General features: G+C 38.3%; 2 protein-coding genes, 1 long non-coding RNA gene, 3 other non-coding genes and 1 pseudogene across 9 annotated transcripts in view; 2 read left to right on the forward strand and 5 right to left on the reverse strand.

Annotated features, from left to right (window-relative positions):
• Nucleotides 1-1,090: 1,090 nt before the first annotated feature.
• Nucleotides 1,091-9,373, reverse strand: LOC150019167 (uncharacterized). Of its 2 annotated transcripts, none has more exons than XR_016509040.1 (4): nucleotides 8,876-9,373; nucleotides 5,517-5,614; nucleotides 4,047-4,122; nucleotides 1,091-1,254 (listed from the first exon to the last, which is right to left on the reverse strand). It is a non-coding gene; the product is annotated as an uncharacterized LOC150019167 (long non-coding RNA). The 2 variants fall into 2 exon arrangements; XR_016509041.1 differs by lacking the exon at nucleotides 8,876-9,373 and adding an exon at nucleotides 8,465-8,557.
• Nucleotides 1,341-1,467, reverse strand: LOC150019168 (small nucleolar RNA SNORA25). Its single transcript, XR_016509546.1, has one exon. It is a non-coding gene; the product is annotated as a small nucleolar RNA SNORA25 (small nucleolar RNA).
• Nucleotides 1,743-1,863, reverse strand: LOC150019169 (small nucleolar RNA SNORA32). Its single transcript, XR_016509504.1, has one exon. It is a non-coding gene; the product is annotated as a small nucleolar RNA SNORA32 (small nucleolar RNA).
• Nucleotides 2,343-2,414, reverse strand: LOC150019170 (small nucleolar RNA Z40). The gene has a single exon (XR_016509506.1). It is a non-coding gene; the product is annotated as a small nucleolar RNA Z40 (small nucleolar RNA).
• Nucleotides 9,374-25,250: 15,877 nt separating the features above from the next.
• Nucleotides 25,251-95,449, reverse strand: LIN54 (lin-54 DREAM MuvB core complex component). 2 transcript variants are annotated; one of them, XM_090266230.1, is made up of 13 exons: nucleotides 95,286-95,449; nucleotides 76,931-77,642; nucleotides 72,613-72,736; nucleotides 64,300-64,442; nucleotides 45,288-45,504; nucleotides 39,881-39,951; nucleotides 39,024-39,221; nucleotides 37,196-37,287; nucleotides 35,948-36,019; nucleotides 35,061-35,163; nucleotides 34,766-34,903; nucleotides 28,675-28,877; nucleotides 25,251-26,500 (listed from the first exon to the last, which is right to left on the reverse strand). In XM_090266230.1, the coding sequence occupies exons 1-13, from the start codon at nucleotides 95,420-95,422 to the stop codon at nucleotides 26,299-26,301; spliced, it is 2,412 nt and encodes an 803-aa protein (XP_090122356.1). In that variant the 5' UTR covers nucleotides 95,423-95,449; the 3' UTR covers nucleotides 25,251-26,298. The 2 variants fall into 2 exon arrangements, with proteins under 2 accessions (XP_090122356.1, XP_090122357.1); XM_090266231.1 differs by lacking the exon at nucleotides 95,286-95,449 and having other exon boundaries at nucleotides 77,591-77,625.
• A 7,780-nt stretch (nucleotides 95,450-103,229) lies between these two features.
• Nucleotides 103,230-104,008, forward strand: LOC150019172 (kinesin-like protein KIF20B pseudogene; annotated as a pseudogene).
• Nucleotides 104,009-124,826: 20,818 nt separating this feature from the next.
• The window catches only part of COPS4 (COP9 signalosome subunit 4), a 59,921-nt gene continuing 40,568 nt past the window's right edge, over nucleotides 124,827-144,179 (forward strand). For both annotated transcript variants that reach the window (XM_090267913.1, XM_090267914.1), the window contains exons 1-2: nucleotides 124,827-125,030; nucleotides 143,172-143,251. In XM_090267913.1, coding sequence (XP_090124039.1) covers nucleotides 124,957-125,030; nucleotides 143,172-143,251 — 154 coding nt within the window. In that variant the 5' untranslated portion in view covers nucleotides 124,827-124,956. The remainder of the gene's footprint in view (nucleotides 125,031-143,171; nucleotides 143,252-144,179) is intronic.

Here is a 144,179-nt window from a genome sequence, read left to right on the forward strand (position 1 = left end):
TTATAAAGGACAATGGTCAGAGGTCTCGTGCTCCTCTAGCTGCTTCAAGCTGGACATGGTCGTCGTCCTACCTACCCTTGGGTCAAGAAATCCCTAATAAGAGTGGGGGTGTGGAGGGGAGGGTGGCCTTCCCACACGGGGAAGGATCGTGCAGACTCCAGGTCAGTTGGCTGTCTCCGGACAACGGCGTGCTTGGTTTAACTCTGACAGTTCCTTTAGTGAAGTTTTTCATCTGCATCACTTCCTCTGAGACACACTCATCCTTTATGACACAACCACTTTCCTTCCTAAGTTCCTCTTGCTGCATATCCAGCACTACTTTTTGAATGGAGGCAGTGTCAATTTCCCAGTCATCTACATCTTCTATAAACTCCATTTACGTTCCATCCAAATCCTGCAGTTTTTTGCACAGTAGTCCTGTACTACTGTTCAAATCCAGGACTGTCTCTAATTCTTGGAACCTGGGTGCAAATTTCACTGAGCTTGCAGTTTACCAGATGGTTTAAGGTTAATGAATTCATACAGATTCCTGAAACAATAAAACCAGCCTTTACTGGCAATACAATGTTCTTTTTGTCTCCTTGTAATTACCATCTCCTTCAATGCAGCACTACAATATTTTGCCTAAATGCTAGTGAAACTGATTGGGATTTGTTTTTGATTACAGTCTTTAATCTAAAGTAGAAGTAAATGCTCCAATTCAACCATAAGTGGCTTTCTGTTCCTAGTGCAACTTAAACTAAGAGGTAGAAACAAGTTTACCTTATTTTTTATATTCAGCAGGCTTTAAAATATGGTTCATACTGTAGCTTCATGTAGGCTTAGGTCTCACACCTTGACTTTGCTTTCCTATCACCATTTTCAAATCTAACTGCATTCAATTTTACTTCCAGTGTTACCACTTTTTGTTTCCTTACTGCTGTTATCTCTGTTGGCCTCTTTTGGTTTTGACATTTTTATAAAATGTCATACAGGTTTATCTCTGGAAGACAAGAAAGCAACACAACTATTCTTTAATATCTCTGTTGAACTAATAATAGATGTTCAGTGACCAACCACCAATAGACTTTGAAAGAAATGATGCAACTGGTTTCTGATCATGAAGCACATCTTTTTTATTTTTTTATTTTTTAAAGTGTAAAGAGTTTTTTTTATATGTAACATAGGCACAATTATTTAAAGTTAATAAATTTTTATTTAAGGAATTTCACATGTTCTGAGTCCTTATTTCCTCCTGAGTTTGAGCCTTGATCCCTAAAAAAATGAGTAGACATTGATTAAAAACTTAAGAGAACATTTATTTTATTTACTTTCTCACACACCAATCATTGATATGATAATCTTATAGCTCCTCAGGAAAACATAGCACTATTGAGTGTCTATTACATCCTATGGAGAACTTCAATCTTAGGTCACAGCGTTAAGAGCTCCTGGTTTGGGTTCCATAAGCTCTCTTTGAAATCACCTATAAATTATTATCTTTTTCTAATGTGTGCATACCTTTTTTGCTCAATCCAGCTGCCATGACAGTCAGTTCTATATAACAGGAATAGATGATCATGTAATCACAAACTATTTGGTCACTAGCAACTTAGAAGGATTAGTTAGACAAAGGACATCTGGAAGACTCCAGAAATCTAAGAGAGCTATTATAAAAATCTAACTGATTACCAATGGCTATTACAAAGTCACATACAGATTGTGTTATGTTTACATTGGACAGTGCTGACCTAGGGTTTATAAAATGTTCCCAATAGGCTGAAAGCTAGCAACATAGCAGAAAGAAAACCTAGTGGGAAAATGTATCGTGGTCATGTCCACAGCAAATGAGGAACTGCATTCTAAAAGCCTTGGTAATGACCATTACACTTTGACAAATAATTTGGTATTGTAGCATAAAGACAAATAACTTTCCACAGTTCTTTTAGCTGAGCTTCTTTTATCTCCACTTGAATATGGACATACTTCAAAAATTCCCGACCTGTAGAAAGATTTTTTAAAGTTCATACTGGACAAAATTTTTTTTAAACAGGGTTGATTAGGATCCAAACTATCTTGAAAACCAGGTCCCAACAACCGTGTATTGAAAATTCCAGGCTTAAAACTGCAAATAGCTGGAACAAGCAAGCATCTTTTCAATCCAGTTCATTTAAACTAAATATTGGTAACAAATACACTTTAAAATTAAGGCTTAACTAACCCATTTCCATTCACAACTGAACTCATAAAATGAGTTCTGATCATTAACTGCAAAGGCTGCTATTTGGAAATGTGCATGTTTCAGGGAACTTGTACCTTAAGAGCTTTCATGTTTTAAAATATAGCATGTATTTGATTTAGATGGATGTTCAGATGGCTATTTTCATTCAGCCCATTCAGAGCAGTTGAACATTTTCCCCATCATCATAACATGATGCACATCTTTTATTTGCATAATGACTTATGTAATAAAGAGCAAGGCACAAAGTTTATGCAACAATTCAGTTAATATTGTGGTAATTGAATTTCAACCATGTTGTGAAGGGGCTGGTGTTCAGTTAAACTGTGAAAAATGATGTTGGAACAGTGCAAAGTAAGAACTACCTATATTTAAAAAGAAAAACTTGCATTTACAGTCTATCTTTAATCCAATTTAGTTAACTAGCCAAGACTAATCTTATATTACATAAAAACTGAAGCTTTTCAAGGGAATTCTAGTTCTCAAAGGAATGCTCGTTCCAAGACTCTGAATTACTCACTGGAGCTAGAATGTTTGGAGGTAATGCAATAGAGAATTCTTCAAATTAGGATATGTAAATAGTCCAAAGATATATATATTCTTTTGTGTGTGACAACTTAGGACCCCTTTGCTCATTTAAATAATCTTGAGATTTGCAAAAAACTACTGTTGTCCAGACTGTAAAACTTTACAATCAGAAGACACAAGACCATATGTGTTTACAACTAATTCCATAGCAACTATATTTACTGCTATAAAACAGAAGCATCCATACCATTAATGTTGTTTTAGTTTGGATTTTGAACTTTATCTTAGCCAAAAAGGCTGAAAAGTAGTTTTGTTTTTGAAATCATTGATTTCGTAAATCTTTTCATTAAGAGCCATAAAGTTTACCTCAACTTTTAAGAGAGAAAATTAACTTAAATCAACATTGAGTACAGCATTCCCTCACTTATCACGGGTATTACGTTCTAGACCCCCCCCCCCCCACCGCAATAGGTGAAAATTTGCGAAGTAGGAACCTTACATTTATTTTAGTATTTATATATATTTTAACGCTTTATAAACCCTTCCCACGCCCTTATAAACCGTTCCCAGTCCCTTATTAACCTTTTCCACACTTTTATAAACACTACTTATGTTCTTAAACATATTCTACACTTTTAAACCTGTGTAACTTTAACAACATAGGTATACAGTACCGCAAAATCCCGCGATATAGCAAAAAATCCGCAATAAATAATTAAATATATTTTTAAAAATCCCGCGATACAGTGAAGCCACTATAAGTGAACCGCGATACAGAGAGGGACTACTGTAGTCACAAATTTTGTTTCCCCTTTATATTCCTGAAATTTGAGAAACCTCTGAGACAACACGCCAAATTAAAGACAGATTAACCTTGTATTAGATTTGAGATTCCCAGCTTCCAACCACCTGCCTATTTACTATTCTTGAACAAATCTTAAGTCATAGGATGATCACCCACTGGCATACCAAAGAGTACTTACAAAATATCCAATAGTTCAGCAAATGTAAACCCCAGAATATACAATCTCTGAGAATTTCAGGGGCTGAAAGGATTATGTCATTCCTTTTAAGAAAAGATGACTATAGTTAAAAGTTCTGGCCTCCCACCCAACCAATGGCCTGTTCTTAAACTAATATATATTCAGAAAATTATATTATCTTTGAAATCATATTTATTTTTGAAAGCTGAATTAAGGAAAACATTTGAGTTGAGTATAATATCCAAATTATGCTCAAATGTCAATTTTTTTGCTCAGATTTTTTAATGTTTTATCAAACTAATTTACAAACATCTTACCTTATTATGTAAGTCTTTGAATTCTTGATCAGATAAAGCAAATGTTTTTTAAGAGAAACATTCTTCAATTTTATTCCTAAAAGAAATATTTACAGGTAAATCAATGTAGAAAAACTACATATCTATTATAAACTTCACCATTTTCTTTTTACATTATGTCCTCATCCACATACATTAATCACAACAAATCATGATGTGAACAGCAGTGGAAAAGTTTAATCATTGGACATTTATACTTTCTTCTTATTTCCAACTTATGCTCTGGTCATAAGGTTTTCACTGCTTGCCCATTTCGTTTCTAAAGATTTTTATTTACTTATTTATTTTTAGAGACAGGGGAAGTGAAGGAGAAAGAGGGAGAGAAACATCAATGTGTGGCTGCCTCTTGTGCACCCCGAACTGGGGACCTGTGCCTTGACTGGAAATTGAACCAGTGACCCTTTAGTTCACAGGCCAGTGCTCAGTCCACTGAGCCACACCAGTAGGGCCATTTTTTTAAAACACATAATACATATACATTTCTATGTATTTCAATTCTCTCATGTATCATAGAACAGGTAAGAGCTCCAATTTTACTATGATTGGAAAAAACCCACAACAAAGATAATCTCAAGTATATCATCTATCTACTTTGCACAATTACCTTATGCAAACATACAGGTATATTCTCACCATCAGGCCTGATATGAAAAGTGTATTCATACCATAATACATTCCAAAACTGGTTATGCCTTGCTTTATATATAATGCTTTAGTTATTAGGTAAGATTTCCAATCATTAGAAGTTTTAAAACTTTAAAAGAAAAGGGGAGGGCCCTGATCTACAGTTTGCTCAAGTTGGTTGGGCACCCTTTTGCAAAACAAAGGCTTGCCAATTTGATTCCTGGTCAGGGAGCATACCTAGGTTGCAGGTTCAATCCCGAGTTAGGGCATGTATGGGAGGCAACAGATTGATATTTCTCTCTCCCCTACAAATCAATAAATATATCCTCAGGTGAGGATTAAAAAAAAAAATTGAGACATGCCAAGTGTGAGAGTTTGGAAACAGATGTCCCCCACACCCCCACCATAAGTGTTTGTTATTTTAAACTACTAAGTTTTGAGTAATTTGTTACATAGTAATATATAAGTAATACAGAGGGCCTACAATTTATATCCAAAAAGTAAAATGTACTACTTATGAATTAGCTGAAAAGATCTGAAATTCAGAATTGTCTTTATATTTGATCATCAATAATTTCAAAACCCCAAGGCTTTCTGAGGCAAACAAACAAACAAACAAACAAAAAAAACCCACAACAACCCAGGGAACTAAAGGGATGAAAAACTCAGCAAGAATATAAATCAGTTACTAGAAATACACTTTATTACATATGGACAACAAAATAGATTTCGCCTTTATAAATCCATTTTTTTTAGTTGGACAATCCTTTGTTTCCAACTCACTGCTATTATTCCAGGAATACTTACTATGTTTAAGACAGAAAGATATACTATCTCCCCTGCATGTTTCGAGTCATTTTCCAAGTTCCAGGAATCTTTTTCTGACATCTCCAAGAATGCAATTGCTGAAAAGAGATGTTTTCTTGTAAATTACTTTATGTAATAGCCAATGCCTTTTGCAAATAACATCTTTAAAATAGCTTACATATCCTCATTAATATATTCCATAATCACAACAGTTCATTATGTGAACAGCAGTGAAAAGGTTTAATCACTGGATATGAAGTTATTGGAGGAAGCAAAGATATAATCGAATGATCAAATTGCAGTGTCACCAGTAAAACAATAAAAAATAGTAACAAAAAACATGCAAAAGTGATAAACAAATATAAAGATAAACAAAACTCAACTAAAAAAAATTCCATTTATAAGGGAGTGTATACTTCTCTATCCAGAAGTGCACTAACAATACTTATGGCAGTGATCCCTTGTGGCTTCCCTGGAGTTAGTTATTTTTATTTAAGCAGTCTACAACATTTAAGTAAATCTGCATCAGAGTAATGTAAGAGTCCTAGCTGGTGTGGCTCAGTGGATTGATTGTAGGCCTGTGAATTAAAGGGTAGTGAGTTCAATTCCCAGTTAGGGCATATGCCCTGGTTGCAGGCAAGGTCACCAGTTGGGGGTGCACGAGAGGCAACCACACACTGATGTTTTCTCTCCCTTTCTTTCTCTCTCCTTTCCCCTCTCTCTAAAAATAATAAAGTTTATTTAAAAAAAAAAAAAGAACAATGTGAGAGCCACTGTGTCACCTTTCCTAAGAGAACCTCAATATCTGGAATCAAATTAAGCAGAAAAGAACAAAAAGCTCCCTTTTTCTCTGTACTCTGATGCCAAATTGACAGCACCTTTACTTTCAACTCCATCTTTTAAAAAAATGAAAAATGGCCCTAGCTGGTGCGGCTTAGTGGCCTGAGTGCCAGCCTGGGAACCAAAAGGTCACCAGTTTGATTCCCAGTCAGGGCACAAGACTGGGTTGCAGGCCAGGTCCCCAGTTGGGGGCGTGGAAGAGGCAACTGATCTATGTATCTCTTGCACATTGATGTTATTCTCCCTCTCTTCCTCCCTCCCTTCCCCTCTCTAAAAAAATAAATAAAATCTTTAAAAAAAGAAAAATGAGTGCCTGCATCCGCGGGTCCCTCCCGGCACCCCCTACCTCCCCCTAGGTTCTCAGCAGGTTACACTACTTCTGACCCCATTTTAACAGCAGCCCATTTGCCCAGAGCTCCACTTTCATCTGTAAAATCTAACCCCACCAGCCTTGTTCTTTTAATACACCCTGTGGCAGTCTCCACTAGATATCTTTAATGGACTAGGAGGGCGTAACAGTACTTCGACATGCTAATCACCGCTTATTTTCAAGATTATCAAATTGCACAGGTTTTCCCACAAGCCCTGCTTCTTTGAAATGCACAATTTGTTGACATGAGTTTTTTCAGGAACACACATGACATGTATCTGTTCATGTGCCAGGGATTGAAAAGACAAATTCACCTTTACTGTCTTTGTACTCAAGGAGCATATTATAGCAGGTTCCTTGCAAACTTTCGAGTCCTTAAAAATAGGGCAACCACCAAAATGAGCCCACTTCACACCTACAAGAATATGGAGAAACTGGAACTCTCATCCACTGCTAGTGGCAATGTAAAATGTTGCAGCCACTCTGGAAAAACAATTTAGCTTTGCTCAAGAGATTAAAACATAAGGAGTTAGCGTATGACCCAGCAATTCCATCCTTAGGTATAGACTCATAAGAAAAAGAGGTCTGGCCCTGGCTGGTGTGGTTCAGTGTGTTGAGCGCCAGCTTGTGAACGGAAAGGTCACTGGTTCAATATCCACTCAGAGCATATGCCTGGGTTGCAGGCCAGGTCCCCCACTGGGGGCATGCAAGAGGCAACCAATTGGTGTTTCACATATCGATTGTCCCTCCCTTTCTCTCTCCCTTCCGCTCTCTAGAAATAAATAAAATCTTAAAATAGAAAAAACAGGTTCACCCACAAATTTGTACACTAATGTTCACAGCAGCATTATTCATAATAGCCCCGCAAAATGGAAACAACCCAAATGTCCGCCAACTAATAAATGAATAAATAAAATGTGGTATACCCAAACAACAGAATATCTTTAGGCAATAAAAAAAATGAAGTATCTATATATGTTACAACATAGATTAACCTTAAACATTCTAAGTGAAAAAACCCAGAAGTCAGTCACAAAGACCATATACTAGTTTTATTCTATTTATACAAAGAGCCCAGAATAGGCAAATATACACAGACAAAAAAATTAGTAGTTACCAGGGGCTGGAGATAGAGATGATATAATGAGTAACTGCTAATGAGAATGGTTGCAAAACTCATGAATACACTTTAAATGGGTTAACTGTATGGTATATGAATTACAGATCTCAATTAAACTGTTACAAAAAATAAGGCAACCAATTTCTTCCTTAAAGATAATTGAAAACTATTATTTGTATTTAGCCTCACTTATGTCTTAGTTGGTTACTAGAAAAGTTTCTAATAGTCTAACCAACTGACAGTGATTTAAATCCAGGTCTTGCCCTGACTTGTGCGGCTCAGTGAATTGGGTGTCCTCCTGCAAATTGTAAAGTTGCAGGCTGGCGGGTAAGGGCACATGCCTGGGTGGCAGGCTAGGTCCCTGACTGGGAACAAAGGGAAAGGCAACCATCCATGTTTCTCTCCCTCTCTTTCTTCCTCCCTTTCCCGCTCTCTAAAAATAAATAAGATCTTTATAAATCAATCGATCCAGGTCCCACACTTTGCACATCTTACAACCAGCCAAGCTCATTCTGCATGGACCAATTTTCCCCAAATGTAACTTTTAAGAAAGCTGTTATTTCAGTCAAGTAAGACATAAGCATATCATAATTTAAAGTAGGTGTGAATGAATAATACCTTGAGCTGAATCTTTTTGGCTGGAATCTGGACAAAGTAAACAAAAAGGGGGAAAAGAAGCAACACTGCTTCGAAATGCTGTAATCATTCTTGCGAGTCGCGCTAGAGATGGAAATGAAAAAGTTACAAACATTTCTGTTAAGCAGGAAATAAGACACTAAATATGCTAAGAAGCTCTTCAAAGACACAAAATAGAAATTATGCCCTAATTGGACCCATTTTGTTTTTCTATGAAAACTGAAATTTCATACCATAAACTTAAAAGACATAGTCATAGGATCTGCTCACTCCTGAAAGCTTTCCATGATGCTCCACACCTTAAACAAAACCGTTCTCTCTTGCTTCTCCTAATACTGCTATTGACGGGTCCCCACTAGACCCTGAGCTTACCAAAAGCCCAAAGGACCTTACCTGATTTCTTTCTTAATTCCCGCACTGTGTCAAATGGTCTTGCAAAAAAAGTGTTCGTTGAATTAAAAGTCGACGCATTCTCCTATTAGACTCATTCATGGTTCTCTGGGGTCACACACCTATGCCCGACCATACCAACAACTCTTACATTATCTCCGCATTAGGAAACTACCAAGTAAAACGAAAAAAAAAGAAGTCTCTCTTAGTAAATTTACTTTCGGCCCAATTTGTCTTCACTATTTCTAGGGCACGCGTTTATCCCTCTCCCTCCTATCCCTTCCTTCCATATCCTCCTTTCCCTTTCAGAGCTCGCAGCCGGAGACCTATCGGGATGCCCCTGAATTCGCCTCAACGTTCGACCTGCCACTGCACTTCGAATTCCTAGGCTTGGCCTTGCAGGAAGAGCGATGGCACTGGATTTAACCACAGCAGGCGAAAACAGTAGAAAACAACGAGCCCGTTACAGCAAAATCCCGACCAAGCTCGAACAGAGAGGGAGCAGTACCTCTGGCCTTTCCGACTGGCTGCTATGACGTGACGTGGCCCGTGATTGGTCACGGTGTCAAGCGCAGCGCCCACAGGAAGAAAGAGTGAGAGCCTTGCGCCTTAAAAGCCCGCCTTCTCGAGGAATAAAGGTCGCGGAGGCGGAGCTAAATATATTATGATTTATGCTACCCCGAGAACATCCAAAGTGGAGCCCCACGTAGCAAGATGACACTAGTTTGCTCGGCAGTGGGCTGCAGCACTTGGGACACCATGCTGAGCCACCAGAGCGTGAGAGCAGCCTCGGAACTGCATTACACCCTAGCGCCTCCGGGCAGGCAGTAGGCCAGTGTGGGGCGGGGCCGGACAGTGTGTTGCGCAGTGCACGTGATGTGCTTGACCTGCAAAACGTGGGGCGGCAGAAGGAAACGGGAGAACTTAGAAGGTTAAGGTCGTTCCGGCTTTTCCCGCTTAGTGATTGCCTCCAAATTGCTGATACTTTCTCATTGCCTACCGCTTGCCTTTGGCTTTGGGTGACAGTTACCTGAAAGGAATTCTTCCTTTCTTGTTATTTAACGTGAGGAGATGGGAAGGGAGGGAAATTTGGGAGAACTGTTAAAGGCGTGAGCTTCCATTTAAAGTGTGTGGGTTGTTCTTGAGCATGCGTACAGATCAGGTTTCACCCGTACTGCTGAGTGCTACTAGGCCGGTCCTATGCTGGCCAGACTGGTCCTGGCAAAGAAGTTTCCTTTAGCTCAAGAGGAGAGCAGATCTTCAGATCAGTCTAATTTGAACCCGCATGTATGGTCTAGGCTAGTATATAGGTCATTAAAACCAGTGTTCAAGGCAAAACGGGAAATAGAAACATGGGTAAATGTCTTCATAGACAAAAAGAAACACATTTTAAAAAGACGTGGCTTATTAAAGTAATGTGAGATGTAGAGTTAAGCTGCCGACAAAGCACTATTAGTGTCAGGTAGCTGTGCTCAAAGAAATCACCGTGAAAACACCCCAGAATTTTACACCAGGTTTATTGAGGGAAGAGGAGGTACGGGGAATGGGGAAGAGGAGAGAGGAGAGAGAGAAAGAAATAGAAACAGAAACTCTGGGACACATAGGAATTGCCTGCCTGTGCTCTTGTATGCGCCGTCTCCACACCTTTATGAACATACATTTTGGTTAGGGTGAATTTACCCATCAACACCTTCAGTGGGTCATTTACAAACCCCCACCTTTTCCCCCCCGCCAGGGCAGTCAATATATCATGCTAGGTCCATTAACATTTCTTCTGAGAAGAGCAGTCCATTGTTATTTCCTACGGGAGGGGCTAGGACCAGGTTAATTTGCATATAGTTCTTTTGCATACATCAAAAGTCCCAGGGGCAGCCCCGCTGCCGCCATGCTCTGACAATTGGAAGATCAAAAAGAGTTTTATGGGAGTGGTGGTAATTGAGTTGGACCTCAAACCTTACCTAGATTGGGGGTGGGATGGGAGTAAAGTAGCACTTAAACAGTAATAGCATGGAAAAATGTAAAGGGATGGAAAGTGCAGATAAAATGTATAGGAGTACAAAAAGCCTGGAAACAAATTATTTTTAATAAATTCAAGTCAGGTTAAGGAGTTTCAACCATGTAGGTAGGTCTTTTGTAGTCATTGTTTTGTTTTTTAAATAGCACTCATTCCTCCACTTAAACTGTTAAAATTGTATCCTTTCCATTCCCCTCTGGGATTTTCCCATCAGTTACACTGCTTTCTCTGCAATTTACTTGCCTCAAGTCAGTGAGCATGCTTATGTTACTTCTCACCTCCTCCCCCCATTGAAAGTAGAGCATTCCTATGAAACTTCATAAGCCGAAATGGCATAAAACAGTAAATTTGCATTCAGAAAGTTCGCATTATACCGTTTCACTTATATGAGAGACTTACATTAGTACCTGTTTTCACTAACCGAAAGAAATACAGAGGATTTTCGCCTTTACAGGAAAAAAAGTGATTACAGTACTGTACTAATTAGGTCTTTAATAAAGTGAAGTGTCTTAATTCGAACTTCAGAATGGGGAATACCTGTACTTACATTTTTAAACACAGACACGGAAACTCTTGCGCCTATGTGCACCTCAACACTACCCTTCCCTTTATAATCAGGTTCTTCAAAACAAGAGCATACCCCTACACCCCCCCCCCCCATTGACTTTTCCACCTCCTGCCCACTGCTCTAATGAAACAAAGCTGACAAAGGGTCACTGATAATCTTGCCAAATCTAAGGGAACACTTCCAAGTCCTTCTTTTGACCTCTTTTTAACTTTCAATCATTTGCTGCTCCTTGAAACTCTTCACCTCCCTTGGCTTTTTTGACACATTGTTTCTCTTCCTTTTCTCTAATTTCTTCAGTTTTTGCTGCTCTGCTTTTCCTGTGCCTTCTTCTTAGTTTCCTTAGATAAGGAAAACTCATTTACTGCTTTTTATTGTTGTTGTTATATTTGTTATGTTATATTTTTTGTTATATTGTTTGTTGTATTGAGGACCAAAGTAAGACCTGCTTAATTTTTTAAATGATGCACTATTACAATAGGGTGCTATAATTCTTCCAGCCTGATTTCCTCCCCCAACCCTCCATTTCATTTTCTAAAAACTTAAATTGTATCACGCTGGTTTCCTGAAGGAAGGATTTTAATCCTTTGGGCTCTCTTGATGCCTCAAAGACAGAGTCTAAACTCTGTGAAGTCTTTCCCCATACACCTCTCTTTCAACCTGAATTACAGTATTTCTATTACTGTACATATGCACTGAATTTAAACACATGTTTGTATGAATGGGAAGGAATCATCTTTGTCTTCCTGCCACCTAAGAAACTGTAAGGAAGGCAGGAGAGAACAGTTAGGTAAAGGACTTAAAAGTACTATGTGTTAGTCCTAGCAGCAACAAGGTACTATTAATCTGAGTTTCGGGCTCAGCAAAAAAGGTAATATGGGAAGGAGAGATTTAGTCAAATTGCCATTGCCTGAAGCTGCCATCATCACACCTTTTTGATCATGGAGTTCTTACTATTAAAAAAGTATGAGCCCTGGCTGGTGTGGCTCAGTGGATTCAGCACCAACCTGTGAGCCAAAGGGTCGCTGGTTAAATTCCCAGTCAGGGCACATGCCTGGGTTGCAGGCTAGGTCACCAGTTGGGGGCACATGAGAGGCAACCACACATTGATGTTTCCCTCTTTCTTCCTCCCTTCCCTCTTCCCTAAAAATAAGTAAAATCTTAAAAAAAAATTTTTTTTGAGTACATGCATAGTGATTTTTTTTAATCCTTACCCTAGGACATGTTTCCCTTGATTTTAGAAAGGAAGGGAAAGAGAGAAACATCCATAGGTTGCCTCCTATACACGCCCCAACCAGGGATCGCCCTGCAACTGAGATCTGTGCCCTAACGTGAATTGAACTGGCAACCTTTCAGTGCACAAAACAACACTTCAACCAACTGAGCCATGCAGCCGGGGCTATGATGGTGATTTATAAATTACATTTTTAAAGTGATATACCGGTATATCAAAAATTAAAGGATGGGGTGAAAAATTATAAAAATAAGTTATAATATTTTCTTCAAATCTCAGTGGTGGCCACTGACCCAAAGGATGGATCCACAACTCACTAGTATACAAAACCCTTTGTTATCTGGCCTCCAGCTACCTCTGCAGCCCATCTGTAATAACTCCCAGCTACTTCTGTGTTTTCAATTAAAGCTTCTAGATTATTTTCTAGTGCTTTATCAGCCAGTAAAACCCAAGGAATTATTTTATATCTCTGTGTTTTTGCGTCTGCTTGCAGTGGCAAACTGCTATTGACTCTTCAGCTCTAGCTCCAGTATTATCTCCTCTGAAGTCTTCCCCAACATCCCACAGTACAATCATCAGAGTTGTGAAATAAATTGCAAGGACATAGGCAAAAGGCTCTGATTGAAAAGCTTGAATCAAAATTACACAAAGGTGTGGGAACTATATGAGAATAATGGTGATGTGTCAGACACAAATGGCTAAATGTGAAGTGAGACTGGCAAGTTAAAAATAAAAGTGACCCTTTGATTCATTCTCTTCGTTGTTGTAAAGAGATTAAAATTTTAATTTATTTCAAAACCAAAGAAATATATGTATAATAATTTGGAAGAGTTTTTGCCTGAATTGTAATGAATTCTGTTTTTAAACTTTTAATTATGAAACATTTTAAACACACTGGTAAACAAAAAGTGATATATAACACCTACATACCCATCACTGGGATTAAGCAGATGTTAACATTTTGCCTAGTTTCAGATTTTTTTTTTTCTGTAGAAGACACTTAAGTTATAGGTATAATTATAGCCTTAACCCTCAATCATTTCTCTCCCTCCCCAGAGGTAGCCCATTGTAGAAGGGGCTTTTTTTAGCCACTTTTCTAGAAAATATTTGATGTGCAGGGAGCCAAAGGTAAATTCCTGCCAGAGTGTAAAAAAGGCATAGTCAGTAGGAGAAAGAAAATGGATTCTGAATTACCATGTAAACCAATCCATTACTGTGTGTATGAGGCAATGATTGGTTTGGGGGTTTTCTTCTGCCAGAAGAGCTGAGCAACATTGGTCAGCATAAAAAGGAGTTTCAATTATTACTGCCAATTTAATTTTGTCCAGAATTCTAATTAGTCATGCTGGTCAGACTACAGTATTTCCTAACCTGTTAATATCATTTTATACATAGGAAACATCTATTTAACACTTTGGGGCAAAGCAGACAAGCTATTTGGGACTGGTTTGATATAACTGCTTCAAGGGCTCCAGGTGGCCCAGGCCACCCCATGGGCTAAGGAGATTGATTGATAGCTGTGCTCACTAGGCATGCCAGTTGGGAAGCTTTGCTTTAGAGGACCAGACTAATGATATAACTTGGTGGACTAGCTGACTTTTGATGGTCCCTTCCATGGTTAGATACTACACCCAATCTGTGGAAATGCTACCTCACAAATGTGCCATTAGTTAAGAAAAGAACCTAATGAAAAGGGTTAGATTTGCCTCTCCTTTATCAGAGAAACAACTCTCTGTACATACTCTATTGATCAAATAGCATCATCTTCCTAGAACAATCAAAAGAAAGCCCCCAAAATAGAATTAGTTATACCTAGGAAAGTATAAAATTTGGTTAGTACTTTACCATTTACAAGGTGCTTTTGAATGCATTTGTATCCTAACACACTCTTACTATAGCCATATGAGGTGGTTCAAAATTTGAGAGATGTATCTAGTTATCATATGGCCAATAAAAGGTAACTGAGGCTTAAATACAGGTTTTTCCATTTTAATGTTTTTTCTCAAGGTGATTGAGAGAGTATATCAGAATTGTATTTTACCATACTGCTATATTATTTCCCTAACAATTAGTGGAGAAAACGAAAATTTGTACCAATTTCAGTTCTTAACAACTATATGCTTAAAGCCTAAATTAAAATATACAAAAGTCATACAGCTTAGATCTGTTTCTAAGATAAAGAAAAGGGTGCAGAAAGAGTAGTTTTGTGATTTTCATTATATGAATTTCTTGAGTGTTTTCTTCACTCACTTCAAAAGAATAATTTGGGATTGAAAAATAGAGAAATGCAACTTTTTTCTTTTTATTTTTTCATCTCTTTTTAAAAATTTATTTTAAATCTTTTTTCTATTACAGTTGTCCCATTTTCCCCCCTTTGCTCTCACCTGCCCCACCCACCTTCCCCCTCTCCCACAGTCCATCCCCATTTAGTTATCAATTTCCATGGGTCATTCATATTAATTCCTTGACTAGACCCTTCCCCTTCTTTCCCCCAGTGGGCCATTTATACTTGTTCCTTGACTAGACCCTTCCTCCTTACCTCCCTTCTCCTCCTCCCCCCTCACCCCTTGTTACTGTTAGTCTACTCCTTGTTTACATGCCTCTGGTTCAGTTTTGCTTGTTTGTTCTTTAATTTCCTGTATTAGGTGAGATCATATGATATTTATCTTTCACCACCTGGCTTATTTCACTTAGCATAATACTCTCCATGCTGTAGCAAAAAATAGGAGTTCCTTCTTTCTTTCTACTGCATAGTATTCCATTGTGTAAATGCACCAGTTTTTTGAACTACTCATCTACTGATGGGCACTTAGGCTGTTTCCAGCACTTGGCTCTTGAAAATAGTGCTGCTGTGAACATATGGGTGCACAGGTTCTTTTGAATTGGTGTTTCAGGAGTCTTTGGATATAATCCTAGCAATGGAATCACTGGATCAAAAGGCAGTTCCATTTTTAGTTTTTTGAGGAAATTCCACACTGTTTTCCACAGTGGCTGCACCAGTCTGCATTCCCATCAACAGTACACTAGGGTTTCCTTTCTCCACATCCTCCCTCACCAGCACTTGTTGTTTGTTGATTTGTTAATGATGGCCATTCTGACTGGTGTGAGGTGGTATCTCATTGTGGTTTTATCTTGCAGAGAAATGCAGAGTTTTATATTCTATAATCTCTGAGGGTCAGGAATTCAGGAATGGATTGGGGTGGGGGGCGTGTTACAGGGTGTCTTATAAGATTGTAGTCAAAATGTTAGCCAAGAATGCACTCATCTGAAGGCTTGATGGAGGCTCAGGGTCTTCTTTCAAAAAGGCTCACTCACTTGTTCTTTGGCAAGAGGCTTCCACTTCTTGCCAAGTGCACCTCTCATAGGGCTGCTTATGACATGGCAGATAACTTTTCCTGGAACAAAAACTATTCAATGGAGAGAGTAAGGAGGAAGCCTCAGTCAGTGCCTCTTATGATCCAGTCTCATTGCCCATTATCACTTCTTCTTTTTTTTCTTTTTGGATCCATTAGAAGCAAATCACTAACCCCAGCTCACACTCAAGGGGAGGTGAGTTAGGCCCCACCTCTTGGAAGGAAGAATACCAAAGAATTTGTGGACATGGTTTAAAATCTCCACAGGGGGAAAAATGTCACAAAAAAGGAAAACACATTACATTTGAAATGATTCTGTTAAATACATGCAGTAAAGACAAAATGTGGTAGAGTATTTAATATAAGAATTGCCCGCATACAAATTGGAACAAAAAAATCAAATAAATTTGAAAAATGATATCAAATTAAGTAAATTAAACTCTAATTAGTTGGATTTAATGTTTATGTAAAGCAGCTAAATAATAAATGGGTTTATGTCTGCTGTAGCATTGCTATAATATTTTCATGTTAATGGAACTTTAATATGATTGCTGTAGATTTCCAACTGATACCATACAGAACTTAAAATAGATCAGGGCTGTTAATCAATTCGACCCCAGAAATAAAAAGATTTGTATCTCAGGACCATGTGTTATGCTGTGTTCCAAACATGTTTACAAATGTGACTTTGAGTCATATGGCATAAGAAGAAAACTGAGAAAAGGAACTGTGCCTTCTGTTTCTCTATACAAGGTACTTAAGTCTAGGTGTAAACAAAACTGAATTTTACAGAGCCTTTAAAAATCAAGATAGCTTGCCCTGGTTGGTGTGGCTGAATGGACTTAGTGCCAGCCTGCAAACTGAAAGGTCAAAGGTTCAATTCCCAGTCAGGGCAAATGCCTGGGTTGGGGGTGTGCAAGGAACAACTGATCAGTGTTTCTCTCACACATCAATGTTTCTCTCCCTCTTTCTCCCTTCCTTCCCCTCCCTCTAAAAATAAAAAAAAAAATTTTTTTTAAGTAAAGATAGCTTACATTATAGCTAGAATCTGCAGAGATTAAAAAAAAAAAGCCCTATGTCTTAAAATAAATCCAATAATAGAGATTAAATGCTTAGAAAATCATTTTGTTTTGTTTATTTTTAATCTAGAATGTAATATAAGTAATTCTGCTTTGGAGTTTTTTTAAAAACCAAGGTGTATAAACACAAATCATATATATATATAAAGGTTACTAAACTGATCACAAAAATCAGCTAGTGGATATAAAAAGCCTGGACTTGGAATTCAGGCTTTTATGTATGAGACAGTTTTCATAATACTTTGAAATCATCTATCTCTTTTTTTGCTCCTCCCAATAATGTTATTGATCTTGACCCTCCAGTTGTCTCCCACTTTTAGTCCATGTCCATTGGTTGTGCATATAGTTCTTCTCAACCTCTTCCTATCTATTCCACTCCCTCCTACTATGCTTACTAATTCCTGCACCATCTCCCTCCCTCTCCCCCTTCCCCCTCCCAGCTGACCTCCCCTCAGTATGTCCCCCATACCTATAGTTCTTTTTCCACTCCAGTTGCCTATTTAGTTTGCCTTTTGTTTCGATTCCCTAGCTTCTGTTGTTGGTTCTTGTGATGCAGTTTTCATTTTAATGTTCATAATTTCGATCCTCCTTCTTCTAAACCAGTCCCTTTAACATCTCATATAATAGTGGTTTGGATCTAATGAACTCCTTAAGTTTTACTTTGTCCTGGAAGCACTTTCTCTGCCCTTCTATTCTGAATGACAGCTTCGCTGGATAGAGTATTCGTGGCTGTAGGTTTTTGATTTTCATTACTTTGAATATTTCTTGCCAGTCCCTTCTTGCCTGCAGGGTCTCCCTTGAGAAATCAGCTGATAGTCTAATTGGGACCCCTTCGTACATGATTCTTTTCTTCTCTCGCTGCTTTTAAGATTCTCTCTTTATCTTTAATTTTTGACAGTTTGATTATAATGTGTCTCGGAGTGGTTCTCCCTGGCTCCAGTTTTTCTGGAACTCTCTGTGCTTCCTGGACCTGTAAGTCTATTTCCTTCCCCAGGTTAGGGAAGTTCTGCTTCATTATTTTTTCACATAATTTTTCAATTTCTAGTTCTTCTTCTTTGCCCTCTGGCAATCCTATAATCCAAATGTTTGGTCTCTTATAGCTGTCCCAGAGGTTTCTGATCCTCTCCTCACTTTCTTACTTTTTGTTTCCTCTTTCTGCACTGGTTGACTGTTCCTTCCTTATGTTCCAGTTTGTTGATTTGATCTCTGGATTTTATTTCCTCACCACTTGTCTCGTATGTTTTCATTCATTTCAGTATGAGTGGCTTTCATTCCTTCCCTGTCTTGTTCCAAATCTTTTGTTAATTCTGTAAGCCACCTTATAAATATAGCTCTGAACTGAGCCTCTGAAAGGTTTCCTGTTTGTTTGTCTGTCAGGTTCCTCATCTGCTGCCTGGTGAGCTGCGTCACTGGGATTTCAGTCGTTGTCTGCTTCATGTTGACAGATTTGTGTTTTGCTTTGCTTCCTGGGCAGGCTGTAGGGGGCGGAGCCCCGTGTACTCGTCACTACCCGGTGACCGCAGCAATCTACAAGGCGATCCACAACCTTTTTCGCTGCGCTGTGGCGCTTTGTGTGGAGGCGGCGGTCCAAGATGAATTCCTGCCGTTATTCTCCACTGCGAGACCGGGATCCATCCCCCCGCCCTCTGGGCCTGTCAGAGGCAATGAGGGAGCTGCCTTTCCCAGCATTGGGGTCGCGAGCTGCTGGGACTCCGCTGCAGCTGGGATTGCTCCCCCTGCCGCTATCCCCACTGCTACCACAAACAGCGCCGCCCAACCTTTCCATCCGGATTCTGATTTTGTCCCTCCTACCCATCCAGACGTGCACCGCTGGTTTATAACTTCATATGTTGGGCTTCCATGTAGTTTTATTTTCTGGAATTTCTGGTTATCTTTTGTCTTGAGGTAGTTGTATTCCTTTCTAGTTGTAGAGGGAGACTGAGGGTGTCTAAGCCTCCATCTTGGCCGGAAGTCCTGAATATAATTTTTACTTACATATGAATATTTAGGTGTGGTTTGAGAATTGGCTAAATTAAAATATTCAGATATCATAAAAATCCCTTTGCCTGTGTACTCTAGAACAGAAATACTTACACTTTATCAGGCAGAAGGTAAACACAGGAGCCATGAGATGGTTCTCTGTGCTGCCGTGAAGCTAGGGAATATAGTTTTGGGGAAGTACACAGGTGATGTAATTATCATAATTCATTGTCTCTGGACTTCAAAATACTACTTGAATAATAGAATGGATACTTATTTGACTCCTATTGGAAGAGCCCAATGCTCATCAGTGAATGAGAAGAAGCCTTTATTTAAACTTCTGCCTCTCTGAAGTCTACTTATGTTTACAGGGAAGCTAAAACAATAAAACATATTTCAGTGTTGAATGAATGGAATTTCATAGCATGTAATAAATTGGAAAAAGATGGTCAAATTGAGACCAGAAAACTTGTCTTATATAATAAATTTTTAAAGTTAGGAGAAACTGAAAGATGGAAACATACTAAGTAATATTCTCCATTCTTTCACACTCAGGTTTGAAGATAAATAGAAAAACATATAGGTATATGTACTTTCACAAATGGGAATATTTTAATGGATAAAAGAAGAAACAAGCACATTATTCACTTCTACATGTAAACTATCTACTACTGTTATTGAGTAAATGTTCACAAAGTACAGTTAATCTTAATATGAAAATTGAACATTGTTAAAGATTAGTGACTAGGTAAAAGTTGAGTTTTACTAATTGAAATTTACCCTATATAGTATATTTTGATATTTCTAATTTGTTCTACCTCAAGCAAAGGCTTAAGTTTTGAAATGTAACTACAGTTGCACTACATCTTATATGAGAGCTGTTGCTGAGAAGTATGAATATTGTGGTTTTTGTTTTGCTTACAATAGAATGAGTTTATAGATTCACCAGGATAAATCTTAAAGAAAAGCTGTTTGTAAGTCACCATCTTTAATTTACTACTTATATAATCCAAGTTTTGTACTTGATCTTTACTTAAAACTAGGTTCATATCTATAGTGTCTTATGTTCTTTGCTGTTACATTTGACTAATTTACTAATATATTATGTATTTTATGAAATTAAGTGTTTTGCATTAAGTGCTGGATAAATTGGATAAACCTTGAAGATTAATATTTCCACCACTGCTTTTAGCACAGCTAATTGCTCTTGTCCTAGTGAAAGTGTGATATCAAATTTACATATGATATGCTTCACAATGAAAAATTTTTAAATATTCATTCATATTTGATTAGGGTTATTTAGTTTATAAATTCTACTAAGTACCTTTGTCCTTTTTTTATTTGGAGGAAACTAACATTCCCTTCTGAAATTTATCCTTCCTACTTTTCAACAAACAGTGCTGGAACAACTGAATATCCATGCACAAAAGTATTAACTCTACATGAATAAAAAACCTAAATGCGAGAGGTAAAACTATAAAACTTTCAGCAGAGCGTTGGGACTTAAATTAAGTGATATTTTGTTTCTTAGATGTGACACCAGAAGCACCATCAACAAAAAATAAGTTGGACTTCATCAGAATTAAAATCTTGTGCTTCAGAGGACACCATCAATAAAGACAATCACAGAATGGGAGAAAATTTTTACAAATCATATTATCCGATAAAGGATTTGTATCTAAAATATACAAAGAACGTCTATAACTCAATAATAAAAAACAAATAACCCAATTTTAAAAATGGGTAATGACTATGAGTAGACATTCTTTAAAGGAGGTATAAAAAGGGCCTACAAACACATGAATATATGTTTAACATTATTAGCCATCTGAGAAATGCAGATTAAAACTACAGTATCACTTCACACCCACTAGGAGGATGGCTTTAGTAAAAAAGATAGAAGTTGGCAAGAATGTGGAGAAGTTAGAACCCTTACATACTGTTGATGGGAATGCAGACCCTGGAAACCAGCCTGGTAGTTCTTCAAAATGTTAAGTTACCATATGACCCAGCAGTTCACCTGACAGGCATACCCAAGAAAATGAACAAGTCCATGTAAAAACTTGCACACAAATTTCCTAGCAACATAATAGCTACAAAGTAAAAAAGATTAAATAAATGTCCCAATGATAAATAAGTAAAAATGTGCTGTGTTCATACAATAGGTCACATGGTAAATGTTTTACTTTATAGCTGCCAGAACTGTTTTTTTTCTTCCATGTGACTATACCACTCTGCATTTCAAATGTATGAGAGAGTCCCAGTTGCTCTACTTCCTCCCCAATGTTTTGAATTAGCCATTGAAATAGGTGTGCAGTGATATTTCATTGTGACTTTCATTTTCCTAATAGCTAATGGTGATGATTATCTTTTTGTAGGCTTATTTGCCATCCACATTAATTTCAGGTGAAATGTTTGTTCAAGTATTCTGCCCATATTTTGGAACACTTGTCTTTTCTTATTATTTGTTATATATTCTGGACAGAAGTCCATTATTAGATGTTTTGCAAATTATTCTCTAGTCAATGGCATTTTTTATTTGCTTTGAAGAGCAGACATTTGATAAGTCCAATTAATGATTTATTTTCTTTTAGGGATCATACTTCTTAGTTTTATATCTATGAAATCTTTGCCTAATTCAAGGTCGCAGAGACTTTTCTCTCCCTACGTTTTCTTCTAGATATTTTGTAGTTTTACATTTTGCATTTAGGTTATGATCCATTTTGTTAATTTCCACGTTTGGTATAAGTTGTTCACATTTTCACATATATATTTCCCAGCACCATTTATTAAAAAGACCATTCTTTCTCCAGTGACTTACCTTTGAACCCTTGTCAAAAATTGAAATAAATATATATATATATATATATATATATAAAATTTGACTCTATTGTGTTCTATTGATCCCTGGGTTTAACTTTCAACAATTCCAGAATGTCTTGATTAGCCTTAATGTCTTGAAGTCAGGTTGGAGTCCTCCAACTTCATTATTTTTCAAAAATGTTTGGCTATTCTAGTTGTACTTTCCATGTAATTTTATAATCAACTTGTTGAATTTTATAAAAATCCCTTCTCGGATTTTGATGTTATACTGACTCTATAGATTAATTTGGGGAGAAATGACATCTTAATGATATTGAATGTTCCAATCCATGAACACGGTATCTTTTTAAGGTCTTTGATTTATTTTTAAAAAATCATTTTTTTTCTACATTTCACATACAGAGCTTATATGTGTTTTTGTTACATTTCATGTTTTGTGGTGCTGCTATAAATGGTAATTTTAAAATTTCAATTTCTAAATGCTGATTACTACTATGTACAGATAACACTTTTGCATACTGACCTTGGTAAACTCACTTATTCATCCTAGTAGCTTTTAAAAAAAAGATCCTTTGATTTTCTTATATATTCATAGCATCAACAAATAGATATTGTCTTTATTTCCAATCTATGGCCTTTCCCTTCCTTACTGTATAGTGACTTCCAACAGTGTTGAATAGGAGTGTCTTGTTCCCAATCTTAGGGGAAAAACGTCTTCACCATCCACGTTAGCTGTAAGCTTTTTCGTAAAAGCTTTTATTAGGTTGAGGATCCCTGCTATTTCCAGTTTGCTGAAGAGTTGTCTGTATAATCATAAATGGATGCTGAATTTTGTCAAGATAATTCTTCTGCACCTTGTTTTGGGAAATTTTTAAGCGATATAATTTACGTACCGTAATATTCACCTCTTTAAAACATACAATTCAGTAGTGGTTTTTTTTAGTATATTCAAAATTTGTTTTCTGCAACTTTTGAGATGATCACTGGTCTTCTTCTTTTGCATGTTGATATATAACACTGATTTTTTTTTTTAAATGTTGGATCACCTTCTATTCCTGGGATAAACCCATCCTGGTCATATATATTGCCAGATTTTATTTGCTAACATAATAAATTAAAGTTACAGTAAAGTCTCTGACCTTATAATAAACAATACCCTGAATATACATATTTTTTGTTTGAGTAAAAACTAAAAATGCCTTAAATGCTTTCATAAAATTATTTAAAACAAAATTTTTAATTTACAGTTTAAAAAACTTTGTAACTTACACTTAATAAAACTACTTGGATCATAAAAATTCACATTTGGTCTATAGAGAATGACAAAATGGGCATTAAAAAAGTCTTACAAGAAAATTAAAAGACCTGAGTAATTTACATAAAACTACACAATAACAGAAAATAACTAGAACAGTGAAGGCTTTCTAGTAATTGGCTTCCCTCTCTGGGTTGCTGCTATGCAATTCCTATGTGAAATGCTTTAAAAGGGATACATTATGATGACGGACAGGGAAGGAGGTCTGGTTTCAAGCTGTATTTACATAACAGGTACTCATTTTCTTAGCTTTTTGTGTTACAAAATAAAAGAGACTTTTCTTAAAGGTATTTTTATTAACATTTTACATATGAATTAAGAAAATGTCAGCTGTCCATATCAAAGAATGGGGAGGTTAAAAGCAGTAGTCTCTCCCGTAGTTGCTGCTCTGCTTGTTTGATTCCTTATAACCTTAAGGTTCTGGTTCCCACATAGTGCAAAGACAAGACCTACAAGTTGCTTTTAGTTCTTGTAAGGTGTTCACCACAGAAAACATCACACATTATAAGAAAGGAAAAAGGAACACTGGAGAGTCCTGGTTGGTGTGGCTCAGTGGATTGAGCGTCACCCTGTGAACCAAAAGGTCTCCCAGTCAGGGCACATGCCTGCCTTGAGGGCCAGGTTCCCAGTTGAAAGTAAGGGAGAGGCAACAGATGAACCTCTTTCTGGCATACTGATATCTCTCCCTCTCTTTCTCCCTCCCTTCCCCTCTTGCTAATGAAAAACAAACAAAAAAAATATGTATATGTATATATATATATATATATATATATATATAATTTTAAAAGAAACAGTGGAAAAAATGAATGTCTCATTTCAAAGCAATTTATGCTCATGATAATTGGGCAAAATGACAGATTTTTTTTAGCTGTGTGCTTGCTTTCAAAAGTAATGTTAAATTTACCCAAGATCAGGTATGTTAAAAGGTTTCTTGCAAGTTAAGTGATTAAAAGTGTTATTAAAGAAAAAGTGCAAAATCTTTCGTTAAAGAATAGTATAAATGTTTATTTTTTTGTATGATTTACTTTGCTGTCATGTTTTTACAATATAGAAAAGTGTATTCTTTGAATAGCTCTAGTAAATATAAATTTAATCTTTCTACTTTGGGATGTAAATAGAGCTAAAAAATTATATACCCAACCCTCCCCAAAGAGTCTTTTAAAATCGTTGAATTAATGTGGCTATTAATCTTGTTCAGCAATTTGATGCAAGTGTCCAAGTACAAAAAGTTGTTGAGTAAGTTCTACAAAGGAAAAGGCTTAATACTTTAGCTTCTTGAAAATCAGAAAAACTAGTAGCATTTGATTGCACCTTGAAATTTTTACAAGCAAAACATTCTCAAGCAATGCTATCATACATAATCTATAATTGTAATCAAATTTAACAGACATTTTCTGCACACTGTATAAATACACATCACAAAGGTGCAATTAGAATTGAATACAGAATATGTACAAAATGAACAAAGTTTAGGTTTAGACCAAAAAGGTATTGTAATCTTTTGAAAAATAACTTGATTAGATATTATTTTATCCTCTTACACTAATTTACATTTATACACATTTTAATTAAACATACTAGGTTGAGGTGCTAAGAATGTTTGCACTATCTACATTTAGTTTACCGCACTATAATTTTATAAATCCAAATTTCAAAAGGAAGATATTTCAATGAATCTTCTTTTAGATTACTTCATTTCTTTTGCCTATATCTTGTGTGTTCATATAAACATATATACACGCTTAATACATACAACTAGAGATTGCTTACAGGAAATATAATAATCATATACTAATAATTATTGAGGATTAAGGTACCTAACAAAATGCCTGAATTCCAACATGGTTGTTCTTTTCATAAACTCTAGAGTCCTATTATAATAACAGGCTCATAATTTCATAACACTTTTGAATTTCTGAAAATGATTTAGGTTATTTTAGTAATTACATGAAAACACTCATACCTTCAGCTTACCAAATCACTGGCTAAAAATGCCCTATTAAGCTTCTTGTATATAAAAAAAATCCCACAACAATTCTGAAAGCTTTGTTATTGGGAGGCCTATTTCAGTAAATTAAGTCTTATAATGCTTTGAAACTTATTAGTTCAAAAGTTTAAGGAGAGAACTGTTTATACAGATGGAAAATTCTTTCCTAAATTCATTTCTTAGAGCTTCAATATTCTTTATTTCTCCATTCAAACCGACTTTAATACCTCATAATTATATATAAGGTTCTATTTTACCACTACCTAATATGTTTAGCTTCTATTTATAGGAACCTTTCATTTTAATAGTACCCAGTAATCACTCTATTTATTTCAAATACATACCACTTCCTTGAAAGAAAATGGAAACATTCCAGAGCATTTCTTAATTGCTTCTTTTTATAAAAACACATTGTCCATCCTTTGAGAATTATTTACTATCCCTTAATGCTTTATATGATTTAAAAAAATAATAACTTAAAAAAAAATGTACCTATGGATTACTTCCCCTTCTGACATTCCCAAAGTGACAATAGGATATTATTCCAGAATCCACCCTAAAAAGTTGATTTTTCTTGAAAAAGATAGCACTTTTTTATACACAATGTCATTGGAATATGTTTCATAAGAATTTGTTTATGTAGATGTACTATCTGCTTACATTCTAGGTCTAGTACCAGAGAATGACTGGGTAATATCAATGTTGCTTTGGCTTTTTCTACTGAATAAAGTCATACAACGCCATACATTATAAATTATAGTAATTTATAAATGTTCTTTGTCAATAGAGTCAGAAGGATAGAACATCTAATTCTTAAGAAACCCAAGAAAATTAAAAATCTATATAATACAATAAAGAAAAATTCAACTTAGAAGGGACATAAGGAGATTTAACTAAGATTTAAAATGTACTAGTTTCCTCATTTAAAATATCTTTTCTCTCAATATTATAATTTCAGGTCTGACAAGGACTGAGTTAACTATACAATAATTGTTAAAACTATCTTCCAGAAAATCAAGTGTCCCTGCACCTTCAATTTTCTGTACAGTTCCATTTATCCGTCTCATGTGCAAGAATTAGCAATTCATAGCACAAGCGTCACTTTTTGCTTTTCCTGCAGAGTTGATGACGCTCATCAAACATCGTCCGAATTCCTCAAGTATCATCCGTTCAGCTGCTGCCTTTGTTTTTCCCTTCTTGTCTGCCTGCTCTGCCTGGGCAAGAAGGCAGTTACACGTGGCTTCAGCTACTTCCTTAGTTATAAATGTGAATGGCAATCTGAAATGATTTTTGAGAAAGAAAGAGAGATGATGTTGGGGCTGAGTAACTATAATACTGGATGACATTGTTTCATTTGGAAATTTGTTGACATTTTCATGATTCACCAGCACACTGAGCATCACAGTTATGCAGTGAGCACAAGCACACCCTAAAGAACTTTAAACAGTTAGACCTGGTTTGAAGATAGAGCATATTTTTAAAATATTGTTCATAAAATATAACATTTTACATAAAATACAGTATGTCTTCTTACCTAGACAAAGTTATCTAGTTAACTAAAAGATGTAATTCTACATGTTGACTTGATATTACTATAACAAAAGTCCTCCCAGTTCATAAATGTAAGCTCTATGAGTGCAGTCTTTGTTTTATTTACTGCTCTTTCTTCACTGTCTAGAACAGTGTCTGACACAGAGACACTCCAAGAATATTTGCTGAATAAATGAATGAATTATATTAGGAATCAAAAGTACTGTTACATGGACAACCTGAAAATAAAGCACTTTCCCATATTTCCATATATTTGTTAAAAAAAAAATCAAGTACATCAAAATTTTGCATTATTCTATCAGAGAAAACAAAGCAATGGGGAAACCAAATGCTATTCTGTATTTGGAGTTTCATTCATAGACCTGAACTATTCAGTTTTGAATTAGAACAATCCATCCTGAGGTTTGCAATATGCAGCCAACTATTAAAAGCCTTCAAGAGACAAAATTGGGCAACCTTAACTAACCACTAACTCAACAACTTTTAAGCAATCACTGATAGAAGGAAACTACAAAATAAACATACAAAAAAAATAAGTCGTTAATTAAGGCCCACTATGACAAGAGAGGGTAACTCAGGATTTAGCCTGCTATACAGTTGTATAGAAATCTTTAAAATAGAAAAATCACTTTAAATTAGAAAATATAATATTACAATCCTGTTAATATGGCAATAATATTGTATAATTAATAATACCATATAATAGCAGTGCTCATATCACATCTGGAAATCAGAAAGGTAAAAGGAAAGAAAAATTCAAATTTTTGCCCTTTAAAGACAAATGTTACATGCTGGTATAAAATTTTAAATATTTTTTACATAGTTTTGATTATAGTGTATAATTCTGTGTTCTTTTAAACTTCATAATATAAATATTTCCCCATGGAAATGAATTGAAAAATTAATTGTAAATATTTGAGTGCAATATCTTTAATCTCCACATGGAGATTAGATTTAATATTCTGAAGGCTTATTGAAAGCAGATAACCAGAAAGGATCCCCTATTAAGGTGTCTACCCATTTCCACTTTATTCAGTCACGAACCATTTGATGATTATAATACAGTTGTAAGAGTACTTTAGAACTAATATCTGAAAAATTTTGTACAAAAGAAGCCTTACTTTTATAAGCATTGGATCTCAATATCAACTTAGGCATTTTAAATGATATATTTGCAGGTTCATTCCATTTAATAATTCCTCAAATTAACCTCTAGCAAACTCTCTATTATAAATCCAAGTCAATAACTTGTTGAATTAAGCCCTGACAAATGCTGCAACAGAGATGCCTTTCTCCTCACAGCCACCTGGTAAGGTTGATTTGAAGGCTAAGACAACAGTCACAGAGAGATGAAGTTCTTGAATTCACAAACTACTACAGAGCACAGATAGTATTTAAACTGAGGTCAGCCTGACTTTAAATGAAGCTCCAGCTTTTCTGCTCCAGAGATCAGCTGTCTAGTGAAATACGGAGCTACAATAGTATAATGTATGATTAGTGCTTCAACAGAATGGAGAAAAGTGCTACGAGGCACAGAAAAGGCAAGAGAAGGAAAGAAAGTACAAAAATATGGTTAACAACACAACTAATAAGAGGTACAAAAAAAATCTGGTTTTCTTAAGACGTTTGTCAAATTACATAATTGCTCATCTCAGTAGGGAGAAAGCCAACAAAATGACAGTGAACTAGAGCACTGCTGTGCATTTTAGAACTTCAATGCACCTGACAGTGGCTTTGCTCTTGCCTTTAAATTCCTTCACAAGTAACTAAAGATAGAAAGAAAATGCAAAAATCAGATTTGCGACAAACAAAAGTTTGAACTCAATTTTTCCCCAAAAGAGACTTTACCAAAAATGACTATTCATGTCATACTATAAAGAGAGATAAAACTATTGACTTACTTTCCTCCTCCGCTGTTCAAAGCTGGTGTTGGCCTAGTAAGCAAGTCCGAAATTTGAGAGGACAACTTAGTCTTCGCCGCTGTTTGTTGTTGTACCCTTACTTCAGCTGCATCTGCCAAGTGCATCAATGTCTTCCTTTCTGGGCTTTCTTCAAAATTCTTACAGCCAATACATTTGCATATTGAAGAACACATTATTTTTGCCTAAAATATTTACAAAAGACAAGCTTTCAAATCACAACCAAAACACATTACTATAGACTCCATGATAAAAATCAACAGATATTAACTGGTCAAATGACATACGATTAAATGGAAACATCTCTTGCTGACAAACACTAAACAGGCTAACTACATATGTGGATAGGTAGGTATTCTGAAGTCTGAGTGGCTATGCAATGTTTGTGTTTGAGTCCTTCCATGTCAATTTTTCCCCACCCTCCACTATAGATTTTCCTCCTAGTATAAAAACATGTTCTTCTGTAAGCACATACTGTATTCATGGATAGAAGAATTAACATCACAAAAATGTCCATACTACCCAAAGCAAACTATAAATTCAATGCAATTCCTATCAAGATATAAATGATGGGGCCCTGGCTGCTGTGGCTCAGTGGATTGAGGGTCGGCCTGTGAACCAAGTGTTGCTGGTTCGATTCCCAGTCAGGGCACATGACTAGGTTGCATGTCAGGTCCCCAGTTGGGGGCACGACTGAGAGGCAACCGCACAGTGATGTTTCTCTCCCTCTCTTTCTCCTTTCCCCTCTCTCTAAAAACCAATCAATCAATAAATAAAAACAAAAACAAAAAAAAGACACTAGTGATGTATTTCACAGAGCTAGAACAAGTATTCCAAAAATTTATATGGAACCACAAAAGACCCTGAATAGCTGCAGGAATCTTGAGAAAGAAGAACAAAGTTGGAGGAATCACACTACCTGATATCAAATTATACTACAAGGTACTGGCATAAGACAGACATATAGATCAAGAGAACAGAGGAGAGAGCCCAGAAATAAACCCATGACTTTATGGTCAAATTAATATTTGACATAGCAGGCAAAAACATAAGATAGGGCAGAGAAAGTTGGACAGGTATGTGTAAAATAAGAAAACTAGACCACCTTTTTACACTATACTAAAATAAAACTCAAAATGGATAAGAGACTTAAAACATGACTCAAAACCATAAAAATCCTAGAAGAAACATTTGCAGTAAAGTCTCAGACATTTCTCGCAGCAGTGTTTTTTTCTGATATATCGCCCTGAACAAGGGAAACAAGAAAAAATGAACAAATGACACCATATCAAACTAAAGTTTGTGCAAAGGAACTGTCAACAAAATAAGACGACCCACTGAATCAGAGAACATATTTGCCAATTATACTCTGATATACCCAAAATTTATAAAGCACTTACAAAACTCAACACCAAAAAACCAAGAAAACAAATTAAAAAATGGGCAAAAGAAAAAAAAAAATGGGCAAAGGACCTGAATAGACACTTCACCAAAGAGGACATACAGAGGGCCCACAGACATATGAAAAGGTGTTCAATGTTACTAATCATAAGAGAAACACAAATAAAAACCACAATGAGATATATCCTCACACCTATCAGAGTGACTATTGTTAATAAATCAACAAACAAGTCTTGGTGAGGATGTGAAAAGGGAACCTTCATGCATTGTTCATGGGAATGCAGATTCGTGCTGCCACTATGGAAAGCAGTATGAAGTTACCTCAAAAAATTAAAAATGGAACAGCCTCATGACTCAGCTACTCTACTCTTGGGAATATATCAGAAGAAACCTGAAACACTAATTTGAAATAATATATGCACCCTTATATTTACTACTGTGTTATTTACAATAGCCCAGATTTGGGAGCAGCTCAAGTGTCCATCAGTAGATGAGTGGATCAAAAAATTGTGGCACATTTATACAATGGACTACTACTCAGTTGTAAAAAAGAAGGAAATCTTACCCTCTGCAACAGCATAAATGGACACGGAGAACATGATGTTAAGTGAAGTAAGTCAGTCAGTGTGACAAGTACCATATGATTTCACTCATATGTGGACTCTAATGAGCAATATAAAGTAATAAACAAAACAGATACAGAGAATAGACATAATTGTCAGAGGGGAGGGGCACTATGGGGCTGGGCAAAAAAAGTGAAGGGATTAAGAACAACCCCCCCCCCCAAAAAAAAAAAACCACTTCATAAACACAGACAACAGTATGGTGATTACCACAGGATAAGAAGTGGGGTTTAGGGAGGATAAATGGTGATGGAAGGAGACTTGATTTGGGGCGATAAATATACAATACAATATACAGATGATGAGTTATAGATTTGTACATCAGAAGCCTATATAATTTTTTTAAACCTCCCCGGAGGATATGTTTACTGATGTTAGAGAGAGAGGAAGGGAGGGAAAGGGGGAGAGAAAGAGAGAGAGTGCATGAGAGAGAGAGAGAGAGAAATATTGATGTTAGAGAAACATCGATCAGTTGCCTCCTGGACACACCTGGACTGACCAGGGATCAAACCTGCAACCTCAGTATGTGCCCTGACCAGGAATCAAACCCGCAACCTTTTAGTGTATGGAACAATTTTGTTAGATTGTATTATAACAGCTGTCATGTCAGCGTGCATTTTTAAAAACTTATCAGAATTGGTGAATTTTTGTGTAGCTGTTTTAATATTGAAGAAGGAAGATAACAGGCAACATTTTCAGCATATTATGTTTTATTATTTCAAGAAGGGTAAAGACGTAACTGAAACACAAAAAAAGATTTGTGCAGTATACGAAGAAGGTGCTGTGACTGACTGAACATGTCAAAAGTAGTTTGCGAAGTTTCGTGCTGGAGATTTCTTGCTGGACGATGCTCCACAGTCAGGTAGACCAGTTGAAGTTGATAGCGATCACATGGAGATATTAATTGAGAACAATCAACATTATACCACACAGAAGATAGGCAACATATTAAAAATATCCAAATCAATAAAGTTATTGGTGAAAATGAAAAATGTGCCTTTTATTTAACAGAAAAAAATATATGGACTTTTTTGGCCCAGTAGTTTGTTTTACAAAATCATATTTCCACTTTTCTGCAGCTTCCTTTTCTCACACTATGCCTCAAGAAATCCCTTCCTCCAACTCATCTGTCATAGAATGAATTCATTTTGTTTAATGGGTGGGTATTAATCCCTGGTATTGACAAGCCACATCTTATTTGGCCATTCCCCTATTGATGGGCATTTGTTTCCAGCTTTTGAGTACCCCAAACAATGCATAAAAATATTTTTTGTAGATATTATGTTTTTATTTCTATGAGCTACATTTCTAGAATTGGGATCACTGGTCAAAGGGTATGTATATTTTAATTTGAATAGATGTGGCCAGATTCTTCTTCATCAGCAATGTATAATGGAAGTCTTTGCTACATTACATCCAACAATGTATATTATAGCTCTTTTTAATGTTTACCCATTTGATTGGGAGAAAATAAAGTGAGATTGCACTGTTCTTTAATTTACATTTTGCAGATTCCTAGTAAATTTGAGTATCTTTTGTTGGCTCCATTTTCTTCAGTGAACCCATGTCAATTTAAATAAATAATTTCTCTCCATAACATCTAGCAAGATAAACAGATCATATTATGAACACATTTACCCTGCTCCTTTCTTACAATACACTAATAAAATCCATTTACCAAGGGGAGAAAAAATGGATATAGATTTTGAGTTAATTGGGTTACTATGAGCCAGTCTGGGACTCCTTACTTAAAGCAAGATTCAGAAGTGACGAAGAGATAAAATCCCTGAGGGGGTAAGGGGCACAGATATACCAATAACATAAATTTGGATTAAGTTTTAAGAACCATAAGAAAGGTACTACTATCTAATAGGAACTCAGGAGGGAGAAATTAGAATGATCAGATGTCCATTTTGCTTTGCTAATTCAACTTTTTTGGTCAAAAAAAGTCAGGGTGGAGGGGGAAGGTCACAAGAAAAGGCACAACCATTTAAATAATATGAACAGTCACAAATTCAATCAACAAGCTCTGTGAAAAGAGCAGAAATATGTTATCCAGATGCAGAGCAACTGTACCAAAGACCAACAAATTCAATGCAAACTGTCACACGACATCACAGCTAATTCATAGTGAGCCAATTAGCCATTACTAGTTATAGTTCAGTATATTCCAAGTCCTTCTATTTCTTGGTCTTTTAGCACAACAAATTAATTAGACATTGTATATGTCCTGAATGTCAAGGATTTTTTTGCAACAGGTAGGGCAGCTCACTCTTTTGACATATTCAACCAATCTACTGCCTTTTCTACCTCTACTAATTCACAGATTTGTTAACCAGTTCAATTAAATTATTAGTCCACATATGTTTGAATTCATATGCCTAGCATGTATTGACTGTTCACTGCCATATGCATGGAAGGGTTTCTTTGCCCTTTTGACCCAGCTTTACATCAATTTCCATGTTCTCTCTTTTTGTGGACTTCGTTTTATGGCTTACATTTTTACATATTCATGACAATGTTTATGTGATATGGCTTACAAACAGAAGCCTCCTATTTAATCAGCTTTTCAAACAACAAAGTGAATCTCTTCCAACACTGGATGAAAAACTGGCTTGTGGGACTCTGAGACATTATTTAAAGACTTTCAAAATTAATCTTGATTAATGTAATTTTCACCCATACTGGCTTTAGAACTACCAAAATATTACTTTACTATAGTTTTTGAGTGAAATATTTGATCTATGCAATACATAAATGAAGACTTCATTACACAGAGAATTCAGTGTAATGAATTACTCTGACACATTTTGTACAAGAGGGGCCCTGAACTGTAGGTGCGTACTGGTAGAGCATAGCAAACCCTACCAGGGGAGAGTGCAGTTCTTAGTGGTATTACTTTACCAAGTGCAATGCTAGGCCTTCTGCCAAAGCTAAAAATAAGGTCTCCCCTCTGAATATAAAATTTGAAAGAATAAAAATATACCAGATGAGAAGAGCCAACTGTTGAAATGACTCAACTCCAAAGATTGTCAGAGTTTCAGGTGCACCAAGAAATCAATTACAGTAACCTAGGACTAATCTCGAACATAACTAGATTCTTATATTTAAGCTTTGAAAATAAAAATAATAAACTATATAGTACTCAGTCTAAAGCAAGATGGGGGTGATTTACATGGCATCTGTCAAAGGAGAGTTTCAACTACATTCTTCAGAAAAGATGATTGACCCATAAATAAAACAGCCCGTGGAGTGGGATGGTAAAATAGTAAAAACAGATGCAACCACCTCACAGTTGAGCAATAACTTCTTCCAGCAATTTTCCACATGCCTCCTTTCCTATTTTTATGTTCACAAAGCAAACTTCTTAATATAATTTAGTTTTCCATTGAGCAGTGTTCTTCACCAGTGCACTACTATTTGGGCAAAATAGATTTTTACTTTCAGGACTATACCATGAAATGAAGGCTACTGTGGAGGATGCCATGGGTAGCACTGACCCTCAATTGAGAACCGCTATACAGTTTCCGATACACTTGGATATTATTATTTTTATTGAAAATCAATAAACTGGTGCTCTGATTTCTATATTTGCAGGTATAATGACCAAGAAATTATGAACTGGTAAATCAGCTAATAAGAACCCAAACTGTAATGAGAAAACCAAGGTACAGGAATACATGAGAGATACTGTGGATTTGGTTCCATACCACTGCAATAGAGCAGATATCACAATAAAGCAAGATGTAAGGTTTTTACTTGTGGAGTGTCTTGCCTTTAATTTGTAAAAAAAAAAAAAAAACCCAAAAAACTCAACATCTGTGAGGCATAGTAAAGCAAGGGGCAATAAAATGAGGTAGGCCTGTATTGCTTTCTGAGCCTTGCTTGAGAGGTCACGAGGTCTTCCTCCAATGAAGGCAACCAAGTATGCACATTTTCAAACTGCAATAGCAAAGCAATTTCCCAATTTTCAAGTAAAGTTTTATAGCATGCCCTTTCTAACATTATAAAAAATATGGTTAGATTATTTTCCCCAACCAGCATCTCACCTCATAGCATTCACAGTAGTTTTTAAGACATCCTGATCGTTTGCAATTACATCCTTTGCTGTGACGTCGATCTGATTCTCCCTCCTTTCCTTTCCCTATTTTAGGCTTAAAAGCTTCTGGATTTCTGTCAAGGCATGCCTATCAAAATGGATCAAATATCAAGTGAAGTTTAATCACAGGACATTACATTAAAATAGTTCAAAGGGAATTAATTTTCTTTGTACAATAAAGAGTTATATATAAAAGAGGTGAAAGCTGAAATTTTTGTCAGTTAAATAAAATACCAAATAATTACCTTTATTGCCTTTTGCCTTTCATTTTCATGTTCCAAATTATTGTAGCAATTAGTACAATTGCAGTTGTTGCAAAATTCACCATTTGCAAAGCAATCACAGTATCTGGAATATAAAAATCAGTGTAAATTATGTAAAAAAGACATTGTTAAAACAAACATAACTATAAATTATCTAATAGCATTATATATGTGGTAGAGCATTTCAGAAATGTTCTCAGAGCTACCTAGAGTTAACATATATTGTCAACTACATGATAAAGTTCAAAATTAAAGTCTCTGGCTCCTAGAATTTTAGTTTAGAAACTTAGTTCCAGTAGCAACAGCTGTCAACACATGAGATACATGGTTTTATGTGCCCCCAAAGTAAGTTATTTCAAAATCATGAAAAAGGAGAAATATCGGCTACATTCTGTTAGTGGAACCTGCTCACCTGAACTACTGTTGTGCTTCTTTGGATTCTAAAATCCTGTAAGACCAGTGCTTTTCATTTAATTGTTTCATATCAGATCTCTTAGTTCATTACTAATCAAATTAATCATCCAACAATTTTAGAAACTACTCAGGTTAACATCTCATTCAGAAGACCAAATTATAAAGGTCATGAATAAGATCAAATTTGTTATTATTAAGGACAGAGACTATGTCTGTCTTCTGTTGCTGTGTCCCTAACCCCTACACCTGTGCCTCATCTATCGTAAAGACTCTATAATTATCTCTTTCTGCACGAATGAAACTATTTTCACACTGTCATGTTCTCATTCACACTTGAATGTTTATTTAAATTACTCAGTTATGGAAATGATTTGTTAAGAAATTTTACTTAACTCTTTATTTTTAAAAGCATTTTCAGGTATAACAAATGAGGAAACAGTGGCAAAAAGACTTACAATTTCAAACACAGTGATTTTGTACAATTACAGGGTTTTCTGGGCCGACTGGCAGACTCTGATGGGATTATGCTATAAAGACACACAAAAAAAGATACACATTTTAATCAATTAAAAGTAACTATTCAAAATTAGGAAAGTCACCAACCTGTATATTCTTCCTAAAATAAAGTTTTAACAAATGTATCCATCTCTAATAAAAAGTTTGCTATGTTGCTCCATTTACATTAAGTTCAAAAGCAAGTTGTAACATAAAAAGGGAGGCAGAGAGCCAAGATATGGGGGTGCGGGGGAGGACATTATCAATAGTTTTGATAGAAGATTCCAAAAAATACTCTTCCTTCAGGGAACTAAAGTTGAAATCTTCTCAAAACTTTTTAGATTCAATTATAAAAGGCAGGGAAGGGTATGTGGGGCTGGAATTTGGAAGGGTAGGGAGAGGTAGATTGGTTCCATCCAACACTGCAAAGGCTCAAATCAACAGACTGAAAAAACAAACAGACAAACAAAAAACAAAAAACATACAAAAAAGCAAGGACCTAACAAAACAATTTAAAAACCAGTATTATTTAAAAAATATATTCAGGGTGGGAAAGGAAGAGAAGAGGAGAGGGGAAGAAAGGAGAAGAAAGACAGAGAGAGAATAATAAAGCATGTGGAAAAATTTGTGAATCCCAGAAAAAGGTATTTGGGAGTTTTTTTTGATGAGCTACTGATAATTTTATACATGAAAATAAATACAGGACTCTTAAAATTTAAAAAGTCCACCCCCATATCACTAGGTACCCTGCAGCCCCACCATTAGATCACGCCTGGGAAAACTCTGGAAACCCAACCTGAGCAGAAAGCTTGGCTTGAAGTGGGGAGGCGGAAGGGAGAAAAACCCTCCAGGTTGGCAAAAATACAATTATTCACAATGTATGGTGGAGGGCTCTTCTGGTGCGGTGAGGTGAGGGACACCCCTGGGTTGGCAACGGTACAGTGTTGGCTAACAGAACTAAAACAGGCATCTCAAGAGGTAGCCCTCAAAATAAAATATTTGAGAGTTCTTTTGACTATTCCTACCACTTTTCTGTTCCAGTATTTCAAAGATAAAAAGTACCATAGAGGCATGCTCACATAGCTTCGGGGGAAAAGAAAAACAAAGAAAGAAAGAAATCAAATAAATGAATTTTGAAATATATATATATTTCATACTGCATTTAACCTTATCCAACAGCTGAATTTACATATTTTCTAAATACTCACCCATTGAATGGAAGCCTTGCCTGGGTCTGGATACCTGGTGTACCAGTCAAGTTAGAGTTGCTTGCTATAGACACATATGAAGACTGCTGTAGCTGCATGTAAGGAAAGACAATTTTATGCATAATTACAAAAATGGACAATATTCTCAGATATAATGATCAGTAAGAAGCACAAATTCATCAACTAAAATAGGAAAAATAGAATGAAGAATTTCATGCAAACATACTATCTCATGGAGCTTTTCTAAAGATCCAAACTAATATTGAGGTAAAAACAATGTGAGCATTTTAAAGTACAACATAGTACAAATATAGCCCTGGCTGGTTTGGCTCAGTGGATTGAGCGTCGGCCTGCGAGCTAAGTGTCGCTGGTTCGATCTTCCAGTCAGGGCACATCAGAGAAGGAAAACTCTGACTCCAAAAAACCTCCGCTGCCTTGCGGCATACCTCTTCAGGGGAAGGGCTAAGGGAGTAAACCCCGACAGAAAATCCGGAGCCGGAGTCCCTAAGGCGGTTTGACGTTGTAGTCAACACCGGCAACTCCTGCGGCGCACCTGAAGCCAAGCTGTATTGACTCCGTCTTTCCCTTGGACCCTTCAGCTGCGAAGAGAGGGGGGGTCTGCTGCATGGGCAACAGCAGACCCTCCATATCACCCTGCCCAGGCTCTGTAGCTTCAGCTTCACTGGAGAGGACACTCCAGCGTCATCGCAAGATGTCGATTCAACACGGGAGGAGACAGATACCGTGTCACTCCCGAGTCAGACTGCACAGCCATTCTCGGCGGTGCAGATAGACTCTTAAGAAGCTACACCATCGTCTCTCGAGATGGACGGCTGCCGACGACGAGTACAAATATAATAAATTTCTTCATAGAGAAATATGTTATCAGATTTTGAAAATTCTAAGTAAATGCCCTAAAAGTACTGTCGTTAAAAATGCTATGTATCTACTTGTAAATAAAACTTACTATATTGCTTGTTTATCACATTGCAAGTTATAGAAAATGAGAAGTTAAATGCACAATAATTAAGTTTCTACTTAACGCTGATTTCTAAACATAAGAAGAGATGCTAATAATAAAAATACTGAACACTAATTTTTTAAAAAGATCTTTATTTTTAGAGAGAGGAGAAGTGAGGGAGAAAGAGAGGGAGAGAAACATCAGTATGTGGTTACCTCTTGCACGCCCCCAACTGGGGACCTAGCCTGCAACCCAGGCATGTGCCCTGACTGGGAAACAAACCAGCGACCCTTTGGTTCACAGGCCAGTGCTCAATCCACTGAGCCACATCAGCCAGGGCTGAACATTAATTTTTTAAGTCAGGATCACATAACAAACTCCAAAGTACATTTCATTCTGTTTCTCTCTTACATTCTGAGTAGATCAATTCAGCAACTTAGATCATAGTGCTAATTTGCTTGATTCTTATATGAAAAAGAAAATTTCTGCTTCCTATAAGCAACACTCTTAATCCAAGCCAGCAAATTGGATATCTACAGCTTTGATCTAAAGATGACCAAATTGCCCTGGCCAGGTAGCTCAGTTAGTTACAGTGTCGTCCCCATATGCCAGGGTTGTGAGTTAGATCATGGTCAGGGCACATATAAGAAGCAACCAATGAATACATAAATAAATGAAACAACAAAGCAATCTTTCTCTTTCTCTCCCCCCTCCTCCCCAATCTCCCTCCTCTCTCAAATCAATTAAAAAAAAAAAAAAAAGAACTGAGTTAGATGAGTTTGAATAGTTTTCAAAGTGTGACAACACTAGATGTCTTAGACCCAATTATCCTTTTGAAAATGCAATGACTTCATTTTTGCCTCATACCTGAGTGACGTACTGAGCTGGAAGCACTGCATAACCCACATTCCCTGTCCCCGGAGCTGGTGCCAGCACAGTGCCTGGTGGCAGGTTAGTGAGGTTTGGCTGGATCTGTGGCAGTGGGGTGGCAGGCATGATGAGCCGTTGCTGTGGCTGGCTAGTAGTAACTATTTGTGAAGTTGGATTGATTGGTTTTGGAACCACCTAAAAAAAAGAAAGTATAACAGTAATTACAAAATTAAATTTTGCAACTTCTCAACTCAGTATATATCTCTTGTACTTAAATCTTAACTTTCGCCTGTGGCCATCTTGGTGGCTGCTCTTGGTTGAGGGCCGTCCCCACCTAAGGCGGGAAGATGGTGGCCACAAAGACAACGAAAAAGTCACTGGAGTTGATCAACTCTAGACTTCAACTTGTTATGAAAAGTAGAAAATACATGCTAGGGTACAAGAAGTCTCTGAAAATGATCAGACAAGGCAAAGCAAAACTGGTCATCTTCGCCAACAACTGTCCAGCCTTGAGGAAATCTAAAATACAGCACTACACCACATGGGCTAAGAGTAATGTCCATCACTACAATGGCAATAATACTGAATTGGGCAGAGCATGTTGAAAATACTATAGAGTATGCACATTGCTATCACTGATCCAGGTGATTCTGACATCATTAGAAGCATGCCGAAACAGATTGGTTTAAAGTGAATCATGCAAATTTTTTCTTTACTAACACTGGCCAGAGCTTAATTAAAAAAACAAACAAAAAACCCTAAAAAAAAAAAAAAAAACAAAACAAAACCCTTTTAATTTTAGAAGTAAATTGTCTGTTTGAGAGAGACTAAGAAAAAGGTTCTGAGATACTCACTTGTTTGACAGCCTGTGTAGACACAAGTGGAACTGACATCCGCACTGGAGTGGTACTAACCACAGGCTTTGCTTTTTTAAAAGGGAGAAAAAAGGGACAGTTTACTTTCAGAAAACAATATTTGAAGTATCTTAGTTCTCTCAAGATAACCTCATGAAAGAGCTTAACAAATTCCACCTGCTTCCTATTTGGAGTAATATTTAATCAGTATAATTACCTTTTAAAATTCCTTAGCCCATCTACCAGGTAGTTATAGTCGCTTTATGAGGGAATTTTTTCATTTAAGACATTCTTCCAAAAAACTTCAATCTGTATTCAGATGATTTATACATTCACTGCTAAATACAGTCAGATGAAATGGTGCATAAATTTTAAAACCTGCCTTTCAGGAGCTTGGGTAACAATGCTGTTCTATACTATTTCTAAATGCTGTGTTTGCATTCAAACCAGAGAAATGGTCATTGTTGTATAATTCACTATTTGCAGCATACCTGTTAAAAGGCAGCACAGCAGCAGGAAGATAAAGAATATTTATGGGCTCTTAAATAATCAAACCCTGGGGATTCAAATCCTAATTCTGCTATTTTCTAACTGCTTAAACTCTTTGCTTGTATCTCCATCTTCAATATGGAGGTAGTATCTCCCTTAAAGAGTATAAGGATAAAATATGTTGAATCATAAAAATGTATTAGAATAGTGCCCAACAAATAGTAAATATTCAGTAAGTGTTAGATGCCATTACTATCATTGTTTTTATTACTACAACCATTACGTACTACTATGTAAGTGGCATTGTGGATAGTGTTCCGGGGAACCTGAAGTACAAGATACCTGCTCAAAGAGACTACATTCAAGTAGAGCAGAATAGATAGTACCCAAAGAAAACAAATACTGTTAAAAAAAGAGAAAGTGCTGTGGGAGTTCAAAGGAGGCAGAGAATGGGAGTACGACAAGAATGCATTGAGGGCACAGTGTCTGAGGTGACTCTTGATCAGTGGACAGGTTGCAGAGAGGACACAGACTGGAGGAGGCCAGTCCACGCAGAGGCCAAATGAGAAGTGGAGGCTGGATGCTGGGAAGCTGCAAAGCATTTCATAAAATGTTGGTGAACAGACCAGATTGGTTAGAACCTAGGGTTAAAGTAGGCAAGCACAGGCAAAAGGCAGATTGCAGCTGTTTTGAAGACCTTGAATGTCCGGGTAGAAATCTGTATTTTTAATTCAGTAGGCAATGAAAAGTTTCTAAGGATTCTAAAGTACAGAAATACTATTGAAATAGCACAAAAAGAAACTGTACTTACAAGCAGTGTGTAAAACAGAATGGAGTTGCAAGAAACAAGGAAAATTAGAAGAATGCTAATGATGAAGGTCTAATCTGGGGTGACAGCACTGGGAATGGAAGAAAAGATCTGCAGAGACACGGTGGAGATGAAAGGACACGAATTAATCAACCACTTGTCTGGCAAAAATTGTAAGTATAAGGGAAGAAAAATCATTGCAAAGTTATCAAGTAGCTGGGAAAATGAAAGTTACTAAAACTAAAAATTCAAGGATGAGCTTATTTAAAGGGAAGGTGAAACCTGACACAGAGACATGGCATGATGAAATTCAGGACACAGACTGGCACTAGACCTATTATGTTTGGACCAAAAGAAATAAAACATTTCATTTTGCCTACTCCCACTTCCAGGGTCTAAAAAAGGGATTTAGAAAGAAAAAAAGAAAATCCCTTTGAGTTTTATTTATGCAAATAGTCTAGAGCCTGGTGTGAAAGTGAGAGATTAAGAAGATGGGATCTAAACTGCCCTGAACCATAAAAGAAAAATTTAAAAAGACTTCCTTTGATAGAAAGGCTGAGAGGGTTGATGGCTGAAGACCTAAAGCTGAGAGTCCTGGAAGAACATTAAAGTACTCTGACCTTAAAGGGAGCAGGCCCCTGCAGCAAGGTGACAACCTCGGGAGAAAGGGGAAGGGAGGCAACCTGCAGAAAGTGTGTAATTGGTGGTGACAACTGCATATCCCTGAATACAAAAGAAACCACTAAACGGTATGATTAACAAGGGTGAATTTTACAGTAGGTATGACTTATATCTCAATAATGTTGCTATACAAAGAGTGTATGGCCATAAATCATAAGAGCAGTGACATCTGATACCTGATGTGAAAGTTTCCTGTTCTGTTTGATTCTCCTCACTTTATCTTTAGTAAGCTTACAATAAGTATTGTAGACTGGTCTCAGCAATACTATAAGGAATTAAAAACCTGAATTCATGCTTGGGACATAGAAGATTTTGAAACTAGTTCAACAAGAAGAATATAAGAACTTCCAAACGGTCTGTGAAATAATGGGAAAGGAGTGTGTGGCCCATCCTCAGACTCTGGTGTTTCTTATTTGGATAATAAAGAAAGGGTATACAAAGCACACGCAAAAGAGCTAGAAAATTTGGAAACCTAGGTTTACATTAGTTTGGCATCTGTACTCTGAGTTTTAACTGAAACCTGAGGAATGAAGAAAACAGAACACTATAAATTACCTGGGGGTGGGGGCCATATTGATGTTCTACAGTAAGTTAGTAGTCTATATCTCATCCTCCTTAATATTACTACTATTGTAGTATTCACAGAAGCTTGCATAATCTTTTATTTTTTAGTCTTTAACAAGAATTCTGAACAACCCTTTTAGAACAGCACCTTCCAAACTTCAGAAACCATACCTGCAAGTTCTTGAGACTTCCTAATTTCTTAAACTGATTTCCTCCCTCACCAAAATGGTAGATTATACTCTAAAACGGTTAACTAAGCACTCTTCTGGGTCTTTCTACAGTGCTGCCCACCATCCAGCTGGCAATTTACAGTTCCAGCCTTTGAAGACTAATTTTTGTATGGCTTTGGTGGGAAAATGTTTAAGATGAGCTCAATTCCCTTTGGCATAGGTAAATTGCTCACAGAAAATTAAGCCCTTAGAATAAGAAATAATAATACATTTGATAAACTACAGCAACTATTTAGTGTATCTCTAATAAAAACTGTAAAGTTAACTCATTATTCCTGTGATATAATATATACTAAATATACCCAGATCTTTTATGGGATAGGAAATATAGGAAAGATAATATCACGTGAGTAAAGTGTATGTGAGAGTGTGAAAGAGGTTATATAAAGAGAAGGAAACCCTGGCTACTGTGGCTCAGTGGATTGAGCATCGGCCTGCGAACCAAGTGTCACTGGTTCGATTCTCAGTCAGGGCACATGACTAGGTTGCACGTCAGGTCCCCAGTTGGGGGCACGAGTGAGAGGCAACCACATAGTGATGTTTCTCTCCCTCTCTTTCTCCTTTCCCTTCTTTCTAAAAATAAACAAACAAATAAATAATAACTTAAAAAAAAGAGAGAGAGAAGGAGCCAGAGAGACAGACTGGAGAAGAGAGAGGGAAAGTTGAAGGTGGAAAGCACAAAAAGGAAAGAACAGGGAAGTAGAAGGGGGAGGTAGGTGGGATAAGGAATTTCCAGGAGACAATAGGGAGAAGCAGAAAAACAGATACGAAGTTGGAAAAGAAGGCATCAATAAATACACTAGAATTATGACACGTCTAACCCATTCCTCTGCTCTTCCTGCATGTTCAGCTTCCTTTTCTGCTTAATACCAAAGGCTTATTCTTGATGAGTAAATTAGTCTTAACCTTACACTGAAATGGACACTCAGCATATTGTGTGCTCACAAACAAACACATAAAATATAACCAATTGCATCTAATGACTGCTTTATGATATCTAAGGAAACTGAACTTATAGTATTGGGTTGGCCAAAAAGTCCATAAGATTTATTCTGTTAAAAAAAAAAAAAGGCATTTTTCATTTTCACCAATAACTTTATTGATTTGGATATTTTGAGTATGTTGGCTATCTCCCGTCGAACATGGTATAATGCTGACTGTTCTCAGTGTCTTGACTGGATTGCTATCAGCTTCAACTGTCTACCCGATTGTGGAGCCATTGTCCAGCAAGAAATTTTGCAAACCACTTTTGACAGGTTCAATCAGTCTCAGCACCTTCTCCATACACAGCACAAATCTTTTCTTTGCGTTTCAACTGCATCTTTACCTTCTTGAAATAATAAAGCATAATATGCTGAAAATGTTGTGTATTTTCTTCCATCTTCAATATTAAAATGGCTACACAAAAATTCACCAATTTTAATTTTTTTTAATTTAAATGCACACCGATATGACAGCTGTCAGTGTTATCTAACAAAATTGTTTTGAATAAAGTTAAAGACAACTAAGTGCTACTAGAGCCATCTTATAGAAAAAAAATCAAATGAATTTTTTGGCCAAACCAATACTTCCCTTAGTACTGTGCTAAGTTTAAGTATTGAGAGAATATAAAATTTGATTCCCCTAGTCAGCAATATGTTTCATTTTTTCTCTCATTAAGAATACTATAATAAGAGATTTTCTTCCACAATCAGCTTAAAGAGGAATTTGAAAATATAAATACATGATTTGTCTAATTTTAATGGAATATACACTAAAATAGTTTCCTTCGTGCGTCCTCCATTTTTCTCTCTTCAATAATTTACAAAATAGATTTTCTCTTAGGTAAACTAGCTATCCATCAGCAATAGATAGCTCCAACCTCCTGATTCCTTAATAAAAAGGGAAAAATAAAGAAGTGGTTTTTAATTCTTCTGTTTACACCCAGTAAACAATAAATCACTCACTTGCCATCAACTGCTTTTTGATGTCACTGGAATATGCAGCAGTCTTCCAAGGAAAAAAATTAGGCCCTAAACTATAAACTGTCCTGATTCTCTCACAACATTCAATTTTTTAAATATGGAAAAAGGTTATATTGCATGAGTTTATGTTTCAAGTGGTAGAAAGGATTAAACACAATCAGAAAATGGAAGGATTATAAACAGAAACACCTTCCAGGAAAAATAAAACTCAGCAAAATAACAGAACATTTCAATGGCTTTTTATTAACAAGTACAGATTCAAAATAAGAATACAAGTGATATAAGTTCTTACTTATCATTTATACCTTTCCTACGGGTCATTTCAGCTGATCCAAACCTTAGTAAGCATCTTCATAATTTAGAAAATAAGATAAATAATTTGGCTCCATCTAAATTTATCCCAATGGCATAACTAGTAGGCTTTTAAGCTAGCAATAAGATGGCCAACTGCAAATTGATGAATAATTATGATTATCTGGTGGTACAGCACACTGTGTACCACCGTCTAATAGAATATATAAAATCATGATTCTATTTCACTGCTTTTTAGAATAGCTGCTGATTCAAACTCTTAGGTGAAATGCTATACTTAATCAGGATTTTGGCAAGGACTGATGTTCTTTAATAATGTTCAAAGCATTAATTACTATTTTTAAAAAATGGTTACTAACCTTGCTGAAGAGCCTGAGAGTTTGTACTGGGATTCTGACTGACTGGCTGGGTTGAGCTACTGGCTGTTGTGGCAGTAACAAGTCGGACATAATGAAACTTGCTTCCAGGCACTTGGATCTGCTGGACGTTGGGAGCAGTTGCCAGAGGAATAATTGTCTTAAATTGTGATGTGCTCATGCCTCCAACAGTGATGGTCTGCACAGCTGATTTCACTGCCTATTAAACAATACAACATGGCTATCATTAATCTGGTATTTAACTTTCCTACACCTTTTAACTTAAGGCAATTGCTCAAGTAAAAGTATGTTCCTGTACTTCATCAAAAGCTGTTGAAAGGAATAACATGTTCAAAGAGAAATGAAAAGAACAGTAGTGAATATAGGCGTGAAACCACAATTAATGAGTTCTGTCTCCCATCTCTAGTAGTCAATATCCTTGATAATCCAGGTCAGATGACTTGCTATGGAGAAATTATTACTTAAGTTATAAAAACTTACACAGTTGTGTTAGTATCAGGTAAAATTTATAAGAAAAAGATTATTTAAAAATTCCCAGAATGAAGCTTCATATTCAATACAGAATAAAAAGGATACAGACCCGCCAAATAAACTATTTCAAATTTCATTTTCCCATGTTCTAAAGGAGAAAGAAAACCCCCAAAGCCCTCTTTAAGTCTATTCACTTCCGAAAGGCTTACAGCACTCCAAATACAAATGTACCCACTAACATATGGGTAGGACAGAAAATTCAGTCTAGAATTACACCAACTTGGTTGTCTAGGGAAACTAACTAATTTTGGGTGATTCAGATCTCAGACAATAAAATCATTTTTAATTTTTTCCTTCAGTCCAGCTTCCTAAAATGCTAAATGAAACATAAGAAGCATAACAGAACAAATGTCTTTTAAGTTTCTTTAATCAATGTTTAATCAACACTGTATAGAAGACTGTCATACAAAGCCAACGTCCAGACAAAATTCTCTAACTACTTCTGTATTATTTTATAAAGAATCACATTCCCCCCTATTTTTCAAAAATCCCTCATGTTAAAATGGTAACTAACATGATGGAGGCTATCTATATCCATTATGTGAATAATAATTTATGAAAGAATAATTCTGAAGAATTTGAACATTTTCTTAAAAGCCCAGAAAATTTTTTAAAAAGAGAAGAATATCATTTAGTTTGGAAATTCTACGGGTAATAGTGAAAGATTACTTCAGCATAAAATAATTCACATATTATCACTAAGCAGAGGCACCACAAAGTAGACTTAAAATAAAGATGAGAGATAATAGCTATTACGGTCAGTGAGATAAATGAAAATATAAAACTTAAGAGATAAAATGCCTACATATAGAAGATACTGAAAATCAAGCAACCTAGGACATAAATATGTACAATGGTGTAAGACATGGTCCTTGTTATATCAACTCGAAATGGGGCAAAAACACTACCTTAAGAAATAAAGCGCCTCAAGCGTAACAGTTAAATGTATTGGTTATTTAATACATATACATGACAGTGCTTTAAAAAAAGAACTCTAAGTAAGATTGTGTGAATTACCTGATTTAAACCCAGCAACCACTTTATTAGCTAGATATAGCATGGCACAAAGTACAGTGGCTGCTTTAGTAAAGTTTGCACAGTACATACTATGTGTACCTTTTTCCATTTCTTTACTTCCAACTTTTCTATATCCTAAACTTCAAGCTACAACTCTTACAAGCAGTATGAAAGTGGGTCCTTAAAATAATCAGATTTGACTATATTTTTAATCAGCATCTTTACATCTAACATAATTAAATATTTGAATTTCAATCTGCCATTGTACTTCTTTCTATTTGAACCACTTACCATCTTCTGTTAATTTTTTTCTCTCCTTTCTTGCCTTTTTTTGGTTAAATATTTTATGATTTCATTTTCCAATTGTTTCATTTTATATATACCCCATAAACTTACCCGTTCTGTCCTTTCCTTAAATGCAGGTCTGATAATGAGAAGTTTTCTCCACTTTCTCAAAATATCTAATCCTTTCTCAATATTTGATAAATACACTAAATTTTTAATAGCTGTTTTAAGTTTGAAAATACTATCCATCATAAAAATATTCATGATTCCTTTTCATAGTTTCTAATTCTCTGCTGAAGTTTTTCATCTTGTTAAAGAAATTTACAAATACAGTAGTCCTTTATATCGCGGTTCACTTATCACGGCCTCACTGTATTGCGGGATTTTTAAAAATATTATATTTAATTATTTATCGCGGATTTTTCACTATATCACGGGATTTTGCAGTACCATATACGTATGTTGTTAAAGTTATGTAGGTTTAAGAGTGTAGAATATGTTTAAGAACATAAGTAGTGTTTATAAGAATGTGAAAAAGGTTAATAAGGGAGTGGGAAAGATTAATAAGGGATTTGGAATGGTTTGTAAGTATGTGGGAAGGGTTTATAAAGCCTTAAAGTATGTATAAATACTAAAATAAATGTAAGGTTCCTACTTCGCGAATTTTCACCTATCGCGGGGGGGGGGGGTGTCTAGAATGTAATACCCGCGATAAGTGCGAGAATACTGTACATTAATATTAGATATTTTAAAAGTCTGAGTCTGATAATTCCATTGCCTATATCTCTTGGTTTTGAATAATTTGACCCGGTTGCCCAGTATGCCTGATGATTTCTGACTAAATGCCAGTTTTTTCTTTTAAAGTATATTTTATTCATTATGCTATTACAGTAGTCCCAATTTCTTTACTCTTTGTTCCCCTCCATCTAGTAACCCCTTTCCCTCCAGCTATCCCACCCCACTTAGTTCATGTCCATGGGTTGTGCATAAGAGTTCTTTGGCTTCATCCTTTCCTACATTATTCTTAACTTCCCCCTGTCTATTTTGTACCTACTGATTATGCTTCTTAATCCCTTCACCATTTCCCCATTTCTCCACCTTCCCCTTCTAGCTGATAACCCTTCAAATGATCCCCATACCTATGATTCTGCTCCTGTTCTGGTTGTTTGCTTAGTTTGTTGTTGTTTTTACTTTTTAGATTCTGTTGTTGATACTTGTGAGTTTGTTCTCATTTTAATGTTGAGTTTTGATCTTCTTTTTCTTAAATAAGTCTCTTTAACATTTCAGAGAATAATGACTTGGTGATGATGAACTCCTTTAGCTTTAACTTTTTGTGGAAGCACTTTATCTGCCCTTCCATTCTAAATGATAGCTTTGCTGGATAGAGTAGTCTTGGTTGTAGGTCCTTGCTTTTCATCACATTGAATACTTCTTGCCTGCAAAGTTTTGTTTGAGAAATCAGCCAATAGGCTTATGGGAACCCCTTTGTAGATAACTTTCTGCTTTTCTCTTATTGTTTTTAAGATTCTCTCTTTATCTTTAACCTTTGACATTTTCATTATGATGTGTCTTGGGGTGGTCCTCTTTGTATCTAGACTATTTGGGATTCGCTGTACTTCCTGGACTTGTATGTCTATTTCCTTTGCCAAATTTGGGAAGTTTTCCTTCATTGTTTTCTCACATAAGCTTTCAATTTCTTGCTCTTCCTCTTCTCCTTCTAGCACCCATATGATTCGGATGTTGGCACATTTAAAGTTGTCCCAGAGGTTCCTAAGCCTCTCCTCATTTTTTTCAATTCTTGTTTCCTCATTCTGTACTGGTTGACTCTTTATTTCTTCCTTATGTTCCAAATCATTAATCTGAACCCTGGTTTCCTTCCCTTTACCATTGGTTTTGTGTGGATCTTCCTTTGTTTCATTTAGCATAGCCTTCAGTTCTTCCGTTATGTGTTTGCTGTACTTAAGCATATCTGTCAAGTCTGAGCATCTTCATCACAAGTGTTTTGAACTCTGAGTCTGTTAGGTTTGGCTATCTTGTCATCTGTTAGGTTGGCTATCTCCTCATCAGTTACTTCTCCCACTGAAGCCTTGATCTATTCCCTCCTTTGGGCCATACTTCTCTTGTCTCCTCAACTTGACAGGCTTCTGTGTTTGCCTCTCTGTCTTATGTAGGAGAGCTGTTGCACCTGTTACATTGTAAGGGGCAGAGCCTTAGGTATTTTTCAGTGCAAGGAGACCCGTTTCACCATGTCGTGGCGCTGTATGTGAGGGAGGGGTCTGAGAGGGAACAATGCTGCCTGCTCAGCACTCGCCCCTTTTCCAGGCATTTCTCCTGCTTCCCGTATGGGACTGGTGCCTGTCTAGCTGTTGCCTTGATTGTGGTTCCCAGAGTGGGTGGATGGTGGGTCTGTGGACGTTCTACGACCATGGGGGCCCTCTAAATAACTGGACTCTGCTGAGAAACAGTTTCTTCCTCTGCCCCAACTCCCACTAGTTTCCAGTTAGAAGCAATGAGGCTTTATTTTTGCCGATGCTGGAACCCTGAGCTGCATGGTCTGGTCTGGGGCTGGGAGTGCTCCCCAGGTGTCCCTCCCCAGTTTTTAAAAATGTGTTACTAGGCTTGCTGCCAGTCTGCTGTTGTTGCCACCCTGCTGCCTCTCTGCCCCTCCTATCTGTCTGGATGAGTATTTCTTCTTTATATCTTTCTTTGTTGGACTTCCATGCAGCTCGATTTTCTGGAACTTCTGGTTATCTCCAGTTCTGAGGTAGTTGTATTCCTTCTTAGTTGTGGAGGGAGATGCAGCATGTCTGTCTAGGCCTCCATCTTTGCTGGAAGTCCCAGATATTATTTATAAAACATTAAGATGGTAACTCGAGGCTTTGAATGTTATATTCCTCCAGAGATAATTCACTTAGGCTTCTGGTAGGCAGTTAGGAGTGAGGGCAGATTATCTCCACCAACCACAAATTGAGCTGATCAGAAGCTGAGCTTTAATCTTCAAGAGGCCTTGTCTATTTCTGGTTCATTCTTGCCCTGTCATACTTCAATGGTCACAACCAGGGCTTCAGTGTTTACAGGGTTCCTTCTTGTTGTTGGAGCCTGACCCCAAGTTTTTGTCCATTAGATCTATAAGACTAAAAGATCATCACAGCTCCTCAACTCTCCATGGCCACCTTTTGCTCACCTTCTTAGTCTTTCAGCCACAATTTAAGAAATCAGCACAAACGCTAAGGGGCAGTGTCACAGTGAACATCAGGTAGACTTCCCCAGGCTTCCCTTTACTTCAGGATGGTGGCCTCTGATGTCCTGGCTCCCTTGGTAAGTATCCATTGCCAAATAGATTTTTAAAATATATTTTATTTTGCTTTTTAGTTGTCCTTGGTGGAATGAGTCTGCAACAAGCTAGTTCTATAAGCCAAAAATAGAAAATCCTGAGTTCCTGGGCTTCAATCTGGACTACGTCATTTCCTAGTTAAGTGACTTTGTGCAACTAAGTAAAACGTCTCTGTGTCTAAGTTTCCTCATCTGAAAATGTCAAATGGCACTTTCTCAAAGAACTGTTGTGAGCGTTAAATGAATTATATAAATTGCAAATAATAACTCATATTACAATGATTAATTAATGTGAACTGCTATTTGTATCATCATTATTATGCCAATTAGAAATTGAGAAACTGAAGCTCAGAAAAATTAAGTAACTTCCCCAAAGTCGTGCAGCTAACAAGCAGTAGAGCCAGGATTTGAACAAGATCCAATTCCAAAGCCCATTCTCTTAAGTTAGACATTATAATGCTTTCTGTTACAAATACTTAATGAATAGTTATTAAATGACCAAAGAGCTCTGGCCTGTGTGGCTCAGTTGGTTGGAGCACTGTCCCATAAGCCGAAAGGTTACGGGATCAATACTGGTCAAGGCACATACCAAGGTTGCAGGTTTAGTCCCTGGACGGGGCACCTACAAGAGGCAACCTCTTTCTCCCTCCCTTCCCCTCTCTCTAAAATCAATAAGCATGTCCTTGGGTGAGGATTAAAAAAAAAAAAAAAAAAAGAACTATCTTAAATTCAAAATAACTACTTAACAGGTTATTAGTAGCTGCTGTCAAAAACATGGATTTGAAAATTTTTTTCTATTTGTATAAGCCATTTCTATATTTAAAGATTAATATAATTATGTATTTAACACAAATTTCTTTGATCATTTTCAAATAAGCAAATGACCAAAGTCCTCACTTAATTGAAGGTTTATCTAAAAGAAAAACTAGAACAAAACTCTCTTTTTGTTCTGTAAATGAGGATTCTTATTTGGTTCTATTTGTTAACATGGCTTAGAAATCATTATTTAGACATATGGGCTTTGGTTCCAGTTTGTCTCAGTTTTGTACGTATTCTGGCAAGCAACCTAGTACATCTTCATATCTTTGCTTTTTTATTTATACAGGGAAGAACATTACCACTAAATGAAATTCAAATAGTGCTTTGCGACATGAGCACATTATGTTGGTGATTCCCAGACAGAAAGGGAGACACATTAAGAGGGTATGGGGAGGATAAATGGTGATGGAAGGAGACTTGACTTGGGGAGGTGAACACACAATACAATATACAGATGATGTATTCTAGAATTGTACACCTGAAAGTTATGTTAATTTTATTATCCAATGTCACCCCAATAAATTCAATAAAATTTTTTTTAGAAGATAGCATTTGTTTAATCTACTTCAAAATCAGAATAATAGTTTCCTTAATGCTGGTTGGATAGTGTTTACTACAGTGTGTTTGTTTCACTAAACATTAGCTCTTCAGGATTAGATATTATATGAAATGGACGACTTTTGTCAAATCAATTGGTAAAATTCTAAAGTAAAGAAAGTTAAACAAAGGCCTTTGCTGGGGAACCTCTCAAAGCCTTTACTATGCTAATGAGCATTATAGATTACCTAAAAGGATATGGTATATCCTTTTATAAATAACAGCATTTTCTGGAGGCACTTCTTTTTAAAAATTTGTTTATAATATATTGATGTCAAGAGAAGGGTAGATAGCATTATTCATGTAAAGACACCTTACAGGACATACTTTTTCACAGGAGTTATAATAAAGAACAAAAATAAATAATCCTAAGCAACCTGAACCATAAAAGGCACGTGTGTGAAATTTCTTAAAGAAGCAATTCATATGCATTTCTACCTAAAATATGGCCTAAGATTCAGTTTTAAATCTAGATAAATGGCAGCTAATTTTGGCATAATTTTATGAGTAAAGAGCTTATGTTTTGCTTTTCTTTATTAAAATATAATTGACATAAAAATTATATTTATTTTATACAATATGATGATATCTGTATATAAATGTACATATTGCAAATTGATTACCACAATAAGTTTAGCTGACATTCATCACTGCGCATAATTACAAATAATTATTCCTGTGATAAGAACTTTAAAAATCTACTTACTTAGCAACTTCCAAAAATACAATACAGCAGCAGTCTCCAACCTTTTTGACACCAGGGACCGGTTTTTCCATGGGCAGTTGTGGTAGGGAGACAGGAGACAGAGCTCAGGATAGTTTTGCTTGAGGCCCTGTTCTTAACAGGCCTCAGATGGGTTCCAACCAGTCCGCGGCCCGAGGGTTGGGGAACGCTCCAATACAGTATTTTTTTTTTTTTTTTTTAGTATTTATTTTATTTTTTGAGTTTCTATATACTTTTTACAATACAGCATTATTAACTATAATCGCTATATTAGATCCCCAGAATATATTTATCTTATAACTGAAAGTCTGTACTTTTTGACCACCTTCACACATTTCACCAACACACCCAGCTTCTGGCAACCATCAATCTGTTCTCTGTATCTATGAGTCCATTTTAATTTTTTTAGATTCTACATATAAGTGAGATCACACAGTTGTCTTTCTTTGTCTGACTAACTGCATTTAGTATAATGACCTCTCAAGGTTCATCCATGTTGTTGCAAATGGCAGGATTTCATTCCTTTTTTATAGCCGAATAATATTGTGTGTGTGCTAATAAACATCACATTTTCTTTATCCATTCATCTGTTGATGAGACTTAAGTTGTTTCCATGCCTTGGCTATTGTAAATAATGCTGCAATGAACATGGAGGTGCAGGTATCTTTTAAAAATGGTGATTTCATTTCCTTTGGATAAATAACCAGAAATGAAATTGTTGGATTATATGGTAGTTTAATTATATTTTTAGTTTTTTGGGGAACTTCCATACTCTTTTTCCATAGAGGCTGTACCAATTTACATTCCCTATCAAGCGTGCACAAGGGTTCCTTTTTCTCCACATCCTCACCAACACATTTATTCTGAGAAGTCTTTTTAACAAGTGTGAGGTGATGTCTCACTGTGGCTTTGATTTGCATTTCCCTGATGAGTAGTGATGTTGAGCACTGTTTTATGTGCCTATTGTCCACCTGTATGCCTTCTCTGGAAAAATATCTCTTCAGTTCCTCTGCTCATTATTAAACTAGATTGCTTTAATTCAGTTGTATGAGTTCCTTATATATTTTGGATATTAACTCCATATCAGATACATGATTTATAAATGCTTCCTCCTGTTCCATGGGTTGCCTTTTCATTTTATTGGTTACCTTTGCTGTATAGAAGGTTTTTAGTTTGATCCAGCCCCACTTGTTTACTTTTGCTTTTGGTGTCCAATCCAAAAAATCATTGCCAAAACTGATGTCAAGGAGCTTACCCCTATATTTTCTTCTAAAAGTGTTATGGTTTCAGGTCTTATGTTCACAGTTTTAGTCCATTTTGAGTTGATTTTTGTGCATGGTGTAAAATAGTGGTCCAGTTTCATTCTTTTGGATGTGGCTGTTCAATTTTCCCGACACCATTTACTGAAGAGACTATCCTTTCCCCATTGCATATTCTTGGTTTGTCATAAACTAATTGACAATATACGCATGGATTTATTTCTGGCTCTCCATTCTATTCCACTGATCTATGTATCTGTATTTTTGCCAGTACCATACTGTGTTGATTGCTATAGCTCTGTAATATAGTTTGAAACCAGGGATTCATAGGGTTCCATAAAAATACACTTTTCAAAAATTTGTGACAATGTTTACAGAGCTACCATCACGGAAAAATGTTTACATTATCCTAATTCCCAAACCTTAGGTTATTAAAATAAATAAACCTACCAAGAAGCAAATTTGCAGGCTATAAAATGCTTTCAAGCCAGAAGAGACAAATGAAAATAGAGATAAATACTATATGTACTATATGACTAATGACAGTGACAAAGAGAGATGGATACCAGAACTTTCAGCATTGATTTACTGACTGGTAAAATGTTATTAAATAGGTTTAAGGCATTTGTGGGGTCAATGTACATGGCCTTTCCTCCTCCACGCATGACTGAGGGCTGGTCACAGGATCCCTGGCCAGAAGGAATGTGTATTATTTTGGAAATGGATTATAACTTCCTCCTTATCTCCTTTTGGGAGTGGCTTCCTGTATTGTGACTGCTTCTTGACCTTTTCTCTACACTGAGGTAAGGGAGCTTAGAGTCACATGTAGGACGTGTGCTTCCTTTGTCTGGGACCCCTTAAAGTAGTCTTGGACATAGGGGGTGCAGTCTCTCTTGCACAAACCTGCCTCCATCAGTGCACTCCCCTATAATGTGAGTAATAAATGGCATGTCCACATCTGCTAGTCCACTGGGCAGTTAATTTCTTTTCTGGAATACCACAAATATTTAAGCAATTCCCTGGTATGGAGCTCCTGTGTTATAGCATTCATTTGCTAATTTTCAAGGATATTAACCCAACTTATACTTTATTCACAGTTATGAATTATAATGGCAAGGATGAATAATTTAAATGTGATGTACATACTAGATAGATGCACTTAAGAAAATCGTCAAATAAACCTATCAGACAAAATTATACAATCTGCCTTATAAAAATCAGAAAACAACCATACTAAAGATGAAAACATATTACCAAGATAGGGTAAATAATATAGTACTGGATTCGCCTAGGAACAGATTGTTAAAGATCAAAGAAATAGATTAAAAAAATCATATCCAAGGTGAGACACCCAAAACCAGAATTATCGTCTGGAGGGCAGGTCCCTTGTAGTACAGGCTTCTTCCGCTAGGTCAGTGTTCTAGGAACCCATCTGTACCAGCTGGTGTTGTTATGAGAGGCTACATCCAGCTTCAGTAAATTTTTTTTGAAGACTCTTTCAATGCATTTGACCATTTCATGATGGGTGATTTACGAGCCCACTTGCCCACACCACACTGGGTATTCAGCAGTTTTTGCCCCAAAATGGGGTAGGGGATGACCCTGATGTCCTTACCCTCGCTATTCATCCAATCTCGCCCCAAGTGACTTTTGTCTCCCTAAATGAAAAAAATCCTCAAAGGGAAATGTTTTGCCAATGTGGAAGAGGTGAAACAAAAATTGGCAGAAGCACTCAAAGGCATCAAAATCTAGGAATTCAAAAACTGTTTATTAGAGCAGTGGGAAAAAAATGTTTTGATAGGTGTATTGCATCAAATGGAGAGTACTTTGAAGGTGACTGAAGTTTAAACCTATAAGAATACACAATTTTTATAAATAAATTCCAGTTTTTTTTTTGTGGTCCCCCTCATACAGAACAGTTTTTTTATGAAGAAAGTTATCATCTCAAATCAATGGAAAGTGATGAGCTAATTCAATAAATTATATGGATTAGCCATTTGGCCTAAAGAAAAATAGCTGGATTCCTAATAACCTAATCTTGTAACAATTCCAAACAGATCAAAGATTTAACCTAAAAACTAAAACCAACACTGGCATAAAGCCAGACACATATACCAAAGGAACAGAAGAGTCCAGAAATAAACCGGAGCATTTATGTTCAAATGATTTCCAACATGAATGCCGCCCTGGACGGATAGCTCAGTTGGTTAGAGTGTTTTCCTGGTACTCCAAAGTTGCGGGCTCGATCTCCAGTCAGGGCGCATACAAGAAGCTACCAATGAATGCAGGAATAAGCAAAACAACAAATCATTGTTTCTCTCTCTCTACATTCCTTTCTCTCTTTCAAATCTATTTTTAAAAATTAAAAAAAAACATGGGTGCTGAGACCATTTACCATAGAAAAGATAAGTCTTTAACAAATGGTGTGGACCCTTTCCAAACATGATATATAAAAGTTAACTCAAAAGGGTGAAGCTTCATAACACTGAATTTGGCAATGATTTCTTAGATATGACACCAAAGGCACATGGAAAAAAAATTAGATAAATTAGATTTCATGAAAAATTTAAAAAATTTGCACCCCAAAATTGCTGTCCACTGTGTAAAACACCAATTCACAGAATGGGAGAAAATACTTGCAAATCATATATCTGTTGAAGGGTTAAGATCCAGAATATACAGATATAGAGAACTTCTAAAACTCAAATAAATTAAAAAATGGGCAAAGGACTTGAATAGTTATTTCTCCAAAGTAGATAAACAATAGCCAATAAATACATGGAAAGATACACCAGCATCACTAATAATAATTAGGGAAATGCAAATCAAAACTTCAGTGAGATACCACCTCACACCCATTAGAATGGCTATTGCAGAAAATTTGTTAGTGAGGACATGGAGATACTGGAACCCTTGTGCATTGTTGGTGGAATGTAAAATGAAACAGCCATTTGTGGGAAACTGTACGGTGATTCTTCAAAAAATTAAACAGATCATTATTATATGATGCAGAAATTCCACTTCTGGGTATATACTCAAAATTATTTAAAGAAGGGTCTCCAAGAGGTATTTGTTCACAGCAGCATTATTCACAAGCTAAAATGTGGAACCAATTCAAGTATCCATAGACAGATGAATATACATACAATGGAATATTAGTCAGCCTTAAAAAAGAAGAAAATTCTGACATACAGATTCTACACCACTGTTGAATCCTGAGGACATTATGCCAAATGAAATAAGCCAGTCACAAAAGAACAAATACTGTATAATTCCATTTACATGAGGTACTTAGATAGAAAGTATACTGATTGTTGCCAAAGGCTGGGAGAAACAAAGTAGAAAGTGATATGTAATGGGTACAGAGTCGCAGCTTTTCAATATGGAGAGCTCTGGAGATGGATGATGGAGATGAATGCACAACAATATGAAAGGACTTAATAGTAGTAAACTATATACTTAAAAATGGTTACAGATATCTATCTTGCAAGATGGGTTATTAAAATCAGTCAGAAAATAAAACAGATGCTAGTTTAATTTAACCATTTCACAAAGTTGAAAAAAACAAAAATAAATGGTGGCATAGGCAAACATGGATGGCCTCTTTGCACAACCACATCAAATTTACAACTAAAATATAGACCAACCATCACTCAGAACCATCAGAAATCAAGTTGAATGGAAGTCTGACAACTATAGAATTAAAGAAAGTACATCCATCCAGACTGGTAGGAGGGACAGAGACTCAGAACTGGCTGGTCCCACACCTACACACAGTGGATAAAAATTTGGGAGGGATATCTCAGGAGTGAGGAGTTCCAGTCCCACAACAGTCCTCCCAGCCCAGGGTTCCAGTGCCGGGAAGATACGTCTCCACAACTTATAGCTGCAAAAACCAGCGGGGATTGAGTCAGTTGAAGAAACTTCTGGGGCCCCAAGAAGTTCCTCTTAAAGCACCCACACACGGATTCACCTACTCAGACTCTTTCCTTCTGAGCTCTAGCACTGGGTTAGAAGCTTGAAAGGCACCAACGGCATACTGGGAGAAGCTGAAATGTCTGCCATCAAGATGAGCAGAGGCCATTATCCCTTTTCTAAACCATCCCCTCACAGAACCACAGAGCCAGCAAGCTGGTGCCATATCTGAGACTCCATCAACATAGCTAACATTATTTGGCCCGATTTGGAGATCCCAAGAGACTCCACCCCACCCAAATTAGGGCCCACCCAAGCTAATTTTCCATATGATTGGGTGGTCTTGGCTCACGCTTCACATCCTAAGTCCTCTCAAGCCACTGCTGGCCTCAGTGATGCCCATGTCTGGAATGAGCAGCAGACAGCCTAGATTCGCAGCTTGGCTTTGCCTGGGAATCTCCAAGCCCAGCACAAGTAGCAGCCATCTCACCTTGCTTTATAGCTCAGGCAGGGTGGCCCTGAGCAAAACACTGGTGGGGGCTGACCTTGGCCTGCACCATCTGGGAAACCCCAAGGCTAACACATCCAGTGGACAGTGACAGACCACACGGAGCACTATGACCCTGCCTGCCCTGCACAGCTGATCCTCCACGAGGGCAGAGGTCAGTGGTCAGTGGTCAGATCCAGTACTGGCAGCTGATAGGCCTGAGTAAATCCATTCCATTGATCTGCCAACAGGAATGAGGTAACACCTTAAAAGGCACCAAGGCAAGAGCTGGGGGACAGCTTTCTCCCAAACAGAAAGGTGGCAGTGGCCACTGTCTCTCTCTCTCTTTTTCCTGAAGTATATTTTATTGCTTACGTTGTTACAGTAGTCCCAATTTTATTTTCCCTTTGCTCCTCTGTGCCCAGTACCCCCCTTCCTTCCAGCAATCCCACCCCACTAGTTCATGTCCATGGGTCGTGCATATAAGTTCTTTGGCTTCAACCTTTCCTATATTATTCTTAACTTCCCCATGTCTATTTTGTACTTATGAATTATGCTTCTTAATCCTTGCACCATTTCCCCATTTCTCCACCTTCCCCCTCCCAGCTGATAACCCTCCAAATGATCCCATACCTATGAATCTGTTCCTTTTCTGGTATGCTTAGTAGGATTTTGTTTTATTTTTTAGATTCAGTTGTTGATAGCTGTGAGTTTGCTGTCATTTTAGTGTTCATAGTTTTGATCTTTTTCTTCTTTAACATTTCATATAATAATGGCTTAGTGATGTTGAACTCCTTTAGCTTTACCTTGTCTGAGAAGCACTTTATCTGCCCTTCCATTCTAAATATAGCTTTGCTGGATACAGTGATCTTGGTTTTAGGTCCTTGCTTTTCATTACATTGAATACTGCTTGCTAGTCCCTTCTTGGCTGCAAAGTTTCTTTTGAGAAATCAGCTGCCAGTCTAACAGGCACCCCTTTGTAGGTAATTATTTTTCTCTTGATGCTTTTAAGATTCTCTCTTTATCTTGAACCTTGGAGTTTTCATTATGATGTGTCTTGGTGTGGTCCTCCTTGGGTCTAGCTTGTTTGGGACTCTCTGTGCTTCCTGGACTTGCATGTCCATTTCCTTTGCCAAATTTGGGAGGTTTTCCTTCATTATTTTTTCACAGAAGTTTTCAATTTCTTGCTCTCCCTCTTGTCCTTCTGGTACCTCTATGATTCGGATGTTGGCACATTTAAAGTTGTCCCAGAGGTTCCTAAGCCTCTTCTCCTTTTTTTCAATTCTTGTTTCCTCATTCTGTACTGGCTGATTGTCTTTTTCCTCCTTGTGTTCCAAATCATTGATTTGAACACCAGTTTCCTTCCCTTCACCATTGGTTTCGTGTGGATTTTCCTTTGTTTCATTTAACATAGCCTTCAGTTCTTCCGTTATGTGTTTGCTGTACTTAAGCATATTTGTGATGCCTGTGAGCATTTTTAACACCAGTGTTTTGAACTCCATGTCTGTTAGGTTGGCTATCTCCTTGTCACTTAGTTCTCCCACTGGAATCTTGATCTGTTCCCTCTTTTATGCCATACTTCTCTGTCTCCTCATCTTGACAGACTCCTGTATCTCTTTGCTGCTGTGTCTTAGGTAGAGGTGTCGCACCTGTTACATTGTAAGGGGCTCAGCCTTAGGTATTTGTCAGTACGGGTGACCCGTTTCACCACGTTGTGGCGCTGTATCTGGGGGAGGGGTCTGAGAGGGAACGATGCCACTTGCTCAGCACTCAATGTTTTCCAGGGACTTCTCCCACTTCTGTATGGGACTGGCGCCCCTCCAGCTGTTGCCCGGGCTGTCATTCTCAGAGTGGGTGGGTCTGCAGATGTTCTAGGACTGTGGGGGCCCTTTAAAAAAGCAGACTCTGCTGAGAGATCAGCAGTTTCTTCCTCCACCCCAACTCCCACTGGTTTGCACAGTCAGAAGCAATGAGGCTTTATTTTCCCCTACACTGGAACCACGAGCTGTGTGGTCTGGTCTGGTGCTAGGGGCGCTCCCTAGGTGTCCTCCCTACTTTTTAAAATGTTTGACTGCATTTTTCACTGGCCTGCCGCTGCTGCCGGTTTCCATATGAATGGCTGGTCTAGGCTCATGCTTCACAACTCCTAAATCCTATCAAACAAGCAACAGCCACTCTCAGTGAGCCTGCAGCTCCCATACCCCTTGCTAAGTGGACCCAGGCCTGACACTAGCAGCAGCCAGCCTAGATTCACACCTTGGCTTTCCCTGGCAACCTCCAAGCCCAGCACAAATAGCAACCATTTCAGATTGCTTTATAGCTCTGGCAGGGTGCCTCAGTGAGAATACAGGTTGGGGCTAACCTTGGCCTGCATCACTCAGGAAACCCCAGGGCCTGCACACCGAGTGGACAGCTTACACCACATCAGAGCACCACCACTCTGGCCTTGCATAGCTGATCCTCCATGAAGGGTGGCGGTTTGTGGTCAGTGGACAAAGCCACTCACTGGCCCAGATAAATCCCCCTGATAGACCTCCCAGCAGAAATCAAGGCTAAACAACAAGAGTTGGTGTACTCAGGCAACACAAAGTGCACATCTCAAGTACTCAGCTTCAATGACAGGGGAGGCTGTGCCACTGGACCCTACAGGACACCTACTACACTAGGCCACACTACCAAGACAGGGAGTCATAGCAGCTCTACCTAATACAAAGAAACAAACAGAGGGTGGCTGCCAAAACGAGGAGACAAAGAAACATGGCCCAGATGAAAGAACAGATCAAAACTCTAGAAAAAGAACAAAAGGGATATATACAATCTATCAGATGCACAGTTCAAAACACTGGTTATAAGAATGCTTAAGGAACTTAGTGAGGACCTCAACAACTAAAAAAAGATCTAGTCAGAAACAACGGATACACTAATTGAAATAAAGAACAATTAAGGGAAACAAGAGTAGAGTGGATGAAGCAGAGAATCAAATCAATGATTTGGAACATAAGGAAGCAAAAACAACCAATCAGAAGAAGAACAAGAATAAAGAATAAAAAAACAAACAAACAAAAAATAAACAACGGACAGTACAAGCAGCCTCTGGGACAACTTCAAGTGTTCCAACATTTGCATAATGGGGGTGCCAGAAGGAGAAGAGAGGGAGCAAGAAATTGGAAATGTACTTGAAAAAAAGTATGAAATAAAACTTCCCTAATTTGGTGGAGGAAATAGACATGCAAGTCCAGGAACCACAGAGTCCCAAACAAGATGGATGCAAAGAGGACCACACCAAGACACATGATGATTAAAATGTCAAAGGTTAAAAATAAAGAGAGAATCTTAAAGCAGCAAGAGAAAATCAGTTAGTTACCTGCAGGGAAATCCCCATAAGACTGTCAGCTGATTTCTCAAAACAAACTTTGCAGGCTAAAAGGGATTGGCAAGAAATATTCAAAGTCATGAAAAGCAGGGACCTACAGCTAAGGCTGCTCTACCCAGCAAAGATACCATTTAGAATTGAAGGGCAGATAAAGAGCTTCCCAGACAAGAAAAAACTAAAAGAGTTTGTTATCACCAAACCATTATTATATGAAATGCTCAAGGGACTTATTTAAGAAAAAGATCAAAAGTATGAACAATAAAATGGCAAAAATACATTATCTATTAATAATTGAATCTAAAACAAACTAAGCAAACAAGAAGAACAGAGACAGAATCATGGAGACCGAGAGCATTTTGCTGGATGCCAGTTTGAAGGGTGATGAGGGGAATGGGTGAAGAGGTGAGGGGATTAAGAAGTACAAATAGGTAGTTAAAGACTAGCCATGTGGATGATGTACAGTATATGAAACAGAGTAGCCACAGAACTTATACATATGACCCATGGACATGAACAATGGTGGGAGGAGTGTCTGAGGTAGTGGGGGTTGCTGGGTGGAGGGGGGTAAAGGGAGAAAAAATCAGGACAACTGAAATAACATAATCAATAAAATTTAATTAAACACACACACATAATTCTGATTCCAGGGCAAACTTTGGATCAATTAAAATAGTCTTTCTGGCCCTAGCCAAGTAGCTCAGTTGGTTAGAGCATAGTCCTGATACACCAGGGTTGCAGGTTCAATCTCTGATTAGGTGGAACAACAAATCGGTCTTCTTTTCCTCTCTCTCTCTCTCCCCATTCCACTTTCTCTTAAATTAATAAAATAAAACAAACAAATACAAAAAATAAATGGAGTCTCTGTAGCTCAGTTGGTTAGAGCATCGTCCCAGTATGCCAAGATTGCAGGTTCGATCCCTGGTCAGGGCATATACAAGAATTAATCAATGAATGCATAAATAAGTGGAACAACAAATACGTTTTTCTCTCTCTCCCTCTCGCCCCTAAATCAGTCAATTAAAAACAAAAAAATTAGCCCTGGCTGGTGTGGCTCAGTGGATTGAGTGCCCGCCTGTGAACCTAAAAGTCACCGGTTCAATTCTTAGTCAGTGCACATACCTGGTCCAGAACCCCAGTTCGGGGCATGTGAAAGACAACCAATTGATGTATCTCTTACACATCAATGTTTCCCTCCCTCTCTCTCCCTCTCCGTTCCTCTCTCTCCAAAAATAAGTAAATAAAATCTTTAAAAAAAACTACAGTCTCCCTAGGTGATTCCAATGTGTAGACAAGGCTGAGATCCACTGTCCTAGCAGCAATGGGAAGCAACAAAAGTCTTTAAGAACAATAAAATCCAAACTCCTCTGAAAAAATAAAAGACTTTCCATTTCCAACTTTGCTTCCTGTAAGGGTTGCACTTTGAGACTTTCGTGTAAAGTATCATCTCAATCCAGAGGTCTTCCTCTGCTCACCTACAGCTAAGACCCAAACCACCTTTAAGGTTAGTATCTTTCAAGAATAGCCTCCTTTGTATAGACCTTCTCAGACACACAAAGTAGAGCTCATCAACCTATCTGTGAACGTTAATGACTCTGCAGGGCAACACATAATGTTTAAGTCTAACTTTACTACTGAATTACTTGAAATTGAAAAATTATCTGACTCATGCTTTTATACTTATCACCATGCATAGCACATATAAGCACTCAAATATCTGTTGAATTCATTCCACTTAAGTAAATAATTATCTGTATTATTATGCATAGAATCCCATTTTAGTAAACTATAAGAGACATAATATTTATACATTATATTCAGGTCTCATTAGAACAGACGTCAATAGCTAGATTTTTTTTTAAGCGCAAGGCAAATGTTTGTTCTACTTGTGAACAGTAACAAATTAAGAAAAATGCAAGTACAAAGGGCAGTATATTTCCAGAATCACAAGGATAGTACCTTATAGAACAACGATGCTTGGGTTTCCAACTGAGTATATCCTTTAAAACATACGTTTTTCAAAACATTATGCTGGTCTAATGACATCTGTATGTGTTAGGAAAGTGAGCTAAGACTAATTACTTAACTTAGGAGTAAAATGATAGAAACTTTGCCACCTTAAAACAAAAACAAATTATGAAAAGCTTTCAAATGCTTTGAATGAAGTGCACATAAGCTCAAAAACTCTAATAATATGGTTACCAGCATTTGATGGCAATTTCTAGTACTCTAGGTACTATGATACCCAGCAAAAGTTCCAATCTCCATAAAACCCAGAACAGTCTAAGCAGAAGACACAGAGTATTTTATCAAAAAAGGGTTACATTTAACATTTTAGATTTATATAGTCACTATATACATATGTGACTTATCCAAAGAGAATAATTTTGCACAAATATTAACTGAAGAACTAAACACATAATGTACCTCACTCAAAAGTTTCGTTGTACCCATACTCACATGGGCCATGAAAATCACCTTAGCATGTTTAGACTAAGTTTTTTATATCATATATCCTTGATTACAAAATTAATCCTGTATTCACTGAATGCCTATTCAGATGCCTGGGAATATATTAAAACGAAGTATCTGAAGTGACCAGTAAGAAAATAAAGCATTGACCACAACACTTGGCACATAAGGTTAATTTTTTTTACCTTATTTGGCGATTTCAAAGGTGAGATGGCTATTTTATTTGGTGTCTGTGTTGTGGAATTTAAAGCTGATCCAATAACACCACTGTCAGATATCGTTATGGTCTTTGATGGAGTCCCAGGAGTAGACTGTGAAAGAACCCTACCTGCAAATGAGAGGCAACACATCAGTTTGACTTTTAAAAGTAAGTAAATAAATGTATGTGATAATGATCTACACTCACAGGGACTGTAGTATGTTTATCATTTTATATGTATCTACATATTAACTTAAACACTCAAATGAGTCCCTAATGAATTATGATGAACCTAAGCAGAGAGAAAAGTGTTTCCTAGTAACACTTAGTAACTTAATACCACTTTAAAGCCCAAGAAAACACTTCCACTCACATTCTCATCAATCTTGTTCAATCTATAGAAAATAGGCTCAGAAAAACTAAGCAACATGCCCTGTATAACACAGCTCTTAAAAGTTAGGACTTGAAGTCTTAAAACTTCAATCTCTGTGTTCTACTATACTACAGCTGTTTTACTATTTGAACTTAAGGCACAGGATACAGTTAAATCCACATCTATAAAACATATAGTTATGGAACTAACTTGAGCAGTATTTCATTTAATACTGCCAAAAGGAAAAAAAAAATCTTTCTGGCCAGATTCCAGTAAGAATAAAGAAATAGAGATAGACATGCTGCATCTCCTTCCACAACTAAGAAGAAATACAACTATCTTAAAACTAGAGACAATGAGAAGTCCAAAAAATCAAGCTGCATGGAAGTCCAACAAACAAAGATATAAAGAAATACTCATCCAGACAGGTAAGAGGGGTGGAGCCAAAGTAGAGAGGAAGCAGTGTGGCGGCAGGCTGGCAGAAAGCACAGTCACACATTTTAAAAAGTAGGGAGGGACACCTGAGAGCACTCCCTGCCCCAGACCAGAATGCACAGCTCCCGATTGCAGCGCAGGGGAAAATAAAGCCACATTGTTTCTCACTGTGAAAACCAGTGGGGGTTGGGGTGGAGGAAGAAGCTGCTGGGCTCTCAGAAGTCTGCTTGTTTAAAGGGTCCTAGAACATCCGCAGACCCACTCACTCTGGAAACAAAGGCCAGAGCAACAGCTAGAGGGATGCCTGTCCCATATGGGAAGCGAGAGAAGTGCTTGGAAAAGGGGTGAGTGCTGAGCAAGCAGTATTGTTCCCTCTCAGACACCTCCCCTTCATATAGCACCATGAAGTGGTGAAACGGGTTGCCCATACTGACAAATACCTAAGGCTCCGCCGCTTGCAACGTTAAGAGGTGGGAGAGCTCTACCTAAGACACAGAGGCAAACAAAGGAGCCTGTCAAGTGGAGGAGACAGAGAAGTATGGCCCAAAAGAGGAAACAAATCAAGGTTCCAGTGGAAGAACTAAGTGATGAGGAGATAGCCAACCTAACAGATGCAGAGTTCAAAACACTGTGTTAAAGATGCTCACAGACTTGACAGATATACTTAAGTATGGCATATGCATAAGGGACAAAATGAAGGCTATGCTAAATGAAATGAAGGAAAATCCACACAAAACCAATGGTGAGGGGAAGGAAACTGGTGTTCAAATCACTGATTTGGAACATAAGGAAGAAAAAAACAGTCAACCAGTACAGAATGAGGAAACAAGAATTGAAAAAAATCAGAAGAGACTTAGGGACCTCTGGGACATCTTTAAATGTGCCAACATCTGAATCATAGATATGGGGATCATTTGGAGTGTTATCAGCTGGGAAGGGAAAGGGGGAGAAGTGGGGAAAAGGTGCAGGAATTAAGAAGCATAATGGGTTGGTACAAAATAGATAGGGGGAAGTTAATAATAATATAGGAAAAGGGTGAAGCCAAAGAACTTATATGCACAACCCATGGACATGAACTAAGTGGGGTGGGATTGCTGGAGGGAAGAGAGGTACTAGGCAGAGGAGAGGAAAGGGAAAAGAAATTGGGACAACTGCAACAACAAAATCAATAAAATATACTTTAAAAAAAGAATAAAGAAATATTCTTTTTTTTCTGGACAATACCTTTTAGGAACAACACAGAAAAACTAGTGTGTCTGGATGGCTTAGGGAATTAGAAATCATATTATGAGTTGAAATATTAGTAATTTTTATCCTAACAAAAAGAGGAATAAAAAATGACATCTCCAAATTTGTTTTCTGTTTTTTAAAGATTTTATTTATTTTTAGAGAGAGGGAATGAGAGAGAGAAAGAGGAGAGAAACATCAGTTTGTGGTTGCCTCTTGCGCACTCCCAACTGGAGACCTGGTTCACAATCCAGGTATGTGCCCTGACTGGGAATCAAACCAGCGACCCTTTGGTTCGCAGGCCAGGGCTCCAAATTCTTAAAAGACTGTGTGATAGTTTTTAGTGCTATTCATCAAGCATTCTGGTTCTGTCCCATTCTGGGCACTTGGTAGAACTGAACTTCCTACTCCTGTACACTCCCTGTGGTTAGGTTAGATACACGTGACTTAATTCTGGCCAATGATTATGAGAAGTAAGGTGTGTCATTTCTTTCCTTTTTTTTGATGCCATTCGTTGTTTTTCCTTTTTAACATGCTTTATTGATTATGCTGTTATAGTAGTCCTAATTTCTTCTCCCTTTGTTCCCCTCCACCCAGTGATCCCCACCTTCCTCCAGTAGTTTGCCTCCCCACCTTGGTCCATGCCCATTGGTTGTGCATAAAGTTCTTCTCAATATCTTCCTATCTACTCCACTTCCTCCTACTATGCTTCTTAATTCCTGTACCATCTCCCTCTCTTCCCCACCTTCCCCCTCTCTGCTGACCTCCCCCCAAAATGTTCCCCATACCTCTAATTCTTTTCCCACTCTTGTTGCCTACTTAGTTTGTCTTTGTTTCGATTCCCTAGCTTCTGCTGTTGGTTGTTGTGATACAGTTTTCATTTTAATGCTCATAGTTTTGACCCTTCTTCTCCTAAACAAGTTCCTTTAACACTTCACATAACAGTGGTTTGGATCTGATGAACTCCTTAAGTTTTACTTTGTCCTGGAAGCACTTTCTCTGCCCTTCTATTCTGAATGACAGCTTTGCTGGTAAGAGTAATCGTGGTTGTAGGTTTCTGCTTTTCATTACTCGGAATATTTCTTGCCAATCCCTTCTTGCCTGCAGTTTCTTTTGAGAAATCAGCTGACAGTCTTATTGGGACCCCTTTGTACGTAATTCTCTTCTTCTCTCTTGCTGCTTTTAAGATTCTCTCTTTATCCTTAATTTTTGATATTTTGATGATAATGTGTCTTGGTGTGGTTCTCCCTTGGTTCAGTTTTTCTGGAACTCTCTGTGCTTCCTGGACCTGTAAGTCTATTTCCTTCCTCAAGTTAGGGAAGCTCTGCTTCATTATTCTTTCACATAATTTTCAATTTCTAGTTCTTCTTCACCTTCTGGCAACCCTATGATTTGGATGTTGGCCCGCTTATAGCTGTCCCATAGGTTTCTGAGCCTCCTCATTTTCCTCACTTATCATTTCCTCTTTCTGCACTGGTTGACAGTTTAGTCCTTCCCTATGTTCTGATTTGTTGATTTGATCCCTGGTTTTCTTTCTCTCACCACTAGTTTTTTGTGTGTTTTCTTTCTTTTCAGCAGGACTAGCCTTCATTCCTTCCACCTTGTTTAAGACCTGCTGTTATGTCTGTAAGCATTCATATAACCAGAGCTCTGAACTGTGCCTCAGAAAGATTTCCTATCTGCTGAGCCATTAGATTAGATATTTGCTGGCTGGTCAGCTATGTCACTGGGATCTCTATCATGATCTGTGCCATCCTGACAGTTTTGCATTTACCTTTGTTTCATAGGCAGGGCTGTCACTCCTCCTATGCTATAGGGGACGGAGCCCCGTGCACTCATCACTACCGGGCAACCCTTCTCATCACATTGTGGCATTTTGTGTGGGGGCAGGGGTCCAAGACGGATTCCTGCTGTTCACTCTCTGCTGAAAGAGCAGGAGCCTACTCCTCTGTTCCCACGCCCTCCAGCCCTCACAGTCCGAGGCAATGGGGGTCTGCCTTCCCCAGCGTTGGAGTCACGAGCTGACGGGTTTGGTCTGCAGCCGGAGGTGCTCCCCAGGTGCTTCTTGTCTCTTTTTAAATATGGGTGTCTGTACTTACCGCTGTCCTGCTGCCGCCGCCGCCGCTACAGCTACCACTTTACCTCTCTGTCCTGGCTTCACCCCTCCTACCTATCTGGACGAGCACCACTTCTTTATAACCTCATATGTTGGACTTCCACGTAGCTTTATTTTCTGGAACTTCTGGTTATCTCTCATTTTGCAGTAGCTGTATTCCTTCTTAGTTGTGGAAGGAGATGGACCGTGTCAGTCTAGGCCTCCATCTTGGCCGGAAATCGAGGTGTGCCATTTCTTTGCCAGAGTATTCACTGCCTGTGGAAGGCCTTTCAAAGCTGTTTCTCTCTGCCACATCTGAGATGATGGCTCTTCTGTCAGCCTGGGTCCTTGAGAGACTCATGAGCATAACCCCTTTCTAATCCACAATGAATATGGAGATAATATTAAGTATGAATTTTTTTTAAATGGGGGCATTTTTTAAAAACTTCTGAATTTTGAGATTGTTTATTATGGTAGGAAAGCCAAGATTATCCTAACGAATCAAGACTGTCAAGTTGAAGGATTAGAACCATTAGCTGCATAGCGCTAATGCATCAAATAAAAAATGTTCAGTTCAGCACTAAGAAAAACTTTTAACAAAAATTTCCAATTGAAATGACTGTTTCAACACAAGTGAGTTTCCAGTCACTGAAAAGTGTTTCAAGTAGATGCTGGATAATCAAACCCACTGAGGGGCCTGCTTGTTTTTAATCCAGATAGCACTTCTAATTATTTAATCTCCAAATCCCTTTTTATCCTTAGCTCTGTAGACAAATAAAAGTATGCAAGGTATGCAATTTCACTTTGAAATCAGTTTGCAAGGCATTGACATTCTACTGCCAGGTGTCTCCACCTGAATCAAGAGACATATTCCAGAAAGCTACAGATGGGGCAGTTTGGGCAGCTAGCACATCTGAGCAAAGACTAATTCTATAAGAGATCAATTCATTAGTGAATATTTTCACATTGATCAAGTTTGCTCCACTGCAGCAACCTTTTACCTTGGGAGTTCTAATAACAAGGACCTCTATATTTCACTTAACCATCTCAAAAGTCTTGTGTAATGGTTGATACCAGCATTTTATAGAAATAAGCAATATGAACAGATACTGTATTTAAAACCAAGATCTAAGAGAAAATCAATGGAAGAGCCATGACTAACACACAAGTCTCCCAATAGCTCTTTCCATACCACTACCCTGTTTCCATGATATATGTATTCATTTCAACAATATATTCACTGAGCCACATGTGTCAGAAACTGTGCCAGGTATTGGAAAGATCAAGATGAAATAACTACTGTCAATGTTCTACATATACTCATGCTATCACATAGATGGATCATGAATAAATTAGCCAGTCATAAAAGAGCAAAGTTAAAGTGATATAGACAGAAAGTTTCTGCTGGGGCTAGGAGGAGAGTAGAATGAGGAGTTTTATTTAATAGATATAGAGAGTCGGTTTTGCAAGATGAAAAAGTACTGGAGATAGACAGTGGTGGTGATGGCACAACAATGTGAATGTATATAATGCCACTGGATTATCCGCTTAAAAATGATTCAAATGGTCAGCTCTATGCTATATATATATTTTTTCTCACAATTTAAAATAATACATTAATTTTTAAAATGTAGATGGGAAGCAAAAAAACAAATTACCATTAAGAAAAATAATGAATTTAGTGGACAAACAAGAAAGACAGTACTGCAATACTGTGTAAGTAAAAGAAAATTTAGCTCTGGCTGGTGTGGCTCAGTGGACTGAGTGCTAGACTGTGAACCAAAAGGACACCAGTTCGATTCCCAGTCAAGGGCGCATGCCTGGCTAGTGGGCCAGGATCCCCCAATTGATGTATCTCTCAGACATCGATGTTTCTCTCCCGCTCTTTCTCCTTTGCTTCCCCTCTCTAAAAAAATAAATAAAATCTTTTAAAAAAAGGAAAAAGAAAATTTTAAAGCCAGTTTGAAATTTAATAGAAGTCTAATTAAAATCAAGTACTTGGTAGGTGTAATTAAGTTTTATGCAAACACATAGGAGATGGTCAGAAGAACAGTACCTGACTAAACCTAGGGGGGAAAAGCTTCCAAGACAGGTAGAGGTAATCAAAAATAAAATGGAGGCATTAGCCATGAGGAATAGCAGAGAAAGGCATTTCAGGTAAAAGAAACACTGCCAAGATCTTCGGTTCTGAGAGAACATGGTCCATTTGTTAATCTCTTAAAATAGGTTAAATCAGTACGCCTGGAGCTGATAGGAGTTGAAATGAAAAAGGTATGTGTTAGATAATAAATGTCTTTAATGCTACAAAAGCACTGGCTTTTGAACTTAATCCTAATGAACCGAAGCCCGGAAATAAATAGAGCTAAGAAAAATTTAAGCAAGGGTATGACAAAATCAGATTCCCATTTTAGAAAAATCACTTACATACAAAGATAAATTTATATTGACTGAGAGGCAGAAAAAAGATATCCGTCTTCAAGGAGAAGCCCAGATGTCATTAAGAAATAAACTCAGTGTACTTTGAAAGATCATTAGCTATAATATAAAGATGATGGAACCTCCTGTGATAAAAGACAATAGGAGAGCTGCTTTGGTGGCTTAAAATTTGGTTTACATACATTTAAAAGGCTATAAAGCCCTGGTTAACAGTAAAAATTATCCCTCCAAACTGAACTTAATGCCAACAGTTCTAGTGAAATTTAACAGAAGTTTATCTCTATGCATTTTGATAAGGCTAATAGATCTGGAATTAAAAGGTGAAGCCATGATTAGTGTGCAACACATTATAAATGACCCAAAGACACAGCAATCACACCTATTATAGTAAATTGTAAGAGGTGAAATCCGGACATTAACAAAAAATGCATTCAGACACTCTGCAAACACCACAACTGCTTAGCATACAATTTTCCCACATAATTAAAAAAATTTAAGGGACTCTCTCTCCAACTTCAAAACAGTAAAGAACATTGCACTGAGACATTCCTCCTGGTTAACTCTTTCCATCTACCCCTTTTTCTTCAATAAATCCAAACCTTGCTCACTTTCAGTCAACTGAAGCCCACTTCTGCAATTAGCTCCAAACCCCAACCCTTTCCTCTGTGGCTATATCTGCCTCCCGAGCAGCCGAAGACACCAGCTTCCTATATCCATCACAAAATCTCTACTGAGGACAAAAGAGAAAGAGAACATTCACTCACCCAACACTGCCCTCATATCACAATCTTTCCACGCCTTCTCTCATTTGCTAAAATGAGAAGCCTCCCTATATACAATTCCAAACCTTGTAAAAATGGCAAATCATGGCCACTGACTTCAGAGGTGCCTGTTATGCTGTCTGTAAATTTAACACAGTATGAGGAGGTTTTAATATATACCTCCTTCCCAGCCCGTGGTTAGTTAACATCTGAAGCACACTTATCAAGAATACACACTGGAGCCCTGGCTGTGTGGCTCAGTTGGTTAGAGCGTCATCCCAATATACCAAGTTGCAAGTTCGATCTCCAGTCAAGACACATACAAGAACCCACCAATAAGTGAAACAAGAAATTTGTTTCTCTCTCTCTCAAATCAATTTGAAAAATTTAATAAATTTAAAAAAAAACCCTGCATATAGAGCATATTAAAATACTGAACCCAAGAATTCAAACAGAAACCATGAAATATTATAATCCTATGTGTATTAATTTAAAACTATTGAACTTAGCACATATGCTTTAAAGACACCCTGCCTGGGTTCAAATTCCAGCTTTGCCATTTACTAGATGAGTACCTCCATTTCCACGCTGGCAAAAAGGGGCTGGTATTAGTTACCTACCTCACAGAACTGCCAGAGGATTATGGAAGTCACTGTATATAAAGAGCTAAGAACAGTGCAAGGCACACAGTAAAGACGATATTAGCTATTATTATTAGAGTTTAAGACTTTATACTACTTTCATGGTAAAATTCTACCCCAAACTAAGGAAACTAAAGTAATGGACTGATTTTGAGATAAGGCATTTTGCTTGAAGCATGCATTTTATAAGTGTAACATTTCTTATTAATGAGTTTGATTTATAATAAACTATACTTGTTTCACTAATACATTTCAAGGTGGTAGGAAGAGCCTTTTTTAAGCGTAAAAGGAAGGTGAATATATAGCTTAATAAACTATAAAGAAATATAACCTGCAATGACTGGTGGTGATACTTGAGTTGTCTGTCCTGTAACTGCTTTACTATTAATTGGTTTTGCAAAGATCAGCTTCGTGATTACTGGACCAGAGGTTGGTGTTCGAGGCTTCTTAGCAATCTGAAATATATAAATAACTATGAAGACCATTTGTTTCTATAAAACACCTATTCAGCCAAAATTAGACAAAATATTAATATACAGAAGTACACATAAAATCAGCTCATTTAACAAAATATATCTAAGTATTAATGTTAATAATAATGTTTAATAATAAAGTTTATTTAATAAACATTCAACAGTACTAATAAAACACTATGGCATAGCAATATTCTTTTTCAAAATAAAAAATTATTCAACAATAAAAAGATGGAATAGAGTAAGTTAAGAAAGAATAGTGCAAACGATGAAGCTACCTGTAAATATAACTAGATTGACCACTGGAAGCAAAATATAAATACAGGTGAAAGATGGATTTATGATTAGATGTTTAGCTTTAAATATATATACCAGGGGTACATAAACAAAGAACTAAAGTTAATGCCCTAGGATACAAAGAGACAACTTTGGCAAAAGAAAAACTATTCTGAAGGCAAAACCTCTCAAATATTATTTACTAAAATACTGTTTACTACACTATAAATTCCTTGAAGGGAGAGCATTTTACTCATTTCCAATCTTAGGTTATATATTGACACACTGTAGACTTGAGCTAAAATTCTCCGCAAGTCAAAAAAGGGAGCATTACCAATGTTTTTATATTGGAATTATCAATGTATGCAAAGAGATGGCTCCTTCTAGAAGTTAAAAGCAGAAATTGAGGTATGATAAAAATCATATACTTTTTTTGCCCTCACCAGTGTAGCTCAGTTGGTTGGACACATACCCAGGTTGCAGGTTCAACCCCAGCTGGGGCATACGATCCTTGAAGCGTATGGGAGGCAACTAATCGATGTTGCTCATATTAATGTTTCTTTCTTTCTCCCCCTCCCTTTCTCTCTCTCTCTCTGTCTCTCTCTCTGTCTCCCTTCCCCTCTCTCTAAAAGCAATAGAAAATGTCCTTGGGTGAAGATTTAAAAACAAAATCAGACTTTTGGAGCACGAAGGAAATTAAACGTTAATTTTACCTTTGGGCAGATATGAAAACTGAGGTCCTGAAAGTACTATTTATTATTGGAAATAATGACTCAAAATGAATAAACACGACTAACTTGAAGGACAGAAATATACCAGAACCTGTAACAGATCACAGACCCGGATAAATATCGGCTTTGTCCTCAAATTATAAATTAAACTATATAACACATTTTGTTACACTTAGCATATATTACACTTTCTTACACTCAGAACATATTAGTAACAAAACAAATGTAAATAAAATATAAATCATTTTTTTAAATAACAGGAGGGTCCATTACTATCTTAAAAATACTCAACTTGCAAAACTCTGATATACCCAAATAAATTCATAATTGTACTTCAAACAGACCAATGCAATTGGGGATATGAAAGAGGATATATTCCTCAAATGTTTTCAGGTCTAAAACTCTGAAGTAAGTCAGAATATGTCATCTACTGACTTAGTATTAAAAATCTTAAGAGGTCAAAGTACTGATATTCTTAAAATCCATGTCTCAAAATAAACAATCTTAGCTATAAAATAAAGATTAAGAGTTTAAAGTATTTATCCATCTTTAATTGAATTTCACAATCATATGATTATATGAATACTTACAATCATAATAAAAAAATGTAAACAGTACAACCAAAAGCACAGTAATCTATCAAATGAACAATCTCAACCTGCCCCCTTGTTATGTTTCTTTAATGGAGCTTTGCTCTAAAATAATGATTTCTGGTTCTGTTAAGAAACCATGATTTTTGCATTATGAATTCCAAACTACCCTAGAACAGAATTACTTTATTAAGTAAAACAAAGCATAAAGGATCATTTTATAACAAATGTATCCAATCAGCAGATTAAGACAAAAAATGAATCAAAATGATTATTTACAAGTAAGATAGCCAAATGTTTGATCAAATAATACATGCAGGTAATTTTTGGCACTGTACTGAATAGATATAAGAACTAGTTAGGAATTATGCTGTTCCAGACTACTAGTTATTTATTACTCTTAAATACTACACAAAAGAAACATGGGAAAATGTTTATATATCTGTAATTAAGTATAACTATACCTCTTTGTTACTGCCTCTGGCCTCAACTGTCACCTCTTTCCTTCATTTTTCAAGATGGGTCTCCTTCTTCCACCCTTACCTGCTGTCCATACCCTAACAGTTTCAATACTCAATAAACTTAAGACAACGCTGAGGACTGTCTAGGAAAAAAACCAGAGAATCATATACACCGTGTAATAATAAACCAAATATTTTGGTGCCTAGAAAGGAAACATACAGACATGTAGTTTATTTTTTTCTGTGCTTCCAAGCTTTGTAAGTTACTTTTGAGTTAGAAGGATTCGGGTTGCCTAAAAGTAACTAGGCAAGTAGAACAATATCCTAAATGGGGTTTCTTTGGCTTTGGTTATTGTTTCTTAAAACCGAAGTTCTTTTTAATAAATACAATTGGGGTTTATAAAAGTAACAACAATAAAAGAAGTTATAAGAATTAAGTCCCACTCTTTGTTTTTGTTTTTGTTTTATCAGTACTGAGGTGATTAGAGTAGAAAATTAGTGGAATTAATTGGTCATTAAACCAATATGTGTACATCACTCTTATATATGAAAAAAATGACATTCTGATTTACATTATCAGTTTCTTGTGACATGGTTATGATACATCTCTCTAAAGCAGGATATACTCTGGTAAACCAATACTAAACAAATTTCAAAACTGATTTAAAAAACAAGCTAAGGACAAGATGTGTGAATCTCTCTGAAGAGACTCTCATCAAAAAAAGTAAAAGGACTCTGACTGGTGTCTGTCAGTAAGTTGGGCATCATCCTGCAAACCGAAAGGTCACCAGTTAGATTCCTAGTCAGGACACATGCCTGGGTTGTAGGCCAGGTCCCCAGTTGGAGGCGTGAGAGGAGCAACCTATCAATGTTTCTCTCCCTCTCTTTCTTCCTACCTTCTCCTCTCCCTAAAAATAAATAAATTAAAAAAAAAAAAAGAAAGAAGTAAAAGGAAGTCAGAGATAAGTGAGATGATAATGAACAACAACAAAAAGAACACTGAATGTTTAACAGTGGCAGAAAGGACATGGCAAATTACAAGGTTTGAGAAATCTTACAAAGTTCTTAAATAAAAGCCCATGAAAAATAAGTTTCTAATATTTTGCCAACATAATAACCAAACGTTACTTCTACTATCAGCTTACAGTAGATAGTTTCCCAAACCTTCCTATTTCCTTATACAACTGCTTCAGTTCTCTTAACTCCTTCCTTCTTTTTTTCTAAAAGGCAACTTTTTCAAACAGGGAATGTATTTGTGTTCTCTGGTGTTAAGTGAATCATTGTATTTCTAAGAGTAGTGGTTACTGAAAAAGGCCTATTTGAGCATGAAAAATGGGAAACTATTTAATAAATGTTCTGTTAACCTTCTATGTTAAGATCCTATTCATACTAATAATAGGTACCATTTTAAAGAGTCCTCAAAGTTTTGAGAACTACATCAAGTACTTTCTGTTGCTATGTATCTCTTCATGATCAAATAGCCATCTTCTTGCTACAGTAAAAAACTCAAGAGATTTTAAGTAAGCTATACAAAGTTCCACAGGTGGTAGGGTAGCAGAGGCAACTCAAATCTAGTTGGTCTGACCTAAAGCCTATATGTTACATACTATCACACGGCACTACCTTTTCCAAAACACAAATATGAGTGATGGCAATGCACAGTAAGCTCCAAAGAAAGGCACAAACTGGCTAGTATGTACTACTTCTGGCTCCGAGGGTTTCTCAGAGCAGCAAGTTTTCCTAGACTTTGGCCATCTGCTAACTGAAAAAATCATGTCTGAATGACTTTTTGACAGCCCATCAGCAACTGTGGCATCTTTATACCAGCAGAACATCCTTGTAATCAAACTATTATTAAGAATAAAATGCATTTAAAAAAGTAAAAAAAGCTATAAAAACACTCATCTGAAATATAACCAAAATGTTTGCTCTAAGTTCTCTAGCAAAAATATTCCAAGGATTAGACATACCAAACTTTACAAAAAACAAAAAACTTCACACAATTCCTAAAAGCAACATTCAAAAGTAACAACTAAGCATTTAATCACCCTACAAATACAACTACCAATCAATTTAATTTTTAACATGCATTTTAATTTATAAGCCCCCTTTTTTTACCTGTACTGTTTTTAACTGTTGGGTCTGTAACACAGAGGGCTGAGTTGTTGTATTAATCAGTTGATTTCCTGGGGTCAATGCTGAGACACCAATGACAGGTTTCACCTCTGGCCTCCCTCCAATGGTAACTACTTTAATTTGCTGTGGTGGTAATTTAGCATCTCCTGACTGGGCCTGAGTTGTAACTTTCTGAGCCTGGGGCAGTTGGCTATGGGGTAGTGCTAAAACAATTGGTGAACCAGACTTGCCCAAAGTTGTTAAAATTAACTTCTGTCCATCTGGTTTAAGGGTCTGATTGCCAAGTTTAAGATCAGATGTCTGTGATACTTTGTTTAAAATAATCTGATTGGCAGATATAGTCACAGGAGTCTGAGCACCAAGTTTTTGAAGGCCACTTGGAAAAGCTGGTTTCATTGTGGTATTAGAATCTGCTTTAATAATTGTATTCACTGCAACTTGGTTAGTGTGGTTACTGTACACTGTGATTGGTTCCGTGGAAATGGGCGTGGCTGTAGAGTCACCAGTAGAATTTATGTTGACAATTTCTTCCAGTTCTGTCTCCATGGGAATTGGGGATGAAACAATAACAGCCTCAATACTATCATCATCCACTAAAGTTAGACCAGTGTCCATTATTTCCTCTGGAAGCAAACTATTCACCTCAGCTGGCACCACCTCCATGATCGTTCTCCTGCTAGAAGTTGACCACGTGCTGCAATAAAAGTTGAAAAATAAAAAGTTACTAGGTTTCAAAAACAGATTTAAGAGAAAGAAAAAAATTCAAGGAAAAATGCAAATGACAAAATTTTAAATGACATTTCTTATTGATGCATAAATGAAGATTATTCCTAACGCAGGTGTGGGTTAAACCATGTTAACATATCCTCAACTTTAAAGAATCAGAACTATAAGTTATATGAGACATAATACTAGAGCCAGACAGTCTCATTAACCATGTTTCAATCCGAACATACATTACGTTAGGCAACGGTAAGTCACTAAATTACAGGAAACTCCTTCCCAATGCCCACTCATAAAACTTTAAAATCTTTGATATGTCTAATTATCTGATTTCTTCCCAGTTTTTACTCCTATTGGTACACTTGGGAAGTGCTGATGCACACAAAGAAATAAAGATTTAAAAAATATAAACAGGGTAGCCTTCTGGCCAAGTAGCAGCACAGGTAAACATGGCTCAGCTCCTCACATAACCACATCAAAATTACAATTAAATTATAGGACAACCATCACTCAGAACTATCAGAAATCGAGTTGAATGGAAGTCTGACAACTATGGAATTAAAGAAACCACATCCATCAGACTGGTGGGAAAAGCAGAGAATAGAACGGGCTGATCCCACGTCCACCTGCAGTGGATAAAGATTCCAGAGTGATATCTTGGGAGAGAGGTGTCCCAGTGCCACACCAGGCTCCCAGCCCAGGGTTCCAGTGCCAGAGTGATAAATCCCCATAACTTTTGGCTGCAAAAACCAGAGGGGATTCAGTTGGTGGAAGAAACTTCTAGAGTGCCAAGCAGTTCCTCTTAAAAGAACCCACACACGTGGACTTAAACAGACTCACTCCTTCTGCATTCCAGCACCAGGGTAGCAGCTTGAAAGTCACCAGTGGCATACAGGGAGGGAATGAAGTGTCTGACATCAAGGTGAGAACTGGGGGACAGCTTTCTCCAAGACACAAAGGTGGACAGTGGCCTCTGTCACTTTTCTGAACCCTCCCCAAACAGAGCCACAGAGTTGACAGGTAGGTACCATATCTAAGACTCCATCAACCTGGCCAACACTGTTTGCCTTGCCTGGAGTTCACCTGAGGCTCTGTCCCACCTAACTTACAGCTGTTAACAGTGGCTTTTCCATATGAATGCCTGGTCTTAGCTCAAGCTTCACAACTTTCTAAACCCTCTCAAACAAGCACCAGTCAGCCTCATGAGCCTTATGAGCCCCACTAAGCCTCTTACTTAGTGACCCAAGACTCAGCACTAGCAGCAGCCAGCCTAGGTTCACAGTTTGGCTTCACCTGGGAACCTGCAGTACAGCACAAATAGCACCCACCTCGGATTGCTTTGTAGCTCATGCAGGGTGGCCCTGAGCAAAACACGGGTGGGGGCTGTCTTAGGCCTGCACCACTCAAGAAGCACCAAGGCCTGCACACCCAATGGACAGCTACTGGTCACACTGGAGCACCACCACCCTGCCCCTGCACAGCTGACCCTCCACAGAGAGCAGATGATGGTGGTCTTGGTCACAGCCAGTCCTTGTAGCTGACTGGCCTGGGTAAATCCCTCCCATTGACCTGCCAATGGCAACCAATGTTCAACTACCAAAGGAAGGTGTACTCAGTCTACACGAAGGGCATACCTCAAGTACACAGCTTGGGTGACAGGGGAGGCTGTGCCACTGAGCCCTCCTACATTAGGCCACACTACAAAGACAGGGAAGCATAGCAGCTCTACCTAATACAGGAAGTTTGCCAAAATGAGCAGACAAAGAAAAGTGGCCCAGATGAAAGAACAGATCAAAAACCAGAAAAAGAACTAAACAAAACAGAGGTAAGCAACCTACCAGATACAGAGTTCAAAACACTGTTTCTAAGGGTGCTCTAGGAACTTAGTAAGGACCTCAGCAGCATAAGAAGGATCCAGTCAGAAACTAAGGATACACTAATTGAAATAAAGAACAATTTACAGGGAAACAACAACAGATTGAATGAAGCTGAGAATCAAATCAATGATTTGAAACATGAAGAAGCAAAAAAACAACCAATCAGAACAACAAGAAGAAAAAAAGAGTAAAAGAAAATGAGGATAATGTAAGGAGCCTCTGGGATAAATTCAAGTGTTCCAACATTCACTCATAGGGGTGCCAGAAGAAGAATAAGAGCAAGAAATTTGAAATTTATTTGAAAAAAATAATGAAAGAAAACACCCCTAATTTGGTGAAGGAAATGGACATGCAAGTTCAGGAAGCACAGAGATCCCAAACAAGATGGATGCAAAGAGGACCACACCAAGACACATCATGATTAAAATGCCAACGGTTAAGATAAAGAGAATCTTTAAATATATATATATATATATATATATACACACACACACACACACACACATATATATATATTTATTTATTTTTAGAGGGGAAGGGAAGGAGAAAAAGGGAAAGAAACCTCGACTTGGCCTCTCATACACCAGCCCCCCAAGTGTGAACCTGGCCTGCAACCCAGGCATGTGTCCTGACTGGGAATTGAACCAGCGACCTTCCAATTCATAGGCTGGCACCCAATCCACTGAGCCACACCAGCCAGCACAGATAAAGAGAGAATGTGAAAAGCAGCAAGAGGAAAGTAGTTAGTTATCTACAGGGGAGTTCCCATAAGACTGTCAGCTGATTTCTCAAAAGAAACTTTGCAGGCTAGAAGTGATTGGCAAGAATTCAAAGTCACATATAGCAGGGACCTACAGCCAAGATTACTCTATCCAGCAAACCTATCATTTAGAATCAAAGGGCAGATAAAGAGCTTCCAAGACAAGAAAAACTAAAGGAGTTCATCAACACCAAACCATTATTATATGAAGTGTCAAAGGAACTCATTTAAGAAAAAGATGATCAAAACTATGAACAATAAAATGACAATAAATACATATTTATCAACAATTGAATCTAAAAAACAAACTAAGCAAACAAGAACAGAGACAGAATCGTGGATAAAGAGTGTTTTGATGGATGCCAGATGGGAGGGGGATGAGGGGGATGGGTGAAGAGGTGAGGGGATCAAAAAGTACAAATAGGCAGTTCAATAAAATATAACTTAAATAAAATAAAATATAAACAGATATTAGAAAAAATATCTTCAAATCTTCAGGAAGCTAGGTCTTAAAATGATGGTATTAGATCATTCATAAAATCCATTAAATGCCCTGACTTCTTTTCCCCCTCTCTAAAAAATCAATAAAATAAAAATAAGAATATTTTTAAATCCATTCAATACTCAAATTAATGTTAAAAGAATTTCTTGAGTAATCCATCTCAGCAACTGAACATCAAAAGCCTTATTTGGCCCATCTGATCAGTTAGTGTCATACTAAAGAAACCTTTATTTGGAAAGATTATCAAATCCTCCTTAGTCACTTAAAATATCAAAAGGCCACTATTTGAGCGGTATACAGCCAGTCTCCATTTAAAAAATGGTAGTAATAATAAAGTAGAGCCCTGACCCATGTGGCTCAGTTGGTTGGGTGTCATTCTGCAAGTTGAAACGTTGCTGGCTCAATTTCCAGTCAGGGCACATGACTGGGCTGCAGGTTCAGGGTACATGCAAGAAGCAACCAACTTATGTTTCTCTTTCTCCCTCCCTTCCCCCTCTCTAAAAACAATAATAATAATGTAGATTATGAACAAATCAGAACTGTGATGCTTTTAGCAAAAGGTTCTGCAAAACTTCCAATAAAGAAGTCAGTATTGTTATCTTCACTTACTAAAGACAAAGTACATCAGGGAAGGGTTTAGTCAAGGAGCTAGTATAAATGACCCATTGACATGGACAACAGGGTGGCGACTGATTGGGAGTGGGGGGAGCAGTGGAGAGCAACGGGAGGGAAATTGGGACAACTGTAATAAAACAATAAAAAAGATATTAAAAAATAATAAATTTTTTAAAATGAAGACAGAAAAAAAGAAAGTACATCATGTTTATGACTGACTAAATAGCAGGAAGTTATTTGTCTGTATAATATCAAAGATCCATAGGAACCTAATCAACGATTCTTCTCTTTTTTAAAATACAAAAATGCAATACCGTTTCAAGAGTAACAGACATGGGGTGCAAATTATAGTGATAAGCATAGACAAATATTAATATTAATACTGCCAAAATTAATCATCATTATTAATCATTTACTATCTACCAGTGATGGCAATTTAATTTACCGTCGCAGCAACTCTGAGATGATATCATTATCACTTCCATTTTACAGATGAAGAAACTTAGGTTAAATAATTTGACTAAGGTCACATAGTATAAATGGAAGAGCCAGAACTCAAAACTCAGGACATGTTTTATTATTATTTCATAATTTTAATCACAAAATTATATTGCCTTCAAGTTTTAACAATTGTTTTTAAATGAACAAAAAATTAGCCTACTCCTTTCCAGTCAATCTCATCCTAAACAACCACTGATCTGATCTATCTGTTCTATCACTACAGATGAGTTTTACCTTTTGCCCATTCTAGAACTTCATATAAATGGAGTCACAAATTATGTACTCATGATATAAAGGGATCATATGGTGTGAGATTTTCCCCTCAGTATGTTGAGATTTATCTTTATTCTTGCATTTATTAATAGTTCTGTTCCTTTTTATTGTTGAGTAGTATTCCATTGTAAGAATCTACCATATTTGTTTATCCATTCACCAACGGATGGACATTTCGTCTGTTTTCCGTTTTGGGACTCTTATGGATAATCCATCTATGAACACTCAAGTTCTACTACTATGAACATTCAAGTTCAAGTTTTTTATGTATATAGAATTTCTTTTATTTTAAATAATACACAGAAGTAAACTTGTGGATCATAGGTTAGTGTTTTAACCTTACATGAAACCACCAATTTTCCAACTTGGCTGCACTATTTTATACACCCACTGGAAACGTACAACAGTTTAAGCTCTTCCACATCCTCACTAACGATTGGTATTGTCAGTCTTTTTAATTTTAGCCATTCTAGTAGATATGAAGTGATATTTCATTGTGGTTTTGCTTTGCAATTACCATTGACTAATGATGTTGAGCATTTTTTTCACCTGGGTATTGTCTATTTGCATATTTTCTTTTGACAAGTGCCTGTAAGAATCTTTTACCAATCTTAAAATACTGGGGTTTTTTTTGTTTTTGTTTTTGTTTTGTCTTCTTATCGAGTTGGATGAGTTCTTTATACATATAAGTTGCCAAATCATCAGTCACAAAAACTTGTAGCTCAAAGGGATCATTAGGGTTTTGGGACCCCAAAGTTCTAGCACTTTTCTACATATGGTTCTTCCTGACTAGGAGAATACACTCTGGCACTTATGGACATGTACAGTGCAGGCATGTAAAATCAACACCAACTATACTTTAGCAATGACAGTCACAACAGCACACAACAACAAACCCCATCACCTGAAATGTCACCTTGCCTTTCCTTCCCTACTGTAAACTTTGCCCAAGCCCCATCAGTTGCATCTGAATACAGTACTCGGGTCCCCCACAGAACCAAAGTATGACAATGACTTGAGTGCCAGTATCCAATGGAGCCATACAAAGTTAATTCCCACCTCTCCATGAATTTCCCCTAGCATAGACATATTGGTGTGGCATCTGAGTCCCTCTTAAGGACTGGGAGACGCCATTCATCTTTCCCCTTAGAGCACTGTAAGTCTGTAGGAAGAGAGAAAGGCCAGGCCATGAGGGAGATAGTGACCTAAGAGTGCATTTACTTTAAGTTTCAAGCACCCACACTTGCAGCTCAACTAAACAAACTACTAATGTTTTCAGTCCACCTAAAGCTCTATATCCTCATTTCTGACACTATTTTCTCACCTTTGGAGTCTCCTTAATTCAGCTGCTGCAGCCACACTGTCTTTCATGTGAGGCCAGGGAGATGAGTGTACAACCAAAGCACCATCCTGGCTACCTCTCAGCTCAGCCCCTAAAGGTTCATTAAGAGGTAAAACACTGGAGGACTCTTAACTTTCCCTGCCCCTGTCACCCTTGCCCACCACCTGGGTAAGAACAATCACTACCAGATGCCAGAGTCTTTTCCTATCCCCTAACCCAGCCAGCACAGTCCTCCCTCATCCTTTCTCTTTCAGAGCACCAAGTCTCTCTGTCAGCACTCCATCCTCAAGACTGGGAGGAGTCTGAGAGTTTTGATCCTCCAAGCAAGCTAACAAAGCAGCCTGTTAGTTTCATAGATACTGGCAGACCACACAGTAGTCCCAGGTTAGAGACAGAGGACTTACTATTCACCGCACAGCAAGGAACATGAGTATCATGTGTGTACCAGTTCCCCCACAGCCCCATGTCCCATAGAGCAGAAATGTAGAGGCCCACGGAGATGCAGAAAGGGGATTTGCATCCCCAGAGATATTATTGCTGACTTCTACTTGCCAATATTTTGTTAAGCATTTGTCTACGCTCATGAAGGATATTGGTCTATAGTTCTTTTTTCTTGTAGTGGCTGCCCCAGGAGATAATGCTACCCTAATAAAATGAAGTAGGGCGTGTTCCCTCTTCTTCGATTTTCAGAAGTCTACATAGAATTGTTACTATTTCTTCCTGAAATGTGTGCTAAAGCTCACCAATAAAGCTATCTAGACATAACATTTTCTTGTGAGAAGGTTTCATAACTATAAATTCAATTTCTTCAGTAGATGTAGGGTTATTTAAGTTATTCTCTCTTTTTTCTGTGGAGTGACTTGATATTTCAAAGTTTGTGTCCTTCAAGGAATTAGTCTTTCCTCTAAGTTGTTAAATTTATTAGCATAAATTATATATAATATCTTTTATTTTAATGTCTGTCAAAATGTCAGCTCCCCATTCCTCATTTTGGTCATTTCTGTATTCTCATTTTTTCCTGATCAGTCTGGCTGGAGATTTAACAATTTATTGATCTTTTCAAAGAAGTATTTAAGCTTCATTGAGAGTCTCAATTGTCCATTTTTAATTTAATTCACTGTTATCTTTTTTAAAAAGTATATTTTACTAATTATGTTGTTACAGTAGTTACAATTTTTTCCCCTTTGCTCCCCTCTGCCCAGTACCTCCCTTCCTTCCATCAATCCCACCCCGCCTTAGTTCATGTCCATGGATCGTACATATAAGTTCTTCGGCTTCACTCTTTCCTATATTATTAACTTCTATTGTTTATTTTGTACCAACCAATTATGCTTCTTAATCTCTGCACCATATCACCATTTCTCCACCACCCCCAAGCTGATAACCCTCCAAATGATCCCCATACCTATGATTCTGTTCCTATTCTGGTTCGCTTGTTGGATTTTGTTTTTATTTTTTAGATTCAGTTGTTGACAGTTGTGTTTGTTGTCATTTTAGTATTCATAGTTTTGGTCTTCTATTTCTTAAGTAAGTCCCTTTGACATTTCATATAATAATGGCTTGGTGATGATGAACTACTTTAGCTTTACCTTGTCCAGGAAGCACTTCATCTGCCCTTCCATTCTAAATGATAGCTTTGCTGGATAGAGTAATCCTGGTTGCCAGTTGCCTTTCATCACATTAAATACTGCTTGCCAGTCCCTTCCTGCTTGCAAAGTGTCCTCTGAGAAATCAGCTGATAGTTCTATAGGCAATCCCTTGTAGGCAACTCTCCACCTCTCTCGTTGCCCCCAGGACTCTGTCTTTATCTTTCACCTTTGGCATCTCAATCATGATGTGTCCTGGTGTGGTCCCCTATGGGTCCAGCTCACCTGGGACCCTCCATGCTTCCCGGACCTGCATGTCCATCTCCTTTGCAAAGTTTGGGAAGTTTTCCCCATTTTTTTCAGTTCTTGCTTCCTCATTCTGCATTGGTTGACTATTTTTTTCTTATGTTCCAAATCATTGATCTGAACCCTGGTTTCCATCCTTCCACCATTGGTTTTGTGTGGATTTTCCTTTGTTTCCCTTAGCACAGCCTTCACTTCTTCTCTTATGCATTTGCCGTACTCAAGCATACCTGTCAAGCCTGTGAGCATCTTTATCACCAGTGTTTTGAATTCTGCGTCTGTTAGGTTGTCTCTCTCCTCATCTGTGAGGTTGACTATCTCCTCGTTGTTTAGCTCTCCCACTGGGACCTTGATTCATTTCCCCTTTTGGGCCATACTTCTCTGTCTCTTCATTCTGACAGGCTCCTGTGTTTGTTTGCCTGCGAGTCCCAGGTAGAGCTTTTGCTACTGTTACGTTGTAAGGGGTGGGGCCTTAGGGATTCATCAGTACAGGGAGACCTGTTTCACCACGTTGTGGTGCTGTATGTGGGGGAGGGGTCGGAGAGGGAAAAATGCCGCTTGCTCAGCACTTGTCCCTTTCCAGGAACTTCTTCCACTATTGTATGGGACTGGTGCCTCTCTAGCTGCTGCCCTGGCCATCGTTCCCAGAGTGGGTGGGTCTGCGGATGTTCTAGGATGGTGGGGGCCTTTAAATAAGTGGACTCTGCTGAGAGACCAGCAGTTTCTGCCTCTACCCCAACCCCCACTGGTCTGCACACTAAGAAGCAACGAGGCTTGATTTTCCCCAGTGCTGGGACCGTGAGCTGCGAGGGCCGGTGAGGAGCTGGGAGCGCTCCCCAGGTATGCCTCTCAACTTTTTAAAATGTCTGACTGCGCTTTCTGCTGGCCTGTCGCTGCCACCACCACACCACATCCTCTCTGCCCTGACTCTGCTCCTCCTACCTGTCTGAATGCGTATTTCTTCTTTATATCTTTGTTTGCTGGATTTCCATGTAATTTGGTTTTCTGGAACTTCTGGTTGTTTCTAGTTTTGAGGTAGTTGTCTAATTCACTGTTATCTTTATCTGTTTCCTTCTACTTACTTTAGGTTTAATTTGTTCTTTGAAGCTTAAAATGGAAGAATAAATCAGGGTTCAGCAAACTATAGTCCATAGACCGAATCAGGCCCACAGTCTGTTTATATATTACTCTCCCACAAAGAATGGCTTTTACACTTTTAAATACTTGGGAGAATATATATATATATATATATATATATATATATACATATATGTGTATATGTGTGTGTGTGTGTGTGTATAATTATATATATTTTTACATGGCCTGCAAAGCCTAGAATACTTTCTATCTGGCCCTTTATAGGAAAAGTTTGTCAACCCTTTCCTCTTTTCTAAAATAAGCACTTAACATTAAAAATGTCCTCCAATGCTGCTTTAGCTTCTTTCTACTTCAATGTGTTTTTATTATCGTTGATTTCAAATGTGTTCTAAAATTTCTTACGACTTCATCTTTGAGACTGGAAAATTAAAAAGTGTGCTATTTAATTTCCAAATACTTGGTGATTTTCTATTAATTGAATTCTAACTTACTCCTATTATTATCAGAGAATATAACACTATAACAATTTCCATCATTTGAAATTAGACTTGTTTTATGGCTCAGTATGTGGTCTATCTTGGTGAACACTGGGTGTGCATTTGAAAAGAATGTGTGTTCTGTAGTTACAGAGGGTAGTGTTCAATAAATGCTAATCAGGTCCAGTTGGTTGATAGTGTTGTTCAGATCTTCTATATACTTATTTTTTCCTCTTCTATCAAGTACTGAGAAAGGCTGTTTAAATCCCCAAATATGATTGTGGGTTTGTCTATTTCTCCTCTTCTGTGTATTTTTACTTTGTTTATTTTGAAGCTCTGTCATTAGCAAGATCATGTCTTTTTATTTGTCCTATTAAAACAGATTAGGAGTTATAGGACTGGGAGTCTCCCTTTGAACTAAGAATAAAGTTCAAACTTCTAACCAGAAAAGGTCTGATTGCTTTAGCCAGTCTCTGTAATATGGGGCTGTGCAAAGTTCTGGAGCCAGGACACCTCATGAACCACTGAGCAGACTATGATAATTGCTTTATGATTAGACATCCATCTCTGTTTCAACCATGGTCACAGGCAGAGCACCCTGTGCTAAAAGAAACTCTCAAAAGGAGCTTGTGGGCATGGCTGGAAAGGATATGGCCATCTAGTTACATGAATCATCACTCTAATTTTATCCCTTAGGAATGGAAGATATGTAATAGCACATGCAACCTCATCATTGCTGTGTGGAGGACCACTCCAAGAAGAAGAGTATCATCACAAGCCAACAGGACTGAGGAGCTTTAGCCCACCTCGGCTGTACAAGGGGTTTACTTGTGAAGGTATGGTAGGAAAAGAATACAGAATACACACTGCATTCCCCACACCGTTAATATTTTTTTGCTTATAAAACGAAGTTCTAAAGGCAAAGTACAATTCTGAAAGTCAGTACATTGAGGTTCCCCCCTCAAGAACATGACTTAATAATTTAAGCCTAATGAGACTTATTCATTTCAGAAAGTCTAATGATTTCTTAATTTGTCTAAATTGTATTACATTTTTAAAATCTATCTAACATAGCACCTCCCACTCTCTTCTCCACTGCCCTAGGCATTCTATTGCATTACCTGGGTATTTCTATCACAGCATCTGATTCTTCCTCCCCCGCTTTTTTAGAATGCAGGCTCCATGCAGACAGAGAACTGTGTCTTCATCACCACTGTATTCCCTTTCCCCAGTGCCTAGAACAGAGCTGGCAAATAATAATCTCTCAGTACAAATCTGAAGGATGAATAAATTGATCATGGAGAATGGGTGTCATCTAAAACTTCAGCATTTACACTGGGCTGTGAAAAACAACTTTGGTTTGTGTATTTGAGCAGGATAGGTTTATATAATGCTGAGTCTCCACAACACTTAAAATAACAAACATATTGTTGTAACAACCTGAGAAACTCCCTTTCAAATATTTTTAAATACTTAGATTTAGCTTTAACCAATATCCTCTGCAATTACATTCCATCTGAAAATCTACAAGGTTCTCTTAACTTTTAACAAGCTTATGATTTTTATCAGTCATTTAATTAACAAATACTAACTGCTTCCCAACTTTGTGGAGGGCATTATGGGAAATTCACCAAAGACCTTGCCCTCACAGAGCTTGGAAATCAACAGAGAAATGGCACGACCACAGTTGTTACTTTGGGAGGATTAACTTCATCTCAGTATTTTATTAGGCTGGAGGCAGGGAGACCAGTTAGGAGGCAATTACAGTAATTATCATAGTTCAAGACAGACATAAATGGAAGGTCTGATTTAGAACTGTGACAATGAAAACAAATGAATTAAATATAAAATGAAAAAACATAAGATAGCCCTGGACTGTGTGGTTCTGCGAGTTGGGAGAGTCATCTCATAAACCAAAAGGTTGCCGGTTCGATTTCCAGGCAGGGCACCCACCTAGCTTGCTGGTTTAGTCCCCAGTCAGGGTGTGTGCAAGAGGCAACCGCTTGATGTTTGTCTCTGATATCAATGTTTCTCTCCCTCTCCCTCCCCGCCTTCCACTCTCTCTAAAATCAATAAGCATGTTGTTGGTTGAGGATAAAAAAATAACATAAGATAGAAGTTACAAATGCTCTCTATTTTTATACTTTTAAAGAGTTTCTTATAGAATATTACCAGTGTTAAAACACTTTTTTCCCCCTTAGTTACAGGTGGAGGACAACCTGGTGAACAACTTCCATTCTGCACATAATAATATGAAGTGATAACCTATCACCCTGTTACACATGAGTGAGCAATTTGCAGATGCTTAGACAGAAATATCTAAGTGTTTAAGTACTATACTTTCAGCACTAACTGGTTTACTATATCATTTGAATTTTAGCTTTGGTTTCTAAAATCCAACATCAACAACTAATAAACTAGATATAGAACGTTTCTCAAACTTAACTCGGAGCAGTAGACTCGAAGCCATGAGTCCTGACAAAGACTTGAAAAGTTTATATTTTCACCTTGATAATATATTTTTTGAAGTATATTCTGGATCATCCGAATAACTACCTCATATCCACAATCAATGGTACACTAGAATTAGGGTGAGCTGAAGAAAAAGGCACAGAAGTGTCTTACAAGGTAAAAGATATATGTATGCCAAGTGAAAGCCAAACCACCTAACCTGTGAGCATTCAAATACAGAAAGTGGTGTAGGAATTATCATAGGATATACAGTATATATAGAAACCCCCAAACCATGCTAAGGCAGACAATAGGATATTCACTATGCAAGTAAAGATTTCATTTTAGCAAACATCACCCATCACCCTAACCTTAACTTGTTTTACTGGTTTAATAGTTTTGTTTATATTTCATTTATAAATTTAAATTTGTTACTTGCATACAGGCAATAAGCATAAGGAAGTTATATCTACATATATTTAAAATTAAATTAAAAAATTTATTTTTGTTAATTTGCTTAAATCCCTTTCAGATTAGTTGCAACTCTTGGAGTGTGGATTCTGCTGCTGTTTGGTCTGCTCGTTCTTTTTTAGTTTTTCATTTCTTCTGTGATTTATAATTTTTTAAAAGATTTTTATTTATTTTTAGAGAGAGAATGTGGGAGGGAGAAAGGGAAGAAACATCGATATGTGAGAGAAATATCCATCAGTTGCCTTTCACACATCCCCAAATGGGGACCTGGTCTGCAACCCAGGCGTGTGCCCTGACAGGGATCGAACCAGCAACCTTTCTGTTCACAGGCCAGCATCCAATCCACTGAGCCACACCAGAACCAGGGCTAAAATCAAATATTTTAATAAAATTATTTAGGCCAATACTGGGGAGTCATGCTTAAGACTAACATGGTGGGGGAAAAGACATGGAGATTCAAATCAGAAATATCCATTTCTGAATCCTGGCTCCCCTAGTAGTTTAGTGTGCAAACCTAAGCAGTAATTTCTAAGCCTCATTTATTTGAGGGTAACTGTGAAGACAGTTATATGGTACACTATAACTCAAATGAAAATTCTTTTCCTCTAAATTAGCTTCTTCTGATCTCTGTCTGTCTGTCTCTGTCTCCCTCTCTCTCTAATGGCATTCAATATTCTATTAAACAGCAGGGTTTAAGATCTTATCATCTTTGATGTCTCTCTATAGGACCAGTCATATATCACAATGTATCCTTCCCACTAAAACCAAGAATTTCCAAATCTCCAAAGCGTTTAGCCTAGAAATCTGTTACATTTTTTCCATAAAATAAAGACACATTTTTCATTTTCACCAATAACTTTATTGATTTGGACATTCTGAGTCTGTCTGCCATCTCCTGCTATTGGCTTCTAGTGGGTAGAGGACAGGGGTGCTGCTAAACATCTTCTAATGCATAAGACAATAGCCCCATAGCAAATAATTATTTGGCCAAAAGGTCAATAGTACCAAGAAACTTTGCAAACCACTTTTGCCACATTCAATCAGTCACAGCACCTTCTCCATACATGGCACAGAACTTTTTTGTGTGTGTTTCAGTGGAGTTTTTACCATTTTTGAAATAGTAAAGAATATGCCGGAAATGCTGCGTATCTTCTTCCATCTTCAATATTAAAATGGCTGCACAAAAATTCACCAATTTTGATGTTTTTAAAAAATGCATGCTGATAGACAGCTGTCACAGTACGATCTAACCAAATTGTTTTAAATGAAGTTAAAGTCAACGAAGTGCTACTGCTAGAGCCATTGTACGGAAAATAAAACATAATGGACTTTTTGGCCAACCCAATATTTTACCTACATCTCTTCTAATCTACAACACATCCTACATAAAAGCTACAGGATTCATCTTCCTCAAGTGCATCTCTGAGGCTGTTACTCTCCTATTTAAAAATTTTCCATAATTCTCAAGGCCTTCTGCACTAAGGCCCGACTGAACCTCACCCTTCCAACTTGTCTCCAACAATTTCTAAACTAAAAGTTTCTTGAGGATATTGTTATCCACTATCCCTAGAGTAGTATGTAAAACATGATAGATAAAAGATAACCACTAGTAATACTTGAAAAAAGTAATGGAAATGTGTAATGCTCCTGTCCCACCAAAAAGCCACTAGACTATGTCCAGTGGAATAACCCTTCCTTCATTTCTAACACACTTCTAGTTACTAATGAACAACTGTACTAACCACAACACTCTAAGACAATCACAAAGAATCACAAAAAGACAAGACCCTCTCTGATGGAAACAAAAAGAAAGCCAATGGAAAAAAATTAATTTCCCTCTTTAATAATTTTTAAAATTCTAAGTCTTACTAATAACTTAGCAGCTGGGTTGGCATGGACCAAATAATTGCAACATAAAATCTGTAAGAAAAAAAAAATCATTAAGCCTTCTGAGTATCTCTCAGTTCCTCTAAAAATGTTTTTGGTCCCTTAAGTTTTATAATGAATGAAAGTCAAATGTCCAAGATATACATACACATACACACAAAATATTTCCCCTCTGAATAAAATATATGTATGATGTTTATGATATTTACTGCTAATCATAAAATTACCGGTAGGCATTTTTTAAATATTCACCTCTCCATTCCCTCTTATATACCCAATGTCACTGACCCAATCCTCCACTAAAAAAATTTGGAAAAAAATAGGGATTGAAATTAATATATAAAAATTTGATTCACCTGTAACTTTTGCAAGGAGACAGACTGACTGCTTAGGGATCTGCAGCACAATCTAAAGCACACATGTATCTTTAGGGAACCTAACAAAATTAAATTATGGCTGTCATAAAGTCAATCAATCCAATTCTCCAGCTCTTTAAGCAACGGGGTCCAGTGTTTCTAAATATAAAAATTCACAATTCATCTTTACCAATTTAATGACTCACGTCAGATACATGCATCAAGCTATCACAACTTCCTTAACAATGAAGGCAAAACTTGTGAACCTAAATAGAGCTCCCAGAGCAGTAATTCACTTGGATTATAAAATCTACTGCAAAATCTTTCATAAATTTACTCTTAATTAATGAAATAGATGGGGGGGTAGGCAGAGAAGAACATAAATATAAAATATGTGTGACAGTATCTCAACTGTTAAGAAAAAGACATTTTTAATTGTTACAAAACTGGTCTATACGCTCAAAAAATGGGAGCATCCACACCCCAACAAGTTAATAGACTATGATCTAAATCAAGAGCTTAATTAAATGCAGAATAAAATGATAATGTTCTGCCTCTCTAAAGAAACATACAACCCCGTACACTGCTGAACATCATCAAAGCAATACCCGCCAGAGTGGATATTTTGAATATTAAATCAGGAAATCATGATAAGTGGTAGCCGTTCCTCTAGGCCTCAGCAGCAGCCTTAGGTATTAGAGCAAACTCGAGCCCTCTTAACACTCAAAAAATAATGTTGATGTCATTAAGAGGCTACTGATTCTTTGCACTCCGGGCTAGTTATTCCTTGACCCACAACGCAATTCCTACCCCCACCCCCAAAATAAAGAGAGCTCAAGACAGAGAAGCCCTCGGGTACCCTCTTCTCTACCTCCAGCAGCTGCCGCTTTCTCCTCCCTCCGGCTCCGAGGTGGGGGATCCTGAAAGTCCCGGGCAATTCCGAGCCCGGGTGGTGCTTGTTTTGCCTGTGCACTGTAGCTCTGGCCAGATGCTTCCTTTCCCAGTTTGCCCGAAGTGGAGCGTTACAGGGAATCCGGGGGCCGAAGAGGGAGCCCGAGCGGCGGCGACGCCACCGCTGCCGCCGCCTCTGGTATGTCAGGGGCCGGGATTGTATTTCGAAAGATCCGCCATTTTCACCTCGTCATCACCATCACAGCTCAGCAGCTTCCCCGACAGCTCCAGCCCCGGCAGCCACAGCCGCCGCCGCATCCAGTAACCTCCCCTTCCTCCTCCTCCCCGCCCTGACCCTCCACTCCAGAGAGGCACACACCCACATATCCCGGGAAACCTCCCGCCGCCCCGCCAACCTTCAAATGCACAGGGAGAAACAAATGCACACACAGCGCAACGGAGAACTCCCACCCCACAACGAAAAATGGTGCTCTCGCGGCCCGGAGCCATGCCAAAGGAAGTCGCACCAACTGCGGGGGTCCCCAGTCTCACATATTTTTGTTTTGAATAGCAAAAGCCATGGGGAAGGAGGCGCAAGGACAATAAGGAACCCAAATTCTTTCATTTTCAAAATAGCAACCTGAGGTGATGGAATGTATTTCATTCACTGTGGCCATCTCAGGCACTGTAAACAAGACCAAGACCTTTAATGTCACTCACTAACTGACATTTTCCTCCACTGTCAGCACTACTTTGACAGAATCAGCTATTTCCATATGCATGTCTAACCTCTCTAACACATTTGTAAATTACAGGCATTGACTTTTATGCAGATACTGCTGTCAAAACAAAGTTCGAAACTATTTTCCTCTCCGCTTAATTTCATCTGATCATTTCTGTCCATGAATACTACTATAACTTCCAGTTTGTCGTTGGTTTAGACGTCAAAGTGCAACTACATTTAAAATGCATTGACCCTATTCACGGATGAAGAGTTTCTAAAATACATAAAATATACCTCTAAGTTAAAATTCTTTGCCACATTTTTAGCATCTATGTTACCAAATTAAACAAAATTACCGCTGATTAATAGTGAAAATAAACAGCTTGCTTTAGAAGACCCCAGAGTTACCCATCCACCCCCATCAGCCCCTCTCATCATGCAGTTAATGAATAACTAAAAAACAGGTATTTTTTTATTCATTAAAGAAATAACAAGAAAACATAAGTTGCAAGGCTTCTGATGAGACCATAATCTTTTAAAAAACTAAACTGGCTACCTTTGTTAATTTCAGAAAGATTTGATAATCAGCTATTAAAGGCTGAATTCTATACGTATTACAGCATAAGCTCTAAATGACCAATCTGAAATAAGTAAATTGAATTTCAAGGTTTCGAACAGTGCCACTCTATTGCCTTTTTTAAGTTAGTCTAAGAAGAGTGAGGTAGAAGTTGAAAAAGCCATTTCATTTTCTTACCTTACTTAATGACAACTCCATATAAAAGTCGGTAGATTCAGGCTTAAACTAGTGTTATTTACCACCAGCCTAATCGCCGTGTCTATGTGCAGCATGCTAGAGCCTTGAAAGTATCAAGTCTTCCCAGCGTCTTCATCTTTAAACTTTATTTCCCCACCGACAGCCTTGTCCACCCGCACTCTGCTTGGTGTTTACCGTTGCTTGTCCAAGCTAAGTCCGGGCCCGCTCCATTCCCCCGTGCATCTCGGGGACATTATGACATTTGGCTGGTGGGCTTCGCGAGGAAAACGGACACACACGAAGATACCATATAAAGGGGCGTGGGAAGAACCGGGCTGTGGGCAGCAGGGAAAGGAGGGGCTGGTACAAAATGACAGAGCAGCAAAACCGGTTCCCAGAAATCCGGGGCCGACACGGCCAGCTCCTCCGGCCACGCAGTCTGCGTGTCAACAGCCGCGGGAGCCCTCCCTCCAGACCGCCAGGAAGGGCGGGCTGCCGGGTGACAGCCGCCCTCCCGGGTGCGGGCGGGAAGGGGCAGAACCCGGAGGATCCTCCCGCCCACTGCGGCCCTGGGGTGGGGCGCTGCGACCCCCAAATTGCAGGTTCCCGCTCTCTGCCAGGGCTCACCAGCCCAGACTCCCAGAGGCGGAGGTCCAGCGCCCTACGCCCGCGACACCACCCGCAGCTGGGGCCGGCGCCCCTTCCCGCCTGCCTGCCCAGATGCCCCACCCCAGGTCTCAAACTCACTAAGGCCAGCGGCGCCGCCGCCTATTCTTCGCGGCCGCTCTCCCGGGGCTCCAGCAGCGGCTGTAGCGGCGGCACCTCCAAAACACAGACCCGGGTTTGTTCAAAATCACGCGCCCAGCGCCATTCCGCCGCCGCATCCCATAATACGCTGGGCCCTCCCCGCCCGTGCGCCCCTCTCTGCCCGCCCCTTTATTCCGTCCGGCCCGCCTCTCCCTCTGGGTTTCTCCTCCCCGCCCTTTTCGTGGCACCGGCCCCTCCCGTTGGCAGCCCGAGCTCCCGTCATTCCTCAAGGCACCGTAAGTACGCCCCAGCCTCACGTGACTCTGAGTGGGCTCGCTGTCAAAGCTTTCGCACGGAATGTTCCATCCAGCTGAGTCCGGGAAAGGGAGGAGCAGGATCTTGCGTGCGATGTGGAGGGCCTGCGTCATCTCGCACTCGAGGTTAGGGAGTACGTGTTGTTGGTGTGAGTTACAGGATCCTGCCGCTGTTTGCTGTGCTTGGGTGGAAAGGTGATCAATATTCACAAATGCCGAATTTTGTCATTTTTTAGGCACTAATTTTGTAGGGTAGCTAAAAAACCCTGGAGACCATGCAAAGTTAAACTTATTTTGAAAGAAAGGTTTTTTTGTTGTTGGGGTTTTTTTTGTTTGTTTGTTTTTTGCAGTATACATAGCTTAGACTAACACGATCAAAATTTTTTGTATTTAGTCACCTTTTCTTTTTATTACCCCCCCTATCTTTTATTATAAAATAAGAAAAGGTGCCTAAATTTGGAGTTGGATAAACAGGCACTGAGAGATTATTCAGTTAATAACTTCACCATGTAAGACAAGAATTAAAACAGGAGAAACAACAGAAATTGAAAAGAGTGTAATGCAAACCAGTGTGGTACAGTCTGTCATTATTAGTGGAGCACGGAGATCATGCAGGTCAACATGAGAGAGAGCCCAGGAACAACGGAGGAGGTGAGACGTGGTGGAAGCAGCAATCACTTTGGAATCAAGCAGTTCTGGTTTTAAATTCCGGCACTGCCACTTATTAGTGTATAACATTTATCGTTACCTTTCTCATCTACAGAATAAAAATAAAACTTCCCAGAATTCTGAGGATTAAATGAAGAGAGGGATGTCCAGCAGCTACACAGTCTGCCTCAAATGCCTATTCTATTCTGTCATACTCAACACCACCCTATACCTCTCAAGTCAAATTCAGTGGTTTGGATTAGCAAGGCAAGGGACATGAAATTAGCAAAGGCTTGGAATTAGTATGGTCTGTGGCCTGTGTGAGGATTGTGAAAAAGCTGAATGATACATAGGCTTTGTTTGAGGCCTCTCTACAAGGAACCTTGAAAGCTAGTATGAGAGAACATTCTCATGGTTAAATGATTGGTGGTCCTGTGCAGAAACTCTGGAAGGAAGAAGGGAGTGAGAGAGGCTATCCAAGCCCAGGTGAATTCTAGGAAAACAAAGAATCCCCCCAAAAGAAGAAAATTTCCCAGTTTATTCCACAAAGGCTAGCATAATCTTGACACCAAAATCCAAGGCAAACAGTACTCACCCCCCCAAATAGTGGGACATTCTCCCTATGACTTTCTTACAAAGACAAAATAGAGTATTGTTATCAAATCCAGTAATGTTGTAATAAAAAGAATTTACACCATGACAAAGTACAATTTATTCCAAGAATGATGGTTTAACATTAAGAAATCTGCTCATGTAATTGATCAAATTAAAGGAGAAAAGCCACATGATACTCTCTAGGGATGCATTGTATAATATTCAGCAGTCATTTCTGAATTTAAAAAAATTCTTAGTAAACTGGAAATGAAAGCATGTTGTCTTAATTGGATCAAGATATCAGAGAACACAAGTAGCATCATACATTAGAGTGAAATGACACAAACATTCACATTAAAGTCAGGGACCTGAGCCCTGGCTGGGTTCCTTAGTTGATTGGAGCATTGTCTGGTAACACCAAAAGGTTGCAGATTCCATCAATCCTGGTCAGTGCACATACAGTACCTTGGTTTCCACTTCGACCCCTGGTAGGGCGCATACAGGAGGCAACCCATCAATTTTTCTTTCTCACATTGATGTCTCACTCTCTCTCTCTCCCCCCACCCTCTCTCTAAAATCAATACACATATCCTTGAGGGAAGATTTTAAAAAATTAAAGTCAGGGACCTGACAAAACAAAATGTATTACTAGGTACCTACTATGTGCCAGGCATATATACTGCTAGGTACAAAAAGTATACACTAGTAAGACAAAAGCCACTTTCTCGAGCCCTTTTTCCCAGAGCCGGCTAGACCCCATAAAGCATGATTGACCCTAATTGTTTTAAGAGCCTTTATACTCAGGACTAGAAAATTACTGGAAGCACCCTGTGAGAGCAGAGGTTCTGGAACTTATGAAACAGGACATGCCAGACCACAACAACCACTGACCAACCACCAACCACCAGATCATGCGACCACCAACCACAGGACGCTGCACCCAAAGATAACATGGAAACAATTTGCAGCCCAACTGAAACATCCTGCTCTACAACTACCCCATTACCCAATGAAAGCTCAAAGACCCCAACCCTCAGGACTGGGGCTGGTACATATCTCTGCAGGTAAGGTAAAAACCTTTACTCTCTGCACTTGCTTCTCTTTGTGAATTCTTTCACAGCCCTCATCACTGACCACCCTAACATACACTAGTGGACCAAGTTTTTTTTCTTAAACTAGGTTAGTTTCCAGAAGATTATACAGAAGTTCCTTTGTTCATGACTTCATCTGTCATTAAGTCCAGCTTTAGACCTTCTGTGCTCATGCCACTCGGAGAGGGTCAATCTAAGCTCATGCCCTTTTTCCAACAGTAAACTGCTTGCTCCTTGGTACTTGATAGACTGATTGTGGGGTGAAGGTAAGGAAGACAGCTTTTCTTTGATCCTGTTCCAACCTTATTCTTACCCTGGCTTTGGGTCCCTGGATCTCTGTGATCCTGATCCTCCCCAGAATTATGACCTCTAATGGTTTAGGCCCAGGACAATTTCCAGTCCTTTTCCAGGGATAGAGTTTTTTTGTTTGTTTGTTTGTTTTTTTCCTATTCTTTCAGCTGGAAAGGGCCTCCACCTGTCCCTTGAGAAACAACAGGTTTGCTGCCTTCCTCCATCAGTTTAAGTCTATTGTTCCTTGGAGGAGAAGGGTCTGGGCTTCACACTACCTTTCCTGCAGTGGCAACCAGTCCTCTCCTCTAGGCTTGTCTGCCACCCTGCCCCCAGTCTTTGTCCCAGGTGCCCAGTGGAAGTCCCTGAAGGAAAGCCTGGGAGTGGATGTGAACTACCCTTATGAATATGGCTCCCATGGGGTTTCCATGCCAGCCCACACTCAGTTTTTGGCAATTTATTTTGTTTGTAAGGCTGCATCATCATTTTTCCATGCTCTGCCACAGATGACCCACTGTTTTCATCTCTTCTGCTTAGAAGCACCAGTCTTTCCTTACATGTCAGGCTAGTTGTTACCCTGTGACCTCAGCTCTCTGATTGGCTCAGTAAAAGTTATGATTTTGTAGTTTATCTAGCTTATTGTTGTGTTGGTGGGAGTAATGTTTTCTCTAGCTTTCTACATTGAGGCAGAAGCTGGAACTCCTCCAGGTGTTATTTTTATTAAGAGAATCTGAGGGTCTCAATTATTGGACCGCAATTCTCATCAGTTTTTATCCAGGACCAGTCCTTCTACTTACTCTCTTAACCCACTCCTTCCTACCTTTCTGTCTGTTAGAGCTCTTGCTTTATGATCCAAGTTTCACTATCTACTTCTGGTTGTTGCCACAGTTGGTGGCATATTCAGACCATCTTCTCCACCCTACTGACATTCATTCCCAATCAGTCTTTGGATCTGTGTACTCCTTGACTTTAGTGCCACCCCTAGAGAAGGGAGATTTAGATAGATACAACATCACATTCGATGATGCGGGGATTTTCTAGGTTTCCTATTTACTCAACTATGTTCTTTACTCAATTTAACAAATACTTTCTGATCACTTACTAAATACAAAGGGCACAGTTCTGGGTACCAAGTAGTCTACAAAAATGAATCAGTCTATCACCCATATTGCCACTTCCAATTCAACTATATGGCCCCACTTAAAACATGACTATGCAAGAACCAGCAGACAGACGCAGTGGGCGTTAGATGGCATGAATGAAACGTAAGGTTATAATGAGTCTAGAGCTAGAAAGGGAAGAGGATCAGAACACACTGGATAATGGAGAGAGATTCATGGGCCTCCAAGAGGAGGGATAGAACCTGATTGGGCATTGTTCTTAAGAGGACTTGCTGATCATCCTGACACTTGTGGAGCTTTGGGGAAGGAGAGCAATTGTGTTGAAACTTCTCTTCCTCTGTAGCTGGATATGTACTAGCATTTGAAACTGCTACAGAAGAGAGAAGACAATCTAAACCATAAATAAATACATAAAAGCATAAATAAACACTTCAAAAGACTCAATTCAATACATACATAAAAGACTATGGAGCCCTGGCTGCTGTGGCTCATTTGAGCGCCAGCCTGTGAGCCAAGTGTCGCTGGTTCGATTCCCAGTCAGGGCATATGACTAGGTTGCACGTCAGGTCCCCAGTTGGGGGAGCGAGTGAGAGGCAACCACACAGTGATGTTTCTCTCCCTCTCTTTCTCCTTTCCCCTCTCTCTACAAATAAATAAATAAACAAACAAATAAATTATTAGAAACTCATGTGATTACCTTATAAACGTGGCATACCTATCCTAAAAAAAAAAAAAAAAGACTATGGAACAAAAAGCATGGTTTTATTCCCTTTTAAAATTAAGATGTTACATTTAGTGAAATACACAGATCTTAAGTGCACAGTTTGATGAATTTTGATAAATCTATACACCCATAAAACCCAGACACCTACCAACACATAGAATATTTCTATTACCTCCTACTATTTCCCAGTAAATTTCCACCCTTTCCCATTCCCTCCCCTCCCCAGGTAATTTCTGATTTTCAATCACCATAGATTAGTTTTGTCTGATTTAGAACATGTGCATGGAACCATAATGTCAACCACAAAAATAAAATAACCAGTTATTTTACCAGCAAAATGAGTTTATTCGAAAATAGCAGAGAATTAAAACTTGAGACAATCAAGCTATGGTGAACCACAGGCAAGTCTGAAAATGCCAAATGGAAAATTTCAGAAATAAGCAATTCGTAAATTTTATTTTATTTTAAATTTTTATAGGAAATTCTTACAAGCGTTTTCTTGAGTCAAACTGATGACATACCTGGAAGCAAGATCTCAAATGCTCTGACAATTCATAAATTTTAAATTGCATGCCATACTCAGTATCAGATGAAATCTTGTACTGTCATCTGCTCTATCCTGTCCAGGACATGAATCACCCTTTGTCCAGCGTATCTATGCAGTCTATGCTACTGTCCATTAGTCACTTAGTAGTTGTCTGGGTTACCAGATTGACTGAGATGGTACCAGAGTGCTTGTGTTCAAGGAACTTTTTGTTTTTTTAATTGAATTTATTGGTGTGACATTGGTTAATAAAATTATGTAGGTTTTAGGTGTTAAATTACATATCATCTGTGTATTGTATTGTGTGTTCACCTCCCCAAGTCAGGTCTCCTCCCATCATTTATTCCCCTTTATCCTCTTCTACTTCCCCCTACCCTCCTTTCTCTCTGATAATCATCATACTCTTTTTATTGTCTCTGAGGTTTCAGGGTGTTTTTATTTTTTAATTTTTTTTGCTTAATCCCTTCAAAGTAACTCTTAATTTACTTGATAATGGCCCCCAAGCGCAAGAGTAGTGATGCTGGTAATTGGGTATGCCAAAAAGTAGCTGTAAAGTGCTTCCTTTAAGTGAAAAGGTGAGTACAGTACAGTAAGATCTTTTGAAAAGAGAGACCACATTCACATAGCTTTTATTACAGTATATTGTTATAATTGTTCTATTTCAGTATTATTGTTGTTAATCTCTTACTGTGCCTAATTTACAAATTAAATTTTATTATAAGTATATATGTATAAGAAAAAACATAGCATATATAGGCTTCAGTACTATCCACTGTTTCAGGCATCCATTAGGGGTCTTGGACTGTGTATCCCCTAAGTATAAAGGGATCCTACTGTATGTATTTTTTTATGTCTGGCTTCTTTCACTATATATTATTTTTGAGATTTATTTATGTTATTACATGTCTACAAAAGAAACAACAAACCCCAAATGGAGTCACTTGTGCTAAGCTCCAAAAAGACTTAATAGCTAACTAAAATGCAGTTTCACCCTCTCCCAGGAGTGGAATTTTAAACCAATCATTCTAAAATTTCCTGGTCAGCACTAGTGAACTAATCTGCTTACTAAGATTTCCCCTAAAGGAAGGTGACTTTGCTTGAAATAATCCACTTTTTTAACTTTCCTGTCCCACTTTCTTTCTGACTATTAAAATCTTCCTTTTGTGGGGTGGGGAGGCACAACTCCTTAGAGCACCCTTCTAGTTGCTAGTTGGGGTGCTGCCTGATTCATGAATCACCTAAAAAGCCAATTAGATCTTCATATGTGCTCAGTTCAATTTTGTCTTAACACATGTATCTGTAGGTTTTTTTATTTTTATTTTTAATGCTGAGTAGTATTCTATTTAATGAATATACCACACCTTATTTATCCACTTCCCCAATGATGAACATTTGGGGTGTTTTCACTTGAGGCTGTTGTAAATAAAGCAGCTATAACATTTTTACACAGGTCGTCGTCGGCAGCCGTCCGTCTCGAGAGACGATGGTGTAGCTTCTCAAGAGTCTATCTGCACCGCCGAGAATGGCTGTGCAGTCCGACTCGGGAGTGACACGGTATCTGTCTCCTCCCGTGTTGAATCGACATCTTGCGATGACGCTGGAGTGTCCTCTCCAGTGAAGCTGAGAGCCTGGGCGGGGTGATATGGAGGGTCTGCTGTTGCCCATGCAGCAGACCCCCCCTCTCTTCGCAGCTGAAGGGTCCAAGGGAAAGACGGAGTCAATACAGCTTGGCTTCAGGTGCGCCGCAGGAGTTGCCGGTGTTGACTACAACGTCAAACCGCCTTAGGGACTCCGGCTCCGGATTTTCTGTCGGGGTTTACTCCCCTAGCCTTCCCCTAAAGAGGTATGCCACAAGGCAGCGGAGGTTTTTTGGAGTCAGAGTTTTCCTTCTCTGATGTACCCTGACTGGAAGATCGAACCAGCGACACTTAGCTCGCAGGCCGACGCTCAATCCACTGAGCCAAACCAGCCAGGTGTTTACACAGGTAAACATATGAAAATCATGATTTAACATGACATTGAAGGAGAATAAATCTTGCTGAGAAATGTAAAAGACATCTCAAAGCACAGAGCAAAAAATGTAAAGAGAGTTGATATATGACTATTTGGATTCTAGAAGAAGAGAAGGAAACATAAAATAGAGGTTACAATTAATAGGTGCATATTTTTGCACCTAGCCCTTGCCCTCTTTTGGGAAAGTAAAATAAAATCTTTACTCTCTGTACTTTCTTCCCTTTGTGAATCCTTTCACAGTCTGTATCACCAACCACCTTAACATTTTGGTGACTCGTATGGGAACATTCTCTATTTCTCCCTCTGCCTCCTGAGATTTGCAACTAGGGGAGCACTGGCAGCAGAAGCTCAACCTGGGCTAACCCCCTAACCTTGTCTCTGTGAGATTTGGAGAGAGGATTCTAATTCTTTTCCATCTCTCAGAACTCTGTGGACAGCCTCCTTCTCATCCCCCTACATGGCCAGTGATCTAATTCAGCAACTCTTAATGAAGTGATGGCTGGACTCTGGATGTCACCAAAAAGCTTTAAGAAATTAAGATTGACTTTCACAGCAAATAAGAGCCCCTTGGAGAAATGGCCTGATACCTTGCTTTGTCACGTGGTTCATGGAAGTCTTTCCAGGAAATACAGCACAGCTGGCAGAGAAAGACAGTAACTTCTGAAAGTGGCAAGAAGAACGGGATCAATTGGTTGCAGCTTTAGAAATACAGCTGAAAGCACTGATCTCCAGTAACTTATAGAAAGATAATGAAATTGAACAATTAAAAAAAAAAAAAAAAAAAAAAGGATCACACCAGAGGATTCTAAAACAGAAAAAGAAACCATGGATATCAAGCCCAGACCTATGAGTTCAACAGACCTTGGTGGAGTTAAAATTGAACCTCAAGCAACAAGTTTAAAATTTTCCAGCAATGAAGTAGAGGATGAATGTGTAATCCTTAACTCTTGTGAAGTGTCAACAGAAAATAATCAAAGCACCCAATTTCTAAAACCTGAGTTAGAGATTCAATTTACACCTTTATGGCCAAACAGAATGGCATTGAAACACCCTGGTTGTACCTTACCAGTAGTGGTTAAGATTACCAAGGCTCAGAAGAGCAAGAATAATAAGATGGAGGAATACTTGGTGAAATGTGAAAATAAGAATACTGCACCCAGAATTAACTTGAAGTCCCCTGTTTCTGAGCACAGTAATTCTTCTGTCAAAAAGGTACAAAAGGTTTCCGCATGATCGTCATCTCAGGAATCATATTCTTTACAGTCAGGCATCTGCAATTAATGTAAACTTGGACACTAAGAAAAAAGAAGGAACACTACAGAAATTTGGAGACTTCTTGCAATGTTCCCCAACAATTCTTCAATCAAAAGCAAAGAAGATAATTGAAACAATGAGCCCTTCAAAGCTCTCAAATATAGACGTAAGTAAAGAAAATGTATCTCAAAAAAAAAAAATGAGCCAAACAAATTAGACACAAATGAAATTTCATCTCCTATCGATATATCCAGCCAAGTGATTTTTTTTTTTTCAAAATCAAGATATTTACTGCTAACATTTTACAACAGATTGCTATCTGTTTTCTACTGTGTTTGTGTGTGCCGGTAAATAAGTATTTTTTAAAGTATATTTTATTGATTATGTTGTTACAGTAGTCCCAATTTTTTTCCCTTTGCTCTCCTTGGCCTAATACCCCCCTTCCCTCCAGCAATCCCACCCCCCCTTAGTTCATGTCAATGGGTCATGTATATAAGTTCTTTGGATGACCAAGTGATTTTGATGGACCATAAAGTAGAGGAAAGTAATCATCAGATTCTCAAATGATGACTTAGAACTAAAACAGCCAAATAATTCACTATGGAGAATGTTTTAATGTAAATTTGGTATTCATAATTAATGTAACTTGCATTCTGACTTTAAAGATAGTTGTATATATTATATTATACATTTAATCCCTCTGTATATACATTGCTATTTTATAATAGTATAATTTTAATTCAATAAAGAGAATACATCAACAATAAATTTACTTGTCGACTTTTCAAAGAGGGAGAGAGAGATAACAATTAAACAAATAATAATAGAAAATTTCAGAGACCTAAAGATAGACTTGCTTTTGCAAATAAGGGGTCATTGAATCTCAGGTAAGATCGATGAGAAAAGACACACCTAAGCATACTTAAGGAAAACCCCTGTAAAGAGATCTTAAAAATTTCCAGGTGGAAAGAACAAATTACTTACAAAAAGAAGAAAAACAATTAATGAACAGCACAAACAAATGAACAAAATTGAACAAGGAACAGAATAACAGTTATCAGGGGAGAGATCGGAGGGAGAGAAGGTGGGTAAGTAGGAGGAGGACCTAGTCAAAGAACATGTATTAATGACACATAGACATGGACATGGGCAACAGGGTGGGAAATGACTGGGAGAAGGGATGGGCTGGGTTGGGGGGAGCAATGGGGGAAAATGGGACAACTGTAATTGAAAAACAATTAAAAAAAGAAGGAAAACAAGAACAAGGAGGACATAGAGCTGGGGGAAGGAGAGGGAAAAGGAAGGGAGAGGGAATACACAGGAAAGGGCGAGGGGGAAGGTGTGGAAATAAACATGAAGACAACCAAGCAAAGGCTATTTATACAAAGTTTTCTATAGCAATGGACTTGGCCACCACCATCGTGTTGACCAGGAATCTAAGGCAAGCATGGAATGGAAAAGCTTTGTAGTTTTATAGAAAAAGGAATACAGGTATACTCTGATAGCAGACTGTTGCCATGGGGAAGCTGCCAAGCAGCCTAACTTCAAGTGGGGCATCTTACATGATTGGTTAGAGGAGCATATTTGGCTTTCTCTGGTTCATCAGAAGTTAAAAGTAGGGGCAAAATTTCAAGAATCTGCTAGTTAATGATCAAGTGGTGGACATTTTCGACTGGTTGCTTATAGGAATTTTTTAGGCTTCCTGGGATGGTTACTGCAGGTTATGGATCAGAACTTTATTTTTATGTATGGTCCTGACTGCATATTCAGTCTTTCAAGGAAAAGAAAGGAGAGAGAGAGAGAGAGAGAGAGAGAGAGAGAGAGAGAGAGAGAGAGAGAGAGAGAAAGAAATCACTGGCATTAGACTTTTCATCTGAAACCCTGAAAACTATAAGACTGTGGAGCAACAGTTACAGGTGACTGAGGGAAAAGGATAGCAGCTCAGTCAAAATCCCATTCATATTAGGATGATAGAAAGATATCTGTGAATATGTGCAAGTTCGCAAATATGTTACCCATGCAATGTATCTGAGGAATCACAAACAATAAAATAATAAGGACAGAGACCTAATATCAGACAGGGAAGATGAAGAGAAGGGGAAATTGTGGTAATTTCTTTGAATTTATATAGTAACATCACTAAAATAATGGCAAAATAACTGGGAATTATAACACAGGTGGTAAATTATAGATTCCTAAAAGAGAAAATGCATGTCGCAAAGGAAAACCAAATACTTGGTGAAATGGAACAAAATGCCAATGTGGGGACAGAAGGGACAGAAGTAAATGTGTTCTAAAAGTCTCAACTAGGAGTGAAGGGTGTGGAAATAAGAATATTATGAGTCTCATTTAATGAGGTATAATAAAGAGACAATGGGGGCATTTTGGCTCTCTGAGTAGCACCATGGCAGTCAGCAAGAAAAAGTGCCTAATGAAAGGTAGCAAAAAGGGAGCCAAAAAGAAAATGATTGATGTAGTCCTGATTGCTGTGGCTCTACGGATTGAGCACTGGCATGAGAACTGAAAGGTCACTGGTTCAATTCCCGGTCAGGGCATATGCCTGGGTTTTGGGCCAGGTCCCCATTTGAGGGTGTGAGAGAGGCAACCAATCACTTTCTCTCACACATCATGTTTCTCTCTCTCCTTATCTCCTTCCTTTCCCCATTCTCTAAAAATAAAAATTGAATTAAAAAAATAAATGAAAATGGCAGCCAGTGCCTTAAGAGAAATAGAGAGTTAAAACGATAAAATTTTAAAACAACAAAGATGATAAAACAGAAATAAAAAGATTTTGAGGGAAGGTGACTATTAAAGATAGGAAAAGGGGACTTCTGGCCAAGATGGAGGCCTAGACAGACACGCTGCATCTCCCTCCACAACTAAGAAGGAATACAACTACCTCAAAATTAGAGACAACCAGAAGTTCCAGAAAATCGAGCTGCATGGAAGTCCAACAAACAAAGATATAAAGAAGAAATACTCATCCAGACAGGTAGGAGGGGCCGAGCCAGGGCAGAGAGGACATGGTGTGGCGGCAGCAGCAGTGGTGGCAGCAGCAGGCCAGCGGAAATAATGGTCTCACATTTTAAAAACTAGAGAGGGACACCTAGGGAGTGCTCCCAGCACCAAACCAGACCACACAGTTCACAGTCCCAGTGCCGGGGAAAATAAAGCCTCATTGCTTCTGACTGTGCAAACCAGTGGGGGTTTGGGCAAAGGAAGAAACTGCTGATGTCTCAGTAGAGTCTGCTTGTTTAAAGGGTCCCCACAGTCCTAGAACATCTGCAGACCCACCCACTCTGGGAACGATGGCCAGGGAAACAGAGCAGCACCAGTTCCACATGGAAGTGGGAGAAGTGCCTGGAAAAGGGGCGAGTGCTAAGTAAGTGGCATTGTTTCCTCTCAAACCCCTTTCCCATGTACAGCACCACAATGTGGTGAAATGGGTTGCCCGTACTGACAAATACAATACCTCAAGGCTCTGCCCCTTACAATGTAACAGGTGTGACAGCTCTACCCAAAACACAGAGGCAAACAAACACAGGAGCCTTTCAAGATGAGGAGACAGAGAGGAATGGCCCAAAAGAGGGAACGGATCATGGTTCCAGTGGGAGAACTAAGCAAGAGGAGATAGGCAACCTAACAAATGAGGAGATAGCCAACCTAACAGACATAGAGTTCAAAACACTGGTGATAAAGATGCTCACAGGCTTGACAGATATGCTTAAGTATGGCTAACTCATAAGGGAAGAAGTGAAGGTTATACTAAATGAAACAAAGGAAGATCCACACAAAACTAATGGTAAAGGAAAGGAAACTGGGGTTCAAATCAATGATTTGGAGCATAAGGAAGAAAAGAACAGTCAACCAGTACAGAATGAGGAAACAAGAATTGAAAAAAATTAGGAGAGGCATAGGAACCTCTGGTACAACTTCAAACATGCCAACATCTGAATCATAGGGGTGCCAGAAGAAGAAGGAGAAGAGCAAGAAATTGAAAGCTATGTAAAAAAATAATGAAGGAAAACTTCCCAAATTTGGTGAAGGAAATACACATACAAGTCCAGGAAGCATAGAGTCCCAAGCAAGCTAGACCCAAAGAGGACCACACCAAGACACATCATAATTAAAACACCAAAGGTTCAAGATAGAGAATCTTAAGAGCAGCAAGAGAAAATCAGAGAGTTACCTACAAAGGGGTGCCTATAGGACTATCAGCTAATTTCTCCAAAGAAACTTTGTGGACAAGAAGGGGCTGGCAAGAAGTATGCAATGTGATGAAAAGCAATGATCCATAACCAAGATTACTCTATCTAGCAAAGCTATCATTTAGAATGGAAGGGCAGATGAAATGCTTCCAAGACAAGGTAAAGCTAAAGGAGTTCATTATCACAAAGCCTTTATATGAAATGTCAAAGGGACTTACTTAAGAAAAAGAAGATAAAAATTATGAATATTAAAATGACAAAAACTCACAACTATCTACAACTGAATCTAAAAAATAAAAACAAAAGCCAACTAAGCAAACACAATAGGAACAGAATCATAGGTATGGGGATCATTTGGAGGGTTATCAGCTGGGAGTGGGAAGGAGGAAAATGGGGAAATGGTGCAGGGATTAAGAAGCATAATTGGTTGGTACAAAATAGACAGGGGTAAGTTAAGAATAATATAGGAAAGGGTAAAGCCAAAGAACATATATGCACGACCCATGAACATGAACTAAGGGACGTGGGATTGCTGGAGGGAAAGGAGGTACTGGGCAGAGGGGAACAAAGGGAAAAAATTTGAGACTACTGTAACAATAATCAATAAAATATACTTTTAAAAAGGTAAGTAAAGATAATAGTAAGTACTGAAGAAAGAAACAAAAAGAATACAACAAATACAATAATATAATTAAACATAATGTTGTTGAAAAAAATTGAAACTACATATTGAAAGAGTACACAATCTACCTGAGAATATTGACGGAAAATGACCAACACCAACACATACATAGTCTAGTAAAATTACTTGATGTTAGAGGGGAAAAAGTTAGGGGGCAGCTAGGCAAAAAGTATAGGTGATTTATAAGGGAAAGAAAATTAGATTCTCATGAGATTTTTCAGCAATTTTTTTTTCTTTTTGTCTTTTTATTGTTTTTCTTTTGCAGTTGTCCCAATTTACCCTGCCCACTCCCCCACTCCCACCTTGTTGTCCATGTCTATGGGTAATTTATACATGTTCCTTGACTAGACCCTTTCTCTTTGTTCCCCCCCCTCCTTATCTGCCTTCCCCCTCCCCTCTGGTCATTGTTAGTCTGTTCCTTGTTTCCATGCCTCTGGTTCTATTTTCCTCATTTGTTTGTTTTGTTCATTAGGTTTCTCTTACAGGTGAGATCATATGGTATTTTTTCTTTTGCCATCTGGCTTATTTCACTCGGCATAATACTCTCTATTTCCGTCCATGCTGTCATGAAAGGTAGGAGGTCCTTCTTTATTTCTGCTGTGTAGTATTCCATTGTGTAAATGTACCACACTTTTGGATCCACTCATTTACTGATGGACACTTAGGCTGTTTTGAGCATTTGGCTATTGTAAATAATGCTGCTTTGAACATAGGGGTGCATAGGTTCTTTTGAATTGATTTTTCAGGATTCTTAGGGTATAAATCCCAGCAGTGGAATTGCTGGATCAAAACACAGTTCCATTTTTAGTTTTTTGAGAAAATTTCATACTGTTTCCCACAGTGGCTGCACCAGGCTGCATTCCCACCAGCAGTGCACTAGGGTTCCCTTTTCTCCACATCCTTGTCAGCACTTGTTGTTTGTTGATTTGTTAATTATGGCCATTCAGACTGGTGTGAGGTTGGTATCACATGTGGTTTTAATTTGCATCTCTAATGGCTAGTGATGTTGAGCATCTTTTCATATCTATTGGTTCAACATATGTCCTCCTCGGAGAAGTGTCTCTTCAGGTCCTTTGCCCATATTTTAATTGGATTATTTTCTTCGTGGTGTTGAGTCATATGGGTTATTTTTTTTAATTTTTTTAAAAGATTTTATTTATTTATTTTTAGAGAGAGAGGAAGGGAGGGAGAAAGAGAGGTAGAGAAAGATCAATGTGTGGTTACCTCTTGTGCGTCCCAACCAGGGAATCTGACCTGCAACCCAGGCATATGTGCCCTGACTGGGAATAGAACCAGTGACCCTTTCATTCATAGTCAGGGCTGTGTGAGTTATTTATATATTTTGGAAATCAAACCCTTGTCTGAGGTATCATTGGCAAATATGTTCTGCCATACAGTGGGTTCCTTCTCCATTTTGCTGATGTTTTCTTTAGCAAGGAACTTTTTAATTTGATGTAGTCCCATTTGTTTATTCTTTCCTTTATTTCCCTTGCTCTAGAGGATGTGTTGGAAAAAATATTGCTGCATGGGATATCTGAGATTTTACTGCCTATGTTTTCCTTTAGGACTTTTATAGTGTCATGACTCAGCGATGATTTAAGCCAGAAGAAAATGGGGCACCACACTTAAGATTCTCAAGAAAAGTGAGTCCAGGTTTATTACATCTAACAAAAATGATTTTAATGAGCTTTTTTGTTTTGTTTTTTTTACAATTTTTAAAAGATTGTATTTATTTACTTTAAGAGAGAAGAGGACTTCTGGTCAAGATGGAGGCACAAGTAGACATGCTTCACCTCCTTGCACAACTATAGAAAGAATTACAACCAGATCTCAAAAACTAATTACAACCAGAACTATCAAAAATCCTGCTATATGGAAGTCCAACAACCAAGGATTTAAAGAAGCCACACTCATCCAGACAGGTAGGAGGGGTGAAGTCATAGAGATGGGACAGAGAGGCAGTGTGGCTTAGACATGCGACAGCAGTGGGGGCAGTGGAAGGATGATCCCTCATTCACATGTGGTGAATAAAAATCAGGTGGGATACCCTGGGAGCCAGCGATTATAACCCCAGGCCAGACCACACAGCCCAGCAATCCAGCACCAGGAAGATAGACTCCCATTACCTCTGGCTGTAAAAACTAGTGGGGATAGGAGCAATGGAAGAAACTGTCAGATTTTTGCTGCTTAAAGAGCCTGTGTGGTCTTATAATGTATGCAAACCCCAGGGCAGCAACTGGAAAAGCACCGATCCTATACAGGAAGTGGCTGAAATAACTGGAAATGGGGGGAGTGCCAGGCAAACTGCCAGAAGCCAGGCAGTGGCATAATCCCTTCTCCAAACTCCCAACCACAAACAGAACCATAAAGCAGTGAAGTGGGTGGCCCCACCCTGGCAATTACCTAAGGCTCTTTCCCACAAAATTTACAAGTGTCTTTGCTACATAGGCCATGTTACTAAGACAGAGGGTAAAAGCAGTTCTACCTAATACACAGGAACAAATACAGGGAGGCTGCCAAATTGAGGAGGCAAGGAAATATGGCTAAATGAAAGAACAGAACAAAACCCCAGAGAAAGAACTAAATGAAATGGAGATAGACAACCTATCAGATGCAGAGTTCAAAACACTGGTGATAAAGATGTTCAGAGAACTCATAGAGTATGGCAAAAGCATAAGGGAAGAAATGAAGGTTACACAAAATGAAATTAAAAAATATATATATATACAAGGAACCAATAGTGAAGGGTAGGAAGCCAGAATTCAAATAAACAATTTGGAACAAAAGGAAAAAATAAACATCAACCAGAACAGAAAGAAGAAACAAGAATTCGAAAAAGTAAGGAGAGGCTTAGGAAGCTCTGGGACAACTTTAAATGTACCAACATCTGAATCATAGGGGTGCCAGAAGGAGAAGAGGAAAAGCAAGAGATTGAAAACTTATTTGAAAAAATAATGAAGGTAAACTTTCCTAATTTGGTGAAGAAAATAAACTTACAAATCCAGGAAGCACAGAGAGTCTCAAACAAGTTGGACTCAAAGAGGACAACACCAAGACAAATCATAACTAAAATGCCAAAGGTTCAAGATAAAGAGAGAATCTTAAAAGCAGCAAGAGAAAAGTAGAGAGTTACCTACAAAGGAATTCCCATAAAACAATAGGCTGATTTCTCAAAAGAAACTTTGTAGGCAAGAAGTATTCACTACAAAGTGATGAAAAGCAAGGACCTATAAGCTAGATTACTCTATCCAGCAAAGGTATAATTTAGAAGGGAAGGGCAGATAAAGTGCTTTCCAGACAAGGTAAAGATAAAGGAGTTCACCATCACCAAGCCATTTTTACATGAAATGTTAAAGGGCCTTATTTAAGAAAAAAGAAGAAAATCGAAACTATGAACATTAAAACTACAACAACTCACAACTATCAACAACTGGATCTAAAAAAAATAAAAACAAACTAAACAAAGAACTAGAACAGGAACAGAATCATAGGTATGGAGATCATTTTTTTGGTTATCAGCTGGTAGGAGGAAGAGAGGGTATTGGGGGAAATGGTGCAGGGATTAAGAAGCATTGGTAGAGACTTCCGGCCAAGATGGAGGCTTAGACGGACACGCTAGGTCTCCCTCTACAACTAGAGAGGAATACAACTACTTCAAAACAAAGGATAACTAGAAATTCCAGAAAATAAAACTACACGGAAGTCCAACATATGAAGTTATAAACCAGCGGTGCCATTTGGGCAGGTAAGAGTTAAAGAGGGCAAAGCTGTTTGCGGTCGCACCCGGAGCGGCGGGCGGCGAGGAATCCCGGCTGCGCAAGCCCCTGGCGGTGCGCGACCCCGGCGAGGAGTCCCGGCTACGCAAGCCCCTGGCGGTGCACGACTCCGGCGCTGGGGAGAGCGGCCGCCGCATCGCCTTGAGCAGTGAGGCCCAGGGGGACGGGAGGACGGATCCCGGTCTCCTAGCTGAATAACTGTGTGAATCCATCTTGGACCCCCGCCCCCAAAGAAAGCACCACAGGGCTGCGAAATAGGTCGCGGACAGGCAGGCGCCGGTCGCTGATTTGTGACGCCAAACGGCGCCCGCCGGTCGCTGGGTCATTACGAGTACACAGGCACTGCCCCTGACAGCCGGCCCAAGAAAACAAAACGCATCTGTCAAAATGAGGCAGACAACTATAGAAATACCGGTGACACAACTCACCAGGCAGCAGATAGAGAACCTGACAGATGAACAGATAAGAAACCTGTCAGAGGCTCAGTTCTGGGCCATTGTTATCAGGTGGCTTACAGAATTCACAAAAGAGCAGGAAAAAGATAAGAAAGAAGCGAAAAAATTTCATAACGAAAGGAACAAAACCGCATACGAGATAGAAGGTGAGAAAAAATCCAGAGTTCATTTCAACAAACCGGAATATGGAGAAGGAACAAGCAGTCAACCAATGCAGCGAGAGGAAATGGGAAGCAACAATGAGAGGATCAGAAACCTCTGGGACAGCTATAAAAGGCCCAACGTAAGAATCATTGGTTTGCCAGAGAATGAGGAAGATGAACTAGAACTTGAAAAATTGAGTGAAAATATAATAAAGGAGAACTTCTCAGACTTGGGGAAGGGAATAGACTTGCAGGTCCAGGAAGCAAGGAGAGTTCCCAAGAGACTGGACCCAGGGAGAACCACTCCAAGACACATTATAATCAAAATGTCAAAAATTAAAGATAAAGAGAGAATCTTAAAAGCAGCAAGAGAGAAGAAAAGAATTATGTACAAAGGGGTCCCAATTAGACTATCAGCTGACTTCTCAAGGGAGACCCTACAGGCAAGAAGGGACTGGCAAGAAATATTCAAAGTAATGAAAATCCAAAACCTACAACCACGAATACTCTATCCAGCGAAATTGTCATTCAGAATAGAAGGACAGAGAAAGTGTTTCCAGGACAAAATAAAACTGAAAGAGTTCATTAGATCCAAACCACTGTTATACGAGATGTTAAAGGGACTGGTTTAAAAAAACAGAAGCTAGGGAGATGAAACAAAGGCAAACTAAATAGGCAACGAGAGTGGAAAAGGAACTGTGGGTACGGGAAGCATATTGGGGGGAGGTCAACAGGGAGGGGGAATGGGGAAAGGGAGGGAGATGATATAGGAATTGGGGATCAAGGTAGGAGGGAATGGAATAGACGGAGAGAGGTTGGGAGGAACTGTATGCACAACTAATGGACATAATCTAAAAGGGGGGGACAACTGGAGGGAGGGGGGCCACCGGGTGGAGGGGAGCAGAGGGAAGGGAAATTGGCACAAATGTAATATTTTAATCAATAAAACACATTAAATCTGAAAAAAAAAAAAGAAGCATTGGTAGAAACAAAATAGACAGGGGTGACGTTAAGAAGAGTATATGAAGGGAGAAACCCATGGACATGAACTAAGGAGGGGGGGAATTGCTGGAGGGAAGGAAAGTACTGGGCAGAGGGGGGCAAAGGGGGACAATTGGGCCAATTGTAACAGCAGAAATAACAAAATATACTTAAAAATGGGAGAGTGGGAAAGGGATGGAGAGTGACGTCGATGTGTGAGAGATACATCAATCAGTTGCTTATCACATGCTCCTAACCGGGCACCTGGCATACAACTCATAAATGTTCCCTTACTGGATATTAAACTGGAAACCTCTTGGTGTGTAGGTCAGTGCTCAATCCCCTGATCCACAACTAGCCAGGATTAAAACTGATTTTTTAACATAAAAAAAAAAGATGTCACCAAAATACAAGAGCATGCAAGAATATGATTTCCATGCACTCATCCATAGAAACCTGTTAAGAACCTAACTTCAGACTATTAAGATGACTAGAGAGATATCAATATAAGAGCTGATGGTGAGCATTAAATATGTATTACTTATAAAACAAAGATTAAATGAGGATTAGTATGAACTAATCATTGTTTGTAATCACTGTATGTGCTCACAATATAGATGCAATGCAATTAAAAATGAGAGGAAATGAGGAGAGGAATAGCAGGAAAATCTTGAACTCTTTCCAGCCATCATATTGGAGATGGTATTACTAATATTGTTACACTGAGGCTGTTATGTGTATAACATGGGATGAATGAAATGAATAATTATGGAATATACTGATTCTATAATCCCCTATGTACTTGTGAACCACGGTTCCAAATGTGAAAGGAGATACAGATGTAATATAGAAGAGGTTAAGTGAAATCACCTAAAGTGAATTTGGAAGTATCAGTATGAACCCACGAGTTATTCTATCCTTCAAATATGTAGATATTTCCTAATTCTGTCTTATGAAGAGCTCCCCAAATGACCAATACAGTACCAATAAGAATCCTTAGCACACAGATTGATGTCTATAAATATCAATTCTTAAAAGAAATAGAACTTTTTGAAAAGGTGGCTGATTCTGGGTCTAGGCTAGGAAACACCCAAGATCACTCTGAAACAATTTTGTCACACAGCACTGGCAACATGTGGAATCAATGTTCAGTAAGGATTAATGCTCAGAAAACAGCAGAATATATATCATCACCTATGCTCTTCTTTTCCTCTCTAGTAAGGCATATATGAGCTGGGCACATGGGACATAGCGTGGAAGATGGACCAGGAAAAGGACTCCAAGGATGACTGTCTTTGCATATTTTGGGGGATATCAAGGGTGAAGAGACTACCTAGTCGAATATGTAAAAATGGGATGTCCTGGACAGGGAAAAAAGGCCTTCTCTAATAAGAGTTTAGAGAGGAGAGCTTCTATACCAGTTGTGCTGATATTTGCTACAGCAGGGCTACTCAAACTTTAATGTGCAGGAATTGCTAGAGGGATTTTGTTAACATAATAATTTTGACTCAGTAGGTCAAGGCTGGGACCCGGTTTTGCACAGTGAAAAAGAAGTAAGATTTTTGCACTTCCTTTGAGTTAATTCACATGTGTTTAGTTAACTTCTTGCTAAGCAACTGAAAAGAGGGTGAGAGAATAAACTTTCAGTGCCATGCATGTTTGTTTTCTTCACTATTATAAGCAAACCTAAAAATATGTGACTTTCTCTTTGAGGTTGTGAAACCAGAGGGCAATTGAGTATGGAGCTTGTGCTGTCTGTCACCACTCACCCAAAAAGCAGAGATTATTGGATTATAATTGTGCTTTTATTAATATAAAAGGCCAGCAATCTGAGAAGGTGGCAGGTAAAAACCCTAACATCCACCTTACTTTGAGCTTTCAGAAGCAAGTTTGTATAGGGGAAATGTGGGAATTTGGGAGAGGTAAATTCCTAGGGGAAGCACAGACCTGCTCTTCCTCTTGAGAGGGGGAGCTGAAAGGGGAGTTATGCAACTGGCTCCCTTTGTTCCAGTGTTATTTCTCCTGTTTGCATTAGCATTCTCCTCTTCCTCAGACACCATGGTTTATTTTCAGGGAGGTTATATATTCTCCGGTTAGGGAGGACAGGTAGAAACCATTCGCTCTCAAGTGTCCTTGGTTAGGCGAGATAAGGTCTTGTGATTCACCAGCTGGCTGTAAATTGCTCAAACTGTTTGGCCTTGTTTAATTTTCTTGTCTCAGTTTCCCCATTCCACCTGCCCAGGAATTTTCCCAGCTTCTTACTATCCTGTCTCATATCCCCTCAGAGACTTTCATCCCTAAAATCTTTTAGGGGTTATGAGGGAGTTGATTCTCTTATCAATACCTGCTTTGTTCTGAAAAGGATGGTGATCTCTTCCTGCACCATTTAAGGGATGTAAGGGAATGGGACCTGGGACTGGAAGAGAGAGGCTGTTAGCTAATTGTTCCTAAGTAGGGATAGGTTGGAATCCCTGAAGCATCATCATCTTGATATGGAATTGTTGTATTCAATTCAACCATCTAGTCCTGACAACAAGTCTATTCAGCCAAACCACTGAGTCTCATTTCAGGAGGTGGTGATACAGATGGGCTTCTAAAGTGAGGCTTATCCTGTGTAAACAAGTAACCAGTTATGAAAATAAAAGAACACAAAGGTTAATGAACACAGTAAATCATATACCAGTTTCTGAGTCTGCAAGAGTGTCAGATGAGACTTCCAAATGCAGTTTTTGCTAGAATGAAATTAAGCAGTGACTATCTGATAGATCCTCTTTATCTATAGTTTAAATGTTTCTGGTGATACTGCATCAGTAGTTCTCAGTAATTCCAAATCAAAGGATGAAAGAAAATAAAACATTAGTTTGAAAGAAAACTAGAAAAATTCAGGATCCAATTCAGTTTGTAAGTAAAAAATAAAACTTTAACTAGAATTTAATACTTATAACTGTGTATTATAGATTTATTGAATTCAATTTTCTCCCAAATTATTATTATTTTTATTAAAGAGACTGCATTAAGTCTAATTTCCATTTGGCCTGATTATTTGCATAAACACAACAAGAATAGTAATTGACATATAGGCATTTTTCAAATTTTCTCTGTTGGAATTTCACAAGGAATCTTCAGATTGAATTTAATTTGCCTCTCACGGCAAAGAAGCCAAGTTACACAATAGCCCTTAGGCTTTGCCTCCAATACCTACAGATGTAGATGAGTTTGTCAAGCTCTTGAGATTTCAAAAATGTCTAGAGAGTTTTTCCTTGGTATCTTTCAGGAAAGCAACCATCATTCCTTACCTGGAGAGACTGAACCTTCTGAATAAGCAATGTGCGAGGCCATGTCTTCAAGGGGCTTTTATTGGCTTCAAGGTCAATCTTCATTCCTTAAGTTTTTGCTGACACCCAGAGTTCAGGCATGTCTCTTTTGATCATGACATTCAAGACAAAGACTTGGCTAATGAAACCACAGTTAAAAACTGGATTTATGTGTTCTGTTTTGAAGAAATCAGACTCTTACTGATTTTATGCAAGCAAATATATTTCCATGGAAATAGTAATACTCACTCATTGAGAGTCTTGAAAGTCCAGAGGAACCAGGTAGGCAGAAAAATATAAATGCCTAAATATTGCTTATGAAAGTATAATTTAACAAATTGCTTTAAGGAAAAAATGTTTTCTTATGTCTGAAAAACAAAAGATTAAAAAATAGCAATATTTTTCAACAAAATGTTATAAAAGCCACAATTATCTTGAGCTTATTATGTCCCATTGCCCCTGGCTGGTTTGGCTCAGTGGATTGAGCGTCGGCCTGCGAGCTGAGTGTCGCTGGTTCGATCTTCCAGTCAGGGCACATCAGAGAAGGAAAACTCTGACTCCAAAAAACCTCCGCTGCCTTGCGGCATACCTCTTCAGGGGAAAGGCTAAGGGAGTAAACCCCGACAGAAAATCCGGAGCCGGAGTCCCTAAGGCGGTTTGACGTTGTAGTCAACACCAGCAACTCCTGCGGCGCACCTGAAGCCAAGCTGTATTGACTCCGTCTTTCCCTTGGACCCTTCAGCTGCGAAGAGAGGGGGGGTCTGCTGCATGGGCAACAGCGGACCCTCCATATCACCCTGCCCAGGCTCTGTAGCTTCAGCTTCACTGGAGAGGACACTCCAGCATCATCGCAAGATGTTGATTCAACACGGGAGGAGACAGATACCGTGTCACTCCCGAGTCGGACTGCACAGCCATTCTCGGCGGTGCAGATAGACTCTTAAGAAGCTACACCATCGTCTCTTGAGACGGACGGCTGCCGACGACAATTATGTCCCATAATTAGTTTTTGTTTATCCTGACTATTTGTAAGTATTTCTATAAATCCAGTTATTTCATAGAGCTCTAGTAATCTTCATTCATTTCAAAGGTATGATCTGAATATTTATTCTCAGAAATATGTAATTTAAATAAGTCAGAGTCCTTTCTATGAACCTTTCCAAAATTATAATATATTTTTTGCAAATTCATTAGAGTAAAACAATGGCTGTATCCAAATAACCAAAAACATCCCTTAAGATGACATAGTTAGATATTTGATTGTAATGCAATTGCCAGAGGAATTTGTCTTCCTGCAACAACATCTTACGATAACAACTTAAATCACAAATGGAAGTATATCAGAACTTTGTAGAAACCTGGAGATTTTTTATGTAATCCTAGAACATCTACTTTAAAAATAAAAATGTATGTGTACAAATAGAACATAATTATTATTTATTTATTTTTCAAAGATATTATTTATTTGTTTTTAGAGAGAGGGGAAGGGACAGAGAAAGAGAGGGAGAGAAACATCCATGTGTGAGAGAGACATTGATCAGCTGCCTCTTGTACCCCCACAGCTGGGGACCTGGCCTGAAACCAAGGCATGTGCCGTGACTGGGAATCAAACCAGTAACTTTTTGGTTTGCAGGCCATCACTCAATCCACTGAGCCACACCAGCCAGGGCTATTATTTCTTTATTTGACCAAGTTTCCCATGTACTTTAAGCATATTAAGTAGGCTTAATTAGTTCAAAATTTCTTCTTCAAAATTTCAATGCCAATTTTAGGTCAGGAACAAGTCTCTGAAAATTTAAACCCTTGGGAAGTTGTCAAATATACTTGAACAAAAGATTATATATCATTATGAAACAATATTCAATTATTTAGCCATAATGACAAAAAAGTATCAAACATAAGTACAGGCTAGCAAAACATTGGTTCTTACAATAAAGAATATGGGTTTTTGAATAATCAAATACCTGATTAACACAATATAACACATAACTGTTTTTTAAAAAACATAGAATCTTTGCTTTCTAGGCTGAAACAGGAAAACCTTTTCCCTTTTAACAGACTAAAAAAGAACCAAACAGATTCCGTATTAGCTTACTTTTGATAGTTAGATTCATTTATCTAATTAAATTTATTATTCAGCTTATCTACATAAGTTCCTCTCTCAAGATCTCTCTTCACAAACCTTCAGCTTGCACAGACTCTCTGCTACATACATTCAGTTTTTTTTAGTTTGCTTTGTTTTGTTAAGACTCATTCATAAATAACTAACTTTAGGACAAATTATTTTTCCCTTTTTGTTCAACAAGTGTTTTTATACCTTATACCTTCTATTACCAAACCATACAATTTCTTTTCAAATTAACTAAAATTCTTAATTCTTAGAAGCCTTGATTTTTAGTCACAACTAAAAGTAAGTAATTAACATTCTTTAGATTGATACTATTATGAACTCATTACATAACTTCTAGAAACAGGTTCTTTCATTGGTAAACACATATTCTAGAGGTGTAGTTCGAATAAAGTATGAGATATATTCATTAACAGATTTAAATCTATTTCCTAGCTTCTCTGTAATAAGAAGCCAAAGTAAGCAAATTCAGATCAATTAATATTTCAGTATCTTGTTATTTCAAAATATCTAGATATTAAAAAATTTCACCATTTAACCTAGCAAAACTCCAAAGTTCCAAGTCTCCAAAGACTTAGAAAAATTATGCTTAGGTACATATGTATAATTATTACTGATAAGTTTTGTCAAAAACTCTTCATTTTAGTTACATTTACTTAGTAGTTTTTAACAACTTTATAAGATTTTTAAAGCCAATTATTACCCAAGCCGTTTTATTGACAAATCTGGCAACAGGGATAAATAAGTGAACTTATTCCTGCAAGCCCAGGCAAACAAACATATACTTTATGTTAATAACTTTAAAATATATTAAAATTAAACCAGTGTAATATCAAATATTTTTCTAGACCACATGATCCTCACAAATATTTGAATAGCTTTTATTTTTGTCCTTGACAACATTAAGGAGGCAGGAGGAGAGGTGGGGGAGATATCATGCTTGGGTGGAAAGTGACTTGAGTTTAAAAATACCACTTTTTTCTCTCCACATTGAGAAGAGGCTATCTATTCCTTCTGCTTCTGCAACCTGCAGAGAGTTTGGGGAGTGGCATTAATTGCCCTACTGCTCTCAGACTTCAACAGCTACCAGGCCTCCAGGCAGAGGATTCAGAGTGTTTAAGAGACTTATCTCCTCATTTTTCATCTTTCTGAATTTTACAGTCTGGGAGGGGCATGAGATCTTCTCCCTTTTTAAACCAGCAATTTAAATCCTTTCTGAGTAGAATTCTTATGATATAACAACATGAGAGCTTGTGCATAAGAGATCTTATTCTATTTACAAGACCTTTGGCAAAACAATTCTGATTAGTCATTGACTTATAACTGTAAGTTGAGCAGTCAGCTAAAATATCACCTAATGGATTCTGATGGGAACATCAGAAACAAAAACATTCTAAAGCAAGAGATAAAGTTCAATTGAGTACTCCTCTAAATGAGGGTCTGGGACTAACCTTAGAATCTTTATCTCACACCACCTTTTATTTCAGACAGACAAGAGAAACAAAGGAGAGCTCTGGGACAGAAACTGACTTCTTCACATGGAGGAACAGAGAAAGAAAACTAACAGACAATTAAAAAGTAGTATGCAACAAGAAAAGTAAACAATACCCAAAATCCATATACCAAAGCCAGAAGAGCACTCCAGCCAAACCCCACACTGAGAAATGGATTTTTACTCATCCAGTTGGAGTCCATTGATTCCCCAGAGAAACTGGTTACCAGATATTTTTTATAGAAAGCTTAACGGGGCATTGACTTATCCCAGATTTGGTCAGTAGACCACCAGATAGGCAAAGGCCATAAAACAGATAGGCTTTCTGAGTGCAAATCCCATCTCTTACTGAAAAGTGAGGTGACAGGAAGTGCCAGGGTCTCTGGACCAAAGATCTCCCTTGGCAAAATTGCCAGGAAGCTACTGAAGATGTTGGTCAGGGTTGGGGCTTCCCCATCCAGGCAGCCTCTGGGACTCCCCCTGACCAGAGAGTCCTGAAGCAATCCCTGCAGCACTCGAAAACAGAGGGCAAGCAAGTCCAGGGCATGTGCTGTCACCACTCATCCAAAAAGCAGACAGGGTTGGATTATATTGTAATTGCACTTTTATTAATATCAGAGACCAGCAATCTGAGAAGGTGGAAGGTAAAAACCCTAACATCCACCTTACTTTGAGCTTTCAGAAGCAAATTTGTGTAGGGGAAGTGTGGGAATTTGGCAGAGGTAAGTTCCTAGGGAGAGTGCAGACATGCTGTTTCTCTTGAGAGGGGAAGCTGAAGGGGGAGTCATGCAGCTTATTCCCATCCTTTGTTCCAGTGTTATTTCTCCTGTTTGCAGTAACACTCCCCTCTTCCCAGGACACCGTGATTTATGACCAGGGAGGTTATATGTTCTATGGTTAGGGAGGAGAGGTACGAACCATTTACTCTCAAGTGTCCTTGGTTAGAGGAGGTAAGGTCTTGTGATTCACCAGCTGGCTTTAAATTGTTCAAACTGCTTGGTCTTGTTTGATTTTCTTGTCTCAGTTTTCCCATTCCACCTGCCCAGGAATTTAACTAGGTTCTTACTATTCTGTCTCAGTTGGGCAGTGATAATTAACAGTCTGGAAAGAGGAGACTTTGTTATGTCAAAAATTTTAGTAAGATTGCTGCCTACAATAATTAGGAAGGCAGACAACCTCCCTTCATAGCTCATAGCCCTAGTGGAGGTATCTGGAAAGAGGCAATTTTGTGTCTGTAGCTTTCAGCAAGGTATTACAAGTAAAGTTTGAAGTCATGGTAATAAGGGGATAAAATGTGCAGAAATTCTGAGGCTTAACTAAGTTGAAAAAGCCAAATGCTTATGTACTCCCTAAAAACCAAAAGAGAGGACTTGGCTTAGAGATTTCTCACAGCCCATTAAGACTTTTTCACATGCATGCACACACACACCAGAAAACAAAGATAAGGTGAAGCAAAAACTAAATTAATAGAGTTCTCTTCTCAAAAGAGAAAAAACGTGGAGTTCTCTTCTCATTTAAGCCTATTGTTTCAGATGATTTCAAGGATGTAATCATTAAAAAGAAGATGTTAAGAATGGGCTGAAAACCACAAAAAATAACACACACACAAAAAGAATAGGTTAAACATGGAAGCAGAGAACAGGGCTGGTTTAAGAACTGCTTCTGTAAACAACTCTGGGTGTGGTTACTGGCATCTGAAAATGTCTGGAAGCAAACAAAGTTTACTGAATATTCAATGAAATTGTATTTTTGAAAAAATAAAAACACTGCCCTGACTAGTGTGGCTCAGTTGGTTGGGCATTGTCCTGCAAAGCAAAGGGTCACCAGTTCAAGTCCCGGTCAGGGCACATGCCAGGGTTACAGGTTCAGGCCCTGGTTGGGGTGCATTGCGAGAGGCAACAAATCAATGTTTCTCTCTCACATACCTATTCATCTCCCTCTCTTTCTTCCTCTTTCCCCATCTCTCTAAAAACAAACCAACAAACAACAACAACAAGCACTGAAAAACCTGGCCTACAAAAGCCTCTAATTATTCAAGTCCCAAGACATTACCCCAAGAGTATTCCCAAAGAGGGAATACTCTCCAATATCCAGTTAATCTGTATTCAGAGGTCAAAGGTTGGGTCCACAGAATATAATGGAAAATGCATATCCTCTCAAAGAGCAGAACTAGGGTTTAACCAAAGAACTTACTCCACTACCAGGGTAGTGGCTGTTCATAATTCCTATGCAGGATTTCACCATTGCCATGGACAAGTAACTGCTTTATTTCCTATTCTTACTTTTTCAGTTTTAACTGTGGTTATACTGTTCCTGCTCCACTATTGTTTTGTATTACATCTATGGACATGAGGCAGATAATTTGTTTTATAGTTTATATGTCTCTGGACCATGAAAATCCACAACCTGACCTGATGGAGAAGATTATGCATAATCAGATATCCCCGATTTTAAGCTGATACAGAAACTAAATGAGAACTTGAATTCTCTTCTTTAGGGTAAAAGTATTCTACTGTAAGAAGAACGATACACACAGATATTTAGGTGTGAGAGGGACAGACTCGTAGAGATTACTGATGATCTCTCTAAAACCATTCTTTCCTTTTGGGGGGGTAAAAGCTTGCCACTGTTGCTAGGCTTGCTCATTTGACAAAGCTCTTGCCAAAGCGGTGAGGTCTAAATTGATGTGGGCAATCTCCGTATCACTTTCTAAAAGTATTTTCTTGTTCTGGTCTTTTTTTTCTTTTCCCTTCCCAATAGAGAGAACATGCTACTTTTTGCATGTCAAGATGGAAAAAATTCGAAAATTTGACATCCTTTGTAGACAAGGCTGTAGAAAGTTGCACTCCCAGATATTGCTGGTAGATAGGCAAAATTGTACCGTTCTTATTAAGTGCAATTTGGTGGGATGTATAAAAATTGAAAGTAAATCCCCCCCTTTGACTTTCTTATTGGAATGTATTCTACCTATACACATATAAAATTATGTATGTACAAGGTTATTCATTGAGCATTGGTTGATTGATTAAAAACAACTGAAATGCCTAGCCATAAGGATTAAATAAACCATGGCATCCAATACTCTCTAGCTCTAAATCAGAATGAGGAAGTTCTCTGCACTTCCATGGTAAAATATACAGAAAAGTGAAAAATCAAGAGCAGACTAATGATCTTGTGTGTTACCATTTGTGAAAGCTAGAAAGGATAAAAATTTATTTTCAGAGAGAAATTTTGTAAGGATACATAAGTAATGAATACAATTACATTATATGTAATTATCTTTATAAGGTAGAACGAGTGTATAATTTTTCTTCCAAACGGTACAGCTTCCATTTGAAAAGGAGTGTTATCAATAATTATTCCAAGACAACAAAGGCACTGTCCTGGACAAAGCTGGGATGTTAAGATCAACCCATAAACAGCCTACAGAGTACGAGAGGTAACGTGGGCATTTTAAATTGTGCTTTACAAAATACCCGTCTGTGGTAAGCTGGCAATAAAAGCAACTGGTTCTTAACCATAGGAAGTTTAAGGGGCTGTCTTAAAAGAACGAACAACAGTAAACCATAGATGTGAGACACGGAACTTAATGAAAACTCGATCGTTTTGCCTACTCGGAACTTATTAGAGTTGCACAAATGACGCAGTGCCCTGGAGTTCATCCGCCAATCCGAAGTGGGAGCGTGCGAGTTTGAGCCTGTGGAAGGACCCTGGGCGGGCCTCGGACTTGAGGATTGGATCTTCGCGTCACTCAACCCTGGGGGCGGACCAAACGTAAGCTCACACACTCGGCGCTCTAGCCCACACAGACGCTACTCTGTGGCATCTCCAGTTCTCTCTGGGCTACACTCGTTTTGTTTTTGGTCGTGAGGCCTGCAGCCTCGGCTGAGCTGGAAGAAAGATGGCGGCAGCCGTGAGACAGGATTTGGCCCAGCTCATGAATTCGAGCGGCTCTCATAAAGATCTGGCGGGCAAGTGAGTATTTCCGAGGGCCATGGGAGGTGGGGAGGGAAGCCACAGAGTTGTTCTCCTTGGGTTGCCGGCAGCTTTCGGTGGTGTGGCCAGTAGCTGGCCTGCGGATCAAGGGGGCGGGCCTGATTGCAGTTGTGGAGGGAAACATAGGAAGCAGCAGAAAGCTGGAGGGGACCCTGTGCAGGGAGCCTTGGGGCAGTATATCTGCGGTGACTGACAACTTGTTAAGCCTTCCACAGCATCCTTATTCGTCTCCTAAGATTGTGGAAACGTGGTCGGGGGCGACTGCTCCCACGGCCTTCTAAGTCTTGCCTGGTGCCACTTCCCATTGCTGGGTGACCTCTCACACCGAAATCTGCATCTCTTCGGACTTTTTTCTTTTTTTTAAATTTAGAGAGATTTATATTTTGGGACCTCGATGCAGAGTTTTTTAGGGAGATGGTTTCTTGAAGATGTTGGTGGTTGAGGAGGTATGGCCGCTATCATGTCGTCCAGAATCACTTGGACCATGTTCTTTGGGTCCTTGTGTTTTGGGTACTCTCTCTCCGCCAGCTCTGAAGAAGGGCACACGGGCTGATGTCCTCACAATACGGGTCAGGATGAATAGAGCAGAAATCTGGATTGTTTGGCAATTTTTGTCGCAATTTATGTAGAAGTTTTAGGTGCACTCCAAGTTAAAATTGTGACAGTTGCCTGTCAACAGTGTTAATCATAGGTGGTTATAGATAGGGTCCGTTTCTCTTTGTAGATTTCACAGCGCTGTTCTTTTATAATGAACATGCATTCTGTGTACAGTATGCTTCTCAGATTGATCCCAGTATTTACATCCTGACAGCTGAGATCACTTTGATTCATATTAATGGGATACAGCTGCTCTTACCTGGCTATTGAAACCCTTGACTATATTTTATATATGCTGGGCAGCCTTTTCTTTGGCAGTAAATGAAATCGACTTTTATGAGTGAGAAATTTTGCTCTATATCTTGGGCTTTACTTTCTGTGACTATTTCCCCCTTAGGAAACAGGGTATAATTAGAGGACTTATTCTTGACTGGGACAAAATGAGTGTGTTTGTGCATATACACTTAATATCACACTTACATCACATAGAATAGTACCTGACACTTAGAAAGTGCCACAAGATTTTCTTTGTTACTATTATTATTATTAAAGAGTTATTAACTACACCTTGAGTTATTCTGTGGCCTGGAAATGAGTTGAATATGCCTTCATAGCTCAATACTTTCTGCATACACTTTTTTTATAGGTTTCGATGAAAGTAAAATTAGCTTGTATTTTTCCCCATGCTTGCTTTCCTTTATGTTTTGTTGAAGAAAATAAGTACATTAGTTATCAAAAGAAACAGCGTTTTCATGTATTTGCAGATATCTGAAACTTAAGCATTTACTTCCTTAGCTATGAATTGCAGATAATCAATAGTACCTATATTGCTGGGTGCTTCAGTTATTTATTGCTGTGTAACAAACCAAAAACTTAGTTATAAAACAACTATTATTTTTTCAGGGTTTTTTGCATGAACTGGGCTGTTTGTTGACCTTGTCTGGGCTGAGTCATTCAGGTGCAGTTAGCTGCCAGCTTTGCTGGGGTAGCGGGCTAAAACAGATACCCATACATTTCTGGCTGAGTCTCTCTCTCTCTCTCTCTCTCTCTCTCTCTCTCTCTCTCTCTCCACATGCTCTCTCATTCAGTAGTTTAGCTGAGGCATCCTTACAGGACCAAGAGGGTGAGAGTGGAAGCTGTAAGACCTCATAAGGCTAGCCTTCGAAGTCTCACAACATCAGTTCTCAAGTACTGGTCAAAGTGAGTCACAAGACCAGCCCAGATTCAAGGGGAGGGGATATGAGTTTACCCCTTTATGGAAAGAGTTGCCAGGTTACATTATAAAGGCACACGGTCAGAAGGAAGCATAATTCATTGGAGGCCATTACTATAACAGTCTACCCTAAGGGTTATCATGAAGATTAAATGAAATAATGTGCTTGATAACTGATAGCTAGTGCTTTCTGAAGAAAGTCTTGGACTTGCCTGCAGGTATATATCTGGTCCTATCTGAACAAAAATGTGTCAGGATATTTATTTTCATAACAAAACATTTCTTCCAGCTACATGCTTTATGAGAGGATCACTCTTGAAATATATCAGTAGTTTCAGGGTTTACATTAGGAGCTGAGTAACAAAGGGTTCCATATTAAGGAATGATGGAGAAAATGTTTCTGAAATACTGATACTGTGTGTTCTCAGCAATTAACAAGAGGATATCTATAACAGAGTAGTCATTCAATAAGTATATATACTTTTGTTTATTGACTTGAGAGAGAGATTGGTTGATTTGTTGTTCCATTTATTTATACATTCATTGGTATTAATTCTTATATGAGCCTTGACTGGGGATTGAACCTGCAGCCTCTGCATATTGGGATGATGCTCTAACCAACTGAGCTACCTGACTGGGGCCAATAAATATTGATTGATTCGGTGAATGCTACAAAGGGTCAGAACTTAAATTTAAATCCAAATTTGTCTACTTTAAAAAACACATTTTTAACCTATCCTGCTTTTCTTACCAAAACTTCGATTAAAAATCCTTTCCTATAACTATGAATTAACAGCAGTGTAAAATTGATATAATTGGCGATATGAAAAGCATTTTTGCAAATTTTGTACAGTGATTTTGTACATATATGCATTGTGTTTGCTTTCTCATATAAAGCTTTAGGAGAGGAGGAGCTCCTTGAGAGGGAACATTTGAGTAGATAGCTGTTATAATAGCCTTGTCTTATTCATTTAACTAAAATCTACTTGGTTTTTCAAAACTCAGTTCAGATATTATTTATTCCTAAAGCGTTCTCTGAACAATTGCCAATATAAACTCATACTCATCCACACACACAGGACCTCATTAGTTGCTTTTCTTAAGTCTAGTGGCATCCTTAAGGTTGGAGTCTAGGTATTTGTTGAATTAATCCTATACAATAGACCTTTTATGTTTTTCTTTTCTTTCCAGTTCTGGGGTATGTAGGTACAGAGGAAGCTATTGGACCTTTGGAGTCTATAAATATTTCATTTAAACCCTGGCTGGGTAGCTCAGTTGGTTAGAGCATCGTCCCAGTATGCCAAGGTTGCAGGTTTGATCCCCGGTCAGGGCACATTACAAGAATCAATCAATGAATGCATAAATAAGTGGGACAGCAAATCAGTGTTTCTCCCCCCACTTCCTTTCGTCTCTCTTTCTAAAAAATCAATACATTAAAAAAAATTTAAACATTTTATTTTATAAGCAAGTTGTTAGCCTGGAGAAAGGAAAGTAATGGCAGGTGTTTTAGTGGCCTTTGATTATTAGAAAAGCTTTTTGGAAGAAAATAAATTTCTCTACCTTACAGAGGTAGACTTTGTATTAGAATGGAATAGAACTGTTAAAAAATGGAGGATACACACAGACACACACACCCCAGAGAATAGACTGTATAACCTCAAAGTCCCCTTCTAACTCAGATTCTCTAGTTCTTTGCTATTCCTACACCCAACAGTTTTAGTGGTTCCCATCTCAAGTGAAGTTCCCTAACATCTAGTGTTTACTCTGTGCCAAGTGCAACTTCACTTACATTTTTAATAATCCTTAAAAAGTAATGTTATTTATATCACATATGAGAAAACTGAAGTACAGAGATGAACTACCTTGCTCGAAGGTCACATAGCTAGTGGCAAAGCTGCTTGGCTCATAGCTCTTACCTCTAAACACATCTACCCTTTTGCCCTATATTATTTTCACCAAACTAGACTACATTTCTGATAGATTTTTGTGTGTGTGTGTGTGCCTTGAATGCCTGTCTTTAGCCCATTTTTTCCCACTTAACATAGAGTTGAAATATTTAGAATGGTTAAAGATCAACTTCATTAGGAAATTATTTTTCTCTCCTAAAAAATTATATTGACACTTGTTTTTAAGATTAAAGAAAAGATTTTATTTATATACTTTTAGAGAGAGGGAAATGGAGGGAGAAAAAGAAGGAGAGAAACATCAGTGTGCGAGAGATACATCTGTGGGTTGCCTCTCACAGGCCCCAACCCGAGACCTGGCCCGCAACCCAGGCATGTGCCCTGACTGGGAGTGGAACCAACGACCTTTCAGTTCACAGGCTGGCACTAAATCCACTGAGCCATACCAACCAGGGCTTTAAGATTTTTGTCTTTCAATTTTCGGCAACTTCATTATGATGTGTCTGTGTGGATTTGTTTTTACTTATCTATGTCAGTTAGCTTTTGCTGTGAAGTTAACCTCTGCAAAACTTGGCTTAAAACAACAATCATTTACTTAGCTCATAATTCTGTTGGTTGGCAGTTTGGGTTGGGCCCAGCTGATGGTTCTTCTCTGTTCCACATGGTCTTGGTTCCATGTGGGTACCCCCTCATGTGCCTGGAGTCAGCTGCAGGTCAGGTAGGCATCTCTCCTTCTGTGTGCTGGCTGGGGCAGTGGAAGTGACTGAGCTATTTTTTCATTATTTAGTAGGTTAGCCTGGCCTTGTTCATGTGGCAATAGTAGGGTTCCAAGAGCTAAAAACACATACGAGGCCTCCTGAGGTTTAGTTTCAGAATGGCACTTCTTTCCTACTGCAGTATATTGGTCAAAATAAGCCCAGATCAAAGGGTGGGGAAATAAACCACCTCTTTTATTTATTTATTTATTTTTTTAATTTTATTTTTTGGTTATTCAATTACAGTTGTCCCATTTTTCCCCTTTTGCTCCCCCCTCCCAGCCCATCCCTTCTCCCACAATCATATCCCTCCCCGTTGTCCATGTCCATGAGTCATTTATACACGTTCCTTGATTAGACCCTTCCCTTACTTATCCCCCTTCTCTCCCTCCCCCCACCCCCCTACTGACTACTATTCTAGTCTTTGCCTATTTAGTTCGTTTGTTTGTGTTGCTCTTTAGTTTCCTGTATTGGGTGATATCATATGGTATTTTGCTTTCTTTGCCTGGCTTATTTCACTAAGCATTATTCTCTAGTTCCATCCATGTTGTCGCAAATGGCAGGAGTTCCTTCTTTCTTTCTGCTACATAGTATTCCATTGTGTAAGTGTACCACAGTTTTTTGATTCACTCATCTACAGATGGGCACTTAGGCTGTTTCCAGCACTTAGCTATTGTAAACAGGGCTGCTATGAACATATGGGTGCATAAGTTTTTTTGGATTAGGGTTTTAGGATTTTTCGGGTATAATCCTAACAGTGGAATCACTGGTTCAAATGGCAGTTCCATTTTTAGTTTTTTGAGGTAATTCCATACTGTTTTCCATAGTGGCTGCACCAGTCTGCATTCCCACCAACAGTGCAGTAGGGTTCCTGTTTCTCCACATCCTCACCAGCATTTGTTTGTTGATTTGTTGATGATGGCCATTCTGACTGGTGTAAAGTGTATGTCATTGTGGTTTTTACTTGCATCTCTCTGATGGCCAATGATGTTGAGCATTTTTTCATGTGCCTATGGACCTTCTGTACGTCCTCTTTGGAGAAGTGTTTGTTCAGGTCCTTTGCCCATTTTTTAATTGGGTTGTTTGTTTTCTTGATGTTGAGTTGTATAAGCTCTTTATATATTTTGGAGATCAGTCCCCTGTCTGTGATATCATTGGCAAATATGTTTTCCCATATGGTTGGTTTCCTTTTCATCTTGCTGATGTTTTCTTTTGATGAGCAGAAACTTTTTAGTTTAATGTAGTCCCATTTGTTTATTTTTTCCTTTATTTCTCTTGCTTTAGGAGATGTATCCATGAAGATATTGTTACGTGGGATATCTGAAATTTTCCTGCCTATGTTTTCCTCTAGGACTTTTATGGTATCACGGCTTACATTTAAGTCTTTAATCCATCTTGAGTTTATTCTCGTGTGTGGTGTAAGTTGGTGGTCTAGTTTCATTTTTTTGCACGTCCCTGTCCAGTTCTCCCAGCACCATTTGTTAAAGAGGCTCTTCTCACTCCATTTTATGTTCCTTCCTCCTTTATCAAATATTAGTTGACCATAGAGGCCTGGGTTTATTTCTGGGCTTTCAATTCTGTTCCACTGATCTATATGTCTGTTCTTATGCCAGTACCAGACTGTGTTGATCACAGTGGCTTTGTAGTATTGTTTGATGTCTGGTATCGTGATTCCTCCTGCTGTGTTCTTCTGTTTCAAGATGCTTTTGCTATTCGGGGTCTTTTTTGGTTCCATATGAATTTTTGGAGGATTTGTTCTAGGTCAGTGAAATATGTCATTGGTATTTTAATAGGGATTGCATTGAATCTGTAAATTGCTTTGGGTAGTATGGCCATTTTGATGATGTTGATTCTTCCCATCCAAGAACATGGTATTTGCCTCCATTTATTTGTATCTTCCTTAATTTCTTTCTTCCATGTTGCATAATTTTCAGTGTACAGGTCTTTTATCTTTTTGGTTAAGTTTATTCCTAGGTACTTTATTTTTCTTGTTGCTATAGTAAATGGTATTTTCTTTTTTGCCTCTGTCTCTGATATTTTATTGTTGGTGTACAGAAATGCCTTAGATTTTTGTATATTTATTTTGTACCCTGCTATTTTGCCAAATTCACTTATTATATCAAGTAGTCTTTTAGTGGATTTTATAGGGTTTTCTAGGTATACTATCATGTCGTCTGCAAATAGTGATAGTTTTACTTCTTCTTTCCCAATTTGGATGCCTTTTATTTCTTTGTCTTATCTGATTGCTGTGGCTAGGACTTCCAACACTGTGTTGAATAGAAGTGGGGAGAGTGGACAGCCTTGTCTAGTTCCTGATTTCAGGGGGACTGCTTTCAGTTTTTGGCCATTGAGTATGATGTTGGCTTCTCATATATAGCCTTAATGATGTGAAGGTATGCTCCCTCTATTTCCATTTTGCTGAGTGTTTTCAACATAAATGGGTGTTGTATTTTATCAAATGCTTTTTCTGCATCTACAGATATGATCATGTGACTTTTGTCTTTCATTTTGTTTAGGTGATGTATTATATTTATTGATTTGCGAATATTAAACCGTCCTTGCATCCCTGGGATGAATCCCACTTGATCATGGTGTATGATCTTTTTGATGTATTGTTGGATCCTGTTTGCCAAAATTTTATTGAGGATTTTAGCATCTATGTTCATCAGTGATATTGGCCTGTAGTTTTCTTTCTTTGCTGTGTCTTGACCTGGTTTGGGGATTAGGGTAATACTGGTTTCATAGAAAGAGTTTGGGATTTTTCCCTCTTCTTGGATTTTTTGGAATAGTTTGAGGAGGGTAGGAGTTAGTTCTTCCCTAAATGTTTTGTAAAATTCGCCTGTGAAGCCATCTGGTCCAGGGCTTTTGTGTGGAGGGAGATTTTTGATTACTGTTTCAATTTCCTTCTTTGTTATTGGTCTGTTGAGACTTTCTACTTCTTCTTGATTCAGTTTTGGAAGGTTATATGTTTCTAGAAATCTGTCCATTTCAACTAGGTTGTCAAATTTACTGCCATATAGTTGTTTGTAGTAATTTCTTATAATTGTTTGTATTTCTGAGGTATCAGTCGTGATTTCTCCTCTTTCATTTCTGATTTTGTTTATTTGGGTCTTCTCTCTCTTATTCTTAATGAGCCTGGCTAGAGGCTTGTCAATTTTGTTTATTTTTTCAAAGAACCAGCTCCTAGTTTTGTTGATTTTTTGGATTGTTCGTTTAGTTTCTACGTCGTTTAATTCTGCTTTGATCTTGATGATTTCCTTTCTTCTTTTTGCCCTAGGCTTTGTTTGTTGTTGCTGTTCTAGTTCTTGTAGCTTTATGGCTAGGTTTTTTATTTGAGATTCTTCTAGCCTTTTCAGATATGCCTGTGTTGCTATGAACTTCCCTCTTAGGACTGCTTTTGCTGTGTCCCATAGGTTTTGGGCTGTTGTGTGTTCATTGTCATTAGTTTCTAGAAATGTCTTGATTTCCTCTTTGATGTCATTGTTAACCCATTCGTTATTTAAGAGCGTGTTATTCATTCTCCATGAGTTTGGGTGTCTTTAATTTTTTTCCCTGAGGTTGATTTTTAGTTTCAAGGCATTGCGGTCTGAAAAGAGGCTTGATATGATTTCAATTTTCTTGAATTTGTTGAGGCTTTTTTTGTGTCCTATTATGTGGTCTATCTTTGAACATGTCCCATGTGCCTTTGAAAAGAATGTATATTTTGCTTCTTTGGGGTAGAAAGTTCTATATATATCAGTTAAGTCCATGTGGTTTAGTGTGTTGTTCAATGCCTGTATATCCTTGGTGTTTCTTTGCTTGGATGATCTGTCTATTGTTGATAATGGAGTGTTGAAGTCCCCTACTATGAGTGTGTTGTTGTTGATATCCTTCTTGTGGTCTTCTAGTATTTTCTTTATGTATTTGGGTGCTCCTATGTTGGGTGCATATATGTTTATCAGTGTTATATCTTCTTGATGAATCGTTCCTTTAAGTCTTATGAAATGTCCTTCTTTGTCTCTTTTTATTGCCCTTGCTTTGAAATCCGTTTTGTCTGATATGAGGACTGCTACCCCAGCTTTTTTTTCAGGTCCATTTGCTTGAAATATTTTTTTATATCCCTTTACTTTCAGTCTATGTAAATCTTTTGTTTTGAGGTGTGTTTCTTGTAGACACAAATATGTGGGTCCTGTTTTCTTATCCATTCCGTTACCCTATGTCTTTTAATGGGAGCATTTAATCCATTTACATTTAAGGTTATTATTGACATGTGTTTATTCATTTCCCTTTTGTATCTCTGTTCCTCTACTCTTTTTTTGTTTTTTCTCTTCCTTTTTCTTAGAATATTTCCTTTAGCATCTCTTGCAATGCTGGTTTTGTGGAGATGTATTCTTTTAGTCTTCCTTTGTCTGAGAAACTCCTTATTTCACCTTCTATTTTGAATGAGAGCCTTGCTGGGTAGAGTATTCTTGGTTGTAGGCCTTTGTTTTTCATTGCTTGAAATATTTTTGACCATTCGCTTCTGGCTTGTAATGTTTCTGTTGAGAAATCGGTCGATAGCCTTATTGGAGCTCCCTTGTAAGTTATTTGCTGTTTTTCTCTTGCTGCTTTTAGGATTCTCTCTTTGTCTTGGAATGTTGCCATTTTAACTATGATGTGCCTTGGAGTGGGTTTTGGGGGGTTCCTCTTTATTGGAACTCTCTGTGCTTCTTGGACTTGCATAACTTTTTCTCTCATCACGTTGGAAAATTTTCTGTCACTATTTCTCCTATCAGTTTTTCAATTCCATGCTCCTTTTCTTCTCCCTCTCTTATTCCTATGATCCTAATATTATTTTTTTAATGCTATCCTGTAATTCCCTTACATCTTGTTCATATTTTTTCAATCTTTTTTCATTTTGCTGTATCGTTTGAGAATTATTACCTACATTATCCTCTAACTCACTAATCCGATCCTCTGCTTCGTTTAGTCTGCTTTTGACTGATTCTACTGTGTTTTTCAGTTCAGAGATTGCATTCTTCATTTCTTCCTGGTTCTTGTTGATAGTTTCTATGTCTTTTTTTATGCTGGTGTAGTTCTCTTCAAGTTCCCTGTAATTTTCTTGGAGCTGTTGGTAACTTCCTTGGAGGTTGTCATAGTTGTTTTTGAGGTTTTCGAGCATATTGAACTTCTTCACCACCATTGTTTTGAATTCCATGTCTGACACTTGGGCTATGTCTATTCCATCTACCTTTCTTTCTGGGGATTCCTCTTTTCTTTTTATTGAGAGGTTGTTTCTGCGTCTTACCATGTTGGATTCTTCTTGTTTGTTTTTGTTATTTGGATTTGTCTGCTTTGCCTTCCCACCTTTGTGGTATGAGATTTTTTATGGTAGATCTGGGGGTTTCAGTGGTGCAGTCCCTTTGATCTCCTGAGCCTGATGTTCTTGGGGTACCTTTTATATCGTTTGTTTATGCTGTCTGGTTATACTTCAGATTTTTTTGTTAGGATATTCCTTCTGGCTTGTTGATTGAGAGTCACTCTATCCACTTTATCTCGAATTCTTTTGTGGAGATGCTGTTAAAAACATAAACACACAGCCCCAGCAGGAGACCCGCACCCTCAAAAATATCCCCCACCCTCTATCCTGCTATCATCAGCCAACGAGCCAGTATTAATATAAATGTAGAGAGATTAGAGCTTTTACACTATAGGAAGAATAGATAAGAGTTGTTTTAGTGAAGGAAAAATATGATTTTTGAGAGAGGGGATAATAGGTTAATAATAGTTGAGACTGTGCAAGACAGTAGGTAATATTTATGTTGTATTTTAATAACTAGAAAAAAAAGGGGGAAGAGTGCAGAATATAGTAGGAAAGTGGAATTATATAATATTGGATTTATATAGTAGTTATAGTCTATTTATTTAGAGTGAAAGGGAGGCTAAACTAGGCCCACAAACAAATAAACAATAATTGAAGAAGAGGGGTAAGAAGGAAAGATTATATAAAACAGATTAGAGATATAGTTTGTTTTTTCCTCCTTCCTTCCCGTCCTCCCTCCTCCCCTCCTCTTTCAGGAAGAAAAGAAAAAGGAAAAAGGGAAAAAGAAAAAAAAAAAAAAAGGAATGTTTTTACTCAGTTCAGCCTTCTTGTGTCGTCTTCTTTTTCTGCGTCTACAGCTGGTCTAATGTGATGGGTCAGAGATTCCTATTCCTTGCAGCAGTGGTGTGCGGGAGGTGGCCGGCAGGGAGCAATGCAAGGCAGCCAAGAGCCCACCTCAGGTCTGCCACGCCACGCTCCAGGAAAGCAGTCCACGCGGCGCTCTGGGGAAGCTGGCAAGGTGTTTTTTTCATTCAAGCATCAGTGCGTGCCCAAGGCGGCTGGGGAACTAAGCTCCGGTCTGCTGCGCCGCGCTCCTAGAAAGCTGGCCACGCCGCGCTTCTAGAAAGCAGGCCGCGCCCCGCTCCGGGAAAGCCCTTGAGGTGTTTTTTGGCTCCAGTGCTGGTGTGCACCCAAGCGGCTGGGGAGCTAGCCTCAGGCCTGCAGCGCCGTGATCCGGGAGTTGGGGTCTTTCGCCTCTTAGGGCAGGGCCGCAGACACTTGTGCTCAGTAGACGTGAGTGTCTGTGAGTCGCTGCTGCCCGCTGTTCCCACGCCGCAGCTGCCCACCGTTCCCGCACCTCCTGAGCGGGCGCAGCCGCCCACCGTTCCCGCACCTCCTGAGTGGGCACGTGCAGAGCCTGGGCAAGTGCTCTGCGCTCCGGATTCCGGCCTGGTACTTTGGCCTGGCGCCCACTGGGCTGGCCAGGGGCGACTGCGCACAGTCTTCTGCGTGTCCAGTGGGCCCTCCCTGCGCCCGTTGGGTCACTGATTTTATGTCTGTTGGCGTGTGTCCGAGGGGCACCTGGACATGCAGCCCTGCGCACCTGGGCCAGTGAATGAGGGCACTTCCCTATGCGCGCCCCTGTGACCCAAGGGGAGGGTTGGGGAGTGGATGAGCGCACCACTGCGCCTGTGCTCCTCAAGAACGGCCTACCACCCCCAAACTTTCCTCCCCTCTCCACCATCCACCAGAGAAAAACATAAAGGAGAATTATATTCTCACTTGCCAGGCAGCACGCTGTCTCCTTTCCTTCAGCGTCAATGCCACTTGGTCGAGTCCCGTCTCTGCCAGTGGGCAGAGATCCGCTCTCCTCCCAACTTCTCTCCCGGGTAGCCTGTGGTCCCCAACAAGCCTTTGTGTACTTCCAGCCGAAGCTCCAACAGCCGCCCCAGTCAGGAATCCCGTTTAGTCCCCTTTTCCTCTGCTATCCTCACTAAACAGGTTGTTCCCAGGTGGATTTTCTCTAATCCAGCAGTGCCTTGGCTCGACTCCTGCCAGTGTCCAGCTGCTCACTGAGATGTTCTGTCTGCAGTTAGCCCAAACTGCAGATGGGTCTCGGGAGCCTGAAACCGCAGCCTCTCCTCACTCCTCTGCCATCTTCCCTCCCAAAATAAACCACCTCTTGATGTGAAAAGCTCTGCCATCTTCCCTCCCAAAATAAACCACCTCTTGATGTGAAAAGCTACAAAGTCACATTGCAAAGGGACATAGATACAGACAATAAAAGAATTGTGGCCTCTTTCTGTAGAATGCTCCAGCACATTATCCTGTTGAACTTCATTTTATTTCTTAAATCAATAGATTGGCCTCTTTCATTGTTCTGAGAAGTTTTCAGCAATCTCTCTTTAAATGTTGCCTCTTTTCTGTTCCATTTCCTCCAGTATTCCACTGAAACCCGTTAGGTCCTCTTACTGTGACCTGTGTCTCTCTCTATCCTGTAAACTTAACATTTTAATGCTTTATTCTGGATAAGTTCTTCTGGCCTGCCTTCTAGTTTATCAGTTCTTCAGATGTGCCATTAAGAACTCCACTGAGTTTTTAAGTTTGGTTATAGTATTTTTGTAGTTCTATAGTTTTTGTTTTTAAATGACTTTTTTTTAAAAAAGTATATTTTATTGATTATGTTGTTACAGTAGTCCCAATTTTTTTCTCCTATGCTACCCCCTGCCCAGTACCCCCTTCCCTCCAGCAATCCCAACCCCCCTTAGTTCATGTCCATGGGTCGTGTATATAAGTTCTTTGGCTTCATCCTTTCTTATATTGTTCTTAACTTTCCCCTGTGTATTTTGTACCAACCAATTATGCTTCTTAGTCCCTGCACCATTTCCCCATTTCTCCCCCTCCCCCCTCCCAGCTGATAACCCTCCAAATGATCCCCATACCTATGATTCTGTTCCTGTTCTGGTTTGCTTAGTTGGATTTTGTTTTTATTTTTTAGATTCAGTTGTTGATAGTTGTGAGTTTGTTGTCATTTTAGTGTTCATAGTTTTGATCTTCTTTTTCGTAAGTCCCTTTGACATTTCATATAATAATGGCTTGGTGATGATGAACTACTTTAGCTTCACCTTGTCTGGGAAGCACTTCATCTGCCCTTCCATTCCAAATGATAGCTTTACTGGATAGAGTACTCCTGGTTGCAGGTTGCATTTCATCACATCGAATACTGTTTGCCAGTCCTTTCCTGCAAAGTGTCCTCTGAGAAATCACCTGATAGTCCTATAGGCACCCCCTTTTAGGCAACTCTTCGCCTCTCTCTTGCTGCCCCCAGGACTCTGTCTTTATCTTTCACCTTTGGCATCTCAGTCATGATGCATCTGGTGTGGTCATCTCTGGGGCCAGCTCACCTGGGACCCTCTGTGCTTCCTGGACTTGTATGTCCGTCTCCTTCACAAAATTTGGGAAGTTTTCCTCATTTTTTTCAATTCTTCCTCATTCTGCACTGCTTGACTCTTTTTTTCTTCCTTATGTTCCAAATCATTGATTTGAACCCCGGTTTCTTTCCCTTCACCATTAGTTTTGTGTGGATTTTCCTTTGTTTCACTTAGCATAGCCTTCACTTCTTCTCTTATGTGTTTGCCATACTCAAGTATATCTGTTAAGCCTGTGAGCATCTTTATCACCAGTGTTTTGAATTCCTCGTCTGTTAGGTTGTTTCATCTCCTCATCTGTTAGGTTGGCTATCTTCTCTTTTTTTTTTTTAGGTTGGCTATCTTTTTGTCACTTAGTTCTCCCACTGGAACCTTGATCCATTCTTCCTTTTGGGCCATACTTCTCTGTCTCCCCATTCTGACAGGCTCGTGTTTGTTTGCCTCTGTGTCCCAGGTAGAGCTGTCCCTCCTGTTATGTTGTAAGTGGCGGAGCCTTAGGGATTCGTCAGTACAGGATGACCTGTTTCACCATATTGTGGCGCTGTATGTGGGGGAGGGGTCTGAGAGGGAACAATGCCGCCAGCCCAGCAATCGCCACTTTTCCAGGCACTTCTCCCACCTCTGCACCAGACTGGCGCCCCTCTAGCTGCTGCCCTGGCCATAGTTCCCAGTGTTGGTGGGTCTGTGGACGTTCTATGACCGTGGGGCCCTTTAAACAAGTGGACTCTGCTGAGAGATTGGTAGTTTCTGCCTCCACCCCAACTCCCTCTGGTTTGCACAGTCAGAAGCAACGAGGCTTGATTTTCTCTGGTGTTGGGACTGTGAGCTGCGAGGTCCAGTGAGGAGCTGGGAATGCTCCTCAGGTGTCCCTCCCGAGTTTTTAAAATATGTGATTGCGCTTTCCGCTGGCCCGCCTCTGCTGCCACCGCTTCCGCCACCACACAGCGTCCTCTCCACCCCAGCTCCACCCCTCCTACCTGTCTGGATGAGTATTTCTTCTTTATATCTTTGTTTGCTGGACTTCCATGTAGTTTAATTTTTTGGAACTTCTGGTTGTTCCTAGTTTTGAAGTAGTTGTATTCCTTCTTAGTTGTGGAGGGAGACACAGCCTGTCTGTCTATGCCTCCATCTTGGCCGGAAGTCCAATATGCCTCAAAATGACACTTTTTAATGAATTCTAGTTTCTTGCTGAAGTTTAAAGCTTGTCTTTATCTCCGTAAACATGATTGCTTCAGGTCTTTCTGATAACTCCAGTGTCTGAAGTCTCTGTTTGTTGTTACTGTCTATTGTTTTTGTTGATTCTAGCTCATATAGTCATGTGCTTTGTAATATTCATTTTTGGGGCAAATTATTTTAAAAAATATTTTTGGAAACAATAGGAGGCCTAGGTTGTTACCTTTGAGAGAGGATTTTCATTTCTTTCTGCCAGGCACCTGAGGGTGCTAGCAGTCTAGGACTTAGACTTCAGAGATTTTGCTTTACTTTTGTGGTTCTTAGAGTAGATTTTGTAACCTTACCTCTAAAGTGCTAGTTCCTCCTTGGCGGGCAAGGAACTGAGATCCCTGTTCTTCCAGTTCTATTAGTCTGCTAGAATTTGCAACTTGCTTATCAGTTTTTCCAGCAGATAGCAGAATGTCCCAAAGCAAAACCCACCCCTCCCTCCACACCAAAAATGCCACTCTACTTCTCAGCTGTCTTTCCAGAGTCAGCAAATGTTTTCAGGCAGAAGCTATTATTCATCTCTTTATGCTCTTATTCTCACCTGTTTTCTCTTTTTGTTAGGATTTTATGCCTTTTTTTTTTTTTTTACATTTTTCAGTTGTTTGTTTATTTTAGATAGGGTTGGTCTAATCTAGTTCACTGTTACTGTAAATGAAAGTTCTATTAATACGTGCCTATTTCACTCATTTTGGTCCTACATAGTGACTGAGGTACATTTTCATTTGTGTATATTTTATTTACATCCAGATCCCTTTCAAGTGCTAAGAAACCATGAATTGATTTACTGAACTTTAGTTTATATACATCTACATAATAAATGCTCAACATACATTTGTTGATAAATGGATAGGACAGATGCAAGGTGCCTTAATTAATGAAATTTATTTTCCTCCATAATATTTTTTAAGGAAAAACATTTTGTACTTGCCCTATTCTTCACATCAATTACTTTTCCACTGAGTGCTCAGTAAAAAGCTGTTATTTTTCATAAAACCTCCTCTGACTAACCCAGTTTGCTTTTACTCTCTTTTTGAATTAAAATATTACCTCCTCACGCTGGCTGGTGTGGCTCAGTGGACTGAGTGCCAACCTGTGAACCAGAGGGTCATCGGTTTGATTCCCAGGCACATGCCTGGGTTGCAGCCCAGTTCCCCATTTGGGGGTGTGTATGCAGCAGGCAATTGGTCGATGTATCTCTCATGCATCTTATCTCTCACACATCAATGTTTCTCTCCCTCTTTTTCGCCCTCCCTTCCCATCTCTCTAAAAATAAATAAATAAAATACTTAAAAAATAAAATATTACCTCCTCACTTATAGTTCTTATACAATTCAATTTTATTATAATTTGATACTTGATATATTATTTGATTTTTTTATTTTATTTTCCCAGCTAAATTATAAGATCTTAAAAGACTAAGGTTATTTAAAATTTCTGGTGTCATACACAATCTGATATAGCATCTTCAAAATGCTAGGTGCTTAATTAGCATTTTTTGGTTATTTTTTTATGGCAATAATGAATGGCTGTTTAAATCTCTTATTTAAAATAAGTTTATTAGTCATTCCATATTATTATTGTCAAAAATAGGTTCTGGTCTTAGATACTAGAATTTACATAGTAGAGAAGGAGCAAAGCAACGTCTAGCACCAACTCTGTTCTTTAATCTATAAATGTAAAGAGTTTGAGCAGGCAATTTCTAAGGCCCTGGCAAATTATGTAATTTTTTAATATAAAGTTTTCATCACTTTGTTTTTAATTTTTATTTTTTAAATCCTCACTTGAGAATATGTCCACTGATTCTTTAGAGAGAAAAGTGGGGCGAGAGAGAGGTAAAGAGAGAAACACTGATGTGAAAGAGCAACATGATTCCCCCCACACAGCATACATGCATGCTCACCCCCCAGCTGGGGATCTAACCACAGCTCAGACATGCATCCAACCTTCTCCCATCCTCCTGTGGGGGACAATGCTCCAACCAACTGAGCCACTCTGCCAGAGCAAATTTTGGTGTATTTCTAATACGCATTAGTTGATTGATGAGTTATGAAACTGTGTGTTACAACTTAGGGTTGATCAGCAAATTTCACTAAGTGAGAAATTGCCATCTTTGAATATAATATTATTAGTATAAAATATCTATGGGGATGTAGGACTGAGAGGGTTTAGCCATAAGCTTTGGTTTAATTGAATGAAAAATAAACCAATCAAAAAAAGGAATAATAAAGCATTTACTGTATTAACTGAAAGTGTGCCCAGGGCAATAAACTAAAAGTATAAATATAGATATGGAGAATATTTGTGTGTGTGTGTGTAGAGAATAACTGAATTTTATGCCTCACATGTAGCAATTTTAAAAATAAGTCTTTATTTTAAAATTTAACAGTATTTTCTTTCTTAGAATAGTTTATCTCTTGGAGTTTGCTATTTTCCTATCAGTATACCTGGTTTCTTACAAAGTCAGTTTGATTTATTGCAGTTTTGAGAAATCATATAATCAAGGTTGTGAGAATATTGTGTCAGTTGAGAATCAATCAGTGCTGAATGATAGCTTGAGGATATATGCCCTACAAAATACAAGTCATAAATTTGAATGCATTTGGACCCTATTTTTATTTCTTGACTATATTCTAGATGACATTCTGAATAATTGTAATGCTATTAGGTTTGTAAAATTCATTAACTAATGCTTCTATTAATAAGTGTTATGATTAAGACAAATGAAAGGGTAAGAGTATAATACTTATGTACCCACCACTTAATTGAATAAAGTAATTACCAATAAATAAAATGAAATAAAGCAATAAAATGATACTAATACTGTTGAATATGTTTGAGTGCTTGTGATGTGCCATGTATTGTAGAAATAGCAGTGATTAAAACAGAGAATAGTTTCTGCCCTCATGGAGTTTATATTTTAGGAAGAAATTTGCCATTGCCAGATAATTATCATTGTTTCTTTTTTAGCATTTCCCCCATCTTTTTAAGAATGCTGATTTGAGTCTTATATGGTCATTAATATTAGGTGGAATAGTTATGAGAACTGAGTGCTAGTAAAGCGTTAATAAGCAATTATGATAGCATAAATGGTATTCTATGAGTGTATTTGGCTTGGTGGAGTTTATTTTGCACATTAAGACATTCAATCTCTCATATTGGATTTCATTGCCTAGTTGACATCCTATTGTTTGTGACCCTTAGGTTCATTAGACCCAGAAGAGGAAGTAGGGTTCTGGGTTACCTTGAATAATGTTCTTGTGTGTCTGTGTAATACATAATTGAAGAAAATAATGGTTTATCTTTTAAGGCATTTGGAAGAAAATTGACTTGTTAGTTTAAATTCAGAACTACAACTTTCAAGCAACAGTGGCACCTTGGGTCTGGTAACTTATAGATTTACCTTTTCTTATAATGGGCTTGAAAACTTTTTAAAAGTTGTGGTATATGGTAAAAAAAATAGAAGTGGCATTTCAGAATTATATATTGACTTTATAGTTTAAATTCAAAATGAACTTTCAAGCAAAAGTGGCATCTTAGATCCAGTAACTTACAGATTCTTGTCATGGACTAGACTTAAAAAAAAAATCTGTGGTGTACTGTAAAGGAAACCAGAATGCAAGCACAATGAGACACCAAGGTAAATAGAAATGAATAAATGTCAAAGTTAACGTTAGAATATATAGTGCCCTCTGAACCTTATTTTTATTTGGTATTATTTTAGGTATCGTCAGATCCTGGAAAAAGCCATTCAGTTATCTGGGGCAGAACAGCTAGAAGCTTTGAAAGCTTTTGTGGAAGCAAGTAAGTAGAATGAAAATTCCTTATTAGCTTTGTATTACTGAATAGGACTTGAAAGGTTGCCTAAGCCTTGTTTTATATACAATTATTGATATAATTTTTATGAGAGCTAAATTAAATATGCAGGGTAAGGCAAAAGTAGGTTTACAGTTGTGAGTATGCAAAACATAGTTTATTATTTTATTATTTATGATTGTATTATTTTCCATATGAACAACTAAACCTACTTTTGCCCTCCAGTCTACATTGAAATTGATGGGTTTATTTTAGAATTTAAACTATTTACAACTTGATTTTTTATTTTTTCATATATTGTCTTCAGAGTTACATTCCCAATTAAAATTTTGTGAAGTTGCCAGTAATAGTAACCGATGAGGGACAATACAGAATAATGACAAAGAAAGTAGTCTGGATTCAAATCCTATTCTGCTATTTTATTAGCAGTGTCATATTAGATAAGTTATTTAACCTCTTTGTGCCTCCTTTTCTTGTCTATAAAGTGACGATATGATACATACCCTGTAGAATTGTTGGGAGATTAAATGAGTTATTATACATTATAAAGTGCTCAGAATTAGTACCTGGCATATAATAAGTGCTGTATAAGTATGAGCTGTTATTGTTGCTAAGATCATTCCTTTTGAATAGGAACTAGAAATATCTATTTTTCAAGGTACTCTCCCACTTCCTGAGTTCAAACAGTTATCTAGAAAATTACTCAAAATCCAGGCTGTAATTGATACTGAGTTAACAATATCAAAGATAGAAGAAGCCCTGGCTGACATGACTCAGTGGATTGAGCACCAGTCTGTGAACTGAAAGGCCACGGGTTCGATTCCCAGTCAGCGCACAAGCCTGGGTTGCTGTCCAGGTCCCTGGGTTGGGGCCTGCGAGAAAGGGAACCGATAGATTGATCTATGTTTCTCTCTCA

The sequence above is a fragment of the Furipterus horrens genome, unplaced genomic scaffold (assembly GCF_987537825.1).
Source record: "Furipterus horrens unplaced genomic scaffold, mFurHor1.1.pri manual_scaffold_2, whole genome shotgun sequence".
Lineage (NCBI taxonomy): Eukaryota > Metazoa > Chordata > Mammalia > Chiroptera > Furipteridae > Furipterus > Furipterus horrens.

What these genes read in the sequence shown, in the direction of transcription:
- LIN54 (XM_090266230.1), bottom strand. Translation starts at nt 95,422, where the DNA reads ATGCGGCGGCGGAATGGCGCTGGGCGCGTGATTTTGAACAAACCCGGG. An exon ending in CAGCTCAGTACGTCACTCAG is followed by an intron (nt 37,288 to 39,023) that starts GTATGAGGCAAA and finishes CCTTACATGCAG; the next exon opens with CTACAGCAGTCTTCATATGT. An exon ending in ACTACTGTGAATGCTATGAG is followed by an intron (nt 28,878 to 34,765) that starts GTGAGATGCTGG and finishes TAAATATTTTAG; the next exon opens with GCAAAAATAATGTGTTCTTC.